The sequence below is a fragment of the Mercenaria mercenaria genome, chromosome 6, assembly GCF_021730395.1.
Source record: "Mercenaria mercenaria strain notata chromosome 6, MADL_Memer_1, whole genome shotgun sequence".
In the NCBI taxonomy this organism is placed as follows: domain Eukaryota; kingdom Metazoa; phylum Mollusca; class Bivalvia; order Venerida; family Veneridae; genus Mercenaria; species Mercenaria mercenaria.
The window spans coordinates 30,220,488-30,364,666 of record NC_069366.1 but is presented as its reverse complement, the minus strand read 5'-3'; the positions used below and the strand labels follow the sequence as shown (position 1 = coordinate 30,364,666).

General features: G+C 35.7%; 5 protein-coding genes across 8 annotated transcripts in view; 2 read left to right on the top strand and 3 right to left on the bottom strand.

Annotated features, from left to right (window-relative positions):
• LOC123550226 (uncharacterized) overlaps nucleotides 1-7,275 on the bottom strand; it is a 13,719-nt gene extending 6,444 nt beyond the window's left edge. The window contains exons 1-2 of the mRNA XM_045338656.2: nucleotides 6,857-7,275; nucleotides 3,785-3,953 (exon numbers count right to left, since the gene is read on the bottom strand). Coding sequence (XP_045194591.2) covers nucleotides 3,785-3,953; nucleotides 6,857-6,941 — 254 coding nt within the window. The 5' untranslated portion in view covers nucleotides 6,942-7,275. The remainder of the gene's footprint in view (nucleotides 1-3,784; nucleotides 3,954-6,856) is intronic.
• Nucleotides 7,276-28,273: 20,998 nt separating this feature from the next.
• LOC123549280 (conserved oligomeric Golgi complex subunit 7-like) lies at nucleotides 28,274-74,147 on the bottom strand. 4 transcript variants are annotated; one of them, XM_053545526.1, is made up of 24 exons: nucleotides 74,054-74,147; nucleotides 68,453-68,545; nucleotides 66,903-66,947; nucleotides 65,783-65,838; nucleotides 65,218-65,302; nucleotides 64,294-64,383; nucleotides 62,923-62,991; nucleotides 59,434-59,469; nucleotides 58,793-58,913; nucleotides 56,046-56,128; nucleotides 55,053-55,163; nucleotides 54,215-54,373; nucleotides 53,919-53,973; nucleotides 53,228-53,358; nucleotides 52,164-52,304; nucleotides 48,493-48,749; nucleotides 47,852-47,955; nucleotides 47,136-47,153; nucleotides 39,687-39,817; nucleotides 38,064-38,147; nucleotides 35,961-36,075; nucleotides 35,103-35,135; nucleotides 29,722-29,853; nucleotides 28,274-29,321 (listed from the first exon to the last, which is right to left on the bottom strand). In XM_053545526.1, exons 1-24 carry the CDS (start codon nucleotides 74,054-74,056, stop codon nucleotides 29,155-29,157), a joined length of 2,319 nt encoding a protein of 772 aa, XP_053401501.1. In that variant the 5' UTR covers nucleotides 74,057-74,147; the 3' UTR covers nucleotides 28,274-29,154. The 4 variants fall into 4 exon arrangements, with proteins under 4 accessions (XP_053401501.1, XP_053401503.1, XP_053401502.1 ...); XM_053545528.1 differs by lacking the exon at nucleotides 35,103-35,135; XM_053545527.1 differs by lacking the exon at nucleotides 47,136-47,153.
• A 17,778-nt stretch (nucleotides 74,148-91,925) lies between these two features.
• Nucleotides 91,926-106,048, top strand: LOC123549281 (homocysteine-responsive endoplasmic reticulum-resident ubiquitin-like domain member 2 protein). Its single transcript, XM_045337227.2, has 8 exons — nucleotides 91,926-92,317; nucleotides 95,105-95,182; nucleotides 95,423-95,515; nucleotides 96,740-96,891; nucleotides 97,989-98,168; nucleotides 100,059-100,331; nucleotides 101,714-101,876; nucleotides 103,863-106,048. The coding sequence occupies exons 1-8, from the start codon at nucleotides 92,186-92,188 to the stop codon at nucleotides 104,019-104,021; spliced, it is 1,230 nt and encodes a 409-aa protein (XP_045193162.2). The 5' UTR covers nucleotides 91,926-92,185; the 3' UTR covers nucleotides 104,022-106,048.
• A 23,416-nt stretch (nucleotides 106,049-129,464) lies between these two features.
• Nucleotides 129,465-131,538, top strand: LOC123549268 (uncharacterized). Its single transcript, XM_045337207.2, has 2 exons — nucleotides 129,465-129,964; nucleotides 131,114-131,538. Exons 1-2 carry the CDS (start codon nucleotides 129,547-129,549, stop codon nucleotides 131,503-131,505), a joined length of 810 nt encoding a protein of 269 aa, XP_045193142.2. The 5' UTR covers nucleotides 129,465-129,546; the 3' UTR covers nucleotides 131,506-131,538.
• A 961-nt stretch (nucleotides 131,539-132,499) lies between these two features.
• On the bottom strand, nucleotides 132,500-137,747 carry LOC128558116 (uncharacterized). The gene is made up of 7 exons (XM_053546963.1): nucleotides 137,641-137,747; nucleotides 137,292-137,415; nucleotides 136,104-136,468; nucleotides 135,338-135,568; nucleotides 134,438-134,612; nucleotides 133,526-133,774; nucleotides 132,500-133,156 (listed from the first exon to the last, which is right to left on the bottom strand). Exons 1-7 carry the CDS (start codon nucleotides 137,683-137,685, stop codon nucleotides 133,050-133,052), a joined length of 1,296 nt encoding a protein of 431 aa, XP_053402938.1. The 5' UTR covers nucleotides 137,686-137,747; the 3' UTR covers nucleotides 132,500-133,049.
• Between the last annotated feature and the right edge of the window lie 6,432 nt (nucleotides 137,748-144,179).

Genomic DNA, 144,179 nt, shown 5'->3' with positions numbered 1-144,179 from the left:
CAAAAAAGTGTTTTACCGAAATTAATACACACAAAATCGGGTATACGTCGCCAGAATAATTCACTAGGGCTACGCCCTCGTGAAACTATTCCGCGGACGTATAACCTCTTTCCGTGTATTAATAACGTTAAACCCGGTTTTTCTATACATTATTTCGTAAGCATAAAATTGTTGTTCTTTTAGGGGGTGTTTTGACAGGAGAGAAAACGGATGTTAACAGAGAGATTCTCGCGCTCACGTGCTGTTAAAACACCTTTTTATACATGCGCGTTCCGTATCAAAACATAAACGCATTCCGGCCCCAAAACGCATAATTCAAAAGGAAATGACGTCAACGTGAAAAAAACAACGCAGACATTCCCGCGCGTTTCATGGAAATTTTTAAAATGACGTTGAGGGATAATATATTCGTTTATTATTTTTATACGCGTTTTATGCTAGAATAGCGTTAACACGTGTTCATTTTGTGTTGTAACAGCTTCAGAATACCTCAGGAAAGGTTGGTACCCTCGCCCTATCGGGCTCGGGCACCAACCAATCCCTCAAGATTCTGCAGATGTTATGACACGAAAAAAAAAAACATGCGTTATATCCCTACATTATTATTTGTAACGTTACGTTATGTATTTTTGTAATATAACATTTCTTGAAACGAGGAATAAAGGGCAACAGTTACTATCAATGTATTTGACACTTATCCAGTTAGACGTCATTCACAGCACGAGCGTCATCCGACAAGCATAGATAGAATCACCAGGAATGGCTGCCCTGTTGTTCAAGAAAAATAATCGAAATTATGATGTCAAATGACCTGGAACCAGTATCGTAATATCAGTCTTGAATTTGAAAGATGGTAACAGCCACTTATTACATGAGTACCTATAAATAGTAACACATTTGTGCTGAAAATTCTCCCATTATCGCATTGCGTCATGCATTATCACTATAAGATTCTTTCACTGGTTGTAGGTGCAGATGGGAATATCCGGCCTCGAGGGTAACTGTTTAGGCGGTAACGAGGTTCCTACCGAGTTACCGCCTAAACAGTTACCCGAGAGCCGGATATTCCCATCTGCACCTATAACCAGTGACAGAATCTTTTTCTTGCATACCGATATCAAGATAAAATAATGAAAATAAAATCAGTCGAACGGTTTTCTTTTTAGAACTATTTCTTATAGCAGTGCATTTAAACAAAGCGCGGGAAACCAACGTCCGTAAACAGGAAAGACGTCATGACGTTTCAAAACAAATAACAATGTTTAGTTCCGGTTTTGTTTTATCAGTTGCAGTGTAACGTTATGAATTTTTGATAAAATAAACGTGATTTGAATCGAGAAATTATACTATCAGAAACCAATAGGAACTGTCAAGGTATTGAATTTTTATTCCGTTTTAAAATAAAATATAAATTACTACATAATTTTCTACATATATGTTAATTCGTAGTACGTCATTTACAGCACGGAGTCATCTTACACCCGGGTGTAAGATGATTTTTCCAGCACGGTAAAAATACGGAATCCCCGTTCAGAATGCAAGAAATTATATAAAACCCGGGGCCATTATCGTTATGGCCCTGGCGTTAGGCGGGAAATTAACGTCGTAACAGAATGCGTCATGGCGTTATGGAGGTAAACAGCGAATATTTCAGTTTTACTTTATTATCTTGAGCGTAACATGTTGTATCTTCGTGAATAACGTATTTTTCTCCTAAATTATGCAATAAGCAAGAAAAGTAAAAACTATTCAGGTATTTTGATTTTATATCAGTAATAGCCTACACTCTTATTACAAATAATATAGAAACTGAAAAGCTGAAATTTATTGTGCCGAAGATGCAAGTACCATAAAAATGACACAAAAAACCTCCATTCTACTATATATAAGGTAAACTTGTTATAAACAGTAAATACATGGAGAGAGTGCCTTGAGTGATAAATGCCCTGGCAAGGTAGTAATAGCCGAGTGGCTATATCTTCTTCCAGCCATTATCACTCAAAGGCATTAGGTTCTTTATATTGTATAACTTGTATAACGTTTGTACTTTCCAAGGACATGACATTTTTGCACACATCCCTGACACGAGGAAGACTAAAATTAGCATGTTGGCATTGATGTATCTGCCATGACATATCAGCAACATTCTCCACTTATATTACATCAGTGTTACACCAGGTAAGCATTAAGTTCATATCAGTCAGCGTCTGACGCATACGAAAGAATGTACAGTTTGTCCTTGTAATTGTTTTTGTATTCATTAGGGCCTACATTTCATTTATCTGTTTTTATCTTGTTCGTTGTAGTCCTTTATTTGATAACCCTTATTATGCTGGACACGACTGATTCTGCCTTTGTGACTAGTGTAGATCATGATCAGCCAGCACATCCGTGCAGTCTCATTATTATCTGCACTGTTCGCTATTCTGCCAGTATCTTTTTGGTAAGCACCCCTTTTAACAGTTAATGGTATTGTCCAAACTGTAAGATGGACAAGTTCATTATAGAAATTTAGCAGGGTAATTAAACGATTTATTACATGAGTACCTATAAATAGTAACAAATTTGTGTTGAAAATTCTCCCATTATCGCATTGCGTCATGCATTATCACATTATCATAATAAGCCCCGGGGCCATTATCGATAATGGCCCTGGCGTTAGCGCGGGAAATTAACGTCTGTAAACAGAAATGACGTCATGGCGTTTCGTGGAGGTAAAACAGCGAATATTTCCGTTTTATTTTATCATCTTGAGCGTACCATCGTGTATTCTTCGTGAAATATCGTATTTTATCCCTAAATTATGCAATAAGCAAGAAAGTACAACTATCCAGGTATTTGATATTATACAGTAAATAGACTCTTATACAAATAATATAGAAACTGAAAAGCTGAAATTTATTGTGCCAGAAGATGCAAGTATCTACCCATAAAAATGACACACAAAAAAAACATTTCTTACTATATTATAGGTAAACATGTAATAAACAGGTAAATACATGGGAGAGCGGTGCCTTTGAGTGATAATGGCCTGAAGAAGATATAGCCCTGCGGCTATAAGCCTCGGGCTTTTATCACCTTGCCAGGCATTAAACACTCAAAGGCACGCTCTCCCATTTATTAACCTATACTTAACGTAATTACGATGGTTTATAAAGACCCGAGGGCGCGACCCACAAATGAGTAACGCAACTATCGAATGTATACATTATAAGCCGAATTCTTCATCTCACGGCACTAATCGACAGCGAGCATATTTTCTATTTAGAAAAAAATTACATAGAGGATATTTGTTTGTTTCAGTGAAATATCAATTTTATTTCACAAGTGAGCATCAAAAACTGATATTTTCACGAGTGGCGTAGCCACGAGTGAAAATGACTTTTTTGGTGCTCACGAGTGAAAGCATAACGCAAATGACGTCATTTTAACGATGTCATCGTCATTTTGGTCCCCGGTATAACGCTCGGTATACAATTTGACTTCAGTCGCGACGGAGGACCGGAACTAGTTCGGAAAAAAGTGAAAAATAAAAATGATAATCTACTGTTTCAAAACTGTAGATTATCATTTTTATTTCTCTGAGAAAACTCTATATTTCACTGAAAAACATAAAATAAATTTATTTATATCAAAATCCTAGAAATTGAATCTTTGGGTGTGAAAGTCTTGCAATATTTAACATTTCATTCGCCACATACTATTTTAACTAAATTGTATCTTGTCTCCCCTATTATTAATTCTCTCGTTGTACTCTCTTTGTCAGTTTTGTAATATTATTTACCTTGCCCCGTGCCGATTTCCGGCATTAAGTTGTACCGTACAATTTATGTCGTCGTCGTAATTCAAAATTCCTAAGGAATTTAGGTGAGAGTTCACATAAAGACAGTCATCTTCGATGGACTTTCCGCATACCTGCCCGAACGCCGATGGCCATCCATCGTCCATATAATCTGAAAAAGTAAACGAAATAATTATCAGATTTTGATAATTCTTTTTCTTATTTTATCTGATATTCTACGATACGTAGATTATATAGAGGATATTACATGAGTGCCTTTTCATATTGAATTTATTAAACGAGTTGAATAAAAATAATAAAATGCGAGGCTCAGTCGATCATTTTGTCAATTTTATTCAACGAGTTTAATCAATTCAATGTGGAAAGTCACAAATGTAATATTAATTTTATCACGTGTTAGTCTTTCCTGTCGAAATATAAAATATTCTACTTTCTTTTACTATATAACTTATATACAAGTCAATTTCACCAACGTCTCCTATCACATGTTTGACGTCGCGGGAGTGTAATAAAGCCATTACATAAAAATGATAATACACTAGTGTAATAAAGCTTTGACGTCGACGTCATTTATAGTATAGGAGACGTTGGTCAAATTGACTTGTTTACATAGTAAAAGAAAGTAGAATTTTTGATGTTTCAACAGGAAAAGCTAACATGTGATAAAAAGAATATTACATTTGTGACTTTCCACATTGAATTTATTAAACTCGTTGAATAAATCCAATATGAAAAGACACTCATGTAATATCCTCTATATAATATTCTTTCTGCGGTTGTAAATTCAGATATTTATAATTGACCAGTAAACGTTTAGAAGTCTTCTTTTTGCAAACCAGTTGTACAGATTCTTTTTTTTTTTAATTTGTTATCCTTCTTACTCCACCCAGCCACCATACCCTACTGATTTAATAATATTTTATTGCTCTTTGATATATTATTACAATTACAATTACAATTCAAACATACATAATCAAAGGGCAAAAGGGTTGGACAACAAGTTCTGACAACATTAGAGACTGTCCTTCCCTTAAGCTGTAGTTAGAAAAAACGAACACAAAAAATATCTACATATACACTCGAGCAATAATATACTACAAGTGTTTATAAGAGAAAAAAAGTAATGAAGATGAGAGCACTTATTCATGATGAAAAAAGGAAAAAAAGAAAAAAGATAACAGAAGAAAAATACAAAGGAAAAAAAGAACACTTTCGATGTGATGGCATGAGGCTCTCTGTCTGTCTGCGACTGTCACGAGATGTTAAACGTTTATATAATTTTGAACAATGGTGGATTAATTTAGTCAGATATTAGTAAGATGTTGTTTGGTCTGTAGTTAATATTATGTATTATTTAAACCTATCTGTATGTTTTATAAACTTTTGCACTTCGTTGAATATCTGTGAAATACACTACTCCTTTTATATGACGAGTATTTTCTTTTATTTCAACATAATTTCTAGATTCACATTTACATTTGATGTTTTTGGGATACGACAATATTCACAAACCGTGCGTAAAAGACAGACGCAAGAAACTCACACATTTGTTGCCTAAGTGCAAAACAATCATCACAGTTAGCAGTTACGAAACACTTGATTTACAACAAGAAACCATCAATTGATGCGCGTTAGATCAAGATAATAAAAATGTTTTTGGCAAGTGAAATACATTTGTACTTTTTCTAGTTCTAAGAAATTGTTTTTATAGGAAATTGTACAAAGAAACACTATGCAAATAACAAACATTACGTAAGTCTTTACCACATGCAGTTAGACATTTAACATGAAAAGTTGATATTGTTTACTTCCTATTTTTGATGTATCATAAAATGCTCGTAAACGAAGTAAGCGATTAGCAAATTTTGAATATTTATTAGATGTTGTATGATTGCTTGATCTGCCATAACCACAGTGTACAATTGTTAAACAGATTGTCAAGCCCGCCCGCTTAGCTCTATATGGAGAGCACAGATCTACGAATCACGGTGTCGTGAGTTCGATCCCCGGGCGAGGCGAATGTTCTCCGTGACGCCTTCATAAAAGATACTGTGTCTGAAATTATTCGTCCTCCACCTCTGATTCATTTGGGGAAGTTGGCAGCTACTTTCGGAGAACAGGTTTTTATTTGGTACAGAATCCAGGAACACTGGTTAACTGTCCGCCATTATATAACAGAAATACTGCCGGAAAACGGCGTTAAACCCAAAAACAAACAAAAAATAAGCAGATTCTCAGTTGTAGGAATGTGATGTTGATATGCGGTATAATGCGACCTGATTAGTCAATGTCTCATACCTATATATCCGAGCAGATACTTGAAAAATAAACTTGCCGTGCAGATGCTAACTACATCACTATTTCCAAATGTCGGCAATTTTTTTTCAATATACAATTGACAGTGCAACCGCGTATGATACGGCCACCTGTGCAGCATAGTAAATGAGCCAATGGTATGGCCGCAATTACACTTCGTTTATTAGGGATTGTATATTTACATTCACATGATTGAGTATAAGTAACAAAACCTATAATAAACAACATATCAACTTAAAATATGTGTATACAACAGTTTCATAACTACTTTACATTCAGGGTATATCATATATCGCCACTGACATTTTGTTATCAATTGTAGATGTAAGGATGTTTGATAAAAGTTTGTACAGACGAAAAATACTTAAAAAGTGGAAGAGGAACGAATATAAAAGGAATGTACGTGGGAGAAAGTAAAGAGAAAAACAATCTCTTTTATAAGGCCAGTTGGCCAGTGGGCTCTATTAATAAATACATTATTTTTAATTAATGCTTTGTTAATGAAATCAAAATATCTGTCCAATCCATTGTGTCAAAACCGTCTTTTTTGCTTGATACCATGAATCTTATAGGCATTACATTGCTAAACACAATGAAACTAATAGAAATTTTACTTTCTTTCTTTAAGGTTTTTTTTAATTTTTTTAAGAACATACATATACAATACGGGCGTTTTTGGTGTGTGATTTTTTTTTTGCATTTTAGTGGACTTAGAAACTTAAGGCAAAGAATACTTACAGTCCGATATGAGGTATATACCGACACAGACGGACGGACACATCATTACGAGAGACAAATGAAACCATCGTCCTGCGCTCTCCATGGTTTTGCTTATATATAATCCTTTTATATTGTTAAATACGAATACACTATGCCTCAGTAAGTTTTTTTCTTTTTGTCTTTTTAAGTTAAGTTTTAAAGCAAAAATGTTTTAGAAAGTAAAAACCTTTCTTTTAAAAGTATCTTACGTAAACGCCTGTTTTTTTTTTACATGATTTTTTATGCATAAAGATGTCAATGTTTATGTACCATTGCTAAAAGCAGTAATAATGATATAAATTTGAAAACATGTTTAAATGCCAAATTTCAATAAACTGGATATGAACAAGCCTGCACACCTGTACATTTATCTACATTATCTGTGACCCTAAAATGTCCCCTACTTAGACCAGACTCTGCAGATATAAGTGGATTGAGAAAAGAAAGGACTTGTCAAAGAATGTCCTCATTACTTCATATTTCTATCTTATTATCACTTTAATAAAGATATTTACTTTATGATAATACAATATGGATTAGCCATATATCCGTCGATAATCTACAGTCTATATGTGAAGAGCTTGAACAATTGTATTCATCACGAAGTTTTTATCACAATATGTAGATAAAATAATTTCTTTTGACACAAATAAGTATTTTTGTACCAGTTGTTACGAAAAGTTGCTGAAATATAAATGTAAATTTTATCGCTAATTCATATGTAAATAGTTTCGTACTAAACAGGATTTAAAAGGACAGACAAATTTAGGGCACACATGTGCATGATTTGCTAAAAATGAAATCTGCGCACCTAGAAAGGTAAAATGAAAGAACCCCAACTCTATCAGAAATGAACGGCAAATTTGTACCAGCATCTATTTTTGTGGATATCTTTCGATTTTCTTGACTTGTTTTTAGTATATTTTTTTTCAAGTACACATATTAAGATTGATATACTATGTAACAAAATCCAGAAGTATTAGTTTTATTTAAAATATCCAGAGCATATTTTATAAGTAGGACAGGAATATAAGAAGCGACAGACTGTCACTGTTTTTTACCATGATGAGAAGTGACTTTGTTTTAAATCATTAGCCAGCACGGGTGTCCCTTGATTTAGATTTATACCGAGAACGAGTATCTCTTTGAAATAAATAACAAATTCTGCTTAAAGTGGCATTATGCGCATCTTACAGCACGTAGTGTGTTTTTGGTGAATGTTTTATAAAAACAAGTTTTCAGTAGCTGTGCATTTAAATGTGTTTAATTAACAATAATGCCGCATAAGTATTTGAAAGTGATGCTTTAGAAATGAAGAAATCGGACTTATAAAAAATAATTCATTTCTTCAGTCTTGTACGCAATGATCTCCCTTACCTATAAGCATAGATTTCTGAGGTTGAAGGGAAGCAACTCCTGTAAGCAGTTTGACTTTTCTTAAAAAGACTGCCCCAGTCAAAATATGAAAAGTCATATTTAAAAAGTTATTATTTCGTAATGGTAACAGGAAGAGTTTGGTATACTGGGTTAAAAACTATAATTTCCTCCACCCTTTTTACACACATATTTATTTGTGCTGTATTTTTACTTGAAATATGCGTATAATTCCACTTTAAATGGGATAAGGTCGTGACTTTATTATGATAATATTACTACATTTTATTACTAAAATATGCAACATTGTACGAAATATAACTATCACGAAATGAATTATGAAATGAAAATGTTTTTAGCTGTTATTTACATGTCATTATCCATTATGCTTCATTTTATTATTATTTCATTTATATTGATAACCCATTCTTTACTGATAAAGCCTTCCAAGTTTTGAGACATCATGTATGTCAATAAGTTATTATCGTACTTATTTAATGTCTCATCAGTTTCTAAACGGAACGGAGAAAATATTAGCAAAAAAAAAAAAAACGAAATACCGAAAAATGGGAGGAAATACTCCGTTCTGGGAAAGCGGGTTGAGTGTTACATGTATTACTGTCACAATGTTTGACTTCTGATCTTATTGTTCTACATGATGTACGTGTACGTATTTATACCATAGCGTATGAAAAGCAAACATACACCGAGGAAGGTTTTGGCCCTTAACTGGAGTTCTCATAAAACATTAACAACATAGGCTATCACTGAGGTGTTGCAAGACAGTCCTAAAGGTGTTCCTTTAGTTGTTTTTCGTCTACATTTTCTAAATGTTAACTTTTGTCCACACATTTTATCTATTATGCTTATTTAAAAGAGTTTCGATTTGAATTGGATGTGTTCTTGGAGCAGTGTCTTTCCTTAACGGGTATTTGTCCTTGTTTTGATGCCGAGTTTTACAGTGCATTTGTTTGTATGAATAATATAATGAGAATCTCATTAAACAAACGTCTTTTTATCCTAAAATTAAATAAAATATTCGCTCTTATAATTGGAGTAAGTCTTGTACAATTCATTTTAAAATATAGCGGGGATTTGATAACAATGAAACACTGTGCTCTTTGTTAGATGGGAATTTTGATCATCTGTTTATACAGCGTCAGTAAACTGATAAATTTGTGTATTTAAAGACCCACCACAACCTAGTAACACATGAACTTTGCGAAAAGCATTCTGATAAAACTGGTATAATACAGCTTTACTGCAAGATGACAGGTGGATAATTTAGGCCCTCCCTGGATTAATGCGTTTTCACAACTTCATCTGCAAACTTATTCAGCCAATCTTTTTTCAGCATAGGTTAAAAAAACTAAATATATTACACTGTAGAAACAAAGAGTGAAACTCAGCATAACACATCAAATACTGTGCATTATTACATACTCGTTTCTATTCCCCGTTAAATTACACTGGTACCGGAAACGTCAATATTTTTCCATACACTGACGCCTGAATTTCATATCGGGTGCGTGACGTAATTCACTGTGTGTTGTTGCACTATTTTTTTTATTTAGTTCAGTATTACCAATCCTATTCAGGCTATTGAACAAATTTATGATATTTACATTATATCTATACGTGTAGATGCGTATGTAATAAAAAGGTTATTATCTTTGCATCGGAAAATATGCACTCGTTCTTCAGCGGAAGAATATTGCGCTCCTAAAGTCGCGCAATCGCGCAATTTTTCCGCTGAAGAACTTGTGCATATTTCCCGATACAAAGCTTATAACCTATAATTATGCTGCATTCATTCAATAAAATGTTTAGACATTAAACACATTGCCTCGGCCTAATATATGTCACTGTACATTTGTAACTTGATACTTGTATTTCTCATTTTTTTTTCATGCAAATCATGTATGTATAATCACCATAATGGAAATACAAAAAGAATACAGTTATTCTGTGGTGCGTCTTTAATAAAACTTTCAAAAGAAGGTATGAAAGAAAATTAGAAACTTAACTCAGTTGAAACATAAAACAGAAACTAAATTGCAAAATAATTTTGATAAAAAACTCTGTATATTGTATAAAATCATTGCCCAATAATAATGAAAAACGTGTTGGTTTGTCGATTTCAACCAGTTTTTCTCGGGCGATGTAACCGGGGCTGAACATGGTATGCTGATTTGAAGTATACTATTGGGAAGGATAGAGTTATAATGAGCTTTTTCCAGTCTTTTTCTCACTTCATATTTGTGTATTTTTTTTTTCATTTTAAATTGTGAAGTGTGATATCTGGAAGACACCACCGGTCTTTCTTATCTTATCACAAAAATTTATTGATTAGCTGATTCTTTTATATATGCTGCTCCAAGTTTCTGTCTCTCTAAGATTACAAGTAATTTATCAATCTCAGAGATGTTGCTATTTCGGTGCACTTAATCGAATTGTACGAAGTAATTCTGGAGTGTAACAGTTTCAAAACAGAAAGTACATGTCTTGAAGGCTGTATCATTAACCAGACTTCTTACTGAGCCAATATTTATGCACATTTGATACCCAACCACTAGAAGAGGATGTTTCGAATTGAACTCTGTCAGTTGGTACAGGGGAAGAAGTTGTTTGAAGAAAATGAGTATTTACAAAATGGGGGTCAATCATTTGATTACCAAGATTGACATGAACGCAATGTTTACAGTTTCCGCTCAAACTTCTCTATGCTTCCTGCAAAGCTTTTTTCTCTACAACTATAAATAAGTAATTCCTTTTTTGTTAGGTGTAATGATAGGTCATATGGCGACTTTCCAGCTTTTGGTGTTGTAGAAAGGCCCCAGGTGCCCCTGCGGTAAGTTCTGGAAGATATTATGTATAGCAATTAGGGAGTCCGTCCGCTGGCACAAATTACGACAAAGGCTGTTACTGTACAAGAGGATGCTCGTCTTTTAACTAAGTCTTGTCACGAGTTCCGAAAATAAAGCTAACAAGCTAAATTCATTTCATTTATCTTCTTATACGTAACCAGTTTCAAGACAATCGCTAGTGTTGCAATCGGGAGACTAATAAATGTATCTTACGTAGTCAAGTAACAGTAAAGCATCTTGATAATAAATGATCATACATTTGTTAAATGACAATGAATAATGATAAATAACTGGTTGAAGGGAAGAAAGCTTTTCGCACTGCACGCTGACATTTATAGAAAATCTCGAAATAGACATTCACTGATTCCGTAGTGTTTGAAGTGGTTGTATTACTGAAATATGGCACACTTGTATACTTACTTGTAACTCTCTTGTATTACTGAATTAGGAACCATCCCAGTATGTTTTAAAAACAAAGAAAGAAAATACGAAAGAACAAAAGGCATTTTCTTTGTAAAATCAAAATGAGCCGCACCATGAGAAAACTAACATAGGGCATTTGCGACCAGCATGGATCCAGACCAGCCTGCGCATCCGTGCAGTCTGGTCAGGATCCATGCTGTTCGCTGACGGTTTCTCTAATTGCAATAGACTTTGAAAGCGAACAGCATGGATCCTGACCAGACTGTGCGGATGTGCAGGCTGGTCTGGATCCATGCTGGTCGCAAATGCACTATGTTGGTATTCTCATGGTGCGGCTCAAATAAAGGATTTCTTATCAGCGTCGTCAGATTAGGAGAGTTAGTGCCCCATGTGGTTCTGGGACGATCTGTGTAAGAAAAGAATTGGAACCACTGCCTTACCCTTGCATGATCGTAAGAGGCGACTACAAGGGTCTGAACACTTGGTTTTGCTGTAACTCTGTGATTCCAGCAGGTATGAAAATTTTGATTCCACACCTCATGTTTTTATTTCGATGTAAAGAGATGTGGGGCCAGAATTTGTTGTCCTGTTTGGCGCCATATAACCTATACTGTGTTGGTGCGCCGTAAAACCCAAATAAATAAATAAATAAAAAGGAGAGTTAGTGTTGAGTCCGCTGTCAATTGATCTGCGCTTCTTGTACAATTTAAACCAACAGACACCAGTGCTCTGCCAAGACAAAAGTGTGCATGGTTTCTTTATAGTCGAAACAGACATCCATGGAATTGAAAATATTTACTTGTGCAGCTTCTATTCTTCTTATCTTAAGACAAGTATGTCAAGGTTTTCTTAGATTTATTTCTGTAAACTGATTTATATACAATGTCTAAAATTTCAGTCATAATAGCTATTTTTGGAATGCCATATTGTATTATATATTTTTGTTTCTACTTGATGTTTATACTTGTGGCAAACATTTCAAAATATTTCATAGATGAATGAATACAGTAGAACTTCGCTTATATGGTTACTCAACTTAATTATTTCTGCAAAACAGTGGACATAATTGTTGCATAGAAACATTACAAATAAAAACGTTTTGCATATGTACATGTACACGACTTGAACAATAACATGACAAATGCTAAATGTACAAGATTGGACAATACTTCTGCATATGTACACTGTATGGGAATAATTTCTGCAGATACGTACATTTTATTGATACATATGCTTACGACTATAGAAGTATTTGCCCTGGAAACTATTTCTGCACGAATTGGTCAATACTTTTGCCTAGGTATACGACAAAAACAATAATTCTGCAAACGTTTTGGACAATAGGTATTTTTCTGCCTAGGTATACAACATTGACAAGTACATCTGCACGGGTACACGGCTAAAACGAAATAATTTTAACATACTCAACTTGGCCGGAACGGTTTTGCATAAGCAGCTCTACACGACTCTGTCGGTACAGTGTTTGAATATAGACGCACGACCGCGGACGATAGTGCATCCGAACGGTAATAATTTATTTAATTATTTATGTTTAAAGAAAGCTTAAGCCGTTAGAAAAACAAAAAACACATGGACGCTCGGCGTCTGCCCACCCGATCTTTGTCTTATCAGTTCTAAAAATAGAATATACAAACGATTTGTGTACAAACACGATCTCTCCTATAGGATGTATGTCTCTGTTGACATGTGCCTAAGTCGAAAACACGAAAAACTCATTCTTCTTCTCTGGTAACAATGGGAGGGGTACAGTTCAACATCTAATTAAGAAGCCATCGGCAATCAAGTTAACGTATTGTGACTTAACCCCATCAACCCCTTGCAATTACGCCCCTCTGTTTTTACTATAAGTGAGGTTTGGTGCCCGCCATATTTTTGGCCTACGTTCGTATGTAAACCCACCTTGCTTTTTTCTGCTTGTCTGTTTGCGTGCGTGACCCACTTGTTGTTTCTTTTCCTACGTGTCTGTTTTTACGCGTACGTAAGTACGTGCGTGCAGCCGCGAGTGTCTCGTGCACGCCCTTGTTTGCGCTACTGTGGTTGGCGGTGTCGGGAGACTGCGTTTTTGGATCGTGGCTTTCCCTGTTGAACATCAATCCTAAGGCTTTTTCGATTCAGACAAAATGAACAATAGAAACCATAGGGAGAATGGAAATATTGCAATTTATTCACAACTTATAATATGAGAAGATAACTAGTAAACAGACACTATCAATAACGACCAGACTGGTCATAGTGTTTTACCAGAAGTTGAAGGAACGTAACATTAATTTAACTGTATAGATATTATTTGTTACTCCTTTTGGTGGAATTATAAAAATGAACAACTAAAAACATCAGTAGGAATAATGCTTTGATACACTAAAGAAAGCGTAGATCATATACGTTTAAAGTAATCAGATATGAGGACTTACTGCAGACGTTGTTGTTCTTACTAAAAATATAAAAATAGATGTAAAGACTTCTATTTTAGTTTTATGTACATATAACAGCTAAGAAGCAATTCTTTCAAGTATATAGTAATGCATGACTGCGAGATATACACCTGTTACATCATAGTTAGTAGCCAAATAAACGGGTTTTTTCTATTTTTTTAAAAAGATAGTTTTCTAAATTTCTACATTTTTGCTTTTACGAATTCTACAAATTCCCTTCTGTTTTGAGAAGAAAAGGGGACAGAATTGTACAAATTTTGAAGTCTCAGGAGTTAGCAAAATAAACAGTTTAAATACAGACTAACTTAAACTACATCGTGGGAAAAGTGACTAAAGGCGCTGTACAAACCAGTGATCAGTGTCTAATTACAACAAAAAGAAATGTATATTATCTTTTCAGTTTTTTTTTTATTATTTTTTTTTTTGTAAATACTATAGCATAAAAATAGGTGGCATTCATATATTATATGTTCAAAGAAAAAATAGCTGTAATCTTGATTTCAGTCATTTAACCCAAATGTCGGGCTTGCTCTTCTGTAACATGTATACATGTATAGCGGAGAAGTCACATTGACACGTGTTCTCTTCTTCAGTAACATCCGCTATGTCCTTGTCCAAGCGTTTCAGTTGATTCATACATGAATCTAAATAGATCTGTTTGTCTCTGTCGGTAGAATCGGTCCATGGGTACCTTGTCCTTGCCCTCTGGACCATATTCGGGCTTCGGACATTGGTTCTTACCCAGTTGTATGTAGAATGTAGGACCGATTACCAGGATCCGCTTTCAACAGAGCTTAGCGCATTCCTTTGAAATTTTCTCAGTTTTTAGCGTTTGTGATTTTCTCTTTAATATATAATGTACATCGCTCTTAACTTCATTTTTTTTGTGCTTAAAATGTGTACCATCTTCTTCAAAGAAGATTTCTTTTAGGAATATACGCCTGTTCGTTACGAGATGTCATAGAAGTTCATCCTTCCATTGATAACATAGTACATTTGTCACGGAAGAAGTCCGAAACTGGCTCCTCACGGTTTCTAGGTAAAGGACATACTTTTGCCACTGGGTGAAGCAGATTTTCCATCTAACAGTTTAACGTAATTATTCAGTTTCAATAAACTTAAGGTATTGTTCATGAGTATTGGCAGTGTTCAATATCCATTTCCCAAATATAAATGGCAAATTATAATCCGATGTTCAATTTATCACTTCAAATGTTCATGTAAATTATAATGTGATATTGTATTGTTAATTAACAAAAACTGTATTTGTCATACATTATTTTTGTGATTTATATGGTAACATTTTACAACAAACGTAATCCTATACAACACAGAAATAATCATTCGTAACAGTTCAATTACTCCACGTGCCGTGGGGTTTTGTCCTTGTACCTTTAGCTGCACGTGGTCTTACTCTTCTGTCACGTGTATCTAGTGTAGAAGTAACCATGCCGCAATAACCGCTTGGTCGCATTGACACGTGTTCTCTATTGGCAGGCCTTCCTTCAATAACATCAGTTATTTCCTTATCTAGGACTTTCATTTGGTCGATCTTTGAATCCGGCTGGAAGAATGTTTGCCTCGGCTGGTTGAAGATGTTCACAGGGACGTTGTCATCGGCCTCGGGAGCCATGTGCCGACTCCATGTGTTAATAACTCCCCAGTTGTAGGTAGATTTAAATGCCGGAGGTCCCGGATGAACCAAACAGGGAATCAATTTGGTTTCACTCTTAAGCTCGAATGCAGAACCAGGCTGACCTGTTTGTGCTGACACTCCAATAGAGTCTTCGGAAAATTCGGTATTTGTATTTTTCTCTTTAACATATACTGATTTTGTATCATTTGCTTTAAGAAATTGTACTTTTTTGTTTAAATTCATAAGAAGTTTTCTTTCCGGAATGCACCCCTGTTCATCACCAGATATAGTCGGCACCCATCCTTTCAGAAGGAAAGTAGACGATTTGTCTCGGAAGAAATAGTATACTTGATGATAATCCGGAGCTGGCTCATTATTTCTACCGGAAGTGATGTATTTGTATAAAAATATGTACTGGCTTACCGTGAGAAAAGCGCCATCTTCCGGCTTCATGTCTTCAAATCTGGTAAAGTCTTTACGTGGAACAACAAAATGGAATTCATTCCTGTAAATTTTGTCAAATTGTCTGTTTCCTTCCTCATTATTATTCACCATAAGTCTTGGGAAACAGTTTCGTAACAATTTCATAAGAAATTTAGGCATTTTGTCCTTTTTTTAATTATTTGCGAATTACAGAACGATCTGGTTACATGTTCTGTTTACAGTTTGCTGAATAGCAACGACGTCAGTTTTTGTGATGTTGACAACGTAACGTAACGTCAACGTTACGAGAGTCATAGAAGACATACCGCGAGTGCCTTTTCATATTAAATTTATCAATTAAACGACTTAAATAAAATAATAAAAATTAAGTGCGGAATTACACAAAATAGTTATATTCATTTTATCATCTATTTGCATTTTCTGCTAAAACATAAATTGATGTCGATGATATGATGTGAATTTTTTGAAATAGTAGCTATGCCACGTAACTTGCACGGTAATGTCATCTTTAAGCTATTCTCCCACAGTTTGTGTGAAGTTTTGTAACATTTTCATTTCCACCAACTTTGGCATAGAATATATCTATGACACTGAAAAAAGATGCAGTGGGTGAAAATAAAAGTTAGATATTGGTAAAGAATGTAAATTTTCTGCATTCTTTCAGAAGCGATGCAACGGTTTACTACGGAAGCATGGAAGGGACATCGGATTTTTTGATTTTAATTCATGTCGTAGCCACGAGATATAACTATGAAAAAAAAAAACGAAAAACAAAAATTGTTATCTCGTGGCCACGAGATATAACTAAGAAAAAAAACAACAAAAAACAATTTCTTAATTCGTGGCCACGAAATATAACTTAGTAAAAAAAAAAAACGCCAAATTTTTGCTAATTCGTGGCCACGAAATATAAGTAAGAAAAAAACAAGAAACGAATTACCAAAAGTCGTTTCCTTTTTCTTAGTTATATTTCATGGCCACGAATTAAGAAATTTTTTTTCTTAGTTATATCTCGTGGCCACGAGGTAACATTTTTTTTTGTTTTTCGTTTTTTTCTTAGTTATATAACTCGTGGCCACGAGATAAATTAAAATAAAAAAAATCCGATGTCCCCTCCATGCTTCCGGAGTTTACTACCTTCTGTCCAATATTTTTTTGTTATTTATAAGAATATCTTGCAAAAATCTTATGTCAATAAGTTTTCACCACTGGTCACTTTCAGAGTACTCACTTCTTTGGAGTTTTAAGGGAAATTATTTTTCGCCTAAAATGCGTGTGAGAGTCCCTTTAATTAAAGTGCCGAAAACTTGTATGGATTTTGAAAAAAGTAATAGTAATTATAAAAACAGTAGTAGTATTATCAAAATTTTTATGTCATGAAGGTTACATAGCATAAAAATGATATGCATACATTGAACTTGTTTCCAGCTTGACATTCTGCTGACAACAAATACAACAACAACAATACATACATACGTACATACATTTACAACTTCATGAATAATTTTGCGCAAACAATGTTTATCAATGTATGATAATGCTTACCATTTATTCATACGACAGACAGCCGCATATATTTATAAGAGAAAAACAAGAACAGACAGTAAACACATTATGAAAAATGACACATTAGCATTGAAACATTTATTCTGTCCACTGGGCTGTAATGTGAACAAAATGTTGTTTGAAATTATATTTAAAAGTTTATAATGTCCTTGATTCATTAATTTCAGCAGGTATTTTGTTTCAAATACAAACGTCGAAGTACGAAAGCAAATCTTTAAGATAATTTGTACGAGGTCTTATACGTAATGTAAGATTTTTGTGAAACATTGAGCGTAGATTTGGAAATTTGTTATTTAAAAAACTCTATATTTCAGTCATAAAGACAAACATATTTGCACTCTATCAATGACTTGCGAAATTTCACCCTGTTCTTAAATTTCAGCCATTTTAGATCATTTAATCGATATATAATTATCATTTTTTGAGAAACATTCTTACATGCAAAGCTTAACCAAGATTTCTCAGTTAAAAAAGGGGCATAATTTGGACAAAATAAGGGCTAGAGTTATGTTAGTTGTCAACTGAGTTCTTTTCATAATGCAAAAAATATGTGGATTTAGAAAGAGTAGTTCTAAGTAAAGTTCTTATATGCAAAACTATAGCCAAAATGTCTATGTTAAAAGGGACATAATTTTAGAAAAATAAAAACTAGAGTTATGTAACTTGTCCATTCAGGTAATCTCATTTTTCATAAGACATGTGTAAAGATTGAATAGTATTTGGTTTAGGAGGTCTTCATGCAAAAGGTCTGTGACGCAGAGGCCGAAAGAACGTGTATTAACATGAAATTTCAATCAGTTTTTATTATCTTGATTGTCATATGGGAAAATTAGACCCATCGTGAAAATCACCACAAAAGCCGATAATACGTTTGGACTGTCGAGACTGTTCGCTAGTTTTCGGCCTACTCCGTATTTCAGGCCGATGTCTAACCCTTCTTCGCCAATGTACCGTTATATTAATACTTTTGATCATATGGATTTAGGGATATTGTTAAGTCTAATTTACAGTGATTGCAAAGATAGATTAGAAAATAGAAACCTAAATGGCTGTTGGTGGTTTAATCAGAATACCATTTATAACGGTATTCTCAACAAACACATTATTATAAAACCAAACAATGACTTTCCAAAGTAATTTCTACTTTCTTACAATCAGATGGAAACTCGCTTTTATAATACTTTCATTGATGTTCATGATTATGAAATAAAGATTTTAAGTAGTTTTATATGTAATCAAATAACTGCAGATTTATTATTATGTCGTGAACGGTGTCCAACTAGCTTAGAATTTTATGCCAGCTCGAAGATCGAAATTCAACTTCATAACTTATAGAATTTTGATCCTAAGCTACACCTGAAGATCGAAAGCCAAATTTCGATCTCGTATTGAATGAACAGCCTGTTCCAAGATTGATATTGAAATGAAAAAGTCAAATATCGAGCAAGTAATTAGTGTCGAGCCATCTCGAAAATCGTACTTCAAATTTTGAAAAGCTGAATTTCAGCATAATACTGAAACTGCGATCTGCTCAAGATTCAAAGATTAAAAATCGTGCAAGATCGGATATATCGAAATTCAAGATTTTATGCCCCCGGCATCTACTGATGCAGGAGGCATATAGTGATTGTCCTGTCCGTCCGTTCGTTCGTCCGTTCGTCCGTTCGTCCGTCCGTCCATCCGTACGAGGTTAACCAAATGGGACCGTTTCGTCTAGCATCAATACCCCTTACTAGAATGACTTGATACTAATGCAGATGTAACCTGTGACCATTCCTCATCTTCACCTGACCTCAGTTTGACCTTGACCTTGAACTTGACTTTTGGACTGAGGTTGCTTTGTATCGACAAGGATGCCACCGGGGGCATCAAGCGTTTATTGAATACAGCTCCTTGTTAAAAATCTAAATATATTATTCTCGGTATTATATTTCAAGCATGCTCGAATTTTCAAAGCAATCGAATTTAAAACTGGTATTGAATGTGAAACTATCTTTTAATCAGCAAGCTTCCGGGAAAACCCAGTACTGGTGTCATATGAGAAGTCATGGTCGCGACCCCTTTCACGGATGCTCGAACCCACGACCCCTGGGTTGAGCGGCCGACACATTATTCACTGGACGACCGCTCCCCTCAAAATATTTGAATTTCGGTCATCCTGCTGGATCTAATTTCAATTCTGCCTCGAAATTCGACGAATACTTTTTATTTTAATTTCGATGTCCGAGTCTGTGCGAAATTCAATGTAAGCAAAATTCAACATCATCCTTTCAAAATTTGAATTTTGATTTTCTTCTTCTAACTTGCCCAAAATATGCCGCCTAAAATTTCAACGTTTCTTTTTTAAATTTTGAACTTCGATCCTCCAGCTGTTTAAAATTGACTATTGGCTGTAAACAAATCATATTATGGAGCGTCCACTAATTTATAAATCCGTACATGTGTGCTGTTTAGCGGGTGAGAAGATATCAGTCTTTACCGTTAAGGAGCTTAAATTCCGTAAGAATTGACGGAAACATACGAGAATGTTCAAGTCTTTCCGATAAGGAAAAAAAACCTATACTCATCTGCAGAATGCTTAAAAAAGACCACTTTCTTCTTCACCTAGAAAACTGAAATTAGTATGAAACAATAGCTAAATAAATATAGATTACTAAGTCGTTTGCAAAGGTCTTTAAGCACACATAAGAATCTATTTATTCTTTGTTAAACAGAAGAAATTTCAGCAAATTATCCATATTTTACTATATTTCTAATTGTAGATAGACAGAAATAAAGTATACGCAAAAAAGACCATTTTCTTTTAAATGCATTTTAAAAATAAAATATTCATAAGAAAGACAATGCATTGAATATTATCACATTGTTTGCAAAGCTAAAATACCTATAATACTTTTTCCATGAATTTAAATAAAGTAAAGGGCTCCTTCTTTGCGCTATATAAAATATTTTCACTCGTGTGAAAAATCGATGGGTCTAATTTTCCCATATGTTTGAATTGATAGTCATAAACGATTCTGGTAGAATATTTTCCGCAGTGAATTTCAACAATTCTTAATTTCAATATTCATTTTATTTGTTGATGGATTATTATAAAACTCTCACGAAATCTTGTTAAACATAAAATCATCATTTTCGTGTAAAAAGGTAAAGTTTCAAAACATTATCATTGGAAAATCTAAATTTGAAACAGGTGAACATTCTTAAACTTGAAAATATCCTAACTCCACGCTGTGAGCCCTTTCAACTGATGTGTTATTTATATTTTGATACAAGACCCTATTACGGCTTTGGTAGGCCAGAAAGTAGTTCTTGATTTTCCGCATATAATATTTCTGCAAAATCAACGTAAGTTCTAATTATCTTACTTTTAATTTAAACATTCGCCGCGTTTTCTAAGTTCCAATTATCGTTCTAAACGCTTAGGCCATAATATGAAACCATATAACAGACCAGAAAACATGACATAGTCTGATAACATATTCTTAATATATGAGCCGCGCCATGTGAAAACCAACATAGGGTGTTTGCGACCAGCACGGATCCAGACCAGCCTGCGCATCCGCGCAGTCTGGTCAGGATCCATGCTGTTCGCTAACAGTTTCTCTAATTGCAATAGGCTTTGAAAGCGAACAGCATGGATCCTGACCAGACTGCGCGGATGCCTCTGGATCCATGCTGGTCGCAAACGCACTATGTTGGTTTTCTCATGGCGCGGCTCATATGTGCTCTATTAAGTGAGCATCGTGTCTCTATCTTCAAAACAGACATCTGCGCATCATTAAATGTTAAAAATCTATTCACTTCTGCAGTTTCGTGTTATCTTATCTTAAATTGAAAGTCAAGCCCTTGAGGTTTATTGTGTACAAGCAGATTACAACAAACCGTCTAAAATGTCGGTCGAATCAGTTATTTTTGGAATGTTTCTTTATTTTTGTATTTGTTAGTTTTTATAACAATATTATCTTTAGACGAGTTTGCTTCGTATCGTGTTTCAGTGTTGTTTTATTTTCTGGTCATTTGGGATCGTGGAGTACACTCATTTTTATTGTAATCATGAGAATTCCGCTTAAGCCGGTGCTATGGGGAGTGAGTGGTGTTGCACCTTGCATTACCTCTCATGAACAGACTCAATCATGAACAGACTCAATCAAACCGAGTCTTCTGTTATTTTGCTTGGTTGCATTCTATGCTTCCAAAGGATCTCTTTACAGATTTCATTTCATATAAGTTTATATATGACTAAGGAAGTGATAAAGTTGTTTAAAGCGTCGAAATAAAATTGTATTGATATTTAGATTTCTGAAGTACATCTAAAAAGATTTATGCATGCTACAAAAGGGACACATTTCCAAAAGTATATCACAATTTTTTAAAAAAAGAATGATCTGACTAAATCCTTCTATTTTGATCACATGTTTGTTGAAATGATAAATATGCGTTGTGTAAAATTTTCTTTATACATTTCAGACTTTTGGACGTACACATTAGACTGGACACAATTTAAGTTTGAATAATATTTCTGCAAAGGTACTCGACTTGGAACAATAATTCTGCTAATGTACACGGCCGGAACAATATTTTGGCTAAGGTACACGACTAGGACAATATTTCTGCTGAGGTACACGACTAGGGCAATATTTCTACTAAGGTACACGACTTGAACAATATTTCTGCTAATGTACACGGCCTGAACAATATTTCTGCTAAGGTACACGACTAGGGCAATATTTCTACTAAGGTACACGACTTGAACAATATTTCTGCTAATGTACACGGCCTGAACAATATTTCTGTTAAGGTACACGACTAGGGCAATATTTCTGCTGAGGTACACGACTAGGGCAATATTTCTACTAAGGTACACGACTTGAACAATATTTCTGCTAATGTACACGGCCTGAACAATATTTCTGTTAAGTACACGACTAGGAAATTTCTGAGTCACGACTTGGTCAAATTACTAAGTACACGACTTGAACATATTTGCTGAGGTACACACGACTACGGCAATATTTCTGCTGAGGTACACGACTTGAGCAATACTTCTGCAAAAGTACACGACTTGATCAATATTTCTGCTAAGGTACACGACTTGGGCAATATTTCTGCATAGGTATACGATTTGAACAATATTTTTGCTAAGGTACACGACTTGAACAATATTTTGCTAAGCTATACGACTTGAACAATATTTGCATACTTGCATATGTTGTCATAATGCTCAGCTTTATTATTAATTGCAGCATATCAGAGCTATTAGCTCTTCTGCACGATTTAGTACCCTTAAAGTTATATGAACAATTAAACGATAGAGACTATTATAAATGATGATGACGGAAAAGTGAAGTGTTGTATTAGAAACCCAGCAATGATAAAGACGTAAACTTTGGTAAATAAAATGTTAAATATCGCCTGAAAGAACACAAAGGTAGTCTGATGTAAATTTAAGTTTTACATATAGACAACAGCTGCAGAATAATAGTTGTATTAATACTTGTCTGGAGACTTATTGCTCCTATGAATCAACACGTTGTCACAGAGAAACGCAAACCATGTTTAAGTACTGTACGAAGTTGTGTAATACATACATGTATATCTTTTAACTCCTACTTCGACCAGGTACTTAATTTCGGGGAAAACAAACAAAAAATGCAAAATATCTTTCATTTCTAAATTGTATTGCAAATGCTAAAAAAAATAAAAACCGCTATTCACACATATATTAAAATGCAAAATTATCATAATCTTGATTACAGTCATTTATTTCACTTGCCGTGAGGATTACTCTGGTCCCGTGTATCTACTGTAGAAGTTGTCATTCTTGAAAAATATCTTGAGGTCTATTGACAAACTTTTTAGGTAACATTCATCTATGCCAATGTCCGCAAAATTTCTTAATCTGAACCAGTAGTTCTCTCGGCATTGTCCACGATTTCTTGACCATGCTCCGGTTCCAGATAATTATTCCCTATTTGTTGATACATCTTACGGGCGTGTGTTCATAATGAACAATTTCTTGAATCCTTCTGAATTCGTTCACAGCAGCTGTTTCCTTCGAAAGGGTTATTGTTACATATAGTGTTTCTTTATATATAATGATTTTTCTCACATTTGCCATAAGAATCTGAATCAGCAAAAAGTATTTTCCGTGAATGCGTACTTGCTTATAATAGGCTATGCCGGGCACTTAACATAAAATATTTGGCCCGGAAGATAGTTTGTTCTCGCTCGTAATGCCGAGCTGATTCCTCGTAGTCTCTAGCGGAAGTGAGGTATTTGAAGTAAGCAGGATTTTCATGCAACAAAGTTTGACTAAATTGTTGTTACATTCACTTCGGAAATAATTTGTATAGACTACATTTCAATGTTCGATTTAACATTTCAAACATTTAGACGGTTTAGCAAAAATGCATCTGTCATACATTAATTTTGTGAATATTACAATATCATTTTACATGAATAGTTCTGTACTACATTAAATATTTATAAATAAAGCCAGTTGTCGCACATGCCGGGGCGTTTCCTTGGACCTTTAGCTGCACGTGGTCTTACTCTTCTGTCACGTGTATCTAGTGTAGAAGTAACCATGCCACAATAACCGATTGGTCGCATTGACACGTGTTCCCTACTGACAGGCCTTCCTTCAATAACATCAGTTATTTCCTTATCTAGGACTTTCATTTGGTCGATATTTGAATCCGGCTGGAAGAATGTTTGCCTCGGCTGGTTGAAGATGTTCACAGGGGCGTTGTCATCGCTCTCGGGAGCCATGTGCCGACTCCATGTGTTAATAACTCCCCAGTTGTAGGTAGATTTAAATGACGGTGGTCCAGAATGAACCTCGCATGGACTCATTCTGGTTTTGCTCTGGAGTTCAAATTCAGAACCAGACTGGCCTGCTTGTGTTGACACTCTAGCAGAGTCTTTGGATGTGGAGTTATTCATTTTCTCTTTAACATACAATGAGTTTGTATCATTGGCTCTAAGCAAGTGTACTTTTTTGTTTAAATTCACAAGAGGTTTTCTTTCAGGAATCTGCTCATCACAGGACATGGTTGGTACCCATCCCTTCACTAGGAACATAGAAGATTTGTCCCGAAAGAAATAGTATACCCGCTCATAATCCGGACCTGGCCGCTCGCAGTTTTGACCGGATGTGATGTATTGGTACAGAAACATGTACTGGCTTACCGTAAGAAGAGCACCATCTTCCGGCTTGATTTCCTCGAATCTGCCGAAGTCTTTACGTGGAACAATGAATTGGAATTCATCCCTGTACAGTTCGTCATGTTGTCTGTTTTCTTCCGCATTATTGTTCGCAGCAAGTCTTGGGAAACAGTTCCGTAGAAAATTCGTAAGAAATGCAGGCATTTCTGTCTTTTTTTGTATTCTTTGCGCAATACAGAATGATATGATTACAAGTTCTGTTTACAGTTCGCTGAATAGCAACGGCGTCAGTTTTTACGACGTTGACAACGTTACGTCATGTGGTTAGTAAACTCAGAATTTTTTTTTGTTGACGGAATGATTTTAGATTAAAATTCATTGTTTCTAGTTACAAGGTTTCCTTAACAAATGAATCCTTAAAGAAAAACAGGAGGTAATATTAATCGCTCTGTAGCTTGCTTTTTCTGTTATTACTGTCTTTACACATAGTGAATGGATTTGTAAAACTGTTTATCTCAACTATTTGCTTTGTAATTGTCGGTAAACAAAAAGTTTTTTTAGTTCCTGCAATATGGTATTGTTTGCTTGTTAAATAATGAATGCAAGATTTACTGATATTTTTTTTCAAAATTATTATAAGATAAATATAGAGTTAATTTTGTGTGATATATGAATATTTTGAGAATTATTTTAAAGCTGATACGTGATAAGACGACACTATTGGTTATGTCACCTATACCGACAGTGAACAGGGTCAGAGGTCATTTCTGAGTGATTAACGAGCCGCGATTCGCCACGCATGAGAGACGCGCAGCAATTTTTGATGGCGCTCACATCAAATAAATAAACTGTAAAATAGATTTACGTAGACTTGGTCACTGTGACTTTCCTCTCCTATAGTTCTGCGGTGCACTTCACTTAGCTATACAGTCGTTAAAGACACCGATCTTTTTTTTTATATCGGGTCCATGCCTTTCTGCCACTTTTTGTCGGTTGAAGTTTCTTCAAAACAGGAACATTTTTAAATATCTATTATTTCAACAAAGTATCAAAGCCAATCGAAAGTTTTTTAACATGTTCTATAATTCCTGTAATATTTGATTTATTTTTATAATTGAAAATAAATAACAACGAAGTCATTTTGGCCAATCAGCAGATCAAAGAGCTATGATAATCTTGCAAGTTGATTTTTGCAGAACCTTTGTATCTATAGGTATATAACCAACACAAGGGCGGTACAAGGGTGTGGCGACGAGTAAAGTATTGGTATGAAGACGATATATGTATCGGTTTTGTACCTTTGTAACGGTTTGAGATAAATCTTCAGATTTTACAAATTGTTAATGAATAAATGGATGACCATAAGCTACATTTAGTTCTTAATTTCATAAACATTTTTGAAACAGACAAATCGGCAACTTATTAACATTGCTTAAAAGGAGTAAATGACGGTCATAGACTACGTGTAGGTCTAAACTCTCAAATCATTTTTGTTGAAGTCCTTCCGAAAGTCGAGACCGAGTGTTATTTATGAATAAGACCTTGAAACGTCGCTCACCCTCCAGTAAAGTCTACCTACTTTGGTATCTAATTATGTTGTAGATTCAGATTTCTACGAAAATAGATTTAACAAGGAGCTGTGCTTTCAAAAAGCAAAATCATGCTCCAGGGTATATGACCAAAGATGTTGTATTTTGACGTTTTAAGTTAAAAGTGAAGATCATATAAAGGTCAAGGTCATCTATATATAGGTAAGTTTGTAGGGCTTGCCACAAGGCTTGTTGAGTGGGAGTATATGAACTAAACTGGGTCATTTATGTGGGCTGTAGGATCAAAGAATGTTGTTTATTAAGGTTTTAACTTTTACGGTAAAGGTCATATGAGGGTCAAGGTCATTTATATGTATATGGGTCCGGTTGTAGTTCTAGCTAGGACTGTCGAGTGTGAGCATGATGAACTGAATTGCGTCATTAATGTGGGCTGTAGGCAACCTGGTTTGTACAGACGGATGAAGGTCAATGTCATCTTTATATGTCAGTTTGTAGATCTTGCCACAAGGTTTGTTGAGAGCGAGTATGAACTAAATTAAGGTATTCAGTTTGAAGGTGAAGGTCATTCTTATATCGATCAGGTTGTAGGTCTTGCCACAACATTTGTTGAGTATATGAACTTAATATGACCTGTGTTGATCATCTGTAAGATGATATCATCGAATAGGCTTCAGTCCAAATATATTTTAAACAATCTGCCTCAACATTGTGACAATCAGCCTTTCATCTTACATACAAACACGAAACAGATTAACCAGGCATACACATCCACTATCACTTAGATAGGTACAAGTTTACTCTATCACAAGTACTCGTTTTCCCCACATAGTATCATCTTTGGAAATAACTACCTATTATATCATAACCCTGCATGGTCCGAACAGTTCAAGCAAGCTGTGATAAAGACTCAATATTGTTATTGTTTTTTTTCTTTACTTTAAATCTTTATACTAAAAATGCACGATATGTACTTAGTCCTGCCTGGAAGTGGGGTGCAGGTTTCAAGTAGGATAAGCAGAAAATTAAGTCTCTCGAAAGTGTTAACATCCTTTTCCATGATCTCACCTAGTGAGCTGGTCAGGACGAAAATTAGGTCATCTCAGGCAGCTGCTCCCTGGTCAAAAACCAGGTCACCGGGTGAAATCATAGACCAACTGGCCTAATTTCTCGACCGAGACTACTCAGTATTAAGACCAACATTCTGATAAAGTTTTGTAACTGGGAGCCTATATGCATTGTGACCTCTAGAGAGTAAACAGTAAAATTGCTGATGAAGCAAAACAATGGATGAGGGACACTAATTCATTAATACATTTTCTGATAATACAAATTCTGGTAAGTTTGACTTTGCCTTTAAAGTACCAAATTTTGTTTTAGCTCAAAAAGTGTTATACTTGTATAGATTATAATGAAATCTTGCACGAAGCTAAAGACATCTCAATGAAATCTTATCAGTATAGAAACAGGTAAGCTATAAACAAATGAGCCATGCCATGACAAAACCAACATAGTGGGTTTGCGACCAGCATGGATCCAGACCAGCCTGCGCATCCGCGCAGTCTGGTCAGGATCCATGCTGTTCGCTAACAGTTTCTCTACTTGCAATAGACTTTGAAAGCGAACAGCATGGATCCTGACCAGACTGCACGGATGCGCAGGCTGGTCTGGATCCATGCTGGTCGCAAAGCCATTTTTTTGGTTTTCTCATGGCGCGGCTCAAATTTATTGTGAAATGAATATTTCTCGTTCATAAGTCTAAGCCTGAGTTTCAGACTTTAAACGTTGACGAATACAGGTCAGGGTGATCACAATTGCTCACCCTGTGAACTTTGTACTGGATGAACTGAAGATAAGATATTTTGACACACCTCTTGACACATCCTAGGGTGGAGAAAACAAACGGGATACCCCACTATCATAAATAATATTTATTTTACATCCACATATTTACATTCATACAATTTAAGTATCATCCCTCTAATTATTCTATGAGCATTTACTGAAATGTGTCTAAGTACATCTCCCTTAAAAAATAACGCTCATCTTTTATCATAATGCCTAAATCTTGTATGTGTTTCCCTGTGCCAATTACCATTTAAAAGACATTCACAATTTGTAAGGAGTAAGAAGCCATTTTCCAACAGTATTTCAGTTTGAAAATAGATGAAAGTGAACATTGAAAAAGTGGCTTTTGTCTATCTATAACCAACAACTTCCACACATAAATTGGTCCCTCAGAAACTCATAAAAAGCTTTTCGCATTTACTATTTTCAAGGTATACTGTCATTCCAAAACAGCTTTTTCTACAAAAAGTTTACATTTTCATTTTTTAAACATTAAATCTAAGAGAACATAAATATCTCTAATACACAGAGAGGTTTTTGTTTTTTCAATGTCTCATATCTCCTGAGCTGTATCAATATTTATTACATTACTCTTTATATAAATCACAGGTCAATAGTTTGTTTTATTGACTGGTCTATAGTTCGACACAAAATTTTGCTGGGCTAAAGTCAGAATTTGAAGAACAAAAATATGAAAATTTATTTCTGATGCCATGTAGCAAAACACGTATTGAATGGCTTGGTGATCAATTGTCAAAACTGTTGGTTCTCAGTCTTTCAGACCTCAGGCAATAGTTTTGATTACTGACTGGCAAGCCATTTACTAAGTGTATAATGCCAAATATTTCCTAGATGATAAAACTGCTGCAAACATTTTCTAAGAAGCACATTTTCTTGCACTAAGACATGTTTTTCTAATTTATAATAATTTATCCTTGTACATATGTGTCTACAAATCAATATGTCGCATGTTTCCAATAGCATGTGCAAGTCTCTGGGGCATGTTTTCAGCTATGTCGTGGAATGTTTCCGAGTTTGCCTTCAATAAGAGATCTATGTTCTTCAGCGTGTCTGTTGCCTGGATACCAAGATCATCAAACACATTGCACAGGTAATCTGTCAAGGGAAAAGGAGACACATGTTTTTAAATCTATGATCCATATAAACCATATGAGAATTAATAATGTTAAAAAAAATGTCAAAAGCTTCTTCCTGAGGTAGGCTTGTGATTGCTGAAACTAATTTAGCAATGTGAGTCTTTTAACAAGTAAATAATTGTATTATATATTCATTTTCACTTGCCATTAATCTACAACAGAACCGGAAATGTCTGCATTTCATATCGTGTGCATGCCACTATTTTAGTGTGTGTTGTTGTGTTACTTTTTTTTTTATTGAAGTCAGTATTGTACATCTCATTTAGGCTATTTAACAAATTCATAATATTCGTGTAATAGTAATAATGTGTACATATGTATGTAACAGATTATTATCTTTGCTTTTGTTTGAATTTTACCTATATCAGTTATAAGTTGTTTTGTTCCATGGGTAGATAACTCATGTATCCTTATTATTTCTTCACATAACACATGCATTGTCCCCCTTGCAATGGATTCCAGCCACAAGTCGGCAATATGTTCTGGCAGTGCTGAAATTCAAGATAACTAATTCTTATATACAATGTACATTTTTTTATCAGTTTTAAAGAGTATAACTTATTAATAGTTTGATTCCTTTCAAATTCATTTTACACAGTATTTTTAGTATGTACTGGATAACACGTTTTCCCATGTTATAACATCTGTATAACCACAAGAAACTGATCAGTACCCCAGTCTGTTATGGCATGACCACACTAAAACACCCCTGTGAAAACATTTGAAATTGTCAATAACAACAGTTTTATGCTAGAATAAATATCATTAAAAATTATAGTGCAGTTGCCTTTCTTGTGTTACATTTGTACAATAACGGACGTAAGAGCACCTATGAACCTACATGTAAGTCTACCAATAACTCAACAAATTTTGATACCTTCAGTTCCCACAAATAAAGTCTTATATTTATAAAAATTGTGAAGATAGATATCAGCTGTGACTTTAAATGTAAGTTTTGTTAGTGATATATATAGGTAATACAACAAGCGGTTTACATAAATACTGACTGCTCTTTCTTTAAAATACATAGTGTGCAATAGAAGTGTGTTACTGGCAAAAGCACTATTTTATTAAAGTACAATGGTACATATTCAGGGGCAAATTGTATCGAGATATTTCAGGTGAATAGACAATAAAGCTGAAGTTCAATTTATGAAGGCATTACACATTTTAGTAAAATGAAGGTACTTCAATGTTACCCACTCAAACTTCAGCATTGTTCTTGGGTTAAGAGTCACAACAACACAATTTAGGTTATATAGTGACTTTCCCAGGTTTTGATGGTGGAGAAAGACCCCCACTTGCCCCACTAGGCATTTCATCACAGGCTGGCACCTGGGTAGAACCACCGACCTTCCACAAGCCAGCTGTATGACTTCCTCACATGTGGAATTCTACTCCCCAAGCTAGGTTTTGGACACACATCCGCAAGAGGCAAGTGATTTGAGGTCAGCGATCATAACCACTGGGCTGCCAATCAAACTTAACCATTAGCCTGCTGGCGGCAGGTTATTCTGCCTTTGCGACCAGTGCAGACCAAGATTAGCCTGCACATCCGTTTCAGTCAGTAAGTTTTCAGTAAACACCCCTTTGAATAGTAAATGGTACTGCCCATATTGAATTATGGACAAGTCCATTTAAGAAACACAGCAGGGTAAGGGTTAAAACCGATCATATAAAACTAAACAACACTTTCCTGTAGTGTCAGGGAACAGCATTGTTATACATTTGCTATACATAAACTTTAAGCAAACAACTAAGTGAATGTTACCATTCAAATGAAAAGTTTATCTGGTGTAACAGCTCTCTAAAGTTACAAAATGAAGTAAATGTAATATCACCCTCTTAAGTAATACAAAATTGACTAGTAAATCTGCACTACAGTGGCATATGAACTAGGGGCACAATGACTGTGACCACAGCCCTAATATTCTGGCTTGTTGAGGTAATAGGGCTGCAGAATAGTGACTTTGAAAGAAAAAACAATATTTCATTTCAAGGCCTATAGCAGACGAGATAGAATGCAGGTGTCACTTCTAAATCACTAAGGTGATATGTGATGAAAAGGTATACATTTACTGACTCACAGCTGGCCTTGCCATTGACACATGTTTAATTGGAACAAATAATGAAAACAAAACACATTGACATTACAAGAGGGTCATGATGACCCTATATCGCTCACCTGTTAAACTTGGCCTTGGAATCATCAAGATAAACATTCTGACCTAGTTTTATGAAGATAGGGTCATAAATGTGGCCTCTACAGTGTTAACAAGCTTTTTCTTTGATTTGAATGGTGACCTAGTTTTTTGACCCCACATGACCCAGTTTCGAACTTGGCCTTGGAATCATCAAGATAAACATTCTTACCAAGTTTCATGAAGATAGGGTCAAAAATATGGCCTCTAGAGTGTTAACAAGCTTTTCCTTTGATTTGAGCGGGTGACCTAGTTTTTGACCCCACATGACCCAGTTTCAAATTTGGCCAAGTTTCATGAAGATAGGGTCATAAATGTGGCCTCAATAGTGTTAACAAGCTTTTCCTTTGATTTGACCGGATGACCCAGTTTTTGACCCCATATTACCCAGTTTTGAATTTGGCATAGGAATCATCAAGATAAACATTCTGACCAAGTTTCATGAAGATAGGGTCATAAATGTGGCCTCTAGGGTGTTAACAAGCTTTTCCTTTGATTTGACCTGGTGACCTAGTTTTTGACCCCACATGACCCAGTTTCGAACTTGGCCTAGAGATCATCAAGATAAACATTCTGTGCAAGTTTGTATCAAATCAAAGCATAAATGAAACCTCTATATGGCTGAAAGGGCCAAAATAGAAAATTTTGCTTATTTCAGGGGCAGTAACTCTAGAACCCATGAAGGAATCTAGCCGGTTTTCGAAAGGAATTGACATCTTATTGTGACTTAAGTTGTGTGTAAGTGTGGTTAAAATTGAATGTAAAATGTCACTTCTATCCTGTTCACAAGGTAAAAATTAACCAATTTTGGCTCTTTCAGGGGTCAATCAGGGGCTGTAACTCCGGAACCTATGATTGGATCTGATGGATTCATCATGGAATCCAAGATCTATTGTTGTTAAAGATATTTTGCAAGTTTGTATCAAATCAAACCCATAAATGAGATCTCTGTATGGCTGTAAAGGCCAAAATAGCAAATTTTGGCCCTTTAAGGGGCCATAACTCTGGAACCCATGATGGGATCTGGCCAGTTTTCGAAAAGAACCAAGATATTATGCCAATACAAGTTGTGTGCAAGTTTGATTAAAATTGATTGCAAAATGTGGTCTCTATCATGTTCACAAGCCAAAATAGCAAATTTTGGCCCTTTAAGGGGCCATAACTCTGGAACCCATGATGGGATCTGGCCAGTTTTCGAAAGGAACCGAGATATTATGCCAATACAAGTTGTGTGCAAGTTTGATTAAAATTGATTGCAAAATGTGGTCTCTATTGCGTTCACAAGAACTTGTGGACAGACCATGACGGACGACGGGCAATCACAAAAGCTCACCTTGTCACTATGTGACAGGTGAGCTAAAAAAGTGATCATTCATTTAGAAGGCTGCCTTGAAGTGAATTTAAGTTGCTTTTTTTTGTTTAACTCAATATTTAGTTATTAATTTATGATGTAAAAACAGTAACAAAACAAGAGCACCGCCTTGCGGGTGCTGACGCTCATCTGATTTTTTTTGTGCAATAGAAATATTGTCCTACCCATGATTTTCTAAGTCTAAAAAGGGCCATCATTCTTGCAAAAAGCAGGATAGAATTATGTTTCTTGATGTACAGTGCCCACTTATGATGGTGAAAAACTGTTGCAAGTTTTAAAGCAATAGCTTTGATAGTTTATGAGAAAAGTTGACTTAAACATAATACTCAACCAAGAAAATGATTTTCTAAGTCCAAAAGGGGCAATAATTATTGCAAAAAGCAGGATGGAGTTATGTTGCTTGCTGTACAGGGTCAGCTTATGATGGTGAACAAGTGTTGCAAGTTTCAAAGCAATAGCTTTGATAGTTTAAGAGAAAAAGTTGACCTAAACATAAAACTTAACCACGAAATCTGATATTTTCTAAGTCCAAAAGGGGCCATAAATCTTGCAAAAAGCAGGACGGAGTTATGTTTCTTGCTGTACAGGGTCAACTTATGATGGTGAACAAGTGTTGCAAGTTTTAAAGCAATAGCTTTGATAGTTTAGGATAAAAGCTGACCTAAACATAAAACTTAACCAAGAAAACTGATTTTCTAAGTCCAAAAGGGGCAATAAATCTTGCAAAAAGCAAGATGGAGTTATATTTCTTGATGTACAGGGTCTGCTTATGATGGTGAACAAGTATTCCAAGTTTCAAAGCAATAGCTTTGATAGTTTAGGAGAAAAGTTGACCTAAACATAAAACTTAACCAAGAAATCTGATATTTTCTAAGTACAAAAGGGGCCAAAAATCTTGCAAAAAGCAAGATGGAGTTATGTTTCTTGCTATACAGGGTCAGCTTATGATGGTGAACAAGTATTCCAAGTTTCAAAGCAATAGCTTTGATAGTTTAGGAGAAAAGCTGACCTAAACATAAAACTTAACCAGGCAACGCCGACGCAGACGCCGACGCCGACAACCGCTCAAGTGATGACAATAACTCATCATTTTTTTTCAAAAAATCAGATGAGCTAATAATATATGTCATGTCATGCAAATAATGCATCAAAATCCATCCTTAGATCCTCTTTAATGAGGTAAACATAAATCACATCAAGCTGTGATATTTGTTAGTTTTATTAAAATTTAAAATCCAGGTGTTAAGATTTTATCTGGCATAGGTAAGTATGTTTTTGGAATATTTACTATTCAAAGCATTGTACAATTTATTAGAATATAGAAAGATAAATAAATCAAAATATTTTCAAAAACCGTGTATGTTTGGTGGCAATTAGCCATTTTTAAAGTTCTATTTCTGTTCACAGACTGCCAAAAACTGCTTCTCATAGAGGCTCATATTTATGCAAAATATTCCACCAGAGGGTGCCACTTCTCAAACATATCTTTTAAAAAATCAAATACTGGAAAGGGAATGTCAATCCTTTCCAGTCACAATGTTGAACTTCTTCCTTCTTCCTACACTTCTACATTATGAATAGCACGGATCAACTACACCTTTTACTTTTTTAACCAAGTCATAAAAAAGTGCCCTCTACATGCACAGGGGAGGCAACTCCCCTATAATGTTTGGTTAAGACAAAATCCCTCTGTTAATAATGCTGGTCGTAATAAAATCAACTGAAGTTACACAATTATCTGCAATAGACTAATGTGTATGCCACCACTACTCAGAAGTCTATATGATTGCAAAAATGCAGTTACAATGCAAAATATACTTCCAAAGCTGCTACATCTATTTTAAACATACACTTCATCAATATCTGAGCTGCACCATGAGAAAACCAACATAGTGCGTATGCGACCAGCATGGATCCAGACCAGCCTGCGCATCTGCGCAGTCTGGTCAGGATCCATGCTGTTCGCTTTTAAACCCTATCTCAATTAGAGAAACTGTTAGCGAACAGTATGGATCCTAACCAGACTGCACGGATACGCAGGCTGGTCTGGATTCATACTGGTCGCAAACGCACTGTGTTGGTTTTCTCATGGCGTGGCTCTTTTCGTCATCAGCACTTCAGAAGCAGCTTGTGGCAGCAATAAGCATTTCAAACCCCTCATACTTACAAGATCTTCTCTTTGGATTGATCACATATTGTCCTAGAGATAAATCAGATGAGCCATGCCATGGGAAAACCAACATAGTGGGTATGCGACCAGCATGGATCCAGACCAGCCTGCGCATCCGCGCAGTCTGGTCAGGCTCCATGCTGTTCGCTTTTAAAGCCTATTGGAATTGGAGAAACTGTTAGCGAACAGCATGGATCCTGACCAGACTGCGGGGATGCGCAGGCTGGTCTGGATCCATGCTGGTCGCACACCCACTATGTTGGTTTTCCCATGGCACGGCTCATATTGTCCTAGAGATAAATCAGATTATAATTGGTATCCAGACTTTTATTTGTTTTGTTTTTGTTGGGTTTAACATCGCACCGACACAATTATGGGTCGTATGGCGCCTTTCCAGCTTTGACGGTGAAGGAAGAGCCCAGGTGCCCCTCCATACATCATTTCATCATGGGCGGGCACGTCGGTAGAACCAATGACCTTCCGTAAGCCAGCTGGATGGCTTCCTTACATGAAGAATTCAAAGCCCCAAGTAAGGCTTGAACCCACATCGGTGAGGGGCAAGTGACTTGAAGTCAGCGACCTTAACCACTCTGCCACAGAGGCCCCCAAGACTTTTAATTAAGCTTATTAGTATGTATTTATTTAAATCTCAATTTCTAAAATTGACAAAAATGTTAATCCTGTATAATGTTAGGTAAAAGACTTTACAGTGTAACATTACCTGAACAGAAAACCTAAATCACCATTACCACTGAGTATCAAAACACAACATTGCCTATCACCATTAATCCAATACCCTGTGGGTAATTCTTGCATGGCATAGCTTTTACACTGTTCTGAAGCTATAAATCTTACCGGTTTCATCAGTATATGGCAGTTTACCATATTTCAGGGCTACTAGGACCGCTTGGTTATCTTCCATTGTGAAAGGTTCTAAATGTTGTGGTAAAGTCATCAGGAACTGACCAATCTGTAAAAAACAGAAGATGCAAGGCCAACTGTACTTCAAACTCTTTCTAGAGCAAACACTGTTGGGAAGACTGTACTTCAAACTGTATACAGTGCAATATCTTTAGAGCAAACACTGTTGGGAAGACTGTACTTCAAACTGTATACAGTGCAATATCTTTAGAGCAAACACTGTTGGGAAGACTGTACTTCAAACTGTATATACAGTAAGCTCTCTAGAGTAAACAATGCTTGAAAGACTGTACTTCTAATTGTATACAGTGCAATCTCTTGAGCCAACATTGCTTAGAAGACTGTACTTCAAACTGTATACAGTACAGTCTCGCCAGAAGAAGCACTGTTGGGAAGACTGTACTTCAAACTGTATATACAGTAAGCTCTCTAGAGTAAACAATGCTTGAAAGACTGTACTTCTAATTGTATACAGTGCAATTTCTTGTGCCAACACTGGTTAGAAGACTGTACTTCAAACTGTATACAGTACAGTCTCGCCAGAAGAAGCACTGTTGGGAAGACTGTACTTCAAACTGTATATACAGTAAGCTCTCTAGAGTAAACAATGCTTGAAAGACTGTACTTCTAATTGTATACAGTGCAATCTCTTGAGCTAACACTGCTTAGAAGACTGTACTTCAAACTGTATACAGTACAGTCTCGCCAGAAGAAGCACTGTTGGGAAGACTGTACTTCAAACTGTATATACAGTAAGCTCTCTAGAGTAAACAATGCTTAAAAGACTGTACTTCTAATTGTATACAGTGCAATCTCTTGAGCCAACACTGCTTAGAAGACTGTACTTCAAACTGTATACAGTACAGTCTCGCCAGAAGAAGCACTGTTGGGAAGACTGTACTTCAAACTGTATATACAGTAAGCTCTCTAGAGTAAACAATGCTTGAAAGACTGTACTTCTAATTGTATACAGTGCAATCTCTTGAGCCAACACTGCTTAGGCGACTGTACTTCAAATTGTATACAGTACAGTCTCGCCAGAAGAAACACTGCTGGGAAGACTGTACTTCAAACTGTATACAGTGTTGTGTTGTTACAGTAAACATAGTTGGGAAGACTGTATTTCAAACAGAATTTAGTGCAATCCCTCTTGAAGGAAAACTGTATACAATGAAATCTATTCAGAGTAGACACTGTTAGGACGACAATACTTCAAACTGTACACAGTACAATCTCCATAGATGAAACACTGCCAGGAAGACTGTACTTCAAACTGAATACAGTGCAATCTCTCTAGATCAATAGGGCAAACACCGTGTCTGTTGCACAGGGTTTTTTTTTTTTGAGAGGTTAACTTACTTAGAATTCTGTTAAATGGGAATTAACTTTCTGTTTGAACAGAGATATATGCCCTTCAAAGACGTTGTTTAAAGATACATAGATTCCTGTGTCTTAAAGATATGACAGATCAGCTATTCAGCTTGGTAAAGGACTAGACTATCTCTCAGGAGGGAAGGAGACAATCCCATGGCAACTACATACAGAAGTCTATGTCATCTGCTCCCATGTATGGTTCATGCCCATTTCTTGTAGACATGAAGTTGACACTGGTAAAAAATCTAGCAACATATGTCAGGATAACTGACCATCTAAAAATACTGTGAAATCATTTAATTTCACATGCCAGAATTCTCATGGTTTTGGCAAAAATAGCTATTTCGTGGGGATATAAATTTGTGGGTTTTGACCTTTTAACAAAAAATAAAAAGAAGTTTTACTGCTTCACTGGGATTAAATTCCGTGGACTGACTCAAACACGAAAGCCACAGAAAATTAGTCCCCAATTGAAAATTAATGATTTCACCACAATAGTGCTGAAAAATGGCATAAATTCATATTAAACCAGCAAATAAACTTTTATAAAATAAATAATTAAAATTTCAGTTTACACCCTTCATTATTAAATGTTTTGTTCAACATAGTTGTAGCGTCAATTCTGTTTCATTGTATATGCAAATCGGGAATATCTGACCCTACCTTTGTCATGTATTCCTGGGGTGACAAACTGAAGGTTGGAAGGTCAGAGGTCAAGGCTCCTCCAGCACTCTTTGACATCCAGATCTTAAAAACAAAGGAACAGTGTAACTACCTGATGAAGCACACTGTGGGGAATCACATGATCAAAATTATCACTAAACCATTCTTAGTAAATTTACAAATAATATGGGACAATACTGAAGCAAGTTTTGCTCTAAAGCTAAAAGATAGCCTATCTTATGGTAACATAAATGCATTCTAAAATTACATAGATTTCAATCACAATCACCTTCTGATTATTCGGAACACTTCATGGAACTGCAACTTCTTATTTTCATAAGTGTCTGTAATTACCAGAAATCTATCATCAGTGTAAACTACATCATTATTTAACAACTTTCATTAGCCATATGTTAGGCTATGTTTTAATTTCATATCTTATCATGGTAGGAAATTTATTCAAGTTCTTCAAAATTTCAATTTGGTTTGGAGATTATTTTGATCATGTGATTCCCCACACTAAAGCAGACACAAGTAAATTCAGCAAAATTTATAATTATATTTAATTTCTTTTTCAACAATCCAACCTCAATGCCAATCATCCTTGCAAAATTCAAGACATATGAGAGAGACATATGCCATCAAATAATAAAATATGCAAAAAATTCCGCTTCCTTTCATTCTCTTTTTCTTTTGTCATAGAAAGCACATATTGTCATGTAACTATAAAATAAGAAGAAACCATAATGTCAATTTATACAATTTCTTTAATCTAAATCTTTGATCAGCATATTTTTTTCCCCTTAACCGATACTTACGAAATTCAATCTTATATGAAAACCATTCAGCGACATTCTGATGATGTTATTATATCTAGCATTACAAAATGGCACAGTATTAAGTTTATCCTCATTCACTATTAGATTTTGTTTTCTTGCACACCGAACTGGCGTTTCCGGTGATTTTACCCATGCTGGCAAAACCCATCTGGCATCCCCATGTCAGACGACTCTCGTGCTGTTATGACAACTAGCGATTCATGCATTGAATATGTAAGATACGAAAAAAATCTGATACCTTGATAGTTTCTCTGTTCCTTATAGTATATTTCTCGATTCAAAATACGTTATTTTATGGTAAGAACATACCGTTATGCTACAAACAATAAAACTAAAGGGGAACTTTGTTATTGTGCGTCACTGAAACTTCATGACATCACATCTGCTTACGGACGTTAATTTCCCACGCTTTGTGTACATACATATACTCTACTACAAGAAAGAGTGCATTTCTATTTGCTTTATTTATTTTATTTTTTGTAAAATACGGTATGCAAAAAAAAAAGCTGTCAGAATAAAATGCTTCTATGTATACGATATGCAAGAAAAAATTTCAATCATGCTAAATTTCTAAAATGGACTGGTCTATCATTCAATTTGGGCAGTACCATTAATTAGTTGAAGGGATGTTCACTGAAAATTTACAGACTAAATAGCTAACAGTGCAGACCATGATCAGCCTGCACGGATGTGCATGCTGATCTTGGTCTGCACTGGTCGCAAAGGCAGAATCACTTGTCACCAGCAGGCTAAAGGTTAATTGAATACCACATAGAACATGTACCTCCATGATAGACAGGTTTGTCAAATATCCTTTCATTTGACCAAAGACAACATCAAAAGCAAAGGTATGTACTTCCTCACTCAGTTTATACATGTCATCTTTACTGTCAGTAAGCAGCGCTGGGGTGTCCCCTGTGAACAAGTAAAAACAAAATTTACTCCTGGAACTTGTTTCCAACAGTACTAAAATAGTAAATCTCAACTTCAACAATTCAAAAGAACTTCCGTACATAGTATATGATACTTTGGCTGACATTCATATTCCTCAGGGGTGAACATTTTTCATGTAACTCTCACAGGAATGCACTATTTAATATATAATATTGGTGGATGTAGGAAACAGTAATTGACTAAAAGTTTTTATAAAACATAACAGAACTTATCAAAATAGTTAAAAAAAATATTGCACGCATGTACATTACTAATATGCATATAGTATAAAGTATTATTTACACAAACACATTTTGTCTCAGAATCAGCCACGATTTTGCATTTTCTTTGTTTTTAAGCAGTGCTTTGAAAACAAATCATAAAATCAGTTTCATAAGGTTAAATTAGTATGCTTGAATAACGGATGTAATAAAATTTAATTAAAATGGTGTAAATACAGGAAATAATGAGCAGGGCGATCAACTGTTAAAGTTGAAAAAAATGATGAAAAGTTTAAATACAGACCCTAGCCAAATCTGAATACAAAGACTTTAGCATCGACACTCTAGAAAAAGTTAGGTAGAAAGCTGCTCAGCACAGGTAACTCTAGATGAGGTAAGGTAGAAAACTGCTCAGAAAACAAGCATCAACACACTCAGGTAACTCTAGATAAAGTTAGGTAGAACGCTGCTTAGAAAACAAGCATCAACACAGGTAACTCTAAATAAAGTTGGGTAGAAAGTTGCGTAGAAAACAAGCATCAATTCTAGATAAAGTTAGGTAGAAAGTTGCTTAGAAAACAAGCATTAACACACTCAGGTAACTCTAGATAAAGTTAGGTAGAAATCTGCTCAGAAAACAAGCATCAACACATGTAACTCTAAATAAAGTTGGGCAGAAAGTTGCGTAGAAAACAAGCATCAATTCTAGATAAAGTTAGGTAGAAAGTTGCTTAGAAAACAAGCATCAACACACTCAGGTAACTCTAGATAAAGTTAGGTAGAAATCTACTCAGAGAACAAGCATCAACACAGATAACTCTAAATAAAGTTGGGCAGAAAGTTGTGTAGAAAACAAGCATCAACACATGTAACTCTAGATAAAGTTAGGTAGAAAGTTGCTTAGAAAACAAGCATCAACACAGGTAACTCTAGATAAAGTTAGGTAGAAAGTTGCTTAGAAAACAAGCATCAACACACTCAGGTAACTCTAGATAAAGTTAGGTAAAAAGCTGCTTTGAAAACAAACATCAACACAGGCAAGTCTAGATAAAGTTGGGTAGAAAGCCTCTAGATAAAGTTAGGTAGAAAGCTGCTAAGAAACCACCATCAAAACAGGCAATTCTAGATAAAGTTGGGTAGAAAGCTGCTCAGAAACCTCCCTCTAGATAAAGTTGGGTAGAAAGTTGCTTTGAAAACAAGCATCAACACAGGCAAGTCCAGATAAAGTTGGGTAGAAAGCCCCTAAATAAAGTTAGGTAGAAAGCTGCTTAGAAACCACCATCAAAACAGGCAAGTCTAGATAAAGTTGGGTAGAAAGCTGCTCAGAAACCTCCCTCTAGATAAAGTTGGGTAGAAAGATGCTCAGAAACCTCCCTCTAGATAAAGTTGGGTAGAAAGCTGCTCAGAAACCACCATCAAAACAGCCAACTCCAGATAAAGTTATGTAGAAAGCTGCTCAGAATTCTCTCTTTAGATAAAGTTGGGTAGAAAGCTACTCAGAAACCACCCTCTAGATAAAGTTGGGTAGAAAGCTGCTCAGAAACCTCCCTCTAGATAAAGTTGGGTAGAAAGCTGCTCAGAAACCTCCCTCTAGATAAAGTTGGGTAGAAAGATGCTCAGAAACCTCCCTCTAGATAAAGTTGGGTAGAAAGCTGCTCAGAAACCTCCCTCTAGATAAAGTTGGGTAGAAAGATGCTCAGAAACCTCCCTCTAGATAAAGTTGGATAGAAAGCTGCTCAGAAACCACCATCAAAACAGCCAACTCCAGATAAAGTTATGTAGAAAGCTGCTCAGAATTCTCTCTTTAGATAAAGTTGGGTAGAAAGCTACTCAGAAACCTCCATCTAGATAAAGTTGGGTAGAAAGCTGCTCAGAAACCACCATCAAAACAGCCAATTCCAGATAAAGTTATGTGAAAGCTGCTCCGAAACCTCCCTCTAGTTAAAGTTGGGTAGAAAGCTGCTCAGAAACCACCATCAAAACAGGCAATTCTAGATAAAGTTGGGTAGAAAGCTGCTCAGAAACCTTCCTCTAGATAAAGTTGGGTAGAAAGATGCTCAGAAACCTCCCTCTAGATAAAGTTTGGTAGAAAGCTGCTCAGAAACCTCCCTCTAGATAAAGTTGGGTAGAAAGATGCTCAGAAACCTCCCTCTAGATAAAGTTGGGTAGAAAGCTGCTCAGAAACCACCATCAAAACAGCCAACTCCAGATAAAGTTATGTAGAAAGCTGCACAGAATTCTCTCTTTAGATAAAGTTGGGTAGAAAGCTACTCAGAAACCTCCATCTAGATAAAGTTGGGTAGAAAGCTGCTCAGAAACCACCATCAAAACAGCCAATTCCAGATAAAGTTATGTAGAAAGCTGCTCAGAATTCTCTCTTTAGATAAAGTTGGGTAGAAAGCTACTCAGAAACCTCCCTCTAGATAAAGTTGGGTAGAAAGCTGCTCAGAAACCACCCTCTAGATAAAGTTGGGTAGAAAGCTGCTCAGAAACCTCCCTCTAGATAAAGTTGGGTAGAAAGCTACTCAGAAACCTCCATCAAAACAGGCAACTCTAGATAAAGTTAGGTAGAAAGCTGCTCAGAAACCTCCCTCTAGATAAAGTTGGGTAGAAAGCTACTCAGAAACCACCATCAAAACAGGCAACTCCAGATAAAGTTAGGTAGAAAGCTGCTCAGAAACCTCCATCAAAACAGGCAACTTTAGATAAAGTTAGGTAGAAAGCTGCTCAGAAACCTCCATCAAAACAGGCAACTCTAGATAAAGTTAGGTAGAAAGCTGCTCAGAAACCTCCATCAAAACAGGCAACTCTAGATAAAGTTAGGTAGAAAGCTGCTCAGAAACCTCCATCAAAACAGGCAATTCAGATAAAGTTATGTTGAAAGCTGCTCAGAAACCTCCATCAAAATAGGCAACTCCAGATAAAGTTAGGTAGAAAGCTGCTCAGAAACCTCCATCAAAACAGGCAATTCAGATAAAATTGTGTAGAAAGCTACTCAGAAACCTCCATCAAAACAGGCAACTCTAGATAAAGTTAGGTAGAAAGCTTTAAGCTGCTCAGAAACCTCCATCAAAACAGGCAACTCTAGATAAAGTTAGGTAGAAAGCTGCTCAGAAACCTCCATCAAAACAGGCAATTCAGATAAAGTTAGGTAGAATGGTACTCAGAAACCACCATCAAAACAGGCAACTCTAGATAAAGCTTGGTAGAAAGCTGCTCAGAAACTTCCCTCTAGACAAAGTTGGGTAGAAAGCTACTCAGAAAACCACCATCAACACACGCAACTCCAGATAAAGTTAGGTAGAAAGCTGCTCAGAAACCTCCCTCTAGATAAAGTTGGGTAGAAAGCTACTCAGAAACCACCATCAAAACAGGCAACTCTAGATAAAGTGAGGTAGAAAGCTGCTCAGAAACCTCCATCAAAACAGGCAACTCTAGATAAAGTTATGTAGAAAGCTGCTCAGAAACCTCCATCAAAACAGTCAAATCTAGATAAAGTTAGGTAAAAAGCTTTCAGCTGCTCAGAAACCTCCATAAAAACAGGCAACTCTAGATAAAGTTAGGTAGAAAGCTGCTTAGAAACCTCCATCAAAACAGGCAATTGAGATAAAGTTAGGTAGAATGCTACTCAGAAACCACCATCAAAACAGGCAACTCTAGATAAAGCTTGGTAGAAAGCTGCTCAGAAACTTCCCTCTAGATAAAGTTGGGTAGAAAGCTACTCAGAAAACCACCATCAACACAGGCAACTCCAGATAAAGTTAGGTAGAAAGCTGCTCAGAAACCTCCCTCTAGATAAAGTTGGGTAGAAAGCTACTCAGAAACCACCATCAAAACAGGCAACTCCAGATAAAGTTAGGTAGAAAGCTACTCAGAAACCTCCATCAAAACAGGCAACTCTAGATAAAGTTAGGTAGAAAGCTGCTCAGAAACCTCCATCAAAACAGGCAATTCAGATAAAGTTATGTAGAAAGCTGCTCAGAAACCTCCATCAAAACAGGCAAATCAGATAAAGTTAGGTGGAAAACTACTCAGAAACCACCATCAAAACAGGCAACTCTAGATAAAGTTAGGTAGAAAGCTGCTCAGAAAACCACCATCAAAACAGGCAACTCTAGATAAAGTTAGGTAGAAAGCTGCTCAGAAACTTCAATCCAAACAGGCAATTCAGATAAAGTTATGTAGAAAGCTGCTCAGAAACCTCCATCAAAACCGGCAATTCAAATAAAGTTAGGTGGAAAACTACTCAGAAACCACCATCAAAACAGGCAACTCTAGAAAAAGTTAGGTAGAAAGCTGCTCAGAAACCTCCCTTTAGATAAAGTTGGGTAGAAAGCTACTCATAAAACCACCTCCAACACAGGCAACTCTAGATAAAGTTGAGTAAAAATGCAACAGCTACTTGCAATCTTCTATGTCATAGACTTAAATACAAAGACGTGAGTTCACACATGAAGCAAAATTATTAATTCAATTCTAATTTCTTCAGATGTAAATAATTTCCTCCCATGTGTCATCACGCAAAAATATTTATGACTGACATCCAGCCTCTAATAATCCTAAAGACTAGCAAACATTCTAATGAAACATTCATCAATATCTAAAGAAATATCTTTAGATATAACCTGAACCTGTCAGAAAAAGATCAACATACCCATGACAGCAAAAACCAATACAGTGTTCTAATATGTCATATGGCGACTTTCCAGTTTTGATGGTGGAGTAAGAACCAAGTGAGAACCCACCATCTGGGTAGAACACCAACATTCAGTTAGCCAACAGGATGGCTTTCTCACAAGAAGAATTCAATGCCCCAAGTGAGGCTCAAACACACATCGGTGAGGGGACAGTGCTTTGAAGTTAGTGAACTTAACCACTTACATCAAGGAACAAAATATGACTATGAAAACTTGTATGTTTTATAGAAAATGTTGATTACAGAAGTAAATATGCAATCTACTTAAATATCATCCCAAAGTTAGTGGCTGAAAGTGAAAAAGAGTCAATTTACAATCCACAGATAATGCCTGGAAGTGTAGAAATGTCAGTCAATTTGAAATGACTGAAAGTGTAGAAATGTCAGTCAATTTACAATGACTGAAAGTGTAGAAATGTCAGTCAATTTACAATGACTGGAAGTGTAGAAATGTCAGTCAATTTACAATCCACTTTAATATCATCCCATAGATAATGACTGAAAATGTAGAAATGTCAGTCAATTTACAATGACTGAAAGTGTAGAAATGTCAGTCAATTTACAATGACTGGAAGTGTAGAAATGTCAGTCAATTTACAATGACTGGAAATGTAGAAATGTCAGTCAATTTACAATGACTGGAAGTGTAGAAATGTCAGTCAATTTACAATGACTGAAAGTGTAGAAATGTCAGTCAATTTACAATGAATGTCAGTCAATTTACAATGACTGGAAGTGTAGAAATAACAATTTACAATGACTGAAAGTGTAGAAATGTCAGTCAATTTACAACGACTGAAAGTGTAGAAATGTCAGTCAATTTACAATGACTAAAAGTGTAGAATCCCAAACCTAGTGGATGAAAGTGAAGAAATTTCTGTTAATTTACAATCCACTAATCAGTGTATGAAAGAGAAGACATGTTATTCAATTTATAACATACTTAAACATCACCCTAAAGCTAGCGACTGAAAGTGAAACTAGATGTGGCTAGTGACTGAAAGTGAAACTAGATGTGGCTAGTGACTGAAAGTGAAACTAGATGTAGCTAGTGACTGAAAGTGAAACTAGATGTGTGTCCACTGGACACAGGTGCCCCCTACTCCTGTCACTGTACATCGTTTCCTGACTCTAGGTGAAATATTTTTTAAGATATATACAGCGCAAACTTTAAGAACTTTATGTGTATTTTCCACTTTAAGTGGAGGACCATTACTCTGGTCTAGCTGAGAGAAATCCCAAAGAGAACACAAAGTGCAAGTTTCTCCAAGGTTAAAGTATGCCGAAACAGCGTAGGAATAATACAAAATCCCCTGAAAATTGCTGAATATCATAATGGGTCCACTACCTTAACAAGTGCTGCTGCAGGACAGATATGCTCGACTACTCAACAGCATTGTCAATTGAAAAAAATTGAAGTCCAAAAAGGGACATAATTTTGAAAATAATCAAAACAGAGTCATGGAACTGGTGCAATGTAAATCAGTTCTTCACAGTAAATAAGTGCGTGAAGTTTCAATCCTTTCCCACTAGTGGTTACTGAAATTATACCAGCTTACACTGACACTGACGCATGGGTGAGTCCAATAGCTCTACCTTTTCTTCGTATAGTCGAGCTAAAAATGGCGATGTTAAGCATTAATCCAACGATGTCTCTAAATTAAATACATGAAAAATCATGCTTTCGTGCTTTACAAGAAGCACATGCAAGTAGCTTAGGCTGCTTTCTGATCAATAGATAATACAGTACATATTGATGAAACCATTTGATATGGCTTAATAAGACCCGATACATCCAGTGTTTTTTCCCACTGATTTAGGAATGGGGCCGGGGCCTTTACATTTGGAAAAATGCGTCATAAAATGTCTAAATTGGGAATTATTAAGAGTTATGCTTTTTGATAAAATGTTACATTAAATTTAAGAAAAAATGGTCATAAATGCATTAAGATAGTATACTGCTATGTGTTTCAAATGTTTAAGGTTTCATAGGAACATGCAGTCTTGTTGAAAAAGCAAAAGAATTTTTTTTCTTTAACTTTGGGAACTTTAGCTTTGAAATTGGGAAAAAAACATACTATTTGCCATTGGGATGGGGCCCAATTTCGACCCCAAATTGGCCTGAAAAAAAACCCCACTGACATCTTGCAGAAACTGCTTCTTCAACCATGCAAGTATCACAAAGCCATCTAAACACATCAGTACACACAGCCAGAGTTATAAACACACAAGACAAGTTTAATAGAGATATGCAGGAAAGATATTATTTTTAAAGCATTTCCGTAGTTCTTAATGGTGCCAGTTTACTAGAGATACGAAGGTAAGATATTATTTTTAAAGCGTTTCCATAGACCTTCATGGAGCGAAAGGTATATACTCTTACTGTGCATATGTCGATCATCTGTAAACAATTATCGTTATAAACAGTACATGCATAATTATGTTAATAATCAAAGATTTATTTGTCTGTCTACTCAAGATCAATGCATCTTCTTACTTGATCAGTTTGAATAATATTATACTTTCTAAACTGTACAAAAATCAAAATTCTGGATGTTTTGGAATGAGATATCAGACATGTAGTTCACTGTGAAATATTTCTGAGAATATCATACTGTGAGATCACAGATATTTGTGTGGGATTTCATGGTTGCATGATTTCATGAAATTAAATTCCAATGAACATTAAAAAAATTCGAAAACATTTAATCTTCAAATGTTGAAATCCACAAATTCATATCCCCATAAAATAGCTACTTTGAGCAAAACCACAAAATTTCAAGCCAACAAAATAAAATTTCACGGTAACTATCAATAAACTGTTGCTAAGTAACCCCTGCATCTCTGAGTAAAATGCAGCACTTAATCTTTACCATGCTAAATTTCTACAGTGGACTGATCATTCAATTTGGGAAGCGCCACTTATTATTCAACTGAAAATTTACTGATTGACTAGCTAACAGTGCAGATCTTGGTCTGCACTGGTCGCAAAGGCAGAATCACTTGCTGCCAGCAGGCTAAAGGTTAAATGAATCAAATAAATGTGTAAAATCTCATTTCGATATGGTTCTTGTGGATATGATTAACAAATGGACATACCTTCTTGTAAAAGTGTAACCATGGCAACCAATGCATCAATATCATCTTGGTTGCTAAGGAACAATGATGCTTGTGCATGTAGAGGGGATTTCTTGGTACTCTGTCTGAAAATTACAGAACATCTTTAGTATTCAAAAGTGTCCAATGTTAGCTGAATAGAAAACCTGTGTTCCAGGGCAGAATGTTTTTTAGTCTTACCATAGACTTTCCAGTTCATACAAATCAAACAAAATCACTAAGATTTCGGCTTTTTTCAATGAACTATATGTAATATAAACCACTTTGAATTAACTTTTGCAATCAACTTCCTTTACAAATCATGTAATATACAAATACGACTTAATTAATTTATCAAAAACTTATTTCAAGTTTTCTTTTTATTAGATGCTTAATCATCATTCTTGTATGTAAACGAGTAAAATTCCACCGTTGGTGCCTTAGGATCTTTAACAAGTACTAAGTTTTTCTGAAAATATAACTAACATCTTTCCCATGTGCAAAAGGAAAAGATCTCCAAAGCGACTTCTTTGACCAAATCATCAAGAAAAATATTTTGCCAGAAATGGAACATCTTATCCAACACTGCTGGACCATCTTAGTTAGCTTGGAACGTTTCATTCTCCCTCCTTTAATTCACTTACTTAAATATAGAAGTCAGATCTTTTGTAGGTGAACCTGATGACGTCAGATGACCTATAGTATTCATAACATTGCTGATAACATTTGAATCAAACTCTTCAGTGTGCATGATCAAGTCTCCACATGTCTGGATGACCCGGAGCGAGTGCTGAAAATTGGACCAGTCTTCTGAATCTAGGTCACCTGGACTGGTTTTGCATTTCTCTTTGATGTTTGTAAGAACTCTGCGGAATTCTTTACTGTAGTTACTAAAGTATGTCTGAAAAATAAAGGTCTTAGATTTTACTTTTAAATAAAAAAGATTTAGATTTTTAGACTGGAACTGTTATAAATGTTATACATGATCTGTAAATGAGCCGCGCCATGAGAAAACCAACATAGTGGGTTTGCAACCAGCATGGATCCAGACCAGCCTGTGCATTTGCGCAGTCTAGTCAGGATCCATGCTGTTCGCCTTCAAAGCCTATTGCAATTAGAGAAACTGTTAGCGAACAGCATGGATCCTGACCAGACTGCGTGGATGCGCAGGCTGGTCTGGATCCATGCTGGTCGCAAACCCACTATGTTGGTTTTCTCATGACAAGGCTCAAATATTCTGTTGCCTCACTGAAAAGCTGTTGCAACTGTGTAATAAGAAAAATACAAACATTTCAAAACCATGCAACAAAACAAAACATCCCTGTTTTACATTTTTTTGATTTACAATATTAAAATGAAATTATTTTGAGTGTACACTGATACATAAATGACACAAGCTTCTGCATAGAAATGTAAACATAGAAAGGTAGAATAAATACAAGAGCTGTCTGTTGACAGCACTCTTGACTAATCGAAGAATTGATTAAGCATGGGGTCAAAGTTTCAAAGCCATACACAATGTATCAAACAGTTAAGACAAAATATGGAATGGTACACAAAACTTAACAAATTTCTGTGTCAAAAAAGGGCCATAACTGAGCCAAAATCCTGGTCCTAGTTATGTAGTCTTGCCTATATATGAAGACTATGATGGTAAACAAGTGGTCAAAGTTTCAAAGCCATACAGTTAAGAGAAATTATGGACTGGTACAAAAAACTTAACTGATTTCCAAGTCCAAAAAGGGCCAAAGTTCAGACAAATATCTTTGACGTAGTTACATATCCTTGACCACAGATGGAGATCATGATGATGAACAAGTGTACCACATGCCAAATAGTTTTGACAAAACATGGACTTGTAAGAAAAACTGAACCAAGTCCAAAAAAGGGCTATAATTAAGCAAAAATACTTGACAGAGTTATGTACTCTAGCCTACAGGTAGAGACTGTCATAATAAAGAAGTGATAAATGTTAAAAAGCCACATTTCAATCAGCTTACACATAATATGAACTGGTACAAAAAATTTAACCTAGATTTGTAAATTAAAAGGTGCCATAATTCAGACAAAATCCTTGATGAGTTATGTACCATTGCCTAAAACTGGACATGGTGATGGTACACAAGCATTGAAAGTTTCAAAGTTATATGTCAAAAAGTTTTGTATATTTTATATGTCAAAATGTGCATCGGTTTGCGAAATCTTAACCGAGGTGTGATGCAGACGCTGACACCATGGTGAGAAGGACAGCTCTCCTTATTCTTCGAATAGTCAAGCTAAAAGTTAACATAAAGCTGGGTCTGTATTTTAAATGTTCTTCACTTTCTAACTTGACCACTTGAACAAGAGCTGTCCGTAAGACAGCGCGCTCGACTTTTCTCAGTGCTTAACTCTGAATTAGAGCTTTGCCAGTAAAAAAATTCCAAGTTAAAAAGGGACATAACTCTGTCAAAATTCAAATCAGAGTTATGGGAATTGTGTCTCCTGGTGTAGACTTTGATAGTAAATAACTATTTTGGGTTTCAAGTCAAAAGCTTTAATAGTAACAGAGATATTTACCTTTATCAAAAAATTTAACAAAAAATTCTAAGTTAATAAGGGGCATAATTCTGTCAAAATTCAAAACAGTGTTATGTTGATTGTTTCTCCTAGTGCAGACTCTGATGGTAAATAAGTATTTTAAGTTTCAAATCAAAAGCTTTGATAGTAACAGAGATATTTGACTTTATCAAAAACCTTAACCAAAAATTCTAAGTTAAACAGGGGCATAACTCTGTCAAAATTCAAACCAGAGTTATGGGAATTGTGTCTCCTTGTGTAGACTTTGATAGTAAATAACTATTTTGAGTTTCAAGTCAAAAGCTTTAATAGTAACAGAGATATTTGACTACCAAAAGTTTTAACAAAAAATTCAAAGTTAAAAAGGGGTATAATTCTGTCAAAATTCAAAATAGAGTTATGGGGATTGTTTCTCCTGGTGTAGACTTTGATGGTAAGTAAGTATTTTAAGTTTCAAGTCAATAGCTTTGATAGTAACAGAGATATTTGACTTTATCAAAAACTTTAACCAAAAATTCTAAGTTAAAAAGGGGCATAATTCTGTCAAAATTCGTATCAGAGTTACGGGGATTGTTTCTCCTGGTGTTGACTTTGATAGTAAGTAAGTATTTTAAGTTTCAAGTCAATAGCTTTGATAGTAACAGAGATATTTGACTTTATCAAAAACTTTAACCAACGGCGACACCGACGCCGGGGCAAGTGCAATAGCTCTACATTTTCTTCGAAAAGTCGAGCTAAAAAACTAATGCCTTCAAGTACTGGGAATTACTAAAGTCTACCAAGCTGGATGACCAGTGTAGAAGTAGTATATTATATATAGTAGTATATTGTGTACTTTTCAGAATTCTTTCTCATCACCTGCATACATATCAGTAGATCAGAATAGCAACAGTGTCTATAAAATTGTTATATAAACTATATTTCACTTACTTTGGAGAAAAGATATGTTGTCAGAATTTAACAATCAAAATTTTGATCAATTTTCACTTCAACCATTCATCTGTGATTTGTCTATGTCATGATCAATGAGCAAACATGTACTGTCTAACAATCAATGATTGCCAGGCAATCCTGACATGATGATCAACTTTAAAGTCATTCACTTAAAGGTAGTATATTGAGAAAAGTTCATGCATGTTTGTTACAGACCTAGTTTGGTAAAATTCTAACCAGTACATTCAGAGCAGAAGATGTTTAAGTAAAACAGTTGTCACAGGATGATAGACACAGAATGATGGACATCAGACCATCCATCTATACTAACAAATTTCAGGTGAGCTAAAAATTATTGTCCAATCTAAATAAAGGGAATTAACTCCTACAAGCAGAATATGCTAATCATAACACAGTTGCTCATCTTTCTTATTTGTGATACCTACTTCTTCTAACCTTAATAAAAAAAAAATTGAAGATATCAAATCGGCATGAGAGGCTATGACAGAAAGCTAAAAAAAGAAAGAAACTACAATAACTAAAAAAAAAAGAGGGAAGAAATAAACATGGCACTAGAAAGTGCACTTAAAGGATATAACTATGATGCTTTACATAATGTACTAGAGACAAGTAATCCAAACAAAGGTTGTATTATGCTAATTGTACAAAATAACCTATTTTGTAACCACCTACTTATAGACTATTTCATATATTATATGCTATATGCTGTAATCCATTTTTGAGAAATAAAAAAAAAATTGAATAAATTATGATAATTGTGACTTCAAGTCCCTGTTTACTTCACACAAATTAATATACTCACCTTGAGAGCTTGTAAGAGAGAGACATAACAACAGCCATTGGTGAGTTTCACACATCTCTCGTCAGCCTGATTGGCTATGCTAAACAGCTTGCTAACACTCTGACTCAGTAACTGTACAGTCTCAAACACCTCTGTATGGTCCTGAATATACACAATTAACTAATAGTAACATAGTAGCTTAACAGTCTCAAACACCTCAGTATGGTCCTGAATATACACAATTAACTAATAGTAACATAGTAGCTGAACAGTCTCAAACACCTCTGTATGGTCCTGAATATACACAATTAACTAATAGTAACATAGTAGCTGAACAGTCTCAAACACCTCTGTATGGTCCTGAATATACACAATTAACTAATAGTAACATAGTAGCTTAACAGTCTCAAACACCTGTGTATGGTCCTGAATATACACAATTAACTAATAGTAACATAGTAGCTTAACAGTCTCAAACACCTCTGTATGGTCCTGAATATACACAATTAACTAATAGTAACATGGTAGCTTAACAGTCTCAAACACCTCTGTATGGTCCTGAATATACACAATTAACTAATAGTAACATAGTAGCTTAACAGTCTCAAACACCTGTGTATGGTCCTGAATATACACAATTAACTAATAGTAACATAGTAGCTTAACAGTCTCAAACACCTGTGTATGGTCCTGAATATACACAATTAACTAATAGTAACATAGTAGCTTAACAGTCTCAAACACCTCTGTATGGTCCTGAAATTTTACAATTAATCAATGGTAATACAGTAACTTTACAGTCTCAAACACCTCTGTGTGTATCTAAAGTAGATAATAAATTCTATAAAAATATCCTTTGGAAGCACAGAATGCAAACCAAAGAAAATAATATCATTCTCAGTTTGTTAGAGTCTATTCAAGACTCACATGACACCTCCAACCATGCTAACTTTGAAAGACGATTGAAAAATTCACGAAGTTTCACTGCTATTTGATTAAAGTCAAGAGGCAGACAGCATCAAGGAAAGTAGTATCTTACTTTATATATATATCTTACTTTATATATATATATGATATATATTTACCATCTTTATATTGTTAAGTTCATTGTTAAGACATTGTTCCTCATACGTTCTGTACCTCACAAGATATGGCGTGTATGGAGAATATATCATAACCAGTAAACATTCCATAGCCCTCGTATGCTCCAACGTATCTGCAAGGATGTTAAGAAAAACTCTGATCATTGAAATATATTCATTGTTTAACCAGAAATTATCAAGAAAATTATTACAACACAAACTTTTTAAATACAGTTGTAAACATTGAAATCTATAGTGTCGAGTCGGCTAATTCCATAAGGTTTTGGATGCCATTGACATTTACTATTCCCAGGCTTCGTTGACAGTTAAAAGTCAACTTGCTACCTAAAGTGGAACCAGTGTGGATGTTTCTAAGTGTATTTATAAGCCCTTAGCTGATTGGATAATCATCTGTTGACGGAAACAACATAAGCATACAAAGGATGTGCAATTTCGTACAGTAGCGGCAAATTCCGTACACTTAGTGGTTTAATTGACATTTTTTTACTTAAAAAGTGCATTTCTATGACTGTGTTACCTATACGATATATATTTTACCTCCGGATTGACTTTACCTGCATTGCGTGTAAAGCGAGGTAAATAGTCTACCTTTAATAAGCTGTGACCTCTCGGTATTACTCATGTACGAAATTTGCCGACTCGACTCTAATACACACTGTAAAAAAACTACTACCTTTCAAATGAGATTCTGCAGCCTTCTCTATACTTTTAGCAAATCTTTCCGATATCTAAAATAAACAAATACAACATAAGCATTCTCCTATAAAATTATTACTCATGAACATTCAGGCAAAATCTTAAAAAATTTGGAAAAACTGTCACTCAAATATTTTACCTGTGGGATATATGGTGTACATTCTATGCCCTTAAACATTACTCTCTTTCAGTCATTCAGCCATTAGAAAATACAAAAGCTGGCTACAACAACTACAGCAGTTATCATCATGATGTTTACATGTTCTTACACACCTGTTTCAACTCAATAAGAGCTGGTACTGGCTCCCCCTTCTGTGAGACAAATGTATCAAAACACTGTGAGAGTGGGGGATCCAGTCCTCCCAGAGTATCTGTAATCAGCTGGCAAACTACTGGCATTGGGTCTGGAAATATCTGACCACACCATTTCATCTGCAAATGATTAGAAAAAACAATTGTCAATATGGTTAATCTTCTGTTTTAGCTTGTTTTGTTGGAAAATAGAAGTTTAACCTTTAGCATGCTAGATAAATTGTCGTCTGCTGGAAATGTCATCTGCTAAAATTGTAAAGTTCATTCAATCTGCTCCAAAATTGGAAGAAAGATTGTCAGAGTAGCAAACAGCTTGGAACCGGCGTCTGATCTGGTTCCAAGCTGTTTGCAAAGGCTGTTAAATTCGCCTGCAGCAGGCTAAGGGTTAAAGTTCCCCTATGAAAACTAATTGAGCTGCCTTTCGAGTATGACTGCCATAACCCTAGAATTGCTATCATTACATATTAACAAAAACATATTGACAAAAGTTTCCTTTGAAAACAATTCAATGTCAGTTGAAACTAACTGTGAAAAGCTGAAATAGAGACATTACCTAATAATATGTGACCTAATATTCTTTCTGTCTATGCCAGAAATCATGAGTCTGTTTTTCTATTTTGTTTCATAGCTCTACATTTCTGAAAGCATACATACCAAAAACAACTAAAAGTTTTTTTGTAAAATTATACAATTGATATGATAAAACTTCCGGCATACATGTACAGCAATATATCTTTTTTAACAGGTTCACAATAGGGTAAATTTGGGGACGTTTAATCCTTATGTTTGACTACCATACCTGAGAATGCCATGTCGACAGGAGATGGTCATATAACTGATTCATCCATTCTACCAAACTGTCGTCTGCATTTGTCTCCAATAATGTCTTCCAGGACTGCAGCAATGTACCCTAAAAGCACAAAGAATTTACTAGTAGATATCAGCATTTTTATTTCTTCTGAACATAGCGTTTCTCTCTGAAAATGATATGCCCTTGCATACCTTTTGTTGAGTTGAAATATCACACTGACAAAATTATAGAGCATATGGTGATTATCCCGCTTTGCATGGTGTAGGAAAACCCCAGATGCCCCTCTAGACATTATTTCATGCACCCAGTGGCACCATAGTAAAATCTTTAACTTGCCATCAGCCAGCGGATGGCTTCCTAACATGAAAGAATTCTACACATCAAGCCAGGTCTCAAACACTAATCGGTGAGAGGCAAATGATAAAAAGTCAGCGGCTTTAACCATTCCATCATGGTGGTCTCCCCATTGCATAATGGTCAGTTATTTCATAAACATTAATACTGAAAAAAATACGTTAATTCCTGAGTTATTTGTGGACGGACAGACAGACAGACAGACGGATGGACCAAGGGCATTCCTATATTCCCCTTTGGTGTTCCACCTGTAAGGGACTAAATAAGTGAATAAACAGCTTGTTTGAACTGTAGCAGTAAATAGCCTAAAGCAGGGTAAATATATACCCTTCAATTACTACCTTCATTTCAAAACCATTACAAATCAAAAAGTAGTTCACATATCCGTAAGACCCTGTGAATTATGACCATTCTTACACAACCGTTTCTTAAAATGTTCCTTTGAAGAACACTCTTGACTCCTCCCCTTCCACCCCAAATACATTCAACATCAAGCACAAAAACTTTTTTCTTGTTACATGACTTAATGAACCAGTAGTTACTGCTGTGAACTAATTTGTTTACTGGCTATAGGGAGAGTATTCTGTAGTACAGACCGAAATTACTTTTATGAAAAATATTTCTTACCTTGTGACATGTGTTGTAGAATTTATACAGCTGTGGTAATCTATCTATAGATTTGAATATGGTTGTAAACATCTGAGCTGCCTCTGTAAAGATAGACAAATGAAGACATTTATTCTGTTAATGCACAGGTTTGTGGGGCTATTTTAAAAATTTATTTGTACCCCATACAGAAACGCCTTCAGAAGACTGTCAAAGTTTCAAATTTTCAAAGTTTACTTTATTCTACTCTCTGTTTGTACATAAAAATATGAGATAAATACATTCATATAACTAAGACATTATACACAATCACACGCTCAAATGAGGGCAACAAGAAGAACTGCTTTATCAAAACTAGAAAATGCTTTTGTGAAAAAGCGCATGTCTCCCCCAATGCAAAGTCCTATAGGCAAGAAGTCAATAGGGGTCAAGAGCGAAAGTCAAAGAGACACTGATGGTTGGCTGGAATAGGGATCATCTACTTGGCATGTCCAGTCATCCCGCTAAATTTCAACACTCTTGGCCTAGTGGTTCTCAAGTCACTGTTCAGGCTCCTGTGACCTTGACCTTTGATCAAGTGACCTCAAAATAAATAGGGGTCATCTACTCTGCATGTCCAATCATCCTATTAAATTTCAACACTGTAGGTCAAGTGGTTCTCAAGTTATTTCCAAAAAATGATTTTACATGAACAGGCCACTGTGACCTTGACCTTTAACTGACTGACCCCAAAATCAATAGGGGTCATCTACTCTGCATGTTCAATCATCCTATGAAGTTTCAACATTCTGGGTCAAGTGGTTCTCAAGTTATTGATCGGAACTGGTTATCAATGTTCAGGCCCCTATGACCTTGACCTTTAACAGAGTGACCCCAAAAACAATAGGGGTCATTTACTCTGCATGAACAATCATCCTATGAAGTTTCAACATTCTGGGTCGAGAGGTTCTCAAGTTATTGATTGGAAATGGTTTTCCATGTTCAGGCCCCTGTGGCCTTGACCTTTGACAGAGTGACCCCAAAATCGTTAGGGGTCATCTACTCTGCATGACCAATCATCCTATGAAATTTCATCATTCTGGGTCAAGTGGTTCTCAAGTTACTGACCTGAAATGGTTTTCAATGTTCAGTCCCCTGTGTCCTTGACCTTTAATGGAGTGACCCCAAAATCGATAGGGGTCATCTACTCTTTATGACCAATCATCCTATGAAGTTTCAACATTCTGGGTCAAGTGGTTCTCTAGTTATTGATCGGAAATGGTTTTCAATGTTCAGGCCCCTGTGACCTTGACCTTTGACGAAGTGACCCCAAAATCAATAGTGGTCATCTACTCTTCATGACCAATCATCGTATGAAGTTTCAACATTCTGGGTCAAGTGGTTCTCTAGTTATTGATCGGAAATGGTTTTCAATGTTCAGGCCCCTGTGACCTTGACCTTTGACAGAGTGACCCCAAAAACAATAGGGGTTGTCTACTCCAGCAGCCCTACAATCCTATAAAGTTTGAAGGTTCTAGGTCAAATGGTTCTCTAGTTATTGATCGGAAATGGTTTTCAATGTTCAGGCCCCTGTGACCTTGACCTTTGACGGAGCGACCCCATAATCAATAGGGGTCATCTACTCTTCATGACCAATCATCGTATGAAGTTTCAACATTCTGGGTCAAGTGGTTCTCTAGTTATTGATCGGAAATGGTTTTCAATGTTCAGGCCCCTGTGACCTTGACCTTTGACAGAGTGACCCCAAAAACAATAGGGGTTGTCTACTCCAGCAGCCCTACAATCCTATAAAGTTTGAAGGTTCTAGGTCAAATGGTTCTCCAGTTATTGCTTGGAAATGAAGTGTGACGTACGGACGGACGGACGGAAGGACGGACGGAGCAAAAACAGTATGTCTCCTGGGGGAGACATAATAAGGCTACAGATATGGGATTTACAGAATATAATGCACTATATTCAACATTTTTGATGCTACGGTCTTTTTTGGCCTTGACAGTCAGACCAAGAACTTTTATTTAATTTTTGGACAAAGTGCAAGATATAGTTGTTTCATCAACACCAGCAGCTTACCTGGCAATTGAACATACCAGATGTTAAGCAACTATACATGGGGCTCTTGTAGGAAAGAAATTAGTTCGTCCATTTATTATACTAGATAACATTAATAAAGATTTAAGTTTATCTTCAAAAGAAATTACAAAAATCATCTAAACTAGCACACAAATATAGGAAAGATTTCAAAGTATCACCCTTGCATACATACTTTACATGTCTGTTCTAAATCAATTTTGTATACTGTGAAATAATAAATGTTCATGGGGGACTTATTTTCATGGAGTTCAGTGTTAGCTAGGTCAATCCACAAAATGAAATCCCAACGCACAAGTAAAAAAATTCCCATTCATTTTAAGTTCAAAAGTTAAAATCCACTAATTCATATACTGTATACAGACTATTACTGGCAGTGGTTTAATTTTGGCAATACTGGCGTTCAATGTTGATAGTGCCAATTCTAAACACCGCCATTTTAACAATTTCAACAATTACCTAGATGTTTGATCTTGGCGGTCGATGACGTTTCCGCCAATTAATGATACCGCCAATTCAAAACACTTTAAAAAACACCAAATTTTGGCACCGCCAATATAACTACGTATACAGTATCCACAAAAAAAGCCAGAACTATGCAATTTTGTGCACACAAAATTAAATGATGTCACAGTACATTATTCTACAATAAAACATGTTTTACAATATAACAGTATTACCTATAGATTGAGCATTAAATGCTGACATTAACTGTGGGCTGAGCATTGCTTCTAATCTATTTTTCAACTTCTCTAAATGTTGACATCTTTCACCATAATCTGGAGTATCCACTAACATTTGCTGAAAACAAAACAAAAGATTTTAATGGTATGGAATTAAAATTTAAAGTATATATGAGGCTCGCCATGAGAAAATTTACATAGTGGCTTTGTGACCAGCTTGGATCCAGACCCAAACCTATTGCAATTAGAGAAACCGTTATTGAACAGCATGGATCCTGACCAGACTGCGCAGATGCGCAGGCTGGTCTGGATCCATGCTGGTTGCAAAGCCACTATGTTGGTTTTCCCATGGTGAGGCTCATATAAATATGTAGAGATATAACAAGAACACCTAAGGCAGCAATATTAGAAGGCTGGAGAATACTTAAATTCATCCCATGACAAGATTACTTTCAAAAATGAAAATAAATACCTTTTTTCAATATTCATATACACAAACACAAACAATGGATCCTGATAGTATCTATAAATATTGTGTGTAAAGGCATAAGAGAATGGCAGAAATTCAAAGCTGACAACAATAACACAATTATAATAAAAAGTTTTTGCTGACATTCATAAGACATAGCTATACATACCAAACTTTGCTGCATCCCTGAGAGTTTGGATGTAATCTACAGAATAGAAAAAGTAATTCTATGAATAACTAAAGGTATTAAGCTTATAACAAATACTTTTAGACATTCTATACATGAGCCGTGCCATGGGAAAACCAACATAGTGGCTTTGCGACCAGCATGGATCCAGACCAGCCTGCGCATCCGTGCAGTCTGGTCAGGATCCATGCTGTTCGCTTTCAAAGCCTATAGCAATTAGAGAAACTGTTAGCGAACAGCATGGATCCTGACCAGACTGCGCGGATGCGCAGGCTGGTCTGGATCCATGCGCAGGCTGGTCTGGATCCATGCTGGTCGCAAAGCCACTATGTTGGTTTTCCCATGGCACGGCTCACATATTATTTTGTAGTTTTTTTTCCAGATGTGTCTGCTTACTATGGCTTACATGGTTTTCTTCTGTCAGTTTTTGATTGTATGTAACTCACAGCAACACCAATCACATTCTACATGTCAGTTTTTGGTTGTATGTAACTCACAGCAACACCAATCACATTCTACATGTACCTTATACTAAATAAAAAGTAGCAGCATCATTGGACAAACAGGGCTTTTTGGCTATTGCCCCTGGGTCCGTATATCGGCCTCATTCCCAATGCCATGCAGCTTCCATTTCTCCCCAATTCCAACAGAAAAATCCCAAATTAAACAAGAGGACCGTGATGGTCCTGAATCGCTCACCTCTTCCCACATGACCCAGTTTTGAGTATGACGTCGTTTTTTCTATTATTTGACATAGTGACCTAGTTTTTGAGCTCATGTGACCCAGTTTTGAACTTGACCTAGATATTATCAAGATAAAAATTCTGACCAATTTTCATGAAGATCCATTGAAAAATATGGTCTCTAGAGAGGTCACAAGGTTTTTCTATTATTTGACCTATTGACCTAGTTTTCGAAGGTACGTGACCCTGTTTTGAACTTTACATAGATATCATCAAGGTGAACATTCTCACTAATTTTCATGAAGATCTCATGAAAAATATGGCCTCTAGAGAGGTCACAAGGTTTTTCTATTTTTATACCTACTGGCCTAGTTTTTGACCGCACGTGACCCAGTTTCGAAACTGACCTAGATATCATCAAGGTGAATATTCAGATCAATTTTCATGAAGATCCATTGAAAAATATGGCCTCTAGAGAGGTCAAAAGATTTTAATAATTTTAGACCTACTGACCTAGTTTTTGATAGCAGTTGACCCAGTTTCAAACTTGACCTAGATATCATCAAGATGAACATTCAGACCAACTTTCATACAGATCCCATGAAAAGTATGGCCTCTAGAGAGGTCACAAGGTTTTTTTATTATTTGACCTACTGACCTAGTTTTTTAAGGCACATGACCCAGTTTCAAACTTGACCTAGATATCATCAAGGTTAACATTCTGACCAATTTTTATGGAGATCCATTCACAAGTATGGCCTCTAGAGAGGTCACAAGGTTTTTCTATTTTTAGACCTACTGACCTAGTTTTTGACCGCACATGACCCTGTTTCGCACTTGACCTAGATATCATCAAGATGAACATTCAGACCAACTTTCATACAGATCCCATGAAAAATATGGCCTCTAGAGAGGTCACAAGGTTTTTCTATTATTTGACCTACTGACCTAGTTTTTGATGGCACGTGACCCACTTTCGAACTTGACCTAGATATCATCAAGATGAACATTCTGACCAACTTTCATACAGATCCCATGAAAAATATGGCCTCTAGAGAGGTCACAAGGTTTTTCTATTATTTGACCTACTGACCTAGTTTTTGATGGCACGTGACCCACTTTCGAACTTGACCTAGATATCATCAAGATGAACATTCTGACCAATTTTCATGAAGATCTCATGAAATATATGGCCTCTAGAGAGGTCACAAGGTTTTTCTATTTTTAGCCCTACTGACCTAGTTTTTGACCGCACATGACCCTGTTTCGAACTTGACCTAGATATCATCAAGATGAACATTCAGACCAACTTTCATACAGATCCCATGAAAAATATGGCCTTTAGAGAGGTCACAAGGTTTTTCTATTATTTGACCTACTGACCTAGTTTTTAATGGCACGTGACCCAGTTTCGAACTTGACCTAGATATCATCAAGGTGAACATTCTGACCAATTTTCATGAAGATCTTGTGAAATATATGGCCTCTAGAGAGGTCACAAGGTTTTTCTATTTTTAGACCTACTGACCTAGTTTTTGACGGAACGTGACCCAGTTTCGAACTTGACCTAGATATCATCAAGGTGAACATTCTGACCTATTTTCATGAAGATCTTGTGAAATATATGGCCTCTAGAGAGGTCACAAGGTTTTTCTATTTTTAGACCTACTGACCTAGTTTTTGACGGCACGTGACCCAGTTTCGAACTTGACCTAGATATCATCAAGATGAACATTCTGACCAACTTTCATAAAGATCCCATGAAAAATGTGACCTCTAGAGTGGTCACAAGCAAAAGTTTACGGACGGACGGACGCACGGACGGACGGATGGACGGACGACGGACACCGCACGATCACAAAAGCTCACCTTGTCACTTTGTGACAGGTGAGCTTAAAAAATACATAAATATTTTTCTCAAGTATTTCAGTTTCAGCCTATGTAAACCTAAACACTTGAAACACAATGCAATGCGCTTAATTTAGTAATAACTGAACAATTCTCATTTTTACCCCTTTGAGGTATTTTAATATACTAATTTTCCCAAAACTAACACGTTTTTCCACACATTTTGGCCAGGGTCCTTTTCCCAAGGTAGCTGGCAAAAGCCCTAAAAAGTAACATAAAATTCTGCTGTGATGAATGGGTTGATAAGACAGTTAAGCATCTAGGCCTCAAGCACATACAAGAACAGACCAGATTATGAGGGTTCAATACAAAATGCTGATCTTGTCATTATGTACTACAGAAGCTGCTCTTGACAAGTTAGCATTCAACCCTTGAGAACATGAGGAATTACAAACTTACAGCTTCAATGTCTTGTGACTGTATTTGAGGTACACAAGGAATTACAAACTTACAGCTTCAATGTCTTGTGACTGTATTTGAGGTACACAAGGAATTACAAACTTACAGCTTCAATGTCTTGTGACTGTATTTGAGGTACACACAGAATTACAAACTTACAGCTTCAATATCTTGTGACTCACTGTATCTGAGGTACACAAGGAATTACAAACTTACAGCTTCAATGTCTTGTGACTGTATTTGAGGTACACAAGGAATTACAAACTTACAGCTTCAATGTCTTGCGACTGTATTTGAGGTACACAAGGAATTACAAACTTACAGCTTCAATGTCTTGTGACTGTATTTGAAGTACACAAGGAATTACAAACTTACAGCTTCAATGTCTTGTGACTGTATTTGAGGTACACAAGGAATTACAAACTTACAGCTTCAATGTCTTGTGACTGTATTTGAGGTATACAAGGAATTACAAACTTACAGCTTCAATGTCTTGTGACTGGAAGACATCCTCCACATCAGCACTCAATGTTGTCCAGTTGTCTGCTTCCTGAAAAAATCACATATACTATTACTGAAGTTTTCATAAACTGTACAATTACTGAATATCTTACAGGGAAGAGTTTTAACCACTGTATGAACGAGCCATTTAGTTAATGTTTTATTACATAGCAAACTAAGAGCTGCATAATGACAGCATGCTTCACTATTTGAAGCCTTTCCTCTTCATACTAGCTTATGAACAAAATCTCAAGCAACAGTTTGGGAATAGTTTTGTAAACTGTTATGTCAAAATGTTCATGATTTATGATGAGTTTGAAAGCATTCAGTACAAAAGTTCTTGAGAAACCTGCTTACATACAAAAATTTCACCAAAATTTCTTAGTGAAAAAGGGGCGTAATTCTAAAAAAAGTAAAAGCTTGAGTTATACGAGTTGTTCTGTTGGACCATCTCATGATGATGAAAAAATGTGTTAAGTCTTAAAGCATTTGGCCATTGCATGCAAAACTTTTGAGCCACAGATACAGACATCAGTTAAAGGGTGACAACAAATACATTTATTTGTTTGTTTTGAGTTTAACAACAGTATTTCAGTTATGTAATGACAGGCAGTTAACCTAACCAGTATTCCTTGATTCTGTACCAGTAAAAACCTGTTCTCTGCAAGAAACTCCCAACTTCCCCACATGAATCGGAGGTGGAGGACGATTAATTTCAGACACAATGTCTTCTATCAAGTCATCATGGAGAACATACGCCTCGCCCAGGGATCAAACTTACAACCCCATAATCCATAGTTCTGTGCTCTCCCTACTGAGCTAAGCAGGCGGGTTAGATACCAAATACAAGAAAACTTATTTTGATTACTGCTGTTTGCTAATTCACTCCACAATTCTGATGAAAACAACTTTTTTGAAACAAACATAACTTTCATTTTGGCAGTGAATGTCTGCTGATGAATACACACACATGATTTAGTGCTTCTTCATTTTGAAGTTTAATGCAAGCAAGAGTGACATTAAAAAAATCTCATTAAAACCTTTAAACATTGCTGGTGTTATTCAGAATTATAATAGGTGTGTGTTTTTAAAGTGATACAATGCAGAAATAATGTACTTATTGGGTTGTTGTCCTAGAGACAGTGGCAACTGAAGGTAATGTTCAATTTTTTAACAGATCGCCCAATTATTGACTTTAAGCAAACAGCAAAACCTTTCATTACCTAACAATATATTGGAATTGTGTAATAATACTTTTTTTCAGTTTACATCTGTAACTTATTTTGTGATTTTATGTGCCATCTTTAAGCTTAAATATGAAATATTAAAGGTGAGCTAAAAACCCACAAACCTTGAGAGCATCAGCTGCAGAAGTCATTCTCGATTTGATAGAATCCAGTTTCAACAACGTCTGCATTGACTGTGCTGTATCATGCTCAACCTGTCAGTATAAAAAAAATAACTATACAAAGCAGTGAAGCTTCTTTCATACTCAATTTTTAACTCTTTAAGTGTCAATGTTTATTCAATACTGACATGTCTACTGACATTTTTCTCAGGTGATAGTTTTTAAAATGTTCTATATCAAATACATGTTAACAAAATACATTATGATTTCATCTGCCTGGCAAATATAACCTGCATTTGCATTCCTACCAACACTTGTAGTAGTGCTATAAAAATGACATGTCATGAGAAATGAAAAGCTGTACTGACCCAAATACAAGAAAAAGGAAACCAGTCATTATAGACTTATCAAATACTTAATAGCATGCATCTTAGTATGATAATGCACAGACTGTTATCAAGCTGTAGTACAGACTGTAAAATCATTAATATTCGTTAGTGACTAATTTTTGTGTATTTCATGGTTGCATAAATCCACGAAATTAAATCCCAACAAATAAGTGAGCTGTGCCATGGGAAAACCAACATAGTGGCTTTGCGACCAGCATGGATCCAGACCAGCCTGCGCATCCGCGCAGTCTGGTCAGGATCCATGCTGTTCGCTAACGGTTTCTTTGACTGCACTTGGCTTTGAAAGCGAACAGCATGGATCCTGACCAGACTGCGCGGATGCGCAGGCTGGTCTGGATCCATGCTGGTCGCAAAGCCACTATGTTGGTTTTCCCATGGCACGGCTCAAGTAAAATTTCCCATTAATTTCATGATTAAAAACATCCATAAAGTGACATTCCCATGTAATAGCCTTTCTGGCCAAAACTATAAACTTTAATGCTCACAAAATTAACTGATTTGACAGTGTAATATATACCTTCTGTATATCATGTTTGACAACGACCATCTGGTCCTGAAGAAGTGATGCCTCTTGTTTAACAGCCTCTATTTCCCTCATCACTCTGTAAATATATATAGCTATTTCACTATACAAAACATACAAGGTTAAAAGGTCAATCTAGCATATCAGAGGTATACCAAGGTTCTTTGGTAGATCCTCTAGCACACTTTGTCAATACTTTATGGTCTGTATACTGTACAGGTTGAAAAAATTCTCCCATTTTTTCTCCTTTTCAATATGGCAGGTTGATTGCCTTTTTCTTTTTAAATAAAAATTAATTTTGGCGAAAATGCTTCCTGCAAACAGTACTTATGCCCATGCCTACCAATTTAAAAATTAAATCAAAGAAAGATATCAGAGGTTTGTCTCAGGCTTATATTGAACCTTCTAATGACGAAAATGAAATAGGTCAACCAGATAGCAGCTTGGATACTGTTTAAAACTTGTTTATATATTAATCCATTACAGCCGAACTAAAACTTCAAACTTATTTAAACCATTCTACTTTGTCTCCATTGGAAATGTACAGTAGAGTACATACCTAGGTAAGTTCTGTATTGCCTGTTGACTGGCCTCTTCTATCACATTGTTCACCTCCTGTAATATTATATAGTAAAGACTGTCTACAGGCTACAGTGACCAACCTTTGGAGAATTTCAAAAAAGTCATTGTATACAGGGAGTCTCTATACACAATCTGACTAGGAGAGGTCTTGGTTTAAGGCAAATAAGACATGTTCTAGTTAGCACTTCATTAAGGACCTTTAAACATTCTGATAAAACATGGAATATTTTAAATGACCTTTCAATCTGCTTCACTTAATTTTCATCAATAAGACAGTGACGCAGTTATTAAGATCAAGAACCACACTCCATGATTTGTATTGGAGAAGTTTTCTCCCTTTGAGAGGAGGGGTCAAAAAGTCATTATAAAGGTTTGAAGTCTTGATCTGGGACTAAGAAATCATGGTCGTTGTACACATCAGACAGGGAGTCTCTAGAAATAAGCCAATTGTAATGTGAAATGGATCGGAAGGAAATAAAAATGTCATTGTAGACAGAAAGTTGCTGAAAGCAAGGGGTCGCTAAGGCAGTCTTTACTGTATTATCTTTATAGTTGGTTGTCTCACAATGTTTCAGTTTATAATAAAAAAAAATTATGTTATACAGAAAATGGAATAAAGCAAATACAGCTAATAAGGAATATCATTGCATTAGTTGTATATTATCTCTTATTTCTAGTAATAGACTGGTCCACCTAGTGTGCAGACCAATTCAACCTGGGTTGCAGACCATTTCTTCATACATGCAGTGTGCGGACCAGTTCCACTTCTTATGTATAAGAGACCCGAGTACTGACTGGCAAAAGAACCAGGTATGTTTCTCGATATTGGCCATGTTCCATCTCTAATACTATCTTCAAAGTAATGAAGGGAATAACATTGTTTTCCAGGAGTTATCAAGACAGATGGCTTTTAGGGAGATGCCAAATTGAATCATTTTTTGCATTTTTAAAATATATAGGAAGGCATGGAATAAATGTACGAAACATATTATTCAATGCTTTTAGGTTGAACAAAGAGACTGATAAGCAACTAGATTGTACCAATACATGTAACAAATTCATATTACCATTTTTATTACAAGAAATTTATTTCTTACCTGAATAAACATCTGGAGTTTCATCACTAAGGTTGTTGCATATTGCTGAAGAAAAACAAACTTTATATAAGTACAACTGCTCTTCATATTTTCTGACTGACTGAAAACACTGTACTGTTTGGCTGTTTGTTTTCAATGTTGGATTTTAAATCAATTATATGGCAATTTTCTCAGCTCTAAAATTGGAGGTAGACACAAGGCATCCCTGTTAGAATTATTTCAGGCACAGTTGCACACTTGGGTAGGAATAATTGGACAGTTTTTGCAAATTATTCAGAACCACATTCATGATTTGAACATATTTATTTATTCAGATCTCATCGGCATGACATAGATATGCACAATATATTAAAACACAATAAAATACATGTATATGCATTGCCACCACTCTAGCAGAGTTATAAGAGATCATTTATGTAAAATACATAATGCTACATAAAATCACTTATCTAAAATCATAATGTACAAATCTCTAGAACGAAAATTTGTCATATTGTCCTTTAGAATAACCAACATTCTCAAATGTATTAAAGTATGAAGAGATGCTGTCCAAATATTAATGGTTAAACTTGTCTAGAAAAACTAAGTTATGAGCTTGTTAATACAGCAGTGCAAGGTGAGCCATTACAAAACACTTGGCCATGGTGAACAATAACACTGTTTTGAATAAATGTAAATATATAATTATGTAATTATTTTTCAAAACAGCCTTCATCAAGGACATAGAGGCATTTCTACTTTAAAACATCCTCATTTTCTCAGTATTACCCAGGATTCAAAATTTATTTCAGTCATGACTAAATTTTCCATACTTACAACAAAATATATACCCTCATATAAAATAAATAACACTTAAATAATCATATTTTCATAATCATTATGGTCCTCAAATTCATTTTCACAAATGTAAGAGTTTACAATAGCAAATTCAGCAGTAACTACATATGCTGTACCACAGTAACACAGACTAGTATCCTCAATGTAACGATCATGTCATCTTTATTTTCACTTAAAGTGGCATTATGCGCATCTTACAGCACGTAGTGTGTTTTTGGTGAATGTTTTATAAAAACAAGTTTTCAGTAGCTGTGCATTTAAATGTGTTTAATTAACAATAATGCCGCATAAGTATTTGAAAGTGATGCTTTAGAAATGAAGAAATCGGACTTATAAAAAATAATTCATTTCTTCAGTCTTGTACGCAATGATCTCCCTTACCTATAAGCATAGATTTCTGAGGTTGAAGGGAAGCAACTCCTGTAAGCAGTTTGACTTTTCTTAAAAAGACTGCCCCAGTCAAAATATGAAAAGTCATATTTAAAAAGTTATTATTTCGTAATGGTAACAGGAAGAGTTTGGTATACTGGGTTAAAAACTATAATTTCCTCCACCCTTTTTACACACATATTTATTTGTGCTGTATTTTTACTTGAAATATGCGTATAATTCCACTTTAATCTCAACCAAAGAACAAATCAAGAAAAAGCAGAAATATAGAATCAGGTTCTGAAAAGTGGTCAATAAAAAACAAGACTATAAAAACTACTTACATCTTTGGATACTCCCTGTTCCCTACTGGTGGAGAAAGCATTATTCACCCATTCTTTAACATCAAATTCATCATCAAGGAACTTTGTGTAATCCTGTTGGAATAATGATAAACAGTAGATGTCATCAGAAATCTTTAAATCTCTAACCAATATATATTTAACCTCAATCCTTTCAACTGTGAAAGAAACTAAATATCTAAAAACTACTACCTCCACAAATACCTCTACAAATCCATAATATTTTATGGAATTTGTAAGAAGTCAGGTAAAACTTAACTTAAAATAAAGAACACTTATAACTGTACATTCTAGCATAAAATCCCTGCTATCTTCATTTTCAAGGGGTATTTTAACAGAAGAGTAAATATGTTTTAACAAGGAGGACATAAATGTGCTGTTAACACCCATTTTTAATCACGTAATTTCCATGGGGAAACAGGTCATTACAAGTACAATGGCCCCATTACACATAATTAAAACAAGACAATATTCACTTATTCAGAATTTTACACAGTTTAAGCTAGAAAAGTGTTAATGCATGTTTGTTTACTGTTAAACTGTCTGCTGAATCCCTCATGATAATTTGTAGTTCCCTTACAAGTCTTGACCAACTCCGGCACAAACCAATCCCTTAGGATTTTTAACAGTTTGCAACACGAAAAAACAATTTTACAAGAATTATCCCTTAAGAAACTGTAAATCAGTAATGATTCAATACACAAGTTCTCTGGACAGATTTGCATGTTACCACAAACAATCAACAAACTGCATTGGATCACTAAAAATAGCGTACCAAAATCTAGGAAGCTAAGAAAGTAATGTCTTAATAATTCTCACTGCCATCCCAACTTACCCTTCCTTATACCAGCTTCATTTGTGCTACAAGCAGTGCCTCCCAGTTACACTGATGTCTTATGAATGTTAATGAAAAATGAAAAGTTGAAAGATTGTGACTATCTTACTTTTAGGGTTTGCTAATCTTTAATCTTTCCAACAATACATTATAAAGATTACCAAACTGTTAAAAAGAAGCAACTAAAGGAGCAGAAGCCAACTCCCTGTAACCCTAATTTTTTACTTGAGAAATACTTGATAATTCAAATTTAAACATTGTCTGTGACCCTAATATTAACTTGAGAAATACTTGATAATTCAAATTTAAACATTGTCTGTGACCCTAAATTTTACTTGAGAAATACTTGATAATTCAAATTTAAACATTGTCTGTGACCCTAATTTTTACTTGAGAAATACTTGATAATTCAAATTTAAACATTGTCTGTGACCCTAATTTTTACTTGAAATAAGAAATTCTTGATAATTCAAATTTAAACATTGTAATGAAAAGCGCAAAATCATTGGACCTGCATATAAAAGATTAATGTGGGTACGCAAATTAAAAAGTAACTTGTGGCGTAATCAATATAACTGTATTACTAAGAAACATGTTATATAAGTCTGCCTCTTAGAACAGATCTAAGCTAAGCCGTGTAAATGAATGCAGATGGGAGAGATTTTTTAATTGGATTTAAAATCACAATGACCTAATTATAGGTCATACAGAGACTTTTCAGCTTTTGATAGTGGAGGAAGACACCAGGTGCCCCTTTGAGCATTATTTCAGGTATGGGCAGCCACCTGGGAAAAATCAACAACCTTCTGTAAGCCAGTAGCCGGCTGTCTGGCTTCCTCACATGAAAAAATTTCTTGCCCCAAGCAAGATTTGGAACCCACAGCAGTGAGGGGCTAGTGAATCAAAGGCAACGACTTTAACCACATAGCAAGACGGGAGAGAATACGAATTGGAGACTTACACTGTGATATCATTTTGTCTTTAGACTAATTGTTATGAATGACATCTCAAGATCATTCCATGTTTGATGTTTAGAAATTGACTGCCCCACTGATCATTGTATTTTGATGTTTTTTAGTTGGCAAATGAACATCATATCAATGAGCAATCTCCTATTCCATGTCTATTTTCTACCGGAAAACAATTAAAAATTTAATAATTCTTCATGTTTAACAATCATCAAGGAATTCAGAAGATTTTCATGACTAAAGTATTGAGTAAAATAGTTACTAAGAAACCTACTAAATGTACATGCAAAACTTTCACCAAAAAGGTCCAATGTCAAGACTTGTGTAAAGTTTAAAAATATTTTGCCAAATGCTGTCATAGAAACCTTCTTACATGCAGAATTCCAAACAAATTTTTTAAGTTACACAGGGGCACTGTTTTTACCCAAAAAATTAAGCGATATGTAACTGTGTTGTCAACAGTCAACAACAGGAATGTCAACTTTATCTAGAAACTAGATCTGCTTTTGAGAAAAGCCCATGTCTCCCACAACTGCCTAATCATCTGAATAGTAAACAAAAAGTACACTTCAAGAGTAAGTTTTGGCTAAGAAAAGTACACTTCAGGTGTAAGTTTTGGTTCAGGAAAGTACACTTCAGGAGTAAGTTTTTGTTCAATAATTCAAAGGGCCACTAGGTTCAGTAAGTTTTGGTTTAGTGATTCAAAGTGGACCTGGATGAGTGGTTCAGTAAGTTTTGGTTTAGTGATTCAAAGTGGACTTGGACAAGTGGTTCGGATCAGTAATTCAAGGGCCATAATTTCGAAGTGCCCGGGCCGATTTGGCTAGGTATCTAACTTGGCTGAGGACTTATTAGCAAACACATTTTGTTCAAGTTTGGTGGACATCGCATGAGAAATGTTCGACTTAAGAGTGCGGACAAGATTTGTGACAGACGGACAGATACACACACGGACAGACAGGAGTAAATCAATATGTCTCCCACCACAGTTTTAATTCATATTATAAAAACAAATTGTCTTGTTTCAAATCCAAAACAAGTATTATACAGAATGATTTGAGCAACAACTACCTGTCCAGACACATTGTACTGTAAAGAGATAAATTACAGCAATTTGGTACCCTCCTCTCCGGGCCTCAAAAACATACGCAGAGGTAAACAAATTTGCTCTTTAGTTTTGGTGACCTAACTTTATTTAGTTGAAATTTCAAGTGTCGGATATAAAAATTACTGGAGATATCGTGAAAAAGGTAAAGTAAACCCTGGAAGAGAAAATACCAAGGTCCCTACTGGGGCTTGATCCCCGGACCTTATAATCTGTAGGTGGACACTCTAACCATGTTAACCAAACAGCAAGGCTGCTGAAGTAGCCTATAAACCTACTATCACTACACTTCTCCCCTTTTACATTTCAGAGCTTAACAGCTCTCCAGAATGACACTCCATGCCCTACGCATGAGTCCGTCAAACATCATCGTCGCCATTAAGGTATAGGTCCATGTTTCGGAGAAAAAAGTTTGAACGTCATCAAATCATAAAAAGAACGCATTGTTTAACATGAAAATTTAACAGCGTATAAAACATTTATATTATTCTACAAAACCATTGTCAACTTACTCATATATGTATTGAATTTCGGAAGGGGCTGCATGAAGGGGCCACACTTCTGGACAGTTCAGCACCTTTAAAAACTCACCATTTTTTAAAAGCTGTTACATGTCTTCGTTTTTATGCACTTGCAACATCGTGCGAGTGTTTAAACTTTACATAACTAGGTAAACATCGTTTTTGACAATTGTTTACATTTATTTCTTTACAAATGGCATTCTTATTTAAAGGGGGACAACTCATTTAGAATATCATTTTTAGTATCCAACTCTGTGGGACAGAACAGTAAAACATGTATTGGACAGATAAATTGTGTTTCAAGATGCTGTTCATTCACTAAAAAAATCTGTTGTTTTGTGATATACTGCTAAACCTTAAAGTAAACCCTGGGAGAGAAAAATACCAAGGTCCCTACTGGGGCTCAAACCCTGACCTCCTTATCAGTAGGCCGCCACTCTAACCATGTCGCTAAAGGGTTAACCTATCAGCAAGGCTGTTGGAAGTGGCCTATAACAGGGTTTTTTTTATTCTATAGCAGAGGCCGAATATCGGCCTCGTCCCCCAGCCGAGGATTTCCCCCACAGCCAAGGATTTCCCCTACCTCAGTCGAAATTCCCCTACGTCCGAAATTCCCCCCTCCAAAATCGTAAACAAAGCAATGGAGATTACTCCCAGCGATTTTCCCGACCGAATATCGGACCCGTTCACAATTGCAGACGGTCTTTCACAATTTTCAATGGGTGTGAAAACCTTTAGAAAAATGTTAGAAGAGCGTTCAGTGGACCCGAGGTTCCGGTTTAGACCAGCGAAAATCGATAAAAACTCGTATCTGACCCGCACATAATATGCCGTGGGCGTCTGCTTGTCTCGCGGTAATACTCTTTGATGCGTAAAGTTCGAAAGCTCTGCCCCTTGTCAATCAAAATCCCAGTGAACTTCGTACTGTTTGTCGACACCAGCGTAAGTATGACAGTAGGCGGAGCGTCGTATGTTAATTAGCTACTGACAGATGTCAATCACGCCACGCGCCGACTGACACGTGGTTATTATCAGTATGTAATATAGATGATTGATAAACAATGCAGCGTCAGATTATCGTGTTTGTACCTCTTGTTAATTAGCGGTAACAGCTTATGCTGTATTGTGTAATATGTGTTGTTAATCTAAAGTAATTATTTTATGTGCTTGATTCGATTAAATAAGCCGGTCGGCCGTTACGCAAATTTATTATCTTTGCCGAGGTATTTTGCTAGAGCAAAATAAAATATAAATGTTTTAAGTAATCAGATATTATAAGTATGGAATAGTTCTGGTGAAAAGATGAAATTTAAAACGGGTATTTTATCAAGAATTTTTAATGTTTGCTTTCGTTTTTTCATATTTGTCACACGTTTTCGCGATCGTGATTTTCGGACTTTTTTTATCTTTTCTTACAAGATTTTCTAGTACAATTGAAATAAAAAGCCAACAAAAGTATGCATTTAATAATAATATGATGACTCTTGCAAAAGCAACTCTTATTTTAAAGCATTTTTTGTGAATAAAAGCATGTGACCTTTAAATATTCAATGATTTGAGCATTTCAACTCTCCCCACCCACCTTGTTACAATGATAAGTGAACATTAGTGCAAGTCCATCTATTGCTAAGTGACAGTGTGTATAGTTGCTAAAGGTTGCAAGAATATGTAATAAAAACATAGTTTAAAGTGTTTATTATGCATAATTGTAAATTCCCCTCTGAGTGAAAAAATCCTCCAAAACTGCTCGTCACGCGCTATTTTCTTCCCCCAATGACAGGCTGGGGCCTCTTCCCCCAGTCGTAAAAAAAACCCCTGTATAAGTATAACACTGTATAAACTTGCTACTTGTAAACACTGGTAAAGGTTTCAAGTGTACGGTTGTTGGTCTTTGACCAGTATGGATCAATGCCAGCAGATTATGTTAGTAGTAAAAGGTATAAATCAGTAACTCAGAACTCTTCAAAACAGAAATATAACTTAATGATAAACAGAGCTAGAACACAAACTTCCCATCCGAAACAAACTATCCGAAATAGTTATCTCCTCCCTAAGATTTATACGACGGAAAAAAGGTAATCGGGCAATGGAGAATGGCTGAAAATCTGTCAAGAATATTGTGAATTAACGTTAGAAGGAACGATGTAAACACACCATTGTGACAATTGAGGTTAAATGTTTGTATTCTCAATTCGAATTCCACGTCATGGGCGCAGCCATTTTAAAGGGGACATAACTATCGTTTATTTGGGTTAGCAAATACTAAATTACTATGGTCAGATACGGTAGGGATAGAGTGCGAAATGGACTCCAATACGAATAAGTGCCCCAACGATAACTTGATATTTACAAACATGACTATAAATAGATTAAACTGGAACATAGGGAGTTCAACACTTAAAGTAATTGAAATATATTGCTTGTCTTTTGTGACCACTGTACAATTTACCATATCAAGGAAAACCTAATTAAGACAATATTTAGTGCATTCTTAAGATAAATACGTATGTTGTTTAAATATGTTTGTTTGTTTTGGGTTTAACGCCGTTTTTCAACAGTATTTCAGTCATGTAACGCGGGCAGTTAACCTAACCAGTTTTCCTGGATTCTGTACAAACCTATTCTCCGCAAGTAACTGCCAACTTCCCCACATGAATTATCAGAGGGGGAGGACGAATGATTTTAGACACAATGTCTTTTATCAAATCGTCACGGAGAACATACGCCCCGCCCGAGGATCGAACTCGCGACCCCGCGATCCGTAGACCAACGCTCTACCTACTGAGCTAAGCGGGCGGGCTGTTTAAATATGAGATCACATTTATTGTTATACTAGGAAAGAGCGGTAGATTTATCAATCTAAATATATATACTATTGATGCTTTTGCAGGGTAAGTGTGAGGCAAGGACGTAAATTGATGTTACTATTTGCGTGAGGTATTGAAAACGAACAAAAAAGGGAAATACAGTGATAAATAAATAATCCACAGCTACACCCATGATGTTCCAAAGTCACAGGGCAGTGTAAGTAAAAGTTATCCCCGACCGGTGAAACCCTAACATACGCAATGGTAACAGATGACATGTTATGTAAAACACAAAAATGCTCATGTATATTTATATAAAAAGCAATCCTTTTGAACCTAAATTGCATGTCCTATAACTGGGTTCATTTTTTTTCATCTGGAATTAGCTAAGCAAGTAGTATAGTTTTACCATTTATTTCATTTCTAAATATGTCTCTTTTCAATCATTCCAATTCACATTTCATATATATTCTCAGTACAAAATATTATTTTCTTTTATAAAGTTTCCAAACTATTTCTTCAAACCAAAATCTAAAGATCTCAATTTTGACTAATTTTGACTTTCTCTCTAATTTTTTCTTTCAATTTTCCCTCCGAACTCACTCACATATTTATTCACGCCCACTTCATATTTCACACATGCATACATTAAAACTTGACCAATTCTTGTCTATCATAATAGATTCCACTGGCTTATAAGTTTCTAATATCAATTAACACTTACTAATTAAATTATTACCATATCAAATTCTGTCTGGCATATCTTTTGAAGTAGTAGACCAAATCAAATGAACATATGTTTAGCTATAATTACTTTTTGATAGGTAATAAACTGTACAAAGGTATGGGCACTATGATGACATAATGACTTAATGTTATTTTAATGATTTTTCATAATAAAAATATATCTAAAATCTAGAACTGGTCACATTACTCAATGCCTTTGCAGAAGAAAGAGGAACAAGAGAAACACCCTCAACGACGCGACGAAACAGGCCAGAAGACAGAAATCAAAATAGCTCAGTCCCGGTGGGAACTACCTATCATACAGTTATCCACCTGTTCTGTCAGACACAATCAAAAAGGAAAGCGTAGCGTCCAACTGTACTGTATAAGGTGAGTCCGGAAACTTTTTGACTGTACCTCGTTAAAGGGCTGTACACCAAACATGCGGCGTCTCTCAAAACAGTTTAGTCATAACCTCTTTTAATAAAACGTTTAATAACTACTTAATGCAATTGGAAATAATAATAACTATAATAATAATAATAATAATAATAATAATAATAATAATAATAATAAAAATAATTATAATAATAATATAGACTTTATTTAAGGAGAAAACCAATTGGTCACGGACCAATCTTCCCTGTGCTTCTCCATCATATACATTTACATAATAGTATTTACAAAATATAAAATAAAATTAACAAACTGTAATAAAAACATCATGTGGACAGGGCATTTATGCCGAAAAAAATAACTCCATGCGTACATTTTGTGTGTGTGTTTTTTTAAAAAATTCTCAGCTTCTTTTTAAAAAACTATTTACAGGCACAGATTTACTAATGGAAGCATACGTTTATTCATTATGATGAATGAAAGGAAAATGTAAACAGATATCAAACATTGAAAGCAGTGATTAAATATAAATATAAACATTGTAGTTTAACATATTAAAGAGAATTCCTATAGTTTTTTTCCTTTCATAGAATTTTTTTAAATTTACATATATGATAGGAAAATTTGTGCTGAAAACAATGAACAAATAAAAACAATAGGTCACCAGGCTTGTTTTTGTGAAAAATTGTTTTGAACACACCCACTGTTGCTGAAACTGCCAGCGATTTTTCAACATTTTCATAATTTTCTGCTTTTTTATAAATACCAACCAAAATATCCCCCCAGGCAGCACAATACGGTTTTTTTCTTTTTACAGATTTTATTACATACTTATTTGATATCATAGTCATATTTGTAATACTCTATCCTTACAATAATGGGTACAAATGAACAAAAATATTGTTTCATATTTACTTTTGTGAACTTTTTTCTATGAAAAATACCCATAGTGAAGAATATTTTTCTTTTAAATTTTGAAAAAACTCTTTCATAGAATTTTTTCTTTTTCTTCTTGTGTATAGATAATTGTATTGTGAGCATAAAAATGGCTAAAAATGTATGGGTCACCAGGCTAAATTTTATGTTAAGACCGCTAGAATACAACACTGTTCGGACGGAAATGGCGCGAACCTGGCCAAATTGATTATATGTATGTCTGCTAAAAGTTAAAAAATTGTTTTTTTAAATTCTTAATTCTTTCTATAATTGAATACTAAATAATCTGAAAGGTGATATTGTCTTATCAGTACTAAGTCAATTATCTTACATTATATGAACAACACTGTCTTTGTTATAAAATGCGATGTGAAAACACAACCACAAAAATAGCAAGATACCTGTCAGGCATGATACTTGTCAATACAACATAAACCAGTATCAACATTTGATTACTGATATAACTTATCAAAAATGTTATTTCATCCAAAATTCCCCATATTTAAGATTGTCTGTAACATGTTTCAACAAATGTTGACTTCAGTTCAGTTTTCCATAGAAAGTGTCGGCTGCGCAGAAAGATGCGCATAAAAACTATAGGAGTTCCCTTTAAATGTACACTTTAAAATGAAATGTACAAAATATGTTGTCTGTAAAACAAAAGAAATAACACTAAACGCACATAAGTATAAAGTGAAATACATGAAATATTTACAAATTAGATACAGAATAGGGTGAGTGATATCGTGTTTAAGATACATCTTTTTGTTAATTCGCTAAGGGTAGAAGCATATTTAACAGTGCCAGGTAAGGAGTTCCAGATTTTAGTTCAAAATTGCAATGACACAAAATCTTACGAATTACTTGTAAGAAGAAACAAATTATATTTACAATGATGCATTTTTCATAATAAAAAAAAAGAGAAAAACATGCAGATAGTTTGGATAACATTTTCGAATCTGTTTACTTAATGCCTCTGGAAGAAGTAATGACACCTACTGAAACAGCAACAACTTTTGTAAAAGTGTCATACCCTTCAACGTTATTTACAACCCCCCAAGCTTACCAAGTATTAGTAAAACCTTACATACATATTGGGGACTTTTAAGATTGTCTACCAATAATGGTGTAAAACAATGTATAGTATGAAACCAGTTATTGCATATAGTTTGAGGATTTCCAAGTCTAGGTGTTCATGGGAAGTATCCGTGACAAATTTCGTCATTATATATTTTTTGAACACGCCCGCACGCCCGCCCGCACACATGCACTCACGGACCTTCCAGAAGGAGGTAAGATATTACTAAGTCGAAACTTCGAGTAATGTTTTTCTACGAAATAATCTATACAACCAATTGACGATTATATGGCAGAGGCACAAGTCATGAGAACAGTTATTAAAACTGAGAAAGATACCACGAAATGCAAGGTTAAAAAGATAATAAAAGACTACATTGCTCCAATTAAAAAAAAAACACTAATAAATAACTTGAATAAATGAGGCAGTAGTCATCAGCAGATCAGCAAATAGATCTGTGCCATATGGAATTTAGAAGAAATTATAAGGTCTAGGGATATTGGGTGTTACACATTTCATTACTTCTCATGAATAGACTCAGTCAAACCGAGTATGCTATTATGTTGCTTGGTTGCATCCTACGCTTCAAAATGATCTTTTCACAGATCTTATTACTATCACAAAGGCAGTCTTTGGCGGCTGTAAAAAGTCTCCCTGTACGTGGATTCAGTGTTGTCATATTTTCTTGTCCTTTGAAATCATGGAGTACACTAGTTTCTATTATAATAGAAATACGTTTAAGTCCGTGCAAGGAGGCGTGAGGAGTGTTGCATATTTCATAACGTCTCATGAACAGACTGAATGAAACCGTGTCTGATATCATGTTGCTTGGTTGCGTTCTATGCTTGCAAAGGATCTTTTCACAGATTAAATTTTTCCTACTAATTCGCAACACATCTCACACTTATCAGGGTTAAATTTTGTTTATCAAAATTTTTGATTTTCTGAGTCTAAATTTTGAGTTTTATGCCGAAATTTTGTTTTCTTTCACTCTTCCGCGTTTCAGTATGTGTTATCTTAGTCCCGAAATCTGCGTGTTTCTATCTCTTAATAGGAATATGCGTCCCTGAAATTCTTTACATTGTCGAAATAACATTATTAAATAAGTGGATTTTACCTGAAATTATGTACAAAGGAAGTATTCCGCCAGATATGCCTCCTTGCTCCACTTGAACGTAGTCCATATTCGTATACAGTGTCATATTCCTTTCAAGTTAATGACATTTTCATGCCAGATATAAGCTTTGTTAATGATTGATTGTAAAGAGGAATGTCTGGATGTGATTTTAAGCCCGAGATTATGTCGAAGCTGCTGAAAAAAGTGAATGTAGAGATATTTCCTTATGTCTACCTACGCAAAATTAGCTTTTTTTTATCACATGTCTCAGTCACGTGACCACGGTTTCATTGCATTACGGACAACCCCATATGTCTATGTCTATGTTCTACTGCTTAGCAATCGTTAACGATTATAACTAGCAGGCGCGTTGTCAGGGATAGCTGTTAAAAATAGTAAAAAAAGGAAATTATGTGTATCACAAAGATAGAGTAAAAGAACTATTTTAGTTGAATTAGAACTGATAGAAAGATGGCAGCTGCCCAGCAAATATTTTTACCAAGACACGGAGACTGTTTCACAGACGTATACTTTTGGGAAAAGGAGTTTGCACGATAGTGTGTCTTTGAATACGGTATCAAACAGTTCAGGTTTCTAGTTCTTCTAAGGTGTCTATGGTCAACAAAACAAGGTGGTGTTGAATCTTATACAACATTGTAACTGCACTGATCTTACGGCGTTGTTCTAGGGTTTGCCAGTTTAGTTCATTCAACATTTTGGAAACACTACTGGTGTAACTGTAGTCATTACAAACATATCTTGCTGCTGATCTTTGGACTTGCTCTATTTTGAGGGTTAAATATTTTTGCCACGGATGCCATATGGTGGAACAGTACTCTAACTGGGTATAACATAAGTTTTATATGCAACCTCTTTGACTCTTATTTGGGGTTTTGACATTTCGTTTAAGGAATATTTTGCTTTGGATGTTATGTTGTAGGTCTATGACGGGTCTTTGCTGATGGTTACACCTAGATATTTAGCAGATTCAGTCGATTTTAATTCGATGTCATGCAGCGTATAGGGGAAGATTACAGGGTTTCGTTTGTGACTGATTCTGAGGACTTCATACATATCTGGATTAAATTCCATGGACCAATCAGACTCCCTGAGCTTGGGCTTCACTGTTGATATTAGAGGGAGTTATATTAGATATAGTGCTTAAAGACAGATTTTATCTATCTATCCGATATATTAAACCCCTCATGGGGACGTAGATATTTGGTGCGTCAAACCACAAAGAATATTAATAGACAGAAGTATAACAAGTTAGTTAAAACTTTTAAGTCTTAAAAGCAAGGAAAATAGCTTGGTTAAAAGTAAACGTTTAAAATCAGTCAGTTTAAGGTGAGACATGATCAATACAGAAAATGGCTGCATTGAACTGCTCAGGGGTTGGGAGGTGGACAACAGCAGGAGGTAGATAATTCCAGTGATACACTGTTCTGCAGGGGAAGAAAGAATACTTTAAGTAATCTGTAGATGCTGTGAATATCTTGTAACTGGGGGAATGGAAGGTGACGTGTTGGGTGAGTGAGGGGAACTAAGAAAAAAACAAAGACAAATATCAAACAGGGAATGTCACGTACCAAAAACGCAGCCTCCCCAAAACGAAACCCACAGCACGCAGACGTGCACGCCACAAACACACACACACATACACGCGCACACACACAAAGCCAACACATTAGGACAAAACGAACAAACAAAGGAACACAGTGGGGCACCGCCTAGGAACGGTCAGTGGCAAAAACACCACTGGGGGAGCTTAAACCGGTTTATGGTGCGCACCCAACCTCACTCTTACCCCCACCATGTTCCAAAGACACTGGACAGTGTAAATAAAAGTAATCCCTTCCAGGTGCATCTCTAACACACGTAATGGAAACAAAAAGGCATGGCATGTAAAACACAAAAATGCTCGTGTATAAATATATAAAAAGCAAACCTTTAGAACCAAAAACGTATGTACTCAATGCTTTTCAGAAGACAGAGCAACAAGAGAAATACCCTTAAGGGCCCGACGAAAGAGGCCAGAAGACAGATATCAAAACAGTTCAGTCCTGGTAGGATTTAAAAACTGCTTATCATAGAGTCCTCCCCTTCTTCCGTCAGACATTAAGAGGGAAGCGTAGTGTCCAACTGTAAACGGGTTGAACACTAAACATGCGGTATGTCTCAAAACAGTTGGGTCGTAACCTCTTTTAATAAAACGTTTTATAATTTTACCAAATACATTTGGAAAATTACCATGACCCAAGATCTTACGAAGTTTGTAAACCACATCCCCATAAGGATGCCTTCTTTGGGGATGGCAACTAATTCATGGTGGACTTTGTACATAAAGGAAAGTCTACTATCAATACGTCGGAGATCAAGGCGACGGAATCTGAGGGATTGTAACATGTCTGTGACACTGGATGTTTTATGGTAGTCAGCTTTAATCCAACGAGCTGCCCGTCTCTGGAAATCTCTATCTGGTCTATCGGGGTTTGGGTATAGGGTGACCACACTTCAGAGCCATATTCCAGCTGGTGTCTAATAAGTGTCTGGTAAGCCAAGGACTTAATGGGTTCAGAATTGACCTTGATGTTTCTGCGTAACGTTTGATTTGCTTTCTTTGTTGACCTATTGATGTGGGCGTCCCATGAAAGATTATTTGATATATCCACGCCAATGTATTTGGCGGAGGTGACTGATTCGAGTAGGACTCCATGGAGACAGTACTGGGTGGGAATAGCATGTTTCCTTCTTGTGACGTGGACAGTTTGACATTTGGAGGGGTTGAATTCCATATCCCACTCCAACTCGCAATCTTCTAACATTCTAAGGTCAGTTGGGAGGGTAACTGATTCATTTGCAGATGACAGTGTGATGTAGACTGCTGTATCTTCTGAAAAGAGGCGGACTTTGGAGTGAATATTTTGTGGAAGGTCATTTATATAAGCTAAAAAAGCAGGGGACCGAGGACGGACCCCTGGGGAACACCAGATGGGGACTGGGATGGCATCGGTACTGATTCCATTCAGGACAATTGATTGGATTCGGTTATTAAGAAAACTTTTAATCCACTTGCAAGTTTGACCTCTGACTCCATAATTGTGCATTTCCAGTAAGACTTTCTCGTAGCTGACCTTATCGAAAGACTTACTGAAATCTAGTAGTGTGAAATCTACTTGTTTCTTATCATGCGTTAACCAGGTCATTACTAACATTACTAGTTGAGTGACACATGATCTTTTATCACTTAACCCATGTTGTATGTCGTAGAGGATGCTGTTGCTGGCGAAATGTATTACAATTGAGGAGGAAATAATTTGTTCCAAAATGCACAATTATGGAGCCAGAGGTCAAACTCTTAAGTGGATTAAAAGTTTCCTTAATAACTCGTAATCAGCAACCTAGAGACAAGAATTTCTCCACCTCACAACCATCGACCAACCTTTCTCACTGGAATCTCCGCCACTACCCTGAAGCATAGACTCTGGCTATTTGGTGAGCCCCAACACCCACGTAAAGGAACAACCGAACTAGTTAGTATCCTCCTAGTACATGAGGACCCGATAGCTGAGGAGCAACCTGAACTGGTCACGAAATGCGAAGAAGAATGGGTCCAAGTGAAACTACAGGGTGTGAACCTCCTAGTCTCCTCATTCTACATGCCCCACCGAAACATGACTGCTGTGAATGAACAGTGGAAGTCAATCAGTCTGGCGATAAACGACAAAGAACGCCTCACAATTATAGCCGGCGACCTCAACTGCCCCGACATAGACTGGCAGAATCTCTCAGTGCAGCGAGATGCTCAAGACAAGGATGTCCAACCGGCTCTACTTGACCTGTCCATTGCCTTCAACCTCACTCAAGTGCACGCCAAGCCAAGAGGAGAAAACAACATTCTGGCCTTAATATTTACCACGAATCCATCCCTCATCAAATCTACTTTCAACGCACCTGGGATCTCCGATCATGACATTACAGTTGCTGATTCCGTTACCAAGCCATACTATGCCAAACAGAAACCTACAAGATGTTATACGTTCTCCAAGGCCAACTGGGAAATCTTAAAGAAAGACATATCAACCATCTCTACTGAAATTCTACATCTATACCGAAACAACTCCAATGTACGCCATCTCTGGGACACCTTCAAAGAAAAGCACACCGCAACAATTCAAGAAAACATCCCATCCAAAATGAAGACTTCAGGAAACACAACACCATGGATCACAAGAGAAGTAAAAAGACAGCTCAAGCGGAAAGCAAGAATCTTCAAAAAGGCCTAGAAAACCAACATCTGGACTAATTACAGAAAATGCCAGAAGGAAACTAAACGCCTCATCCGCAAGCTGAATGGGATCACATCAACAAAGTAATTAATGAAGGCCTAGAAAACAACAACACCAAACCCTTCTACAATTACATTTAAGTCCAAGAAGGAAGACATTATTGGCATTGTCCCTCTACGGAACCATGGCCACCTAGTCAGCGACAGTAAAGGTAAAGCGGAGATCCTGATAAACCAATTCCAGTCAGTTTTCACGAAGGACGACAACCAGCCATCCCCTCCATTCTCCAACCACATAGACGAGAGCATACCCACACTACATATCGGGGAAGAATGGGCACTGAAGCTACTAAAATAGAGAAAAGTGGAAACTTCACAGGTCGCCCAACACGACAAAAACGAAACTGTTGCAGGCTCGGTTTGATTGTGCCTGTTCATGGACGGTAGTGGAAATGCATGCTACCGTCCACGCCCTTTAGCCCCGGGTTGAGCAGAACTCAACATTTACACATGTTAAAAGTACAAAAAGCAATTTAGAGACATCCGCAGATGTATTCAAACGGCGGTGAACATGGAACCTTCAATGGTACACGTGTTGAGGCGTGTAATTCCATGAAGAGCGGCGTTTTGGTCCCCAGAAAAAGTAAAGGGTTTGCCCAAACGAGAAAACAATGGGCAGAACTAAACAAACAGGAATTTAGAAAGGGGATCTGAGGTTATGGAGCCTGTGTATCACAGGAACTGTCAAAAGACAAAATTAAAAAGCAGGCACCATATCCAAGGGGTGATTATACAATACCCAAGGCTATGAAAGCGGGAGTATTGGAAGCACCCAGGCCGAAATGGTCACTAAAGCACACCAACATTAGAAAGGGAATGGGCCCAGACGATATCCCTATTAGAGTTCTCCAGTCGTGCACGACAGAAGCCACCCCAGCCAGCACCGCCATCTTCAAAAAGTCAGTCAACACCGGCGAGCTACCCAAGGACTGGAGAAGTGCCAACACTGCACCGGTCTTCAAAAAAGGGGATCGTCATACTCCAGAGAACTACAGCCCAGTGTCCCTCACCTGTATCCTATCCAAATTACTCACTCACCTTGAGCATGGCTTCCGTTCAGGCTATTCCTGCGAAACACAACTAGTCGTCACTGCTCACGATCTCCTATGCTACTATGACAAGAACAAACAGGTCGACACAATGATACTGGATTTCAGCAAGGCATTTGACACCGTTCCCCACCAACCACTTCTCCTAAAGTTCGAGAACTATGGTATCCGTGGCCCTCTCCTTGACTGGATTGCCAACTTCCTCCAACAGCGTGAAATGTGCGTGGTAGTAGAAGGTGAGAAGTCCCGACATGTCACAGTAGGCTCTGGTGTACCCACCCTAAGGCACGGTGTTAGGGCCCCTGCTGTTTCTCTGCCACACCAACGACCTGCCCGAGAGGGTTAAATCTCACATACGTCTGTTCGCGGATGACTTCTGTTATACAGAACCATTAACTCATTCAAAGACCATGAACTCCGTCAACTTGACCTAAAATATCTTCAACAATGGGCGCAAGACTGGGGCATGAAGTTCAACGCCAAGAAATGCTATCTCTTCAGTAACAAATTGAAGTCCAGCTATTTTTATACCATCGACGGCGAAATTCTGAAGCAAGTTCAAGAGAACCCCTACCTCGATATTACATTCCCTGATGACCTGAAATGGAACACCCACATATCTAAAATCACCAGAAATACCAACTCTACCCTCGGATTAATGAGAAGAAACCTTAGGCACTGCCCTTCTAGCTGTCGGAAGAATGCCTACCTAGGCCTGATCTGCTCCAAACTGGAATATTGGTGTGTAATCTGGGACCCCTACCATCAAGGCGATATCGACAAGTTAGAGCACATACAGCGATCATCCGCATGCTTAATCAAGAAGGACTACAGATCCAGACAAGATGGATGCGTGTCCGCTATGCTGAAGGACCTGGAACTGGCCCCACTATAGGAGAGACCATGCCATTTGCGGCTGACGTTCCTATATAAGGTGGTGGAAGTGCACGTACCAGCTATAAATAGTGAACACTATTTGAACCCCTTAGACCTAAACGAACAATCAGAGCTAAGCAATACGAGGACTATATACATAAAAACGTGATTGAAAATCAGGTGAACAATAATACAAAGTGCTTCCAATTAATTCAGGCAAAAAATGACAATTTCAAAAACTCTTTCTTTCCAAGAACATTGATTGATTGGAATAAACTCAGTGACAGTATTGTGAACCAGAAGACCATTGAAAGCTTCAAACGTGAACTAACATTATAAGTCTATATTTGCGCACACCTCCCCGTTGAATAAAAGCCAGTATTGGTTACTTCGACGGATCAACTCAGATTCAGATTCAGACTTTGTACAGAACACATGTTAGAGAAATAGGCATGTAGTTGGCGGGGTTTGACATTTCACCTTTTCAAGACAAGTGCGGTTTCAAAGGAAGTGAAAGGCTGGAAATGCTGTTTAAACATGCTATATGATGTTATTGATCGAGGCCGCGATCATATTGAATAGGACAAGTATTTGCACGATGGGGAAAATATTTCAAGATGGACCTGTCAATTCTTTACTTATGGGTGAAACAGGTCTCATAAGCGTAAATACGACTAGCTTCTACTGATTATAGAACATACCGTACGATTTGTTGTGAATCACCTGTTGTTGTACTTTTAGTAGTTCAACCGCCACCCTTGTTTAAGAGCAACATTTAAAAAACACGTTTTTTTTTCATCCTCAAGTAATAAGTAAGTAGACTCGCCCAGTTTAATCAATCTAGACGCATAATCTTTCACCCGATTTACATTCGGAACATTTTCACGCGTTTCGGGCTTTATCGTTTGTTTAACATGGGATTTTTGAACAGTCCAAAGATGTTGAAAATGTTTGTCTCATTGTTTATTTTTTTTTTAATAAAAATGTTACTGCTTTGTCTACCACTTTTTTTCCACCCTTGCCTGAAAAAAACAGTAATGAGTTTGTACACTGTTCCGACAATTGTGCTCTGTTGAAATTTAACCAAACACAAGTTTACCTGCATAAACAGAAAGCATGATATGACCATATGTCACTATGGTAAAGGTAAAGGTAAAGGTAAATTTTATTTACCGTCGCTTTGTGAAACAGTTAACATAAGCTTTGTAGAGCTTTTTAGCGACCCTATTTAAAGAACAGTTAAAACCAATTATACCTTACCCCCAGCAATTTGCTGGTACCCATTTGCAGCTGGGTCGACTGAGGCAATCGTGATAAAGTGCCTTGCCCAAGGACACACCGCAGTGGGAGTAGCCAGGATTCGAACCGGGGGCCTTCACCTCAAATGCGCGGATCCAGATGGGGGGTGGGGACCGGGGGTCCGGACCCCCTCTGGAAAATCTTTAAAAAAGGAAAGAAGACAAGAAGGAAAGAAAATGTTTTTCGAAAAAGGCAACATTAGGACTGCATGTAAAGTATATGCGATCACTGCTACATACGACCCCGACATAATTCATATTATTTATCTAAAAGAAACTAAGAATTTTACCTTCAAGAAAGCTTGATTTTATCATTTCCGCAAATTTAACAGGTTAGTCCATAAAACTGTCCCAGAATGCAAAAAATGAAGTGCCAAATTGCAAAATTTCCAGGGCGGGTGGGGGCAGGGGATCGGACCCCCTCTGAGAAAATTGGCTGTGTCCGTGCATGGTCACTATACAAGATACAAGATACAAGATACAAGAAACTTTATTTTACGTCGGATATGAAATTAACAAATAACATTAGCTTAAAGCTATTTCCCGACAAACGTATGATATAGTAATAACAAAAATAAAATGAAAAAATAAAACAGCTGTAAAGAGAAAGCAGTCATAAAAGAACAAGGGAAGTAACTCTGTAACAGTACATAAACATTACTGACCTTGTTACTCCCCTTAAAAGCTAAATTAAAGCATACATGCTGAAAAGAGGGATACTAAATCAAGCAAAAAAAAATTAGTTAATTACAAATAAGTAGATGACATTATGGGTATTGTGGCAAGTGTAAAAACAAAAACCCTATCTAAGTAAATGTCCCAAAAACTACCGAAAGAAAGTTGTAGATTTGGGAAAAGGGCCTGGAGAGGTCATTCACTCCACCACACCCATATCTGTCATCTACCCTAGGAGAAAAGAAGCACACAAGTTAAAACATAAAAAACAAAACAGACAACTTACAGTACATATTTACATAAAATTAACTAAACTAAGACATACTAAGAGAGGAGCACATATTTAATAATAGGCTTTTTAAGCACATGCATATTATTACTAGGAAAAACTAAGCTAAATCTGTACCATGCAACTAAGAAAACAAAAAAAAAAATGAGGCATGAAGAGTATTATACAGAAGAAAGAAAAAAGAGAAAAAGTAAAACCTGTGGGAAAGCTGCTGATCTTGACCTAGGCCTAAAAACTGCCATAAAAGTAACTAAATAAAAAACTGATTAGCAAAAAAACACAAAAGTGTGACAGATAAGATGAGATTAAGAACAGATATCTCCTCAAATCAGATTTGCGAAGAACTGATCAGCAACTTTCTCGCAGAGAGTCATGTTTACATAAAATGTGATAACAGCAGCATTTTTTAAAACAAAAGCATGATAGAGAAAAAGCAAACAAAAAACAAGCAAGCAAAACAAAGCAAGCAGGACAACAGCACATACAATAAGCAAACATACAGCATACACTCACTGACACATGGCACATTTACATTTGGGGCCAGTCCAGGTGCGGACCAGTCTGACAAAGTCTTTGTACCTATCTATGGTTCTCATGTCATTTGGCAGACTGTTCCACACCCTGACGGCCTCAAACCTAAATGAGTTTCTTCCATACCTTGTTGTCCTTACTTGTGGCACTTCTAGAACATTTTCATACCTGAAATCATAATTAGAAGATTTTAATTTTACAATGTTTTGCAGATATTCAGGCGAAAGATGGTGTATACATTTAAAAGTTTTGATGGCAATGGTTCGTAGTCTGTTTAGATGTAATGTTGTTAAATTTACTTTGTTTAATAGAGTTTCATATGAAGAAGTAAAGTCATTATAGACAATCTTAAGAGCTCTAAATTGTATTTTTTCAAGTTTTTCAGTGTTGGTTTTTGAACAAAAGTGCCAGATTAGAGGACAGTAATTAAAATTTGATCTAATAAAAGATTTAAAAATAATTAGTCTTGTATTTTCATTGAGAAATTTGCTCAGTCTCTGTAATACGTTAAGTTGTTTGGCGGCCTTTCTGCAGAGATTGGTAACCTGGGAGTCAAAATTTAGCTGAAAATCAAGATTGACTCCTAGTAGTTTAACCTCGTCTTCACATATTATTTCATTTTGACCTATGTTGAAGGATTTGACTGCTTTATTAGTTTTGTTTCCTATGCAAATGGACTGGAATTTTTCTGGATTAGCTTGCATTTGGTTTATATCGAACCAATCAATAAGGATTTGACTTTCAGATTCTAGAGTTTCTTTGAATACATCTAGATCCGTGTGTTGGAAAGAAAGGGTATTGTCATCTGCATAATTGTAAAGAGTTGACCTATGTACGAAATAGAATATATCATTTAAGAATATATTGAAGACCAAAGGCCCGAGGATTGATCCTTGAGGGACACCTTTAAGTATTTCATGCCATTCACTAGTAATTTTACCGAGTTTAACCCTTTGAGACCTATGTGAAAGGTAGTTTAGCATGAGTTTGCAGGCTTTCTCTGATAAACCATATGCCTCAAGTTTGAGGACTATAAGATTATGTGGTAAGCAGTCAAAGGCTTTGGATAAATCCATTAGTATGGCGCCTATATATTGATTTTCATCAAGGGATTTTTTCCAGTCTTCAACTAATTTTAACAAAGTTGTTTGGCAGCCATAGGATGACCTAAAAGCAGATAGATATGGATGGAAAATATTTTCAAAAAGTCAGTTAATTGATCACTCATGATTCTTTCATATATTTTGGACATGGTGGGTAAGATGCTTACTGGCCTGTAATTTTTTTCAATGAAGGGATCATCTTTTTTATAAATGGGTCTAACCTGGGCTTGTTTAAGTTTGGATGGGAATTGACCTTTATCTATCATAGCGTTTGCTATTTCCTTAATTGGGTTTACAAGGCTGCTTTGACCTGCTTTTATGATTTTAGGTGGTATGGTATCCACACCCGTGGCCTTCTTACAGTCGAGTTTCTTGATGCAATTTCTCACTTTATTTTCTGTTATATGATTAAAATTAAAGTGCTCATTCTTACAATTGTTTAAGATGGCCTTGATACTAGGGTGTTCTTTATCTACCGGGGTTTTGTTATTTATCCCTATGTTTTGTGCAATATTTATGTAAAAAGAATTTAATTTTTCTGATACTATATTTTGATCTGATATTAAAGTGTTATTTTCCTGATTTTTAAGAATAATTGGATTATCGGACTTATTTGTAGACTTTTGAGATAGGAAGGGTTTGATGGTTGGCCAGAAATCTTTTGATTTTGGTCCGCCATCGCACCTTTCCTTAAAATAGACTGATATGGATTCTCTTTTAAGTTTTGTTTTTAGATTTCTTAGGCGGGTGTATTCTTGCCAGTTAAGATTGGATCTATTCTTTGTATATGTATTTTTGGCATTTCTAGTTTTATATATAATTTTACGATATTTTGAGTTCATGTAGGGTGGGGGGTTTCGTCTAGGTATTTTTTCTTTTAGGGGGGCATGTTCATTAATTACTTCTTTGAGCATATACTCATGGGCCCAGTAGATATCGTCCATATCTTCAAAGATATGTGCAGTGTGGAATGGGGTTTGTGAGAGGTCATGATTAAAATTGTTTTCATCAAAATTTTTGTAACTCCTAAATGTGACTTTTTTCTTACTTTCTGTTTGACAATGCTCCTTTAATGATGTTGCAATAAAATTATGGCAATCGCTTAGTCCGCAGTTAAAATTGATAGTTTTACATAAAAGGTTTTTAGAGTTTGTTAAAATAACATCAATCAGAGTAGGTTCTTCATTTTTTGTGTAACAGGTGGGTTCTGATATAATATTCTCTAAGCTAAAACTGTCACAAATATTAATTAAAGGTTTACTTTTTTCTTTTTTCAATAGGTCGTAATTCAGGTCACCTAAACACATGAGATTTTCAAAATTAATAAACATTTTATCTAAGCAAGATGTCAATGCTATCTCAAATATGCTATTTTAAGAGATGGGGGTCTATATACTGCTAGAATACCCCATTTACGTTTATTCATAGATAGTTCATAACACATGCACTCAATTTCATTGCATTCTAAGTCCTTTCTACGTTTAAATGGCAGATCTGATCGTACAAATGCCATTAGTCCGCCTCCATGGGCATTTCTGTCTCTTCGTTCCATTTTGTATCCTTCGGCATTGAATAAATTGTTATTAAAGCTGTCATCTATTTTGGTTTCAGAAATAATCAGTAAGTCTGTTAATTTATCTTCTAGAATTTGTTTAAGATCTTGAAATTTGTATCTAATACTGTTAATATTTATGTGGCTAAAGATTGGTCTTTTTCTGTTTTCATTTCGTACAGTTCTCAATTTATCAAAAATATCATACCTATGTTGTTCCGATTCATTAGAAATATTAGACATGTCACTATCGGTATTCTCATCATTTTTGCTGTTTGTAAGCGGTTCATTCAGCCAATCTTCTTCTGGGTCCGGTTCCGGTAGGTAACTATCATTTATATTTTCAAAATTATTACATCCAGGGTCAGTAATGGGTATTTGGTCTATCAAATCATTACTTGACATTTTTGTTTCCAAAGGGGAATCATCTACTACAGGGATGGGTAGGTTCGATGTTGTAGTTGTCTCCCTTACATCAATGTGTTTGCATTTTACACAATACCATGGTTCATCTGTTTCTCCGAGTTGTTGATATATTTTAGGTGAAATGTTTGCACATTTTATGTGGAACCAAAAAGTACATGTTTCGCATAATAAGGCTCTATGATTTTTGGCTACTGGTTTTTCACAAGTTCCACAAGGGAATTTTACAGGTCCGGGGTTTAGGGAAACATCTCCACTGATAATAATCATGAAAAGTTTATAACTATACTTGAGATTTATGGGATGGTATATTACACGCCTGCTGTGTATCATGTGGTAGTACATGATGCTGAAGGTATCACAAATATTTTCAACATCAACAAGTTTGAGCCCGAGGTCGCAGGGCATGACCTGTGAATTTAAGTAGTTGTGATGGACTGTTTGATATATTTTCTCATGAACGTGGTGTTGATCTTCAAAATAATTATATATAATCTGGTTGTCATTGTCTGGTATAAAGTTCTGGTAGGTTATAAAGAATGACAGACAAATACTCAGGTTTATGATGTATGACTATACCTGTCCAGTACTGGACATTATGGTAAACGCTTCATTCCTGCACAAATGACAATTTCGCAACTTCTGTCCGGTTTGTACAAATTTTTGGCCGCGATAAACCATTTGACTTGTTTTTACATGGAAAACAGTAACTGCGGCATTTCTACCTTCTGGAAAAAACCCGCATTTAGTGGTGTTCAACCTTCTACACCCAGTAACTCTTCAACCAATCGGTAATCGCCAAATTTCTTATGATCACGTGACGTAACGTCATCTTCCTGTTTATATTTTTGGAAAGTCAATAACAAATTAAGACGTTTTATGTGCAACGACAGCTTATATAAATAATATTATCGGGGATATTTTGTAAGATTAAGATACTTTATTCACAGGCACAAATCAAAAACGTTAAAAATAATTTGCATCTTAATTTCAGTGTCAACTGGTTTTTTATTAGCAACAACTAATCAAGGTTTTTATTAGCAACAAATAATCAAGGTTTCCGACGTTGTCAGTGTTAAAAAATGGAGTTGCCAGTTCAGTTGGTTATTAAAGCTCCAAGTCAAAGGATTGGGGATCAAACTGTTGACTGTATGCTTGACTGGACAGTGAGAAAACTGAAGCAACACCTCACAAATGTGTATCCTAGTAAACCGGTAAATGTTATTTTCTTTTTATTGCATCATTGAATTTGCAGGACATAAATTACGCTTTGAAATAATGCATATATGCATATCTGATAATCCAGAAATGCACGCAGTGACTTTACTAGCGTAAACAAAATCTGATTCTTAAGGCCCACACTGGGCTGAAAAAAGTTGGAGCCACCTTTTTTCTCGGGAACAGTGGGGAGGGTGCTGGAGAGATTTCCCTTCCCGCGGCGCGTTGAAAATATTTTCACTTCTCATAAGCAAATGGTGATATTCTAGCTATATAGGGGGACTTTTGAATGAAAGTGGGTATACCTCTAAAGCAAGTTTTGTATTTTAAAATTTGTTGGATGTTTGAAGCAACCCGTCTGAAATATTTTTCCATTACAGCTTCTTTTTGTTGTGGGCCTACTATTTAAATGCATGGCTCTGGGGCTGTGTTTTTGGTGCTCTGTGCTTCCGAGAAATCTACCCTTACCTATTATCTTCTGTGTTAGTAACTTTGGTAAAACCAATACAGGATTACATATCAAATCCATTCCTAACTTTAAAAAATTCATGAAACCGTTCATTATTTTGCAGATTTGTTTGTTAATTATTTGATCCATGGAAATTAAAGGCATCAAACATTTAATCTGCCGCAATGACAACAAAACAAAAAGATTATTCTTACCTGATAATTGGTTGCTAATTGATTGCAAATTGCATCTTCTCACGTGTCAAGATGTTTATTACACATTGTTAAATGTAAAGTGAACGTAGACTGGGTAGTACTATCCCGAAATAAGTTAATTTTATAAGGTTAAATTATCGGAACCAGTCAGCTGTTATTTTAACATAATTTCTCGGAGGTTACGATTTAGAATGTCTGAAACAAAATGGCGGTCCAAATTACGAAGATTTTTTCATATTTGCCACTCGCGATTTTTCTTCGCCACTTTCATTGCATATTCGCTAAATGGCTCAAGTGGCGAACGACAGCATGGGTCCTGATTCTAAATCATCTGGATGCTGTACGTAACAGAGCATAATCAGCATAAATTTAATTCTCCGACTTTGAACGTGCACATGCATTGAATGGTACCCTATAAACCTAGGGTGATTAAACTATATTATACACGCGTGCTTAAATCAAATAGTTGATGGTACGGTAGTGTATTTTCAAGTGGTGTTAATTTAAAATATATCAGCTTCCGGTGCTGAGTAAATAACGTAATGTCTCTTTCTAAGAATGTATAAAGTGAGCAAATGCTCAACGCATTCTTTAAACCAACAAAAAATGATCCCCAAAACATTGTTAAAGGTATATTAACGTTTATTGAATAATATGTTGGATTCAGTAGTGAGTGTGAAGCTAAAGCAAGTCAAGGGAGAAAAAGAAGCAAAAACTTGGACGCTGAATTGAAACTGAACTGCAAGCAAATTCATGGGTGTTACACCAAATAAATATGTTATGATGAGTAAATACAAAAAAAATTATCTGTATCCCTGTAACATACCTGTACTGTACATTTAAATATTCAAGAATCATGTGTTTACAGAGAATAGCAGAAAATACAGATAATGCACTTTGCAGTCATTTTCATTGATAATCATCCATTCAGATGAAAGGCCGGAAGTTTAACATGAAATTGCATTTGTATAACGTCGATAGAGGTATTATCAGACAAACCAATGAACAGTGGTTATTTTAAAAGATATAATCATAAAAATGCATTATTACACCGGTCACATGTTTTTTAAAGTTTTTGCCGCCTGATTTCAAACAACTACAGAAACAACATCGATAAAAGGTAGCAAAAGTGAAAAAAATATATTCACCTAGATGCAGAATAAATCCACTTCCTGTTACAAATACTAACATTCCGATATTACATTTTTTGGAATATTTCTTTGAAAACTTGTCCAATGATGTGCTCAAGTGGTGATTTGGCACCAGTGTTTACAGTCTGTTTGATAAACAAACAACGCAAGGTAAAAATGTACTCTGTTTGACAGAAATGCCTTGCTCTCCATGGAGGCCCGTTAAGGGGTATTTTCAGACACTTTTTTAAACAAAATGGGAGACTACATTAACCGCATTAATAATAAGTTTCACAAAAGTCCAAATTTTCTGCTCGTTGCTCGCAAAACTTTAATTATAATTGCTGAAGTGGTTGGTGGAGACATAGACCAAAAAGAAACCCCCTCCTGCACCTACCCCAATTTGTATTGTATTCGCACCCCTTCCAGAAAATCTTTGCTACGCCTATGAATACTTTTACAGTGATTTGCTGAAATTGAAAAGAGTGTAAAGTAGATCTATATTTCATGCTTAAAGAATTGAATATTGCTTAGAAATGCATTACTCCATAAAATATTTCCTACTGAATGTGCTAAAATCAAACTGATGGTATATGACAGACCTATGTCATAAATAAGTGTCCGGTAATACCCCGGCATGACCGATAATACCCCCTTTGAACACCTCAATTTGATTGTATACGTAACAAGTCATATGACGTAATACCGACCAATCTATTTTTGAGAAATGGAAAATACACACGCAGCTGTAAAGTGAGAGAGGATTTCTGAGTCTTGTTTATGGTAAGTCGTGTGAAACATTATTTTTTACAAATTCTGTCTGATAATACTCCGATCGACGTTATAGGGTCCCGGTCCCATTTCTTTGCAGAATATTTAACACTTCCTGTATAATAAACAAACAGTACTGTCTAGTGTGCCCATCTAAATTGCACTTTCCACTGCTATGTTAAATCAGTCGGTTAAATTTTTTGATGTGCTTTATTTCAGAATGAGACACACCAGAAATTGATATACTCTGGAAAACTTCTTCAGGACCATTTAACTTTGAAAGAAGTCCTTAGACAGGTGAGTTTTAATTCTAAAGTTTTCATATTTAATCACTTATTCAACATATAATCAGTTTAAACTAATTATAGAAACAAATTTTCAGATGTGATTTAAACGTGTAGAGTTTTTCACACATTACATTTAAAATCGAAAAGCTTTTACGTTAAGAAGTTATCAGACACGTACATTATTCTTTGGTTTGATTTGTACATGAATGATGAAGTTAGTATTAATATTCTGCTTCTGTTTCATGATTAGTTTGATGACGGAAGCACAAAACATACAGTGCATTTAGTGTGTTCAACTTCACCTGGACATGAGAACAGATCATCTGCTTTTTCTACCAACTTTGTGAGTAGTTTAAAGTGTTATCAGCTTCTCCAATATAATTAAATTCAAAACCTGCAGTTTAGATCAAGTTTGGAAATGCATTTAAATGTTAGCTCCATTACGCTGTAAAATAAGGATATTGTGCCTGGACTGGACTACTGGTACATAAATACAGAAAATTACATATATAGAGGATATTTGTTTGTTTCAGTGTAAGATTTTACTGTGTTTCATGAGTGAACACCGGATGCAATATTTTCAGAACTGGCATGGCCAGGATTCAATCTGACTAAAGTACATATCCTATAATGCTACGCATAGGATCTGAGAACGACCTATTCATTGCCTCGTTCTGACGACCCTTTAGCTAACCAATCAGAGCCTAACTTACAACATCTTGCAAATCTACCTGTAGCCTTGACTTTTGATATTTACAATTCTTATATCATGATGTATCAGATAGCCGGTTAGCTCAGTCGGTAGGCCACTTGCATTGTAAGAGAGGGGTCCCGGGTTCGAGCCCTGGAATGATTGCACATTTTTCTTACTCTTTGACATTCGAACAAGTCGTCTGATTGGATAAAATAAAAATAGCAATACTGGAAATCCAAAATATACAGAAGACGAATGTGAATGGGTCGTTTTCAGATCTTCGTTTAGAAGATCAAGTACTTAAGTCAGATTGGCCAGGATTGAAATTGTAAGATACGGTGTTCATGAGTGAAAGGAAAGATATTTTGATCTTACATATAAAAGAAATAAATTTTCTTTTTATTTCATGTTTTGACTAAATTTACCCATTTTATAGTTTCTTACCAAGCCAGCCCGCTTAGCTCAGTAGGTAGAGCGTTGGTCTACGGATCGCGGGGTCGTGAGTTCGATCCTCGGGCGGGGCGTATGTTCTCCGTGACTATTTTATAAACGACATTGTGTCTGAAATCATTAGTCCTCCACCTCTGATTCATGTGGGGAAGTTGGCAGTTACTTGCGGAGAACAGGTTTGTACTGGTACAGAATCCAGGAACACTGGTTAGGTTAACTGCCCGCCGTTACATGACTGAAATACTGTTGAAAAACGGCGTTAAACCCAAAACAAACAAACAGTTTCTTACCAGTGAAAAATATACCAGATATATTTCACTCTAATATTTCGATAATTCACTAAAAAAACATGTAATGAAATATTTGTAATTAAAAAGGATATAAAATTTAGTCTTTAAGTTATAAGAAGTATATACCTTGCAGGAATCTCAAACACATTCTAGACAGAGTAGTTCTAGCTCCACCGACAGTTCACCAGATGTTGAAGGTTTACGACATAGGGGCCATAGAAATCCATCACCTAGTAATTCACAATACAGTTCAACAAATAACCAAAATGTGTTCAATCCTTACAGGTGAGTTGGTTTTTTACAACTTTTTAGCTCGTCTGATTTTAAAAAAAAAATCTACGAGGTATTGTCACTTGATCGTCAGTTTGTTAAAATTTTTGTTTAGGTCCACCTTTTCTCAAAAAGTATAAGAGCTACAGTTTTGAAACTTTGCACACTTGTTTATCATTATTAGTTGACTGTGTAGGCCAAGAACCATAACTCTGATACGCATTTTGTTAAAATTATGGCCCTTTTTATACTTAGAAAATTTGAGTTTCTTGGTTAAAATTTTTGTTTAGGTCCACCTTTTCTCAAAAAATATACGAGCTACAGTTTTGAAACTTTGCACACTTGTTTATCATTATTAGTTGACTGTGTAGGCCAAGAACCATAACTCTGATATGCATTTTGTTAAAATTATGGCCCTTTTTATACTTAGAAAATTTGAGTTTCCTGGTTAAAATTTTTGTTTAGGTCCACCTTTTCTCAAAAAATATACGAGCTACAGTTTTGAAATTTTGCACTCTTGTTTATCATCATAGGATGACCATGCAGGCCAAGACTCATAACTCTAACCTGCATTTTGTTAGAATTATGGCCCTTTTTTTAACTTAGAAATTCTGAACTGGAACTCTTTTTTTTTTTCTTACATAAAATGTACTGTCCAGACTTGCAGACAAGCGATTGCACCCATAGGCAGTGCTCTTGTTTAACTTCATAATCTGTAAATGTATGTCTCACTGTTAGGGTACCTATGTAAAATGTTTGTTTTATCAAATTTACAAAGCTTGATAAAAATGTAGATTTCTAAAACTAATCAAAGACTACAAACATTAAACGTAAGGTAACTTAAAATAATGTAGTAGCTGTCTAAACAAAAGAACAAATAATTATTCATCACAAAATTTGGACAATGCTTATTAAGAGAAAAATACAATGAATATGTCTTCAGACCCCTCTGAAAAGAAGACTATCTGCATATAAAAGTTGAGCACATTCTCTTAGCTTAACCATTTTGTCATTCTTTCCTAAATTTAAACACATTAAAGCTTACTAGATTTTATTAATTGATTTTAGATGTATTAGAAGTTCAGGCTTCTTATCTGTAAATTTATTTTTAGTCCTCAGATGCCTGCAATGAATCAGTTCCCAGCAAACATGAACCAGTTTGGAGGGGGATTTCCAGCAGAGGCGGCCATGTTTGCTGGTATGGTGCCAGGTAGTGGAGCTGCATATAGCCCGGAACAGTACATGTGGATGCAGCAGATGTATGCCCAGTACATGACCCAGTACATGCAGTAGTAAGTTACCATACTCATAGTTCAGATTACAGTGTTTACACCTAATTATGGTTGAGTATTGGCTATTCAGCTTGTGCGTCGTGGCTTTGAACTCCATTTCGGTCTAGTTTTGACTACGCCTTCATGCATATAGAACAAGTGTTATAGGTTATAGAACTGAGTTTGTAGACAAGTCTCGGGATGTAACCTTGCCGTTGATTAGTTCAAACATTAAGCTGAAGATAAAAAAAAATCTGAAGTTTGAATTTTGAGACTGTTCTCCAAACTCTTCTTCATAACCTCAGAACCAGTACTGGTTTAAACATCTCCTAGCTGTCTTATGTGGCAGGGATAAATCAGTGTAGAAGTCAAATGTTCAAGTTTGGTTCGATTTTGTTGCTTTTTACTTTACTATCTTCCTTTGTCCAAATACTTTTGAGGTTTTTGACATGCTTATCTTTATAGTAAGCCAGGTAGCACTGTACCTATTAAGAGAATCCATTAAGTAGTTCATTTTTTGGACAGATATTTGGGTTGCTTATGAAGTTATGAATACCTACAGCTTTACTTGTGAAACTGTTATTAAGTTATACGTGTAGATTACTTACTGACTTACTGTTATTGCATTCACTTTGCCGAGTTTCATTATGGTTTAACTTGCTTTCATTTGAAGGTCAATTTATAAACATTACTTTACTACTTGCTGTTTTTGTCCTTGGCAAAATCGTTATTTAAAAAGGTGTCAAAAATGGTTATTTATACCCATATGGTTGGGTAATTTTGTTTGTGTGCAAAGAATTTTGACTGTACAGTACAGTCAGCGCGGAACCTTCATTTGAACACCCATCACCGGGATTCAGTTCCGCTGGTTCGTTTTTTATGGCCCCCGGGACAGGTGTCCATATCAGATATTTCAGGTGTTCAGGAGTGGTCATTGCGTGAGGCAGCGAAAAACACACATTGTGGTGGTCCATGGTGGTTGGCCATGGGGAACCCTGGTGTTCATTTGATACTTTTTGAAAGAATTAGTGTTCAGTAATTTGTAAGGATAAATGCAGTGTTCATGACCGCGAGGTTCAATCAGGTGTTCGTCCATCGCGACTGACCACTCAAAAAGAATTACCGCGAGGGTCAAAGGGTTTTTGAAGGTTCGGGCGCTAGCTGTACTGTATATGTTACAGATCAGGTCATTTGTTTACCTTCTAACAGAATAACTGAGAACAGTATTTAAATCTTTAGGTGATCAACAAGTGATCTAAAATCTTTTTATACTTTAACAAGTAAAACTGTAGATAACCAGCACAAATGCCTTTATTTGCCAACTGAAGGATCTACTTAATGTGAGCCGTGCCATGGGAAAACCAACACAGTGGGTATGCATCCGCGCAGTCTGGTCAGGATCCATGCTGTTCGCTAATAGTTTCTCCAATTCCAATAGGCTTTAAAAGCGAACAGCATGGAGCCTGACCAGACTGCGTAGATGCGCAGGCTGGTCTGGATCCATGCTGGTCGCATACCCACTATGTTGGTTTTCTCATGGCACGGCTCATGTATTCACTGAACAGTTACTGCATAACCTGACATGTAGAGTAAAACAGTGAGTCAAAAAAATCTAAATCTCAAGTTACTGGTTGAATGACATCATGTTTAGACTAGATAAGCTGTAAGTTATTTTAATGTGTATGTTTAAAAAAGAACTGTCTAGAGTGAAGCAGTAGCAGAGTTTCCATAGTATGATTTGACTATTCTGTAAGTGGAATGCCTACATACTTTTCTTATCTACTAATTTGAAAACGTACAAAATTTATGCATGTCAAGATTTTTTTTCATGTACTCCAAACATTAATGATTTCATTAAAGAGTGATGTTAAAGTGATGTTAATTGAAAACAAAATAATTAATCAATTTCAGCTATCAGCAAGGCTATCAAGTGCCACCAAATACTCCAGTAACGCCAGCTGCAGGTCAGACTGTGCCCCAGCAACAGAATGCGCAAGAAAACGGGAACCAGGCACAAGATAATGCTGAAGATATGGACGATTTAGATGAAGAGTTTCGACAGCGGGACTGGCTAGATTACCTTTATACATTTAGTAGATTTATGGTGCTACTGGGAATCGTTTATTTCTACTCGAATCTTACAAGATTTCTTATGGTGGCAGCATTTTTTCTGGTTGTATATGCGTAAGTTTCAAATTTTACCCTTTAATGCTTAATCAGTTTATACTTTTGTCTCCCATGTTACCATATATTACCATACTACCATATATGTTATCAGGCTTCAAAACCTGTAGTATGTTCACTTTCATAACTTCAGGTGAGAAAAAGACTTTTTTTAGAACAAGTAAACGTAAAGGATCCAAACTGTTTTTTTTGCACTTGTGTGTTAAGTTGAAATTGCATTATTAATTGCAGTTACAAGATTGTAGTTTCTCCGATATTGCACATGTACAACATTCTAAATTGACATAATTGCTAAAAGTTAGAAATATGTGTTATATATGACTTTCTGAATTAGAATTGATGAAATATCTTATAAATAAGGAGTGCATTGTTACAAAATTTGAATGACTAAGATGAAAATTTGTTTATTTGTGGAATCATTGTTTTCAGTATTAACAATAATACATTTGTAGCATTTTTTCTCATGTGGTGATCTGATGCCTATTAGAAAATAGAAAAAAAATGTATGATATTTAATGATTTTAGAAGTAATAAAAATGTTCCAATGAATTTATTGGGAATTAGTCAAGACAATTTTGCAACTCTGATTGGATAGGCAGTGTAGTATTTTTGCAGAACATGCAGCATTGTGAATAAATTCTGAACAAATTGATACAGGGTTTTCAATGCTGGCCAGCAAAATGCTATATTAATAGGTTATTGGCTTTGTATAGGGAAATATGCATGATTTCTGCTGCGGAAATATTGCACGACTTTAGGAACGCAATATTCTTCCTGTAAAGAATGAGTGCATATTTCCAAATGCAAAGACAACATTTTATAACATATATGTTTCTACATGTATAAATGTAATGTAAATATTACAGATTTGTGCAATAGCCTGAGAAAATACTGAACTAAATAAAAGAATTAATGCAATGATATGCATGCACCATATATGAAATTCAGGCGTCAGTGTATGGAAAAATATTGACGTTTTCGGTACAATTGTAAATTAACAGGTAATAGAAACGAATATGTTATAAACATATGTGTGGCGATGTACACAAGAAATGTAGTTGTATATTTGGGTTTCTTAAATTATGTATTATGCTAAGAAAAATGTAGAGAAAGCTCTTTTAAAATATGAAAGCTTTGTGTTGCTCTTAAAATGCAATACCCTTATTGCTTACTTTTATTTGGACAATTTACCTATTTTAAAATATCCATTAAACAGACAAGCCTTCCGGTTGTTGAGCGTGCTATTATGAGACAGTTCTTGTTACTTTTAGGTACATCTCTACTGGTGTATTTTTAAGTGCACTTTTTAGTGAAGCTAAAATTAATAACAAAGATTATGAGCATTTGTTTAAAACTGATAAGGGTTATATTGGATGTTACAGGTACCAGATGGGCTGGTTTTTGTTGAGAAGGCGACAAAGGCCTCACAGACCCGATGAACAGAATGGAAATAATCAGCAAAATGAGGCAAATATACAAGATAATCAACAAGAGCAGCAGCAACAACAACAACAACAACAACAACAACAAAATAATACAGAACAGGTAAATAGAAGTAGTTCATTTTGTCTACAGTAACTGTTACATTGTAATTAATTAGACAGAATAAACATATGTTGGTGTTTAGCTTTGATAGATCTTTCTTGTGCAACAGCTGTGCTTATATATATATATTTACATTCCTGTTTATATCAATCAGCTGTTTGCATACAATGTATACATAATTAAATGTAATTTTACAATCCACATCTCAACAAAACTTCCCTTGAATTGAATTAGAGTGCCTTGAATTGAATTAGAGGGCCTAAATATTTAACAAACTTAGTTCTTTCACCTTATATTGCATGATTTATAATGTATTTTACTGCTAATAGTAAGAATCTAGATTCTAGATGTATATAGAAGCAGCATCATTTTTGAAAATTGATTATTTCTGCCATGAGTTATGCATGTAATGCTGCATCAAGACCTTCCTTCTCTGTATAATTGGTGATTCTACCCAGGTGTCGGTCTATGCCTGAAACAATGCTGAAGAGGTACCTAGGGTCTTCCTCCACCAACAAAAGCTAGAAAAGTTGCCATATGACTAAACTGTCTGGGTGACTCTAGACCTGACAAAGCCAAAACTTTTCTGGATTCTGGATACTAGTAATTGGTGCCGTTTGTTTGTTAGTCAGGTATAAATATTGGCTTACACTTGAGAAAGAGAAAGAAGCGTTATATGTAAGGTTAAAGTTTTACTTGCCTTGATTTTTACTAGTTCAGTTACCAGAAGCATAGCTTGTTCTATGTTATGATTTGACCTTGAGCATGTTGTGTACCTCCTTTGCATGTGTGGAGGTTGTTTCACTGCTTGCGGAGAACAAGTTAATTTTAGTTTAGTATTTCAATAATGTATATGTAACTTAAGTTGTAAACACAATTTAAGTTAGAGTACAGATGTTCAGTATTTAGTATTTGTGGTGATAGTATAGGTGGATGGTTAGTCGTCCTGTGTCTGGTGTAGCACATCAAAATCTTTTGCTTTAATGATTTATCCTTCTGCAAGTACTGGTCAGAATTACTCTGTTAGCATCCATGCATTGACCTTTCTCAGTTTTATTACGTCTCCCACCACACAGTGGTGTAGGAGAAATATTAATTTACTTCTGTCTGTCTGTCTGTCTGTCTGTTATAAAGCTTGTCCGCACTCAAAGTGGAACATTTCTCATCCGATCTTCACCAAACTTGAACAAAATGTGTTTGCCAATAAGTCCTTGGCCAAGTTCTCAGAATAATGGCCCTTGAACATAATTACCGATACACATATGTAGGCCAGTTACTCCCAACATGTGAATACCAATAGGCCGCTTACTCCAACACGTAACAGTATATAAAGACAGACTTACTATTCAGATGATTAGGCAGTTGTGGGAGACATGCGCTTTTCTCAAAAGCACCTCTAGTTTAAATGGTTCTGCTTGGCCCGTTAATAGGGGCTACCAGAGCTAAAAATAGAAAAAAAAACCTTTTACAAATATCTTCTTATGAACTGCTTGACCTTCAATAATTTTGGTCTTTAGCGTCATGGACCTCTCTCAAGGGTTTTCAGATGTTCTAATTGCCCGTTTTAGGGTCCATTAGAGCTGAATATAGAAAAACCTTTAAACAAGCTCTTTTGTGATCTTCAGCAAATTTGTCTTATGGCATATTAGCATGAATCTCTCTCAGGTTTGCTCAGATAGTTCTGCATAAATATCCATTTAACTTAATACTAGATTCTGTAAACAGCATCTTCTCACAAATCAGATGTGACCTTTAGCACCTTGGTTCAACCTCTCTAATGTTTGTTTAGATGGCTATGCATTCACAGCCCTTCAAAGCAAAAAGATAACTTAATAAACTGCTAAATGGATGTTCGCCAAAGGTGTTCAGAAGCACGTTCAAAATGTCAAGGTCATCTTTAGGTAGGTGAGTGTCTTTAGTCCTTACGGACCCCGAATAAATATACACATGAATGATATTTATATATATGATTTGTTCTACTTTCAGAATAATGATGAAAATTCAGATCAAGTAAATCCGACAGAAACCACAGCTGCACCAGAAACACCACGTGAGCCAGGGGTGTTTCAAGTCTCGTGGACATTTGTCTCAACATTTTTTACATCACTGTTCCCATCCCCACCACCAGCAGTTAATGTGAACTGATTCCTATATGATTATACTTGCCGAAGCTATTGGAATTCACATGATGCAATTGTGTTTCTTGTTAAGAAAGCTCATCATCATGTTGGAGGAAAGAAGTTCACAAATAATGAGAAATTGTGCCTATTTCCTTGCTTTGTGGAGAAAGTGCAGACATAATAGTTCTTCAATAATATTTGAGGTTCTTAGCGATCTCTTCAAGTCTTCATTTGATATAATCCAGATTTTCCGGTAATGGAGAAAAGGTTTTAGAACCATGCATTAAAATTTCGGATGGACATGTATACAATATATGTTATGGTATACAATCGGTTGGTTACATGGTATCACGGTGATGTATTTTTTTCTACTTTTTGAAACACACATATTACTAGAGAATACATTAACATAAAATACAGTGATGTTTTATCATTAAAAGTAGCATTATACCAATATTTAAGTTACGGAGAGGGTTTAAAACCAAGTGTTTAACCTTTAGCCTGCTGCCAACAAGTGATTTTGCCTTTGCGATCCGTGCAGACCAAGGTGAGCCTGCACATCCATGCAAACTGATCATGGTCTGCACTGCTATTCAGTCAGTACATTTTTAGTGAACACACCATGGACTAACAAATGGTACTGCTTAAATTGAATGATGGACCAGTCCATTTTAGAAATTTAGCAGGGTAAAGATTAAGATACAGTGTGCTACTATTGAAGCATTAGCTCTACTGAGGCAAATGGACTATCTCCCATGAAAGCGACATGTTGTTTTCATTCTTCCATCAAATATTTGTTCCCTGGTTACGGATTATGTACAAGTTTTGTTTATTTTGTGCTATTGTGTGAGAGATTTCAGCGAAGCTGTGATAATCAACTGTGATGTTAGTGCTGGAAAACTAACGTCTTCTTAAGAAATCATATATGATACACTACAGCAAGCAATGGAGTGACCTTGTTCCTTATATTTTATTTGCTGACTTCCATGTTGCTTAGGAATGTATATGAAGTTACTTTTGCATTTTAAGCAACTTAAGCATGTAGTCATCTTCAGCAGAACTTTTCGTCTTTACGAAGTTGTTGTGCTCTGTATGCCAGTAGATAAACTATAATTTATATAAACATAGTATTTTGTATAGAGCTGTTGAATATAACTTTGCATACATTTTACATATGTTGTAAATACCCATTTATCATTTTGATACATGAACAAGTTTAAGTGAGATTGTGTTTAAAGGCTCAGTGTTATGATGTAATTTGCTTGTTAAAACTTTTAATTGTTGAAATCATGTTCCGTGGGATTTTATCGTCTTGGATATGCTATGTGTTGCAGGCAGTGATGTAGGTTGTAATTCTGAACAAAGTCTACAAAAAGCTATTTAATGTCGGAATATTCTGCTTAAAGATGGTTCTTCTAGAGAATATGTTGGACCTTCCCTGGATTATTCTGACCTGGTGCAAGTTTAACAAACATTTTCATTGTTAAGAAAAAAAATTTGTATTATAAATGTTGTTTATGTAGTTTTTAGTTTTGTTTACTATCAAAGTTGATAGGTTTTAGACAAGTTAAGACCAGACTGAAAGGATTTTTTTTTCTTTATTTTTGAGTTTCATAAAGTCGTATTTTATTAGTTTCTTTTGATGAAGAGTTTTTTGTTACTAGTTTTGACCCTTGTTATTGTTTAAAGAAGCAAAATATTAATTGTTAAAATATTTAAAAGCTTTATGTTTCTCGATATATTTTTGTTTTTAAATAAAGTAGAATTTCTATACCCAAGATTTAAGAAGCTTGTCTTTTGCGTTACTGGTATTAGAATTATCTTTATTGTAAAATGACCTGCAATTGTACCTGAATGATTACATATTTTAAAAGCACTTATTTTTGCAGGGTCAAAATTTAACAAAATTTAAATTTTGAGTATGTTTGTGAGGTTTAATTTTTGCGAAATTATAAATTGCTATCTCCCTTTAATTTGAATTATACTAATGATGAATTCAGAATATTTACGTGAGGATTAATTTTCGCGATATGTCAGTCCTTGGGGAATATACAGTACAGTAGTGAATGTGAATGAGAAAGGGGTATGGGTAAATCTATATTCAGTAGATAAATTAATTGTTTATGTTTACCATGCTCAGTGAAGACTAAACCTGTTGTATATTCTGATATTTGTTATGTATATCACCTGAAATCCTAAAAATTTACATTTATGAGAAGCATAATGTTGATAAATAAAGCTTAAAAACAACTAACAATGCTGTTACAGTTATAATATTACAAACACCCTAATTATCCGGCCTGGTTTCTTTAGGACTTTCATTGACTGAAAAATTTGTGTCAACATGTCAGCTGACAAATATTGACAGTATTACTGATTTATCAACAACTCTACTAAACAGAAGTTAATTTAAGGGACTAACCCACACATTTTTGGTGAAAAATAATTCTTCCCAAAAATACATAAAAAGTGAGCACATGTACTCTGAAAGTGGTACAAACGTAAGGTTTTTTAAGATATTCTTACAAGTAATGAAATGAAAAGTATTGTGTAATAGATAGTAACCCACTGCAACTTTTTTGAAATAATGCAGAAAATTTACATTTGAACTTTTGCGATCACCCTTCGTCCGTCGTCCGTGCGTCAACAATTTCTTGTCTGCACGATAGTGGTTTCATTTATGATTTTATTTTAACCAAACTTGCCCACAACTTGTATCGCCATAAGATCTCGGTTCCTTTCTTGAACTGGCCAGATCCCATTATGGGTTCCAGAGTTATGGCCCCTGAAAGGGCCAAAATTAGCTATTTTGACCTTGTCTGCAGAATAGCAGCTTTATTTATAACTTGATTTTTACCAAACTGGCACACAACTGTATCACCATAAGATCTTGGATCCTTTCTTGAACTGGTCAGATTCCAATATGGGTTCCAGAGTTATGGCCCCTGAAAGGGCCAGAATTAGCTATTTTGACCTTGTCTGCACAATAGCAGCTTCATTTATGATTTTATTTTAACCAAACTTGCACACAACTTGTATCACCATAAGATCTTGGTTCCTTTCTTCAACTGGCGAAATTCCTTTATGGGTTCCAGAGTTCTGGCCCCTCAAAGGGCCAGAATTAGCTATTTTGACCTTGTCTGCACAATAGCAGCTTCATTTATGATTTGAATTTATTCAAACTTGCACAAAACTTGTGTCACCATAAGATCTCGATTCCTTTTTTAAACTGGCCAGATCCCTTAATGGGTTCCAGAGTTATGGCCTCTGAAAGGGCCAAAATTAGCTATTTTGACTTTGTCTTCACAATAGCAGCTTCATTTATGATTTGATTTTAACCAAACTTGCACACAGCTTGTATTACCACAAGATCTTGGTTCCTTTCTTGAACTGGCCATATTCCATCATGGGTTCCAGAGTTATGGCCCCTTAAAGGTCCAAAATTGGCTATTTTGGCTTTTGCAGCCATATAGATACTTCATTTATGGTTTTATTTGATACAAACTTCCAAAATATCTTCAACAACAATAAATCTTGGATTCGATGACAAATCAGATCCAATCGTAGGTTCCAGAGTTATTTTATATCTGATTGCCTCCCCTGATTGTAATCAAAATGGATTTATATCAGTTAGTACTTATATGACTTACTTGAAATTTCATTATTGTCATTAGTTGGACTGAGCCAATCAGGGTAGATAACTATGGACTGATTTTATGTCAAATTACCACCCTTTATTTCAAATTAAAATGGGTATATCTCCGTAACAAATGAAGATACTGATCTGAAATTTCATTTATGTCAACAGATTTATTTGGCAGATCCTTCTTTTGTTCACTTACAATAATTTTTTTTAATTACTTCCCTTTTACGTTACTATAAATAGCTTATTTTTAGTAACTTTTTTATTATTGGCCGTAGGGAAAACCCGAGACCACTTTTCTGTGGTACAACATGGATGGTACCTCCAATTTTTAGGTGTATTTTGACATATCTGTACGTTGTAAGAATTTTTTTTCCCTTTGGACTTAGATATTTTTTCTGAGGACCTTCTTGTCCTCAAGTGCAATGATAACAGGTGAGCGATATAGGGCCATCATGGCCCTCTTGTTACAAATATCTAACTTATATTTTCACCCACTTTATCTTTTTTCTGTGTAATATATTAATAGTAGCACATTCTATGCCAAACTTGGTGGAAATGAGTGTTCGAAAATTTCACCCAAATTGGAGGTGAGTAGCTTTTATAGCAGGAAGAAATAGATTTATTCATTTCCTTTTGAATATTCAAGGGAAATATTTTTAGCTCGACTATTCGAAGAATAAGAACTTGGAGCTATTCTACCCAACACAACGTTGGCATTTGCGTCACACCTTGGTTAAGTTTTTTTGTACCAGTACACATTTTGACAAAACCTTTTGAGATAAAGCTTTGAAACTTTCAACACTTGTGTACTATCACCATGTTAAGTTTTAGGCAAGAGTACATAACTCTATCAAGGATTTTGGCTGAATTATGGCCCCTTTTAACTAACAAATCTTGGTTAAGTTTTTCGTACCAGTTCATATTTAATGTAAACTGTTTGACGTAGTTATTTTTTTGAAACTTTTATCGCTAGTTTATTATAACAGTCTCTATCTGTAGGCAAGAGTACATAACTCTGTCAACTATTTTGGCAGAATTATGGCCCTTTTGGGACTTTGAAATTGGTACAATTTTCATACAGGTCCATGTTTTGTCAACAGTATTTGACCTGTGGCTTTGAAACTTTGAACACTTGGTTATCACCATGATCTCCATCTGTAAGCAAGATTACATAACTCTGTCAACTATTTTGGCTGAATTATGGCCCTTTTTGTACTTTGAAATTGGTTAAACTTTTCATACCAGTACATATTTTGCCTAACCTGTTTGTCATATGGCTTTGAAACTTTGACCACTTGTTTACCATCATAGTCTACATATGTAGGCAAGACTACATAACAAGGACAATGACTTTAGCTCAGTTATGGCCCTGTTTTGATATAGAAATTATTTAAGATTCACATACCATTCCATATTTTGGCTAAACTATTTGATATATGGCTTCGAAACTTTGAACACTTGCTTACCATCATGGTCACACATTGCCATATAGTGCAAGACTTATCCAAATCTTAACTCTTGTGTCGCCATTGCATTCAGTTTAAGTTTTGCGCCAAGCTTCTCAATTTCATTTGATCTTATTAAGGATTAGAATATGCATGAAGATAACCAGAACCAAATCATATAAAGAAAGCATTTTTATATAAAAATAAAACAGCAAATAAAATATGTAATTAAAGAATTGTTCTTTAGCCTGCTGGCGGCAAGTGATTCTGCCTTTGTAGATATGTACATTTCTATTTGTGCAGTTATTTTATGTAATTCAAGACATACGGCAAATGTTTTGTAGAATGATATACTTTCATATGCTGTTCAAATTTTCATGTAAAATAACACTTTCTTTCTATGATTTGGAGATATTTAAATACATCTTTAGCTCACCTGAGCACGAAGTTCTCAAAGGTGAGCTTTTGTGATTGCTCTGTGTCTGCTGTCCGTCCGTCGTCCGTCCGTCATCATCAACAATTTGACTGTTAACACTCTAGAGGTCACAATTTTGGCCCAATCTTAACTAAACTTGGTCAGAATGTTACTCTCAATTAAATCTTGGAAGAGTTTGATATTGGGTCATCTGGGTTCAAAAACTAGGTCACCAGGTCAAATCAAAGGAAAAGTTTGTTAACACTCTAGAGGTCACAATTTTGGCCCAATTTTAATGAAACTTAGTCAGAATGTTACCCTCAATAAAATCTTGGAAAAGTTTTATACTGGGTCATCTGGGGTCAAAAACTAGTTTACCAGGTCAAATCAAAGAAAAAGCTTGTTAACACTGTAGAGGCCACATTTATGTCTGTATCTTCATGAAACCTGGTCAGAATGTTAATCTTGATGATCTCAAGGTCCAATTTAAATCTGGGTCATGTAGGGTCAAAAACTAGGTCACCAGGTCAAATCAAAGGAAAAGCTTGTTAACACTGTAGAGGCCACATGTATGACTTATCTTGATGAGACTAAGTCAGAATGTTAATCTTGATGATCTATAGTTCATGTTCAAATCTAGGTCAGGTGGGATAAAAAACTAGGTCACTGGGTCAAATGAAAGGAAAAGCTTGTTAACACTCTAGAGGCCACATTTATGACTGTATCTTCATGAAACTTGGTCAGAATGTTAATCTTGATGATCTTTAGGTCAAGTTTGAATCTGGGTCATGCGGGGTCAAAATCTAGGTCACCGAGTCAAATCAAAGGAAGAGCTTGTTAACAGTCTAGAGGCCACATTTATGAATGTATCTTCATGAAACTTAGTCAGAATGTTAATCTTGATGATCTTTAGGTCTGGGTCATGTGGGGTAAAAAACTAGGTCACTGGGTCAAATCATAGGAAAAGCTAGTTAACACTGTAGAGGCTACATGTATGACCATATTTTAATGAAACTAAGTCAGAATGTTAATCTTGATGATCTTTATGTCAAGGTCATGCCGGGTCAAAATCTAGGTCACCGGGTCAAATCAAAGGAAAAGCTTGTTAACAGTCTAGAGGTCATATTTATGACTGTATCTTCATGAAACTTGATCAGAATGTTAATCTTGATGATCTTTAGGTCAACAGGTCAGATGAGCAATATAGGGCCTTTATGGTCCTCTTGTTTTAGAAATATGGGTCCTAATCACTAACTATTGCCCCTGTTATAATCAAACTTCACATAAGGTGTGGTCTGTTAGTTTAGGGTCATTCTGGGTCAATATCATTAGAGTCAGTCCAAAAATGTTCTTGACCAGAAAGGTTCAGTTGTAAGCTACAATATAGAATACCCATGTTATGAAAATCAAACTGGAATTAGAAATTACAGAAAAAAATTCATTAGGTCATGAGTCATCATATACCTGTCAAAATTTGTCATTAGTTTTCACGAGCTGTCAAAATTATTTTTATCTCTCTTTTCTGCAAATGCATTGTTTTTGAAAGTATCTTGGTCGGATATTGTAGTGTGTAACTATCTTTACATTCCACATTAATATTTGTGCTTGAAATTGCTTTGTTGAGCTCACCGAAGTCACATATGAATGTCTGTTGATTTAGTTTATTGTCTGTTATAAAGGTACCAAATCTCAATATTAAGATATAAGAATTGTTCCTTTCTGGTAGACAAAGGAAACTATTTGGTTGAATCATAATATAACGCTTTTTGGAAAGAACTGAATATTTTTGTTTTTTTGTTATTCACCAGAAATTCAAGAAGTGACATCACCTCTGCGCGTTCAAATAGAGCGATGGCTAAGATTACTACACTAAATTTTATTAAAAATAATTTCTGATATATTCATCTTTTGGGGGAGCATTGATTCTAACATGACCAAGTATTTCATTCCTAACTAAAGTATTGGTCACGGAAACCACACTCCGCATACTGTTTCTACACCAATATATTACCCCCACCCTCTCCCTCCCAAAGGACTGCAGTGCCACAATTAATTCAGCCATGGAAATAAGTCAGTTTCACTATACTTTCAAACGCAAAATGAATTATAAAAGAAGATAATGACAGGAAAATGAAACAGTAATTAAAGCAAAAAAAAAAAAGCCAAATTCCAACATGAAAATAAACAGTACTTTTGATCTTTATTTCGTATTGTATTTAGTCTAACTGTCAATACCATATGATCTGATCGCCCAATATTTTTTAATTGGCACTCCTCCAAATTATGACGCTGTATTGTACAGAGCAATATTAAATACTGGTAATCTAATTTGTAGGGAAATAAGATGTTTATTATATTTAGTTTAAGAGGATACACAAGTAAAGTTGGAGACGAAGAAATAAAAATCCTCAAATTAAATCGATATTTCTCAAATTTTATCCGATAAATTGATTCACATACTTGGACTTTGCCAACCTGACACGCATGCCAGGTTAGGGCAGCACTTTAAAATTGCTATAAAATGTTACATTCCACTCTTGCTTTCTTTTGATTTTTTTTTATGGTAGATCTACTAGTTTTTGCAAAAAAGTAAGACAATTTGAGTTTGACGGTCATATTCTTGACTCAGAGATTTTTTTATATGTTTTGTCGACTCCTTGTAGGCCTATAGCCGTATAATGGCCATCTAAGATTTCACTAAATAAAAAAGCTGTTTCATTGAACTGAATAAATTAAATAAATCGTTGGTCAATTTCTTGAAAAATTACCTGCGTATACCTTAAATCTATATTATATAATATACACACTGCGTTCGTCACATTGATTCATACATGTAAATGGGTTGCGCCTGAAGGTAACCAACATTATCTAGCGCTATAACATTTATAAAATAAACTTGTTTCTCGAGCTTTCACGGTAAGAATTATGCAATGAAATATATTATATTCAAAGTGTATGTCAGTGTAAAGCACTTGATCAGCTTTCAGTCATCTTGCGAATACAGGACATTTCCATCTTGATTCCTCGAACGATTTTACAAGGTAAGTATCTTTGTAAATACTGATCTTGTGAGGTCGGCATTTTAGCAGACCTTGGAGAACATTTTCATTTTTCACATCTCCATTCATATCTACAAGCATCACCCTGCCTTCGTCTTGTATGCAAATGTATGCCATTGATTTGACACATACAACATCTGTGGATGCTTTGGTAATGGCTATCTCCCATGCTTTCTTAATTTGCTTAGTTTGAGGGTTAGATGTCTCCAGACATATGATTTTTGCCGCACATCCCAGGACAATCTTCAGTGAGCCTTGTTTCCATGCTGCTCCAATCCCGCTTATTCCAGAAATATGAAACGGTGTTACATCAAATGAATCTTCTTGTGCATCATACTTCAGACTCTTAGAAGCGAATACCGTAGCCTTTGCCCTTACAAAATCAACTTTTTCTGGATATCCTTTCCCCCTTGGGTTTGCTGTATCCGTATATACTAATCCAAAAATGAAATTCGGATCTGGTACGTCTTTAGGTGTGCTTAAAAACGTGTCTACATGACAAATATTTGTGTATGGCTTTGATGTTTTTATTTTGTACACAAATTTCAAATCTGGATCGGTTTTGATGATTGCTATGCCGATATTTGTTTGAATAACACAGATGTATTTGTACGATCGAATTGGACACATCTGACCAGCATGTTTTAGTTCAAGTTTTCCAAGAACCTTGTTTGTGGCTTTATCAGATTTGATTATATGTTCGCCTGATACTGAAATAATAAATGTGTCAAATAATTCCACGTCCGTGCATGTCGAAAATTCTATGTCTCCTTCTTCCGTTTCGTTTAAATCAAGTGCCGTTTTGGAGGAGGCGAGATCCCTTCTGTCGCCAGGTAATTGGTGTTTTATTTCAGGGAAGGAATGCACTATCTCTTCCCTTTTGATCAGATTATATTTTGGATGTTCCGTCAAGTCATCTAGACCTGCAGCTCGGATTTGTGTTGATCCTCTTAGAGTTATTTTGTCATCATGGCCGGTGTACTCATCAAACTGTTTCTGTCCGGAAATCGGAAATTTTGAAACATCGTCAGATATTACAGATTCAGGTTTCATTTTTGCTGAGTGAGACTTTTTGTCTGCTTCGCCGCGCTTCTCTTTCTGTATGGCTCCATATAAATTCTCGCCAGATATATTCGATTCACTCTGGTAACTTGAAACAATTTTAGTTTCTATTTTTGAATCAACGTGATCGTGAGACACGGAAATATTTTTTTGTTGAAAACTCTTTTTTTGGTTGAGATCATCATTCAAACTCTCACTACTTATTTGCCTTGGACTGTTATCTTCAAATTCAAAATCGCTTCCATGTTTCATATCATCGTTTTTCTTGTTGTAGTGTAGTTTTATTGGACAGTGATCCTGTTTCAGAAATTCTTCAAACTTTTGGTTTTTTTCAAGCCTTGGTAAGTTTTGAATGCTGTTTCGAATGCTTTTTAGAGTACTTTCCTTTTCATCCACGTCACTCGAAGCATCAAGTTTAAAGTCTAGGGTTTCAAGATGTTTTCTTTCATCAGTCATTGTCAGCTCAGCTCTGCAGTTTTTAATTTTAACTTTCATTCTTGTGTAAAAGTCGTCGATGGCTTCTTCAGTTTTGTCAATCTTTTGGTAAAGATCTTCCACATACTGATCCATTAAAACCTTACCTTTCTGAATAGTTTCATCAAGTTTATTGTTCATCGTTATTTTGGTTATTCTTTTTCTTTTAGTCAGTCTACAAAAATTTCTTTATTCGTACGTACGTCTGTTGTCGTTTTAAATTACATTCTAGTATATCCACCTATTTCCACAAACCAGTAAGAAGCAATAAGAAATCCTAATTTACCAGATCAATATTTGTTCAATAAAAATTTATCAATGCATGTAATCTCATTTCTGTTTCATACGATGTTCTGTTAGGGACAGAACCGGGTCTTTAGATAAACGCGAATCGCAAGCATGCGATGGCGAAGCGGGGAATCTTTTCCACTGTAGCGTCGCGTTTCGCCATCGTAGCTTTGTTCCTCTACCTTCGCAAAGCGGGAATCGTGAATGTTTGATGGTGATACGCAAAGTTTCGACGGCGAAGCGCGAAGGGTCGTATAGCAAAGCGGGAAGTTACAATGTCGTACTTTTGCATTCCGCGCACCGCGCGTGTTTTTTTATAATTGCGCGAACGCATTCGCAGTCGCAGTTACGCGCTTCGCGCGTTGACCCTAACGGAGCTCCGTAGTTCTTGGTAACTTCGTATATCAATTAAAGTTTAAAAAAAAAACGCAGAGCGAGATATTAAATAAATATAAAACCTAAGTTCACAAAAATATTCAACACAATGAAACGTTATGCTAATTGCATGTTTGCCAAGCGTTTTGAACAACGTACAATCACCTATTGATATCAATAGAGACTCAAGTTGTTTTAGATCTACAAAAGATATGATTGAAGTTCTTTTAGTAGACAAACGAATAATTGTTTTTGGCAAAATATGTTGCCCCCTAGGTCAATATCATTTTTACAGGTCCGTAAAACACATATTGACCTCAACATAGGTCAATTTATATGGGCATCTTTTTGTAAAATTGCAAAAAGGTTTATGGAACCTGTGCAAAGCATATCAGCTCATGACAATGGACAATTGTGCAAGTTTCAATCCATTCTATTAGAAGGTACCGAGAGATTCCAGCTTACATACAAAAAAAAAAAAAACACCAACAACTGCTTAGTCGAAAAAATTGCATAATTTTGTGAAATGCAATGTAGAGTTATGACACCTAAGCACTGCATATCAGATCATCACAGTGAACAAGTGTGTGACGTTTTGATCCATTTCCATTAGTAGGTACTGAAATGCCAGGTTACATATATAGAGGATATTTGTTTGTTTCAGTGAAATATCAATTTTATTTCACAAGTGAGCATCAAAAACTGATATTTTCACGAGTGGCGTAGCCACGAGTGAAAATGACTTTTTTTGGTGCTCACGAGTGAAATAAAATTGATATTTCACTGAAACAAACAATTTTTCTTTTTATTTCATGTGTAAAACTCTATTTTTGTTGCGTAATTTATAAAAATGTCGAAAATCGCGGGAAAGATCAACAGAAAGCATAACACAAATGACGTCATTTTACCAACGTCATCGTCATTATGGTCCCCGGTATTCATCACGCCCGGTATACAATTTGACTTTAATTGCGACGGAGGACCGGAACAAGTTCGGCAAAAACAGTGAAAATAAAAATGATAATCTACTGTTTCAAAACTGTGGATTATCACTTTTATTTCACTGAGAAAACTCTATAATTCACTGGAAAACATAAAATAAAAAACCTTAATCAAAAAATTCTAAGTCGTAATAGGGGCAAAGTTTTATACAAAAGCAAAACAGAGTTATGGGACCTATGCAGTGTAAGCCAATTTATCACTGTGAATAAGGTTCATGTAAAGTGTTTTGAAACCGCCCCTCAGGTGAATTTTTGTTTTATATTTTTAGGCATCATAGATCTTTGCTTTTCATAAAATGTATACCAAACTGTTCAGAATAAGTGTGTGTGTGTGTGTGTGTTGTGTGTTCGGGTTTAACATCTTTTTCAACATTTTTTCAGTCATATAAACGACGGTGTCTACTTGTAGCAGTGAGCACAATGCCCAACTTTATAGTGCTGCCTCACTGGAATATCACGCCGTAGACACGTGGCATGATACCCCACCCAGTCACATTATACTGACACCGAGCTGACAAGTCCTAGCACTATCCTCTTAATGCTGAGCGGCAAGCGAGGAAGCTACTAGTACCATTTTTACGTCTTTGGTATGACGCGGCCGGGGATCGAACCCACGACCTCCCGCACTCGAAGCGGACGCTCTACCACTAGGCTACCGAGGCGGTATTCAGAATAAGTAGAAGTGTCTTTCAAGAGAAGAGTTATATTTGGAATAATAAATTTTCTCTAACTAGTATATCAAATGTACTTTGCTCGTCTACATTCTGTTTTGTAGAAAATATCAAACTTTCCTTTTCAAAATATTTTGACATTATGTCTGTACTTATTGTGTGCCTAGCATATTTCTCCAGGTACTCACAGTGTTGAAAATGTTAAAAACATGTACATTTCAAAACGTTGCAAAAATTGCAAAATGAAAGTGAAAGTAGAGCTGTCAAATTGACAAAATAGTTTTATGTTCAAGAAAATATGTAAGTTAACCATATTTCATTACTGGGAGTACCCAGATAAATATGTTGCACACACAACCAAAACAAACTTAAAGAAAAATACGTTTGAAAAAGAAGTTTGATATTTTCTACAAATCAGAACGTTGACAGCCGAGGTGCATGTGATATTAAACAAAATACACATTTCCAAACATTCTTACCTTGAATAAAGTATTTCCTACTTACTCTGAACATTTCAGTATATTTATTATAAATGGTAATGGTCTACAAGATATAAATTTTCAAAATATTCACCCGAGGGATGGTCTCCAAACACTTTTGATGAACCTTAACCAAATCGGGACGCCGACGCGGACGCAGACTCATAGATGAAATAAAAAAATGGAAAACCACAGGTCGCCAAACACGAATTAAACGAAATTGTTGCAGGCTCGGTTTGCTTGAACCTGTTCATGGACGGTAGTGGAAGTGCTAGTTCCGCCCACGCCCTCTAGCCCCGGGTTGAGCAGAACTTAACATTTACACATGTTATAAGTACCAGAATCATCCATAGATGTGTTCATACGGCGGTGCACATGGAACCTTCATTGATGCACAATGTGCAATTCCATGAAAAGCGGATACAATAATGGTTGGGCCCTACACGAGAAAACAATGGGCAGAAATAACAAACTAGAGTCCAAAGCTCTACCTATTCTTTGAATAGTCGAGCTAAAAACATGATTTTCCTTTCTTTTTCAAATGCTGCAGACCTATCTTTTTCATGCAGTGTTCGTGTAAAATTGGTTAAATTTTTGCCATAACTGACATTTGATGCAGTCCTACCCAGAAATATGCAATTTAGTCTTTCTCCTACAAAGACAAAACAAAACAAAACAAAACAAAAAAAAAAAACAATAACAAATAAAAAAAAAAAAAAAAACGTAAAGTTCCCTAAAGTTTTTCTGCATGTTTCGGTATAATGATGATTTTAATTTTACAATACATTTTTTTTTGCAATAACGATGTTATTTATTGTTGTAATAACGAAATATTTTCTCGTCAAAACGAGATACGAGTCATAACTTGTAAATATCTCATATAATACGTATAATTTTCTTCTAATAAAATTGATAGAATATCTCATGATTACGAGATAAGAACGATTGTTTTGTAATAATGATATAAAATACATACATACATTTTAGAATGTCTTCACCTGGATCCGTGATTTATGTATAACTGTAAACTCAGCACGAACAAAGCATGGACAACTATTGATACATACATCGTATGGCCAAGTTAAATTTTACTTTTTGTAAAGGTACTTCAAATCATTCATAAATATGACAAAACGAGATATGTTCGAAACTTTCCTAAGAATCAGCACAGACTTTCATTAGTGTTTAAAAAAACTTTTAATTGCAAAAATATATTTATATGCAATCTAATTTAAACTCTATTGGACTTGGTATTTTTACTTAGCACAGGGACACAAATCAATGAATTGTATTTGCCTCAAAGAGGACAATATTAGAGACATTATATAATATCACGACAATCTTGAATTTTTCGTGAGGACCGTGTTTTAAGTCAGAGAAAAGCCTCAAACTATCCATTATGTGAAAGAATGGACAATCTCGGCGCGTTGCGCCTCGATTTGTCCATTGTTTCACATAATGGACAGTTTTCGGCTTTTCTCCTTTACATAATAACGTACTGTCAGAACACAAATGGGTAATAACATCAAAAATTTACTATAGCGGTCCGAATTGATATTTCAAACAGTTTCGTTGTCCCTTTGTTTACAATGATTGTGTTTTCAAATAAGTGTATTTGAAAAATGGCTCGTTCGAAGTATTTGCAAATAACGTCTCAGCCCTTCAATAAGATGGAAAGTCACGTGTGGCACAACCAACCCGTGGCACATTCAACTCCGTTTTCCGGCCTACTTATGCCCATATCATTTACGCCAAAGGACACAGAATACTACCCTGGGGAACGCCGTATGAATTACCCCATTTCCTTTAATACAGAGCATAAAATATCATGATCTACTGTGTCAAAAGTTTTTTGTAGGTCCAGCATAATCATTCCTGTATAAAGACCTTTGGAATTTTGACGTCTGATGTGATCTGTAAGATGAATAAGGCAAGAGCCTGTTGAATAATTACATCTAAAACCACCCTGAAATCCATACAAAATACCTTGTTTAACTAAGAAAGATTCTAACTGAGGTACAAATATTGCAGATATTATCACCCGAAAAAATACTGAAATAAATTCATGAAATACTTTTTTTATTATAGCATTCCCCCACAAATTACATACTAGTTTCGTTTTTAACAGCTCGTGTTCCTTATATACTGTAAATCTTTTAATTTTGTGGGCATAACACTTCGTGTTTATTTTACGGCAAAATCGACTGTTTCGTGGGGATGTAAATTTGTGGAGTTCAATTTTTTAAGATAGAATCAAGAGAAATATTGCTTATTCGCTTATTGACGCAGCCACGAAACCCACGAAAATTAGTCTCCCACGAATATTTTTGGTTTTACGGCATTTTACAGATGGGCCTCTGTGTTTGGGCAAGGTCAAATTTAATATGTCCATAGATTCCATAAAGAGAATAAAGTCAGCAATAATTCTTTCTAATCAAAGAAAATTAATTCTTTGTTTTTCATTTTTAGTGAAAGAATTACTTCTGACTTCATTCTGTTTAGAGAGTGTGGCATTTCATTAGTCTTGTAGTTTAAAATTGATATACTTTTATATTGCAGGGATGGAGCTTGGTGTAATCTAGAAAAAACAAAAAAACAAAACAAAAAACAAAAAAAAAACAAACAACAACAACAACAACAAAAAAGAAAAACGATTGTAGGGCTGTATTTTCTGTTTATTCTCAAAGATTATTGATTTGGCTTCATATATAAAAATCAGTGACAAATATTATTCAGTTGATAGGGGAAAATTTGAGGAAAAAATTCTATAGAATCATTCTATGTTATCTCAGTGCTTGATCATCATTTGTTAACCACAAAAACTACCATAAAACCATTATCGGTAGATTGTAAGTCAGTTCTGCTACCGATTAACAATATGTTTATATAAATATGTGGATCTATGGATATATGATATCTCCTCTTGCAGAGGACAAAAGGATTAAACAAGAAATATCTTTAAAAAGATGGTCGGCGAGATGCAACTGAAACACAAGTTATATATGGGCAGAAACCTGTATTTTAAATCTTTTGGCAATGTTGAAAGGGGCCTCTGTGAAGTTTTGTATAAATGAGGACAGTAGTTCTGAAGAAGACTGTGTTTAGAAATTGTGGAGGGACACACGACGGACACCAAACAATCACAAAAGGTCACTTTGAGCCTTTGGTGCTTAAAAGATGGTAACAGTAAGCAAACAATATTGAAATACGTTCTATACTTTATTTCCGGAATTGTCGTCATAGCAATTTTGTTAAGTTATATATAGATATAGTAATAGTAGGGCTGATATGAAACTACTGTGAAAATCTGACAAGCAAAACACAAGCTTGCTTTTATCACAAAGTTGTGCCACTTATAGGACTTAGCTATTTTCTGTGTATGTAAGCTGGTGTCTCAGTAAACGCTTGTGGGCAGCTTCAAACAATTCACTGTGATGATATTGCATGCAATGCGCAGCTCTCATACCTCTGTGTTTTTGCTATTATCTGTTGTCACATTTAGCATCTAAGGAAGGGAGCCTTCTACGATTAAAACTCGTTGCCCCTTTTTTGACTCGTTTATGTCTGTGTTTTCATTATTTAAACATTTGTGTGACAAGGCTTTTCAAAACGCCCCAAAAGGGTAATAAGAAGTATTTTTGAAAAGGTATTCGGCGTTTGATAAATATTGGATTGCAGTATAGATATAGTCTCCCGCGCATTGTTTACATAAGACATACATTACTTCTTTATAAAATTATGACGCTTTACAAAAGAGTTCGAATATTCCTGTGCAATTGTAAATTAATACTGGATTTTTGACACTTTTCGGTAGATCTACCAGCGAATAGGTGACATTTTAGGATTCAAAGTCATATCAAACACTTGCATGTATTAAAAATTACTAATAGTTTAATCATTTGATGGAAATCGACAATGAAAACGGTCTAGATTTTTTTTGTCAATACAACAAGCAATAAAACTAAGACAAAAAATGTAAGGGCGATTCCAGAATTAACTGTATTTCGGACGGCATCCGAATTTTTTATTGATGGGTGGTGGGGTCCATGCAAAAATCGTAATTATGGGTGGTGGGGTCCATCAGAAATTAATAATTATGGGTAGTGGGCTTCACAAAAGTAATCTATATGGGTGGTGGGTAAATTGTATAAAAATAAAAAATTATGGCGTGTGTGTGTGTGGGGGGGGGGGGGGGGGGGGGGGGGGGGCGGTTAATCATCTCTCTTAATTAATTCCGGACGGAGTACAAGTCGCTACTTAACCGACCACGATACACGAGCCGCAAATTTTGACCTCGGCGATGGCCAAACAACTGTACAGACATTACCTCATTGTGCACATGCGCAGAGTGATCAAGCGAGCATGTGCCACCATGTGGAAAAACTAGAGCACAGAAGAGGCGAAATGGCTGCACAATGTTGGGTTTGGGGATCTGATTGGGAAATTTCGAGGTATAAAACTAATTCAGGTTGATTTTGGAAAACAATATTTATAGGTGGTGGGGGTTGGAGGAAAATTCATAATTATTGGGTAGTGGGGTTGGAGGAAAATTAAAAATCATGGGTAGTGGGATTGGAGGAAAATAAATAATTATGGGTGGTGGGTATTTTCCAAAAGTGCCTTCTGACCCCCTCCCCCCATACAGTTAATTCTAGAATCGCCCTAATTGCCATATCTTCATCAACAGCATGGAACTACAGCTTGGACCACTTCACATGTAACACTGAGTAGTCACTTCCTGTTGGTGTTATCAGTTTGTTACGACCGTCAAGTACACTATACATAAAAAGTTACACAAGTTCCAAGATTCGTGTACTAAAACCAATTATAATTCAGGGAAAACTCTAATATTACGAGTATGAATACCTTCTGTCTACAGTTATGTTTTGTGCTTCTGCGATCATTAGAGACAGTATCCCCTGGACCTTTTAGCCATGCATATAAGCTGTGATCAATAGTGAATATCAGAACATAAATGAGATCAAATGTACAGCGATGTATATAAGTTAAACAATGGAAAAATGGATAAAAACTTATCATTGTTTATTACTATTTAGATATTATCTCTTATTTACTTTTCATAAAACTTCTATTTAACATATCAACCACTGAGCACACAAAATTCTAAACATCAATGAAAGTCTTGATGTTTGTTTGGTAAGGTCTATCCAGAAGTGAACCTGTGCGTGAGCTGAAATCACCCGCGGATGGACAAAGATAACTAACTTATCTCTTAAATACAACACTTTTCCATTCGGTCATATCGAAAGCTTTAACAAGAATCGTGCCATCATACACACTCAATTTGTTTGGTTTTCCTTCAAATTCGCCTTGAAGTATATTTTCTTTTTCAATTTCCCCTTTCTCATTTACAAGCATGATTCTTTCCTCATCTTGAATGCAAATGTATGCAAACGAATGTGAACAACTGACGTCCGTTGCCGCACTATTTACCAATATTTCCCATTCCCATTTCAAATTGTTTTGTAATATTACAAGACATGTTACTCTATTAAATCCACAAATCACTATTTTGTTACTTCCCGTAAATGCACTGACAGAACTTACACCTGAAATGTCGAAATCTGATAAGCGTATCATTTCTTCTATAGGGTTGTATGTCGGAATGTCCTTTTCTTTGTCTCTTTTGCTTCTTTCAAATTCGGCTTTGATGATGTGCATTTTATCAGCATGATGTGTTCCCATGGCACTTGATGTTTCTGAATAGACCGTTCCAAATACAAAATTTGGATTAGGTAGCCCGGCGGCATTGCTACCGGTATGTGTACGTAAGTGGCATATATATGAATAGGGCTTTGTTGCTTCTATTCTGTATATCAGCTTTAATGGACCCCTTGTTGAAACAACACTAACACCTTTGTTTATTTGGATGATCCCGAGACAATCAGAATTTCTTATGAAGCACATCGGTCCTGCAAATGGTAACTTCAACGTGTCAATTATACTGTTTGTTCTTTTGTCAAATTTATATATGTTTTCGTCAGAAAGTACAATAATATAGTTGTCAAACAGTTTCACATCCGTGCACGTTCTCAGCTCTATGTCGCCATTCCCGTTTATTTTCATTTTCGGGACGGGTTTTTTGGCACTTTCAAGTAAAATGGCATACGCCTTTCTTTCTTCTTCTTCCTTCGTCTGTAAAATATTTTTGTGGTCATCTACATCAGCCAGATGTTCTGATAGTTGTTTAAATGAATATATTCTTTCCTCTGATCGGCTGACTCTTGGTAATCTTTTGTGTACGATTTTCCTATCGTATAAAGAGCTTATTGGCGATGTAACTCGTGGGGCATCTTGTATATGCTTTCTCCCACTTACCTCAAAACCAACGGTTTGCTTTTCCCCACTTACCTCAAAACCAACGGTAGTTTCATATTCACCAACTTCAACAGGCTGCAAGGTGTTGTTTTTACAAACTACATATTCGTTGCTACCTAACACAGGGATAATACCATCTTCAATGTCTGTCTGCCTAGTATTCATTTCTATCTCTTCGTCACTTATACTTGAAGAAGATGCTGCCAGGTCTTGGCTAGAAAATTTCCACCCACTTATCATTGTCACTGTTATCGGTGATACTTTCTCCTGGTTCTATTTTCTTATATTCGATTCCAATAAAAGAAAGATTGCTTCTCTTAAGACATGCCGATTAAGTACATTGATTACAGTATATGAATAATTATATTGCGTTTCTACGACAGTTCAACAGAATTTTTGGATTCGCTTTCTTTCCTCTTGAAAGAGTTTAAGTGTTTATGATGTTCACTCACAAGTTGCACTTTTTACATTATAAGATACAAAAAGTGATCTCTAGCACATTTATGCACTTCAAAGGATGAATCCTTACTTATCCAGAAAGTCTCGAAGTCCTCTCCAATTTTGTCACTTTATCAAACAAACTGTCTACATAATTTCCATATAAAATATATTCGGATTTTCTTTTTGAAGGCACGTACTTCATGCAGTTTTCTCGAGGCAGTGCATATTTAAATAATCCATTGAAAGACATGATAATATACTGAAAGCAAAAAGTTTAGTCGGTAAAATGGGATACTCCGTTTAACACATTAAAAGTCGGATGTGTGCCCGGATCTAGAATTGATATTAAGACTCTGCTGGTCATGAACACACAGTTCTTATAACGAAAGGTAAGTTACCGACTCTTAATTACATATAAAGTGATGACATGTTGCGAATTTTTCTACTAGTTTTTAGTTCTATGGTGTTATTTCTCTCGCCATTTACACAGTTTCAATTATTTGACCAGACAAAAGTGTTTTATTTGAAGACTTTGAAGAAAAAAAAATTCTGTTCTTTCAGCGAGACTTCAGAATGATTTTTTTCCTACAGGTTCCAGCAAAAGTAGTTAAAGCTGTTAAAACATTTATTATTGTTAAGGTTGCATAAAAGTACTGCCTGAACATTTTATGTTCAGTATATGTATAAGACATGTCACTAACAGTACGAATTGTTGACTTTTTTGTAAAGAAAGCGTTCTAGTTTTCGTACGTATTAATATTAAAATCAGTAGTTGAACTATTTTTGGAAACGCTTTTGAAGCCTATTTGAAAGGTATATATTTTCTACCAATTTAAATAAATGTATATGATGTTATATGCTATTATATAAGCGCATATACCTAAAGTAGCTAGAGAAATGATAGACGGTATCATGTGTAAATACTGTGCACATATATCATAATAATGATAACGGAAGAATTAATTTCTATTTTCACAATTTATATTAGCTAAGATCTATAACTGCTTCCTGGTTTTCTGACCGACTAGTTCGATATATACTTTGATAGTATATGGTGTATCAGAAGTGCCACTTGTAATAATTCAAATTTTATGTGATGGTGTGCTTTGTTGGCCATTTATTTTGAATTATTTGGGCATATTTTTGAATTTGTTCTTGAATCTATAGCTTCTGGATAATCAAATCCTGGAGATAGCTATTAGAAGTACTATAATTTATTTTATACTGTGTCCTAGATTGTATGGTATATAAAAGGGGCCATTGTAGAAAAGCTGAATTTCAAGTAATTTGAAAAGTATTTATCTATTGGTACATATTTTAATTGTTAATACAATGAAGAAGCGTTATTCCACTTGTTTTCATAATGGCAGATGATACTAAACTTTCTATTTTGCCTTCAAATGCAGACCTTGAATACTTTGCGTCACAATTACGTAAATCTGGTAGGTTCAAGGTAAACAAATTAACCAGGATACCACAGAATACCCGCTCTGTAACTTTTGATATGACACCAACACCCGTCAGGGAATATAACAAGCGGGTAGGTCCCAACCCTTCTCTTGTACCTAAGGGGTTCCAAAACCCTATCTCTTCTATAAATCCAAACCCTCCTGTAACAGAAGGGATCGAAATTCCAATCTCATCAGACATAAATCCCGGCCCGCTTCTCAAACAAGAGAGGAAATAAACTCCTCCTATTACACCACCTCCAAGTTTATGTCTGATAGTCAATATCATTCTGGCATGTCACGTGTTCCAGAGTGACCGAGTTTGTCTGGGGATGAGAAGTCACTTAACCAATACGAGGTATGGAGACATGATGTGAATTGTTTTAGTAAGAGAATGTGTATACCCAATGCATACGATACAGGAATCAATGCGGAAGTCATTGAAAGGTACCACACGAGGTGCACTTTTAAATTTAGGGGAATTTGCGACTGTTGAGGAGATTTTTAATGCATTTGATGGTAGATTTGGAAATGTTAGACCTACAGAAAGTTGAAAGTGCAATTTTATAATGTGTCAGAAGAAAGGTGAATCAGGTACAGAGTACAGATTAAGATTGGAGCGGTTATTGAGTAGAGTCCAATGTATTATAAACAAACTGAGTCGAGAAGAGATGTTGAAGAATGATTTATGGTCAGATCCAAGAAATGCAGAATCAAAGAATATGTCCAGATAGAAGTTTGAGAAAGATATTGATTTTAACAGATTTAGGCGAAAGCTACGATCTATGGAAGGGGATCTGAATCTCTCGGCTAACGTCGATAGGTCACAACAGAAATCTGATAAACTTATTCAGACAAATGCATAAGTGAGCAGACTGTTATCTATCTTGACGAGTGTGTGGTTTCCAGAATGGAAGTTGGTACATACTGCCCATTTCAGAGCTAAAATTCCAGCTTGTGAGATGATGGATAATCACGGTTAGCATACCCTATAACACGCTCCTGTTCATTCTGCTTCTGGAGTAAAACTGCTCCTAAACCACTATAACTGGCGTCAATGTTGAGTATAAATGGCTTGGAGTAATCGGCATAATCTGGAACAGGCGGAGTGACTAATTTCTTCTTTGAATTGTCAAAAGACTTCTGTCGCTGTCCCAATCCAGGGTGTTACTTTTGTCTTAGACTTTTTACTCTCCCTGTTGATTTGATGACCTGCAAATAAGTCATTCAAAGGCTTACCAATGCTGGAAAATCATTTAATGAACCGGCGATAGTATCCGGTTAGCCCTATGATTTTTAGTACATCATCAGGGCTGGTTGGTATGTGCCACTTCTTCACATCTTTGACCATGTCCGGATCAGTCTCTACTCAGTGATTACTAACTATGTGTCCTACAAACTGAACTCTAGCCTGAAAGAATTCACACTTAGAGACCTTTAGATTGAGATTGACATGTTCTAACCAATGAAAAACATATTCGAGACGTCTGAAATGAAGGTTTAATGAATCAGAAAAAATGAGGATATAATCCAAGTAGATAAGGAACTCCTTAAGATGGAGTTCACCCACGCAACGCTCCATTAGTAGTTAAAATGTAGCAGGGACGTTGGTAAACAAAACAAGAATAATTATCCATCAGGGAATGCCACGTTCCAAAAACGCAGCCGCCCCAAAATGAAACTCACAGCACGCAGATGTGCACAAAAATACACACACACACGCGCGCACGAACGCACGCACCAGGGTGTTACTTTTTTCTTAGACTAGTTTCTATCTTTCGCAAGGCAACGGCATGCACAAATGTTTCAATGAGATACTTTTGAACATGATTGGAACGTTAGAGGAGGAGCGTAAGCGTGATTGGAAATCTCATGTTCCAGCAATGGTGCATGCTTACAATTCCACCAGGCACGATACTACTGAATTTACTCCCCATTTTCTCATATTTAGGAGACATCCCTGTTAAGCAATAGAGGCACCGAGCATGACAAGAACTCGCGACCCCGAGGTCCGTAGACCAACGCTCTTACCTACTGAGCTAAGCGGGCGGGCTATACTGAGAAGAGAATGACTGATGTTTGCAGATGAAGTTGTGAAAACAGGGTCTAAATTGTTCACCTGTCATCTTGTAGAAAAGCTGTATTATACCAGTATTACCAAAATTATTTGCATCAAGTTCATGTGGGAGGAAAAAGTAGGTCACTTGGTCGTGTTGGGTCTTTAAGACTTCAAGTAATTTCTTGAATACCGATGGTTAAAAATAAATACTATAGCCTATTTATTAACGGTTAATGCGAATGCGATAATGTTACACACTGAGAACTACATGCAGGTATAGATTTGTCACAGTCCGCTACTGCGGGAAATATAAAATGGTAGTATTGGACTGGGAATTCATGGCATGGGTATGGGGGAAAAAGGAATATTTCAAGTATCTGATCTGACACGGACTTAACGAAGACTTAAGGGATGCATGTGTCTAGCGAACCTGGTAGGGGCTTCTAAGTAACTGGGGAGGGAGATAGCTATAAGGCCATGATATATCTTATAGAACATAACGTGCTTGGAGTCTAGACGTCTATTCTCAAGCGCGCGCCTAGTGTCTTTTGCATTTGTTTTACGCTGGAGTAATGGGAGTAATCATTCTTGTCGCGACAAAGACATTGACGTAATCGCACGTTAATGTGATATTATTTAAGTGTAAGCGTGTTTTAACAGAAATAAGCATGTTAGAATTTTCTTTCTGTTCATATTGAGCAAAAGACCTTTCATCTTCCTTACAAACCTCCCAGCGGATCTGTATGACTATTGCTATGATTTTGTTATCAAACCTAACAAATATAAGTACAGTGATATAATATATTTGGTCCCGAAATATTTATTTTACATGAAAAAGAGAATGAAGATTTAATTGTGTTTTAAAGTATTTATAAAGTATAATGGTAAGGATTTTTAGTTTTCGTTTTCTTAAAAGTATGGTGGTCTGCATCATTGAAAGTTATATAGTTCGATGCGTTTATTAGTTTCTTAAATGGATTATGATCAATGTATTCCGAGTATTCTTAATTTTAGGTAAATAAAACCGTTAAAAAGAATGTTTTGAAAGCATAGAACCCAAAGCAGCAAAATATTAACAGACTTTGTTTTAATGTGTCTATTCATAAGACGTATTAATTTGTTTAATCTAACACCCCTCAGGCCCCTATCTCAAATTTATGCGGAACCCTGGTATACATGGTATATAGTAAAATTAAATTGACTCCATGATCCCAAAGGACCAGAAAATAAAACAACACAAACGTCGTATCACCCTCCTCCTGCGTCTTAATGTTACATGCTGGTAGACAATATGAGTCATGTTGTCATCGAAATGCCAGACAGAAGAACTGCGACTCCATTTAATGAACGTTTAAGGCCTCGTTAAAGTAACACGTTTAGTCCCGCCTCGTGACTATCGACTCCGGAATGGTACTCCGTAGGGCATTTGTATTTGTACACTTGTCCATCAGGGCCTAGGTATTCGAAACTTTAACCGGCTGTTTAACTAACCATAGTTTAAAATATGATTCAAAGTATAAGACTTAATGTGAAACACAATAATGGTTTTCTGGTTTTAGTGTTCATAATCCTTATTCATACATTTGTTTTATCTATGTCTTCAAAATATGGAAATAATATTCTTATCATTAATCGGTAGTTAGCTTAAACGCCTCATAAAGTTTGGATCTTTTTTCACTGGATTCGGGTATGTATCGTGTACACGTGTTGTTAACTCATTATTCTTACTTTGGAAATGCTGTATCAGGACCGACTATTTATTCTTTAGAAAAATATCGTTAATAACCGTTGAATCGCATGTTTACCTAGGCGATTCTTTATTTTAGGAGTTTTTAGATGTGTCTATCGTTAAGTTTTATTTGAAATCTCACAGAATTCATATTTGAAGTATGTCAACAAGTTGGTAGCGGTTCGTACAAAAATTACATGAATGAAAAATTATCATTCTTAAAATTTTATTCCTGAATAAAAAACAATGCATGTCGTCTTTCTGTCATGTTTTTATGCAAAAATAGCATTGGTGCTTGTTACTTAAAGTCTCACTACCTTTGTAGACGTTTATACACAAAACATGTGCATTATCCCTATAATAATATGTACTGAAAAGTGATACATAATGTCAGTAATAACAATTACGTATTTCAAAAGAAACATATATGAAAACCAGCAATATTAGCAAGTCTATCACATATAAATGCATGTATATGACATCTCTGTACTCTACCAAAAGGAGTAAGCTGATTAGATAACAGTGTTACGTAACATGCATTTAATTTGAAACTCCTTATCGTGTTCCATATGCAAGCTTTTTACCACTAGCACTACTAGTATTTTCTCACAGTTTTAAAATGAAAAAATATTTCATGCTGTTCGTTTTTGTAATGTTCGGGACGGATGCTGTGTCGGTTGAAGAACGTCTGGCTGAGTTAGAGCGCGTGGTGAAACTTCAAACTGAGACGATTGCCAAACATGAGAACGTTATTCAGGACCAAATGGCTATTAATGAAAATGTCATGAAAGAGAACAATAATCTTCAAATCCGAGTGGAAATTCTGGAAGCTTATATAAGGAAAATTAATGCCGAAGAGGACCACATCGCGGAAACGCCGGATGATGATCTGACGATACCTTCAGTTAGGAATGACACAGATGGAATACAAAGTCTAAAATTAAAGACTGATAAAGCAGAGCACAGACTGAAGCAGCACTACCCTGTCAGCTTTAGCCCTCGTCCATTCCAAGGAAGCCAAAACAAAATAGTAAAACGTAGGTATCATATTAATTTCATAATTTTTCAACATGGTCTAAATGTACGTACATCCATGTGGACATGTAGATCTGTACGATTTATTTAAAACTCTAAAATAAGTTGCCAGTTTCTTAGACGACTTTGATCAACCATGTCCAAAATCTTTCTTGTGTTATAAGAATTGTATCTAGAAAAATGCACGAGTTCTGCATCGAAAATAGTGCGTGATTTTAGCCTCGGAGCGCAAAAGAACGAGTGCATATTCCTCGATACAAAACTAATAACTTTATTATCATATACGCATCTACACTTCTAGTATATAAATATATTAATGTGTTCTTAAAAATTGAAAATAATAATGATGATGAACAACGCTTTTATGCAACGACGCACACAAAAATGACGCCACAAATGACGTCACGCACCCAATATGAAATTTATTGTAAGTGGAATAAGATTGAAAATACGAGGGTTGATCCAAAAGTAATGTCACTGTTGCTATAAAATGTGTATAATGGAAATAAATAAAAATGCATATCGAAGTACCTCTATCTATTTGCAATATTGTCTAAAATATCGGTAAGATATGTTGCATATAGTTTAGTTTTAACGAAATTGGCATATACTGAAGGCATGCTTGCAGCGATCGCCGCACGTCACTGACATTATTGACGTCCGAGACGACGTTTCTTACTGACTGCTATCAATATTCATTCCTGTTCAACGTATTGTCCTTGATTTTCAATACAGCGCTCCTATCTGTTCACCCATTTACGGAAAGCATCAACAAATCAGTCATTTGAAAGAGATGAAAATACATTTACAAGCTGTTTTCAAAAGATCAAAGTCCTGGCCCTGGACCACTCAGAGTTTATCTTTCAGATGAGGAAAAATTGATTTTTTTACATTTTGATATGTTTTTATCATTATACTTTGATAAATAAGCGCACCATGGACGCAGTGACATTTTTTTTTTATCAACCCTCGTACGTATGTAGTAGTAAGTTTTATGCATATGTATATTAATAAGGTACATGTACGATGATGTTTCTTTGATATCCTGACCACTTGACGGAATATATTTGTACCCTGTGCAGTTAGAAATAAGCTTTCTTGAGATCACGTTTCCATTGTAACATGGGAAGCTTTTATTTATTTGTGTACAGGGCAAACAACGAACATCGCATTCTACGCTTACCTTACTAATTCGCATTGCTTCCGAGAGAACGAAATCGTCATATTTTACAACGAAGGATTGGACTATGGAGACGGATATGAAACCTATGACGGAATATACACCGTGCCCGTAGCTGGAACATACGTGTTTACGTGGACCATGTCTTCCTACGAGGACGACTGGTTCATAACAGAGCTCGTCGTGGACGGATATGCAGAAAGCTGGATCATGTCTACTACAGATAACGACCAAGGCTCTGGTACAGTAGTTGTTGATGTGAATGAAGACTCCCATGTCTTTATTCGAAGGGGACCTGGAGATGGATGTACTGTCCATGACACCTTTACACGTTCGAGTTTTTCAGGATGGAAATTGTTTTGAAATTTCACTGAATTAAAATAAAAATGAAGTAGGGCTAACGTTTTTAAATTTATTTAAAAATAAATTTGTTTTCTGGCGATGGTAATTTTAAAAGACTTTAGCAGACAGTTCGTTTGTAATCAATCACAGAAATTGTGTTTTGTTCAGTTGTTATTTAGTTACCTAATTTCATATATATCACAACGGTCAAGTAATTCGAATAATCAAACCAGAACCCATCGGATCGATAGGCTGACAACAACGGAAATCCGCTTCATTTCGATGACAATTCGTTAATGACCAATTCGTGTTGTTAAGTTTCAGTTACATAAAAAATCATTTAAATTACACTACCAACTCGACATTCAGCATTTATATCATCCAATTTAATTCCGGTCTAAAGAGCTGATTGGGTTTTTTAAGGCTTTATTAGAAACGTGATTCTATTTAGAAATTAAGGGTTATTTTTAACTGCATTATTATCTACTCATGGCTGGCATCAATTCGACATTCGTAGCGCGTGCAAAAGATTCGTGGCGGCGAGATTCAACTCGACGAAATTAAGTTCATGTATCGTAATTAAAACAATAGTGTCTTACGCCGCGCTTTTGATAATCACACGAATTCCTTCGTAGAAAATATGAAGATCGTTGTGTTTAAATACATTTCAACCTAAGTTGATACATAACAAACCAACCTTAAAGTGTATGATCTACATTTTGTTTTTAGTGTAACCTTCGAACTGCTTGGCCAACAGGAGTGTTCGCACTAGAAATATGTCAGTTCATCAGGTATACAAATATAGTTAGTAATGCAAAATAAAATCATCAGCTATGTACATATTAGATCTCTTATCAGGATAGGGGTCAGTAGGTAAGCTCAAGTAGACATACTACCGTCACAGACATAGCAGGCATTGACAAGATATTAAATTTAGGTTCAATGAGATCCAACTGTATGCAGGAAGCTGTTTAGTTTTTTTTATCTAAAAACTTTTCGTAATTGTGTTGAAAAGGAAAATATGCTCTCGTAGCAAATTTTTGTCCATTTTATCTGTCCTAATTAGAAGAGATTATATTAACCTTTTGTTTTTCCTTGATTCTACTGTACTCATGATAGTTCTATGTTTGACAATAAGTCAAAATATTTCAGATTAGCCCTATTCTTTTCCATTGAAAATTATTACTTTCATTTTGGAAAGGCGCCAAAGTATGACAACACTTCTTAGCGATAAAGGGCCGCAGTTTTGTCGACGTCCGCGTGTAGTCTAGGAAAACGTTCCTTAGATGACGTCGCAGTTGTTTCGTCTGGTGAACAGAATGGCCGGGAAGCTGATTTTAATGTTAAATGCAAGAACGTGTGTGCAAATTATAATATAACATTGTTTACAAATGGAAAGAAAATAATATGTAACAATAAACAATGAAATATGTTTTCGGAGTTCATGTGAAATGAACAACAGAATAGGATCGGCAAATTAAACATGAATCGCTATACTATATCTCTGTCACTTTATCAATGATTATTATTTGCACATGTTTCATGATCGAAAATTAAGTTGTTGTCTAACTAGTGTCCTCCACCATGTAGGAAGTGTTCTCTGTTTGGAAAATTGTCTGTGTTTCTGTCGTATAAAATTTAGCAAGAGAGATGAGTATGCTTTTGTACTTCTCTGAAAACACAACAATAAACGGTTTTATACTGAGATGGAAGTGTGACATTTAGCAACAAATGTGTGTGTCTTGCCATCTTTAACATACTGCAAACATTTCTGTAATCAATACTAAAGGATGTCTACGTGACATAAAGTCAAATAGTAATGCGGTATCTATAGTGAACGTCTACTGTAAGATTCAGTAAGATTAATGCAGTTTTCACATTTTCAAAGCCCACCATTCACAACTTTGACTTTTCTTTACAAAATTGTTAAAACTATATTTGGTAATACTGTAAGGGCAGATAAGGTGTTATTTTTTACAAAGCTTATGCTAATCTTACTACTCACAACAATCGTCTAATTGCTCATAAAATATGAACATACCTTTCAGTAAGCTTGTGTAGTCATCTTTTTGACGTATAGAATCCCACTGGAATAATGCTACGATATTGTCCGTAGATAACGTTTGTTCCGACAAGTTTTTCTCAACTGCTCCGGAACAAATCAACCGTCCTCCAAGTTCAAACCGAATAGGTTTTATTATTTCTCTGACCTTTTTGGTGACGTCCTTGAACTCCTCGCTGGTAATGTCACCTTTCCGCCTCATAAAGGAAAGCGTGAACACATTTTTCTCTGACAACGAAATGCATTTATGTTGGAATATAATTCATATGTATCATTAACATGAAATTTAACTAATGATTGACAGTATTGTGTTTTGATATAAGCCAAGTCTGAAAAGATTTGGAATGGAGATCGTTCAAGATTCTGAAAGAGAGATGTATGTTGTCTCAATATTATTATTGTTATGTTTTTATGATATTACAATTGTATTATATCAGATTTATACAGCGCCCTTTTCATGATAAACACGTTCAAATTCGCTTTACATAGCACAAAGGCAGCCACACAGGGCGCCAAATTCCCTCCTCTACTAGTACAGACACACAGCGATCTGACCAGAGGGACAGAGTGAGTCAAAGCCACCAGAACAAAGAGTGAGAAAAGTCCTTTTAGATACATCTTCAGCAACAACATCATGTCTTGACTACGTTTGAGTAAGTTGGTAAAGTTGTAGAAAACAAACTCTAGAATGTGTTGAAATTAACATTCTCTGCAACTTTGAAATACAAAAATGTAATTGAAAATACCCAGTTCTTACTAGGATAAACTCGACTGTGAAAGGGCATTTGTTTTATCTAAACAACGTCCCAAACTTCCGTATGAGAAAATATGAGCCTCGTATCACCTTAGGTTCAAACTTGCAACCTTCATAGAAATATAAATCCTACTTACCGTTCTGAAATTCTTCGTCGGAGCCTTTCAACATTACACAGTCAAATATATCTACACCAGGTGCACCATTCGATTCTTGGAAACTCTTGAACCATTCTGACCCACTCTCAAACGTTTCAAACGATAAAACTGCTATGGAAGTTTGTGCAGGCCAAGAACCTTTGATTACAAGTACCTGAAACAGTATATGAGCCGCGCCATGAGAAAACCAACATAGTGGCTTTGCGACCAGCATGGATCCAGACCAGCCTGCGCATCCGCGCAGTCTGGTCAGGATCCATGCTGTTCGCTTTCAAAGTATATTGCAATTGGAGAAACTGTTAGCGAACAGCATGGATCCTGACCAGACTGCGCGGCAAAGCCACTATGTTGGTTTTCTCATGGCGCGGCTCATATGTGCAAAACATCTCTCCAGAAAATGTTATTATAATTACTATAAAGCAGTGTGGGGACTCAGAACGAAGCAGTTCAAGAAAACTAATCAGTTTTAACCTTTATCCTGCTAATTTTCAAAAATGGACCAGTCATTCAATTTGGGCAGTACCACTCATTATTCAAAGGGGTGTTCACTAAACATTGGTCTTCAATGGCCGCAAAGGCAAAATCACATGTCACCTGCAGGCTAAAGGTTAAGATTGGTCTTAACAAATACGCATAAGTCTATTCAACAGATAAAATAATAAAAGAAATTAGTCAAATTGACCAAGTTGTTTCATCAGCATATTTTTGTTTATATAATAGCAGTTCTTTCTAAAGAAGATTAATTAATCCAAAACAAATTTACCTTTCAGAATGATACATGTATACAAATTACAACTGTCTAAGATGAGAACGTTATTTATATGGTTCAATTTAGACGAAAAAAAAATTCTTTTACGGTAATTACAATAACGACAAAACCTGAGGTGCAACTGCAATGATTTTCCCGCTAGTTTTTGTTAGTTTGGCGCCATTTTGTTTCACAGTTGATCTGAACTGTTTGAGGCAAGTATCGGCAAATCTAATTATCATAATAATACAATGCTGGTCGGACTGGTCCGCGGTATTATTGTCTTGTTCGCCTGCTGTCTCACTTTCATTGCTGCCTGCCAAACATTCCTCCTGACTGTCAGAATTTTCTTTCAGAGGTTTCTAAAGGCAGAACGCATACAATTAATCATGTTTCGAGTGCACAATAATGCTACCACTAGCTGTAAATGTCTTATCTACAAGTTTACTGGAAACCTTGTTTGTTTTCAACTGTGTTATTTATTCTTATACTCAGTTTTGGATACGAACGTCCTTTTTTTTTTAAAAAAAAAGTGCTTCTGAACGTTTTCTGTTTCAATGTAAAAGTGATCTGTAAGTGTAAAATAGAAGTTCACCCCCATACAAGATAGTAGGCAAGTGATTAAGGCCGCTAACTCCGAATCACTTGCTCATCAATTCAGGTGAGTATCAACCTATTTGACTTGCGGAAGTCCTCAGGTTCAACCTAGGTGACTTCCCATGTGTGAAATAATGCGCCAAGGGGCACGTTGGTTCTTTCTCCGCAATCAAACGCTACAAAGCCACAGTATGACATAACCAGTTGGTGTGATATTGCGCCCAACATATAAAATACCATAAATCAATATGACTCTCTTATAGCCAATAAACTTTAATAAATTATATAAAGTTATATTACTTGAACTGGAAACGACTCCATATCTTTCATTGCTTCATCGTATGTAGGCGGATTGTCACTGATAGGTGGCGCAGTAGGCTGCGCGCGCATTTGATTGCTTATTGCCGGTTTGATTACACTTCCTTCTACCTTATTTGGAGATTGTTTTGAATCGCCTGACACATTACTTTTTCCAGAGTTCACTGGCTTTGTGATGTTTTTGGGACTGACATTTTTCCTGGTAACGAGGGGTTTGAAATCGGGTACGTATGTACACCAAGGCACGTATGTGAATCTTGGAAATAACTTGTCTTCCCAGATTTTAGGGCCATCCTCATATCCATCGACGCACTGGGTGTATGTGATGGCGGACGACGCATCTATCACTACAACAAAAATGTATAATTTCAATCACAACACATTTCACGGGTGGTTATCACTTGTCCCTCACCGATGAAATAATGCACGGAGGGGCACCTGGGGTCTTCTTCCACCACCAAAGCTGGAAAGTCGCAATATGACCTATTATTGTGTCGGTGCGAGGTTTACCCCAACAAAAAAACACATTTTTGTCGTTGTTATCAGAAGTATTTGTACACCTTCACCTTGCTATGCATGTCATCTTCTTCTTTTTAATTAACACTGCTTTTCTACAGTGTTTGTACAATTTTGAATCAAGTCATGGAAACATTTATGCAGAACTCAGACCTAGATTTTGATAATTTCTGTACTAAAAAACTTTTAAAAGGTCCGACACAACGCCGGTATGCTAGTAGTCGAGCGCCCGCTTCGAGTGTGTGAAGTCGTTGGTTCGCTCCCTGGCCTCGTCATACCAAAGACGTGACAAATGGTACTAAGAAGTTTCTTTGCTCAGCATTAAGAGGATAGTTCTAAAACTGGTCAATACAGTGTGATCAGTTCAATTTGGGTTATATTGTCACATGTCTACGGCATGATATTCCACTGCTACCAGTCGTTCATATGACTGTGCAATTGTTAGAAAAAGGTAGTTGTCTGACGACCCCTATTGTCTTTGATTTGCAATGGACAAATTTACTCAAGATCGTCAGAAGCTTCAGTGTTTTGCAAGACAATTCCATAATAGTTGTTTTATCGCATGTGTTTATTTGTCTTTCTTAGTTAAACCAATAAAGCTAAATTTATCCTTGTGTTCACCAACCATATTTTGAAAGACTGAAATAAATTTACCAGGTATGTTACTTGCTCCTTGTACTACCGGTACAGCCTTGTGACCTTGTGGAATGGTGCCCAGTGTAATGGGAAGTATAACTGTTGCATCTCCTCCATTTAACTTTGGAATATCTATAACAACCTGATAAATAAACATGGTTGAGGTCAAAGATCAACAGTCATTTAAATGCAAAAATATATGCAGTGATTGTTTTATCTGGACTTGGCTATAAATAGGCCCCTACATGCAAATGAAGAAATGGCAATGAGAGTATATAAGGTAGATTTAAAGTAGTCGTAATAGTAAAATAATAAAAAAAGAACTTTATGAAATAGTGTAAAGAAAGATGGATTTTAAATACCAAACCTTGACATAATACTGCACTTTGATGACATGACTTGCTCTTTCCATTGTGGTCGGTGGGACCGCTGGAACAGTAATGCTATGTTTATTATCCGTTGAACTCAGTTTTCCGCCCTAAAGTTAAAAACACAACAACATTACATTCTTAAACATTTAGATTAGATTATAATTATTATTTATTTCCTGATTGCCGTCCTAAGCATTGTACATTTAGAATCCAAGAAATTGATATTATTTTAATGAAAATTCTAAAAGGCCCTGTAATAGATCCGATGCATATTGGCTTGGACCAATAATACAGACATAGGATTTACTGCAGGTACATTATTGAATAGGATACTTGCAGTTTTATTGCATTATCACTATCAAACGCATGTCAATGAAATGTTGCTTTCATGGAAGCACCCATTAAATTTTAGCGGCTCCGTGAATACTACACATCGTGAAAAAATAAACGGATGTATTGCACCGGTCAGTACTTGACAAACTATCCTATTGTCGGGTTATTACAGATTTCTAAAAACAATTATAGCGTTACCGCGTATCGTGCTTAAAACATGTGACAATGCAAATAAACCCTACATAATTATACTATTTATATAAAGTATAATTCCCATCCATGTACCTTATGTTGACATTTTTAGGTGCAAATACCTTTTTCAGTTCCTCTCCATTAATTGACCTGAAACAAAGATATTTGAATTTTTCCTCTCCACTAGCTCTAAACTTGACTTTCTGCATTAATTCAGTTTTGATCCTACCCAAGTCTTTCTCAGATTTGTTTTCAGCAATATCTGAAATATATTTAGAATTTTGGAGTTATCTGGCATTCTATAATCTTATTTTCACTTAAGATAGAGAACATGCATTTTTCAGAAATCCGTCTTGGATGATGGCTTTTATCCCGCCGGCTAAATCTCCCCCAACCAGTGCTGTGGCAGTCATTTTCATTAAAACAAAATCCATATGGGACAACCTGATATGGAATATATCGGATCAACACGTGACACTGCTTTTTCAACAAAGCGCGCGGGCTTATTATGCACTTGTCCAGGGAATGTTTCCGGAGTCTATAGCCTTGTATATCTACATGTCACAAGACATTCCAGATAAATCTTAACATTTGATGTTTATTGGGAACTTCCACAGACCCCGTGACTTGCCGACTAATGAAATCCATTATTTATATGGAAAGATAAAAACATTCTGTCATATTACGGGTTTGACTCTGACCCATACTCCGATGCTAAAATTTACACTATTGTTGTTTTAATGTAATATCTTCAGGTAAGTTGTAATACAGATAATGTACTCACATTTGATATATATTTTCTCTCCAGGACAATAGGCACACCTATCAGTCTGTGCAAACAGAGTTACCGCCCCTTGATTTCCAAAACCAAGCGCTTTTGCAACCGTCTTCTCTGTTTTCCTTCCTACAAATTTCTTAAAGAAAATACCGCAGCATAAATGAGCCGCACCATAAGAAAACCAACATAGTGCATTTGCGACGAGCATGGATCCAGACCAGCCTGCGCATCCGCGCGGTCTGGTCAGGATCCATGCTGTTCGCTAACGGCTTCTCTAATTGCAATAGGCTCTGAAAGCGAACAGCATGGATCCTGACCAGACTGCGCGGTATGCTCAGGCTGGTCTGGATCCATGCTCGTCGCAATGCCTTATGTTGGTTTTCTCATGACGCGGCACAAATGATGTATCATATTTTGCACTGATGAGCAAGTAACTGCTTAAGAGATATTATAATAGTTAATTTTTTAAATGCACAATCTAAAAGTTTGTTGATATCGGTTTTCAATAGCTGTCATTGTGTGCTGGCGTGTATGTTGTTCTGTTTTAACCTTTTTGTTGCATGCCGGACAGTATTTTCCAGTACTTTTGCCGGTGCTGGAAAAATTCGTCTTACACCCAGGGGTGTCAGATGACTCACGTGCTGTAATTTATTAATGAATGCGTACAATCATACTCTTCTGTAATAAAGTAGCGCTTAAAAGAAGGCATTTGTTTTACTTTATTTCTTCCATTAATGAACAACACGGCATACAAGGATGACGAGAAAGTTGGTTACTTATTCCTTATTCCTTATTCCTTTTTCGAATAAGGAATAAGTAACTAGGTACTTTTTGTTACTTATTCCTTATTCAAATGCGAATAAGTAACAGACACATTAACACCAGATAAAGTCTCATCTCCTACAAAAACGTGTTCTGAACACATCTCATATCTATTTCGCCAAGCAATGATAAAAGTCGAATAAGGAATAAGTAACTGGATTCATTTTGTTACTTATTCCTTATTCAAACGCGAATAAGTAACACACAAATTTACAACAAAATAAAGTGTCATCGCGTTAACGTTTTCTTCAGCATGATTTAATTATTCAGTTTAAGACCTACTAAATGTGTTCTGAATACATGTCATATTGTTTTTTCCGAGAAATGAAAAAAAACTCGAATAAGGAATAAGTAACTGGCGTTATTTTGTTACTTATTCCTTATTCAAACGCGAATAAGTAACAGGCAAATGAATACCATATAAAGTCTCACCTCGTTCACCATTTCTTCAACATGATTTAATTACTGTGTATTAGACCTACAAAACGTGTTGTGAACACATGTCATATTGTTTTCTCCGAGAAATGAAAAAACTCGAATAAGGAATAAGTAACTGGTGTTATTTTGTTACTTATTCCTTATTCAAACGCGAATAAGTAACAGGCAAATGAATACCATATAAAGTCTCACCTCGTTCACCATTTCTTCAACATGATTTAATTACTGTGTATTAGACCTACAAAACGTGTTGTGAACACATGTCATATTGTTTTCTCCGAGAAATGAAAAAACCTCGAATAAGGAATAAGTAACTGGCGTTATTTTGTTACTTATTCCTTATTCAAACGCGAATAAGTAACAGGCAAATGAATACCATATAAAGTCTCACCTCGTTCACCATTTCTTCAACATGATTTAATTACTCACTATTAGACCTACAAAACGTGTTGTGAACACATGTCATATTGTTTTCTCCGAGAAATGAAAAAACTCGAATAAGGAATAAGTAACTGGCGTTATTTTGTTACTTATTCCTTATTCAAACGCGAATAAGTAACAGGCAAATGAATACCATATAAAGTCTCACCTCGTTCACCATTTTTTCAACATGATTTAATTACTCACTATTAGACCTACAAAACGTGTTCTGGACACATTTCATATCGTTTTCGCCGAGAACTGATATACGTCGAATAAGGAATAAGTAACTGGATTCATTTTGTTACTTATTCCTTATTCAAACGCGAATAAGTAACAGACAAATTAACAACAAAAAAAGTCTCATCGCGTTCACTATTTTTTCAACATCATTTAATTACTCACTATAAGACCTACAAAATGTGTTCTGAACACATGCCATGTCTTTTTTCGCCTAGAAATATTATAAGCCGAATAAGGAATAAGTAACTAGTTTCATTTTGTTACTTATTCCTTATTCCTTATTCAAACGCGAATAAGTAACAGAGAAATAAACACCAGATTAAGTCATATCACGTTCACCATTTTTTTAATTATGATTTAGTAACACACTTTTCAACCTACCAAACGTGTTCCGAACACATGACATTTTTCTTTCATCAGAAAATTGCAGAATTCGAATAATTAGAACTGGAAAAAGTAAAAGATGAATGAACTTTAGATAACACTCATCTCGTTCATCATTTCTTCAACTTGATTTGATTACTCACTATAACACCTACAAAACGTGTTCTGAACACATGTCATATCGTTTTCGCCGAGAACTGATATATGTCGAATAAGGAATAAGTAACTGGATTCATTTTGTTACTTATTTCTTATTCAAACGCGAATAAGTAACAGACAAATTAACAGCAAAAAAGTCTCATCGCGTTCACTATTTCTTCAACATTATTTTATTACTCACTATAAGACCTACAAAACGTGTTCTGAACACATGCCATGTCTTTTTTTCGCCTAGAAATATTACAAGTCGAATAAGGAATAAGTAACTAGTTTCATTTTGTTACTTATTCCTTATTTCTTATTCAAACGCGAATAAGTAACAGAGAAATAAACACCAGATTAAGTCATATCACGTTCACCATTTTTTTCAGTATGATTTAGTAACACACTTTTCAACCTACAAAACGTGTTCCGAACACTTGACATTTTCCTTTCATCAGAAAATTGCAGAAGTCGAATAATTAGAACTGGAAAAGGTAAAAGATGAATGAACTTAAGATAACACCTCATCTCGTTCATCATTTCTTCAACTTGATTTTATTACTCACTATAACACCTACGTGTTCTGAACACATGTCATATCGTTTTCGCCGAGAACTGACATACGTCGAATAAGGTATAAGTAACTGGATTCATTTTGTTACTTATTCCTTATTCAAACGCTTATAAGTAACAGACAAATTAACAACAAAAAAAGTCATCGCGTTCACTATTTCTTCAACATCATTTAATTACTCACTATAAGACCTAGACCTACAAAACGTGTTCTGAACACATGCCATGTCTTTTTTTTTCGCCTAGAAATATTATAAGTCGAATAAGGAATAAGTAACTAGTTTCATTTTGTTACTTATTCCTTATTCCTTATTCAAACGCGAATAAGTAACAGAGAAATAACACCAGATTAAGTCTCATCACGTTCACCATTTTTTTTCAATATGATTTAGTAACACACTTTTCAACCTACAAAACGTGTTCCGAACACATGACATTTTTCTTTTATCAGAAAATTGCAGAAGTCGAATAATTAGAACTGGAAAAAGTAAAAGATGAATGAACTTAAGATAACACCTCATCTCGTTCATCATTTCTTCAACTTGATTTTATTACTCACTATAACACCTACAAAACGTGTTCTGAACACATGTCATATCGTTTTCGCCGAGAGCTGATATACTTCGAATAAGGAATAAGTAACTGGATTCATTTTGTTACTTATTCCTTATTCAAACGCGAATAAGTAACAGACAAATTTACAGCAAAATAAAGTGTCATCGCTTTCACTATTTCTTCAGCATGATTTAATTATTCAGTTTAAGACCTACTAAACGTGTTCTGAACTCATGTCATATTGTTTTCTCCGAGAAATGAAAAAAACTCGAATAAGGAATAAGTAACTGGTTTCATTTTGTTACTTATTCCTTATTCAAAAGCGAATAAGTAACAAAAAAATTAACAAGTCTCCTCAGAAAATAATCACAGTGTTACTTTTTAAGTTGAAATTATACAACAGAAATATAGGACAGTATCTTTTCAATGATATTACAAGAAAAAAGAATAGTGAAATGTCTTCCGTTTTCAATGTAGAAACAAGTAAAATGCCACAAAAAATATGGTAACATGTTTCAGAGTAAAATAAAACATAGTTTTATCTTTAAACTATTAACAACAAATAATGTTCTGTAAGTTCATTCTAAGTGTTACTGGACCTTTAAAAAAGAAAACAATCATGTTAAGATAATATGAAAAAGAGCACTGCTTAAATCGGGAATCGATCCGACTTCAACTCATCCGATACCATTTGAAAAGAACTGTCTAATGATGGCAAGGACCGTAGGACACATTTTTCAAGTCAATAGTAAATATCTCATTCGGTATATTGCATGTTACCGTAGAGGGATCAATCCTGATTTTCACCATTTCACCCAGGATCGGTTCCTTGTCAATTTAAAGGTAGATTTTTGGAATAAAAACAACACTGCCAATATTTGTACTAATATGCAATACGTTGCGGTTCAGACATGTAATGTGGATACTTATTAGGCATGAAAAAAACGTATACTTCCAAAAATCCAAAATCAGACTCTCTGTGCGCGTTACGGAAGTACACATTTTCTAATTCGATACTATATCTCTCTCTGTACATCGCATGCTACTGTAGAAGGATTGGTAGGATCGGTAGGATCGGTTCCCTATTATTTTGTAGTAGTGATCAACCAAAAAGCATGTTGTAAGGACGTGGAGAAGAAACATCTATAGACAAATTACAGCATTAGACCATAAGTTCTTGCATGCGTTTAATACCAATATAATTTGATTGGACACGAAGTTAAAATCTTCGATATAATACTATAATTGCTTTTCCAGTATTTTCTTTGAAAGCTGCATTAAATAATATTTATGTCATAAAACTGGTGGATATTGGCACATACGCTCATCAGTATGTAAATATTGCGGTACTGAAAGTATCTTTAGTAGTTACAGAGATATGTACTTGCTAAGTACAAAAAAGGGCATAAATTTGCTGATATACAGCTAACAGTTCTGGGACTTGGCCAGTAACCTAACATAATGACACTGAAGACATGTGTGAACTTTCGACCAAATACCTGAACTTACACGCACAACTTTATGGAAAACATTACAGTGACGCGATGCCTACGTTCAGATGAGTAGAAAAGCTCTTTCTTTTTCTTTTCTTCGAAAAGTGGACCTTCAAATTTCTTGCCAACAAAGCGGGGAAAGTATACATTTGTCTGAGTACGC

What these genes read in the sequence shown, in the direction of transcription:
- LOC123549280 (XM_053545526.1), bottom strand. An exon ending in TGCAGAATCTCATTTGAAAG is followed by an intron (nt 53,359 to 53,918) that starts GTAGTAGTTTTT and finishes ACATCCTTGCAG; the next exon opens with ATACGTTGGAGCATACGAGG. An exon ending in AACTTAACAATATAAAGATG is followed by an intron (nt 52,305 to 53,227) that starts GTAAATATATAT and finishes GTGTATATTCAG; the next exon opens with GACCATACAGAGGTGTTTGA.
- LOC123549281 (XM_045337227.2), top strand. Translation starts at nt 92,186, where the DNA reads ATGGAGTTGCCAGTTCAGTTGGTTATTAAAGCTCCAAGTCAAAGGATT. An exon ending in ATGTGTATCCTAGTAAACCG is followed by an intron (nt 92,318 to 95,104) that starts GTAAATGTTATT and finishes GCTTTATTTCAG; the next exon opens with AATGAGACACACCAGAAATT. An exon ending in AACAAAATAATACAGAACAG is followed by an intron (nt 101,877 to 103,862) that starts GTAAATAGAAGT and finishes TTCTACTTTCAG; the next exon opens with AATAATGATGAAAATTCAGA.
- LOC123549268 (XM_045337207.2), top strand. Translation starts at nt 129,547, where the DNA reads ATGAAAAAATATTTCATGCTGTTCGTTTTTGTAATGTTCGGGACGGAT. An exon ending in CCAAAACAAAATAGTAAAAC is followed by an intron (nt 129,965 to 131,113) that starts GTAGGTATCATA and finishes ATTTGTGTACAG; the next exon opens with GGCAAACAACGAACATCGCA.
- LOC128558116 (XM_053546963.1), bottom strand. Translation starts at nt 137,685, where the DNA reads ATGGAAAGAGCAAGTCATGTCATCAAAGTGCAGTATTATGTCAAG. An exon ending in AGGAGCAAGTAACATACCTG is followed by an intron (nt 136,469 to 137,291) that starts GTAAATTTATTT and finishes TTTTTGTTGTAG; the next exon opens with TGATAGATGCGTCGTCCGCC. An exon ending in CTACACAAGCTTACTGAAAG is followed by an intron (nt 133,157 to 133,525) that starts GTATGTTCATAT and finishes TTGTGTTTTCAG; the next exon opens with AGAAGTACAAAAGCATACTC.